Raw genomic sequence first — 133598 nt, 5'->3', positions numbered from 1 at the left:
AGTATTCTAGTAGATGTCCGCAAAAGTCTAGACATTTCCCCATCATATTTTCATACGAACAAATTGTAAGTAATGCAGTTTTTATAAATATATAATTATTTTGCTTTATAATGTGCTATATACTTTCTTTAAAATCATTTTTAAATGCAGAATTTTTCTTTTTCTTACAAAAACTAATGACGGATTTACAGGTGCCGGTCATAAACTTAGAATATCATGACAAAGTTGATTTATTTCAGTAATTCCATTCAAAAAGTGAAACTTGTATATTAGATTCATTCATTACACACAGACTGATGTATTTCAAATGTTTATTTCTTTTAATGTTGATGATTATAACTGACAACTAATGAAAGTCCCAAATTCAGTATCTCGGAAAATTTGAATATTGTGAAAAGGTTCAATATTGAAGCCACCTGGCGCCACACTCTAATCAGCTAATTAACTCAAAACACCTGCAAAAGCCTTTAAATGGTCTCTCAGTCTAGTTCTGTAGGCTACACAATCATGGGGAAGACTGCTGACTTGACAGTTGTCCAAAAGACGACCATTGACACCTTGCACAAGGAGGGCAAGACACAAAAGGTCATTGCTAAAGAGGCTGGCTGTTCACAGAGCTCTGTGTCCAAGCACATTAATAGAGAGGCGAAGGGAAGGACAAGATGTGGTAGAAAAAGTGTACAAGCAATAGGGATAACCGCACCCTGAGAGGATTGTGAAACAAAACTGTGGGGGAGATTCACAAAGAGTGGACTGCAGCTGGAGTCAGTGCTTCAAGAACCACCACACACAGACGTATACAAGACATGGGTTTCAGCTGTCGATTCCTTGTGTCAAGCCACTCTTGAACAAGAGACAGCGTCAGAAGCGTCTCGCCTGGGCTAAAGACAAAACTGCTGCTGAGTGGTCCAAAGTTATGTTCTCTGATGAAAGTAAATTTTGCATTTCCTTTGGAAATCAAGGTCCCAGAGTCTGGAGGAAGAGAGGAGAGGCACAGAATCCACATTGCTTGAGGTCCAGTGTAAAGTTTCCACAGTCAGTGATGGTTTGGGGTGCCATGTCATCTGCTGGTGTTGGTCCATTGTGTTTTCTGAGGTCCAAGGTCAACGCAGCCGTCTACCAGGAAGTTTTAGAGCACTTCATGCTTCCTGCTGCTGACAAACTTTATGGAGATGCAGATTTCATTTTCCAACAGGACCTGGCACCTGCACAAAGTGCCAAAGCTACCAGTACCTGGTTTAAGGACCATGGTATCCCTGTTCTTGATTGGCCAGCAAACTCGCCTGACCTTAACCCCATAGAAAATCTATGGGGTATTGTGAAGAGGAAGATGCAATACGCCAGACCCAACAATTCAGAAGAGCTGAAGGCCACTATCAGAGCAACATGGGCTCTCATAACACCTGAGCAGTGCCACAGACTGATCGACTCCATGCCACACCGCATTGCTGCAGTAATCCAGGCCAAAGGAGCCCCAACTAAATATTGAGTGCTGTACATGCTCATACTTTTCATGTTCATACCTTTCAGTTGGCCAACATTTCTAAAAATCCTTTTTTTTGCATTGGTCTTAATTGATATTCTAATTTTCCGAGATACTGAATTTGGGACTTTCATTAGTTGTCAGTTATAATCATCAAAATTAAAAGAAATAAACATTTGAAATACATCAGTCTGTGTGTAATGAATGAATCTAATATACAAGTTTCACTTTTTGAATGGAATTACTGAAATAAATCAACTTTGTCATGATATTCTAATTTTATGACCGGCACCTGTAGATTTTAAAGAACACGAGGCGGCGTTTTCATTTTCAGAGACTTATATGAAATTATTTTCTTAAAATACTATTATTTTAAATACATTTTTAAAAAATTTCTTTTCCTTCCCCATTGCATTTTGGGAAACAGAAGGGGCACGAAATCTTCAGTTGTCTCCGGGCGCTGAAAACCCTAGCCACGCCTCTGTCAGTCACCCCATTGCCATGAGAAGCACAACTCGGTAGCCATGTTGAGACAGGCATGCGGCCTGCTCTGAAGAAAGTCATAAAATGATGACTTAAGTGGTGACATTTTAAGTAACAAACAAGTCTGTGTGCCACCTGAAACGACACATCAGCATTTATCAGGATGTATGGTTGCCAATATTCACTTGTACTTTGCTTATTATTTATGAATATTATCAACAATACATTATTTAAAGTGTAACTTAACTCCTGCTTGTCTTTTCCTACACCTAATTGCCTGAGGTTATAAATGTAGAAGGGACAGTGGGGAGAAGATATATGGTATAGTGCCTTATAAACGGCGGTAAGTCTGTGAGATTTGAGGCATTCTGACAAAGGCTACGCATTAATAATACAAAAGGGGAAAGCAGAGTAATAACAGCCAAGACAAAACAATACTCTCTTAAAAATAAAGGTGCTAGAGTGGTTTTTTAGAGCAATGCCATGGGGAAACCATTTTTGGTTCCTAATAGAGCCATCCACATGAAGGTTCTAGAAAGAACCTTGTATTTATTTAGATTGGTAATAGGCTCTGTACGGTATGTAACCAAGATTAGATGGTAACAAATTTGTGAAATACAAAGAAGTCCTGATTTTAAAAGGACTCTCACTGCATACAATCACAAAGGATAAGTCCAGGTTTCCTTAAAGTTTTTAGTGTCCTGCTAGGTAGCCTACCATACATTCAAGATTTCCAGCTTCTTCTACCTTTTAGGAAGTGCTTCAAAGCACAAAGAGCCAACTGCCACGAACCCTTCCCATAGAAAAATGGTTGTTTGTCAAGCAATACATGGAAACATACAACCCAGTAAAGAACCATCAAGTGCCATTAAAGAAACAATATTTTTTAAGAGTGTATTCAGTGAGGTCCTGCCAGTTTGTGACTATTACAAGTCATTTCCAAGGATGTGAAGTGGTCATTGCTGTTACCTCGCAGTTCCTGGTCTCAGCCTCACTACTCTTCCGTCTTTCACATTTCCTTTTGGGTTTTCTCCATGTAAAAGACAGCGAGGACACTTGTGTGAATGAGTGACAGATGGCTTCCTCGCTACATTTCCAAACTCTCAGAAACCCTGCAATGTCATTAGTTTTTTTGATACCGTCACAGCACCATTTTGTTGAATGTTCTTCTTAAACAAAGTCATCATTTTCTGTATTATTTTCATGACTGGTGCTCTGTTGAGGGCTGCGAATTTGGAAAATGAATGAATTTTTGAAAATCTCATTAGCTTCTGCTGAACTCACAATATGGCTATGGTTCTCATCCCACTAGAAGTCTCAGTAAACTTCCATGGAGGCTGCAAGTTGACTGAAAATAAAGATAGCAGCAAAATACCGAATCCCTAAATCACTTAAAATCAAGCAGCAACAGCAGTTTTTTTTCCAACGGGACTGTTTCATCAATATCAAAGATATTGTATCGAGTTAACTATATTAGGGCCACCCCACCAGACCCCACCCCAACAGGATCGTTGCAACGCTGAGATGGAGCTACGAGAGTGACGCCATGAACTGACTATGCAGAGATAACAAATGAGGATCGCAAACAGTAGGGAAGGCTGGGGGATACAAAGATGGCACCGCCACCAACCAATGGGACAGACGACTGATACTTATTGAATCGTGCTTTGCTTATCTGGTTATAGACTTTCGCACCAAAGCCCCTCTATGTCTGATCACTATTCAGGGAGTAGATGTGGAGGTGGTGCACTCCTACATGTCCTTGGGGGTCCACATTGATAACAGGGTGGACTGATCTTAAAACACAGGGGATCTATAGAAGGAAGGTCAGAGCAGGCTCTTCTTCTTTAGGAGACTGTCGTCCTTTAATGAGGGAAGTGACATCCTTCATATCTTCTACAACTCTGTGATGACCAGTGGGATCTTCTACAGTGTAATTTGCTGGGCTGGTAACATCACTTCAAGAGAGGCCCACCGAATCAACAAGCTAATCAAAAGAGCAGGCTGAGTTAAGGGACACACTCTGGACCCCCTGGAAGTCGTAACAGTAGTGAGAAAATAAAACTGTGTGCCACTATGAACAATGCTGCACATCCTCGCTCTGACATACTAACAATGAGGACTTTCAGGCCATAAATTATTCAGCAAAAGTGTGTCAGGAAACATGACTGGGGCTCCGTTATACCGGTGGCAATATAAGGCCTCACTGGGACTGTGACCACCAAGTCAGAATTTTTCTTTTTTTTTTGTTTGTTTTTAATTTTCTGCCTTTTTAGTCTTTCTGGTGTGTATTCAGACTATAGTGTTGGAGTATATCTATATAATCCTACCAACTATACTAAAATTGCTTTCTATTTCTCAGTTTAAAGAGCTTCTGTCTCTGTGGTGAAATAAAGTTCTATCTACTTACAGTTAGGTCCATAAATATTTGGACAGAGACAACTTTTTTCTCATTTTGGTTCTGTACATTACCACAATGAATTTTAAATGAAACAACTAAGATGCAGTTGAAGTGCAGACTTTCAGCTTTAATTCAGTGTTAGTTCAGTAACGATTGCATAAAAATGTGAGGCAACTAAAGCATATTTTAACACAATCGCTTCATTTTAATGGACTCAAAAGTAATTGGACAATTGACTCAAAGGCTATTTCATGGGCAGGTGTGTTCAAGTCCGTCGTTATGTCATTATCAATTAAGCAGATACAAGGCCTGGAGTTGATTTGAGGTGTGGTGCTTGCATGTGGAAGATTTTGCTGTGAACAGACAACATGCGGTCAAAGGAGCTCTCCATGCAGGTGAAAGAAGCCATCCTTAAGCTGCGAAAACAGAAAAAACCATCCGAGAAATTGCTACAATATTACGAGTGGCAAAATCTACAGTTTGGTACATCCTGAGAAAGAAAGCAAGCACTGGTGAACTCAGCAATGTAAAAAGACCTGGACGTCCACAGAAGACAACAGTGGTGGATGATCGCAGAATCATTTCCATGGTGAAGAGAAACACCTACACAATAGCCCACCAAGTGAACAACACTCTCCGGGGGGTCAGCATATCGATATCCAAGTCTACCATAAAGAGAAGACTGCATGAAAGTAAATACAGAGGGTGCACTGCAAGGTGCAAGACACTCATAAGCCTCAAGAATAGAAAGGCTAGATTGGACTTTGCTAAAGAACATCTAAAAAAGCCAGCACAGTTCTGGAAAAACATTCTTTGGACAGATGAAACCAAGATCAACCTCTACCAGAATGATGGCAAGAAAAAAGTATGGAGAAGGCGTGGAACAGCTCATTATCCAAAGCATAGCACATCATCTGTAAAACACGGTGGAGGCAGTGTGATAGCTTGGGCGTGCATGGCTGCCAGTGACACTGGGACACTCGTGTTTATTGATGATGTGACACAGGACAGAAGCAGCTGAATGAATTCTGAGGTGTTCAGAGACATACTGTCTGCTCAAATCCAGCTAAATGAGTCAAATTGATTGGGCAGCGTTTTATGATACAGATGGACAATGACCCAAAACATACAGCCAAAGCAACCCAGGAGTTTATTAAAGCAAAGAAGTGGAAAATTCTTGAATGGCCAAGTCAGTCACCTGATCTTAACCCAACTGAGCAGGCATTTCACTTGTTGAAGACTAAACTTCGGACAGAAAGGCCCACAAACAAACAGCAACTGAAAGTAAAGCCGCTGCAGTAAAGGCCTGGCAGAGCATTAAAAAGGAGGAAACCCAGCATCTGGTGATGTCCACGAGTTCAAGACTTCAGGCTGGCATTGCCAGCAAAGGGTTTTCAACCAAGTATTAGAAATGAACATTTTATTTAATTTGTGCAATTACGTTCTAGCCCCTGAAATGAAGGAATTGTGTTAAAAAATACTTTAGTTGCCTCACATTTTTATGAAATCGTTTTGTTTAACCCACTGAATTAAAGCTGAAAGTCTGCACTTCAACTGCAACGGAGTTGTTTCATTTAAAATTCATTGTGGTGATGTACAGAACCAAAATTAGAAACAAGTTGTCTCTGTCCAAATATTTATGGACCTAACTGTAACTTTTCTTTTTTTCTAACTTTAACCCCAGCTGACTTATCACAAATCAAACTTCGCAATAGGCAGTGTGGTGTATTCACTCAAATGGTAGACTTAAAAATGTAAGACTGAAATCCCAAGGTTGGCTCTCTCTAATCCTAGAGGACTCACTAATCCTTATTTATCCTTAAAGGTTTTGATTTTCATTTTTAGTGCTAGTCAGGATCACACAAGAGATGATGGGGCTTGACATATCAGTCATGTAAAAGACATTTACACTAATAGACTACTCTTCTTCTACTTTCCAGTTCCTCATCATTATTTGTGTTAAGTCACGATGGTAAAGTTGTTTTAAGTAAAGTTTATACCAGCTGTGTTTGAGTCTGTACATTAAAACAGACTACTCATATGAATGGATGTGTTCCTGACCTGCCATCTTAACTGGGAGTCTACACTGATGGTGACAGTAAAATTAAAATCTCATCAAAGCGCCCCCATAAACAAGAAACATAGACATAAGATGACAAGCCCTATAGTTACAACATTTGATACAACTGAAATTTAATAATCACCCTTAAAATGTTGACCTGCAATTCATGTTTACTTGGTCCACACAAAAGTAAGCAAAGAACGCAATATCAACATCCGCTTAATGCACGACATCAAAGAGTTTGGCAGACGAGTAGCTGACCATAGGGGACTTTTTGACAAGCTAAAAGAGAGCTTGAAAAGTGTTATCAATCAGATCATAGACTATAAGAACCACAGAAGTTGGTATTCCCCATGTTTAAACACAAGTTTTAATGTAAGCTGTTGTGGAGATGCTTACATTTTGACTCTGAATTAAATTAGTCTTAGCAGCACTTTTGAAACCTAACCTTACCCTCATGTTGTTGTTTCACTTTATTTTGTTGCGTCTGTGTGCTGCTCCGGTTAGAGAATGACTGCTGTTATTACTTTTATCCATCCATTATCCAACCCACTATATCCTAACGACAGGGTCACGGGAGTCTGCTGGAGCCAATCCCAGCCAGCTCAGGGTGCAAGGCAGGAAATAAACCCCGGGCAGGGCGCCAGCCCACCGCAGGGCGCACACACACACACACACACACGGGACAAGTTAGAATCGCCAATCCACCTAACCTGCATGTCTTTGGACTGTGGGAGGAAACCCACGCAGACACGGGGAGAACAAGCAAACTCCACGCAGGGAGGGCCTGGGAAGCGAACCCGGGTCTCCTAACTGTGAAGCAGCAGCACTACCCACTGTACCGTGCCACCCTTATTATTTTTATCAGCATTTTTATCATTGTGCGAACTTTTGGTCTTAAATGAAAAATAATACACTGAGAATGCAAGTTCCAAACAAAGAATTCACATCAAATTTGTCATTATTGGAAATACCATAATAGCATAAATATTGCCTATAAATTGAAAATGGGAAAATACATTCCTGCAAAAGGAGCCTTCGGTGCTATTCAAAAGCTCCGCTCAAATATCAGTGAGTTTGCCTTTTGAATGGTTTGTTTAAATAAAAGCTTGACTATGATAATCAGCGGTGGAATTATTTAATATTTAATAGCCAAATGTGTGAACTAATGTAATAAGCGTTATTTAGGTTGTAACCTATAATTTTTTTGTTCCTCCAATGTTTTTACTCATGGTGCCAGTCACTCATAGGGTTTAGCGCTCAGTATCTCACCATAATATAACAAATTGTCTACTTACCAAATAAGTATCTGGATACTTTTCAAGAATGAGGCACAGTGTCCCTGATATTATATACTGTGCAAGAAAGCAAAACTTTACATTAGCTTTCAAAATATGCATAGTATAAAGAAAATACAATTAATTCAGTTAATCTAGTTTTATCCTAATGCTATGCTTAAACTGAACTGACATTTCATATTAATTATCAGTGTAAAGTTCACATATTCAGCAGTGAAGTTTAGTCAGAAACAAATGTGTGAAGATACCATAATGGGAAATTCATCAGATTATTGTTTGTTGTATAGAAGAAAATGAGGCAGTGAAGAATTTTATCTAAGCAATCATTGCCTCAGAGTTTTTTTAAAACTAACTCTTTTGATCTTATATTGGTCATTACCTTGTGCAGAAAAAAATACATGAATAAAAAAAAACAGGAGAACTTTCTGAGGACTAATGGCTCACGGCTGCCCAAGAGCAAACAGACACGTTTCAAGATATCCTTAGATGGAGCCTCTAACCCAGTGAAAAATGGTGGTGAGCATCTATATCTGTATTAACACATTATTGTCTTTGTGTCAAAGTTCAACATTTTCTTTATCAGACATGATGACGGTTGAAGCACATATGCAGCAGTAGGTCCCCCCTCAGTGTCTGGGATGAGTGTTTGAGTTACCAAAACAGCACCTTTTGGCATCCATAGCATAAAATAAAGAAGTTCCAGGACGATTCAAAGTGTACATGTAAGTTATATAATTATATCATTAGACTTTGAGGTCCTTGGGGGGAGGTCCCCCTTGGTGTCCTGGGCACGTGCTCTTTGAGTTGATGAGATACCAAAAGGATACCCTCGGTGTCCATAGTATGGAGGCTGGGGAGTTACATTAACGTCAGTTATTGTCTGGAGAACCACTTGTGTGACTGTGCACTAAGCGACCGCTTATGTCGCCTAATTGATTGACCGGTCTGAACTATTAAACTCATTATTTAAAAAAAATATATATATATATCTATTGTTTCTTTTGGAAATAAGAATTATGCAGATCTGTGATTTAATTTTGCCAAGATTGTCACCGAACACTGAATTTTGCTGTAAATCATTTCACTCATCACTACTGGCTCCAAAAAAATTATAAGAAGTTTGCTCCAAATCATAACGTGTTGGGTTCTTCTCGATTTCAGCATTTCACATCGAAAATGTGCTGACTGGTTTTTCTTAATGAAATAGTTGCTCTGAACAGATTTGAGAGGAAATTATTCAAAAGTTTGTCATAATCTAACAGTGAATCATGACTGCATTCTTCCCTTGGTGTATTTGCATACAACACCAAAAAAGGTGGAATGTGATGCAAACATCCATTTGCAATCGACAGAAAATGAAATCAAATACGCATTCACGTATAACTCGTTCGCACTTTAGGGATTTGTAGAGTGCCATCTGTTGGTTTGGTCTGGAAGTACAAAGTGTTTCTTGAATGAGAGTGGTGTGAACGTCTACTGCAGGTGGTAACCACGTTGGAGTATTTCCTTAAATGTAAACAGACTGGTAATGTTTTTAGTGGTTGGGGCTGGTTGGCCAATGGATGATGTGCCGATCCCTGTCCTAATTTCTAATCTGTCCTTGCTGAGTGTTACTTTTGGGTTGGTCACCTGTATTGACCCTCTGACTCTCACCTGCATAGACTTTAATGAGTATTGAAGCCACCACCAGCACCTGATCAGGGCACCATACATTGATGGATTGAAGGTCAGATGTCCACATGACAAACATCATCTAATTTCTTTTGCGTGAAGCCTGAAAACTATAAGGACTGATTGAGATCACTGATGTTTGGTAGAATGACCTTTGGGGGGCAGGGTGGTCCCATAGCCTCGGGACCCTTGCAGATTTTGTTTTTGTTTCTCCAGCCCCTGGAGTTATTTATTTATTTATTTATTTATTTTTTCTGTCCTCCTAGCCATCTGACCTTACTTAATTCTTTGTTACTTAGTATTACCTAATCTTATTTTTATATCTTTTCTCTTTCTTCATCATGTAAAGCACTTTGAGCGACATCATTTGTATGAAAACGTGCTATAGAAATGCATGTTGTTGCTGTTATTGATCATCTGGGTACATCTTTTTACAGAGCTTGGGAGGGGTGGGGGTGATTTATTTTTTTATCCATTTTAAATGCAATTTTAATTGTTACCATTCCTGTCTTTGTGTCATTTTAATCCACAATCTGTTTGCAAAAACAAATGATTTTTCTGAGGTCACATCTGGAAGGAGCCATTTTGAATTCATTCTGTTCATAGCAAACATTTCAAAACAGATAAAGAGAAGGAAGGGCAGAAAACAGTCTCATCCAATACAGTACAGTACCTGGACTCCAGACAAGAATGATACTCTGAGGAGGAGTGCAATTGAATGAGGACTGTTTGCTAGAATTCCACCACATCCAATGCTTGCCATCCCAGTGATAATTCCAACAGTCTGTAACATTAAGAGATTGAAACAAAGAGAAACTGGAAATGATAGAAGACATTAAAGGTGTCTGCAGAAATATAAATTAGTTATAATAATAATAATAATAATAATAATAATAATGCATTGTACTTTCTAAACACTCAAGGACACCGTACAGATAATAAAATCATAAAACCAACAAAAACATGCATGTACACATACACATATACATATCTCTATATTTATGGAACTGAAAATACATTCCGGAGTGACAGTTGAGAAGTCGATGCCTCGAGAGCGAGGGTGGATGCGGGAGGAGGGTTAGAGTGGGTAGGCGGGGCTCTGTCGTGCGTTCCCCATGACACGGGAGGAGGGTTAGAGTGGGTAGGCGGAGCTCTGTCGTGCGTTCCCCATGGTCAGGCGACTTGGTCAATTATACAGTATATATAGAATGAAAAGTCAACGTGGCTCAGAGGAGCATGTGGACTGTAGCAGAGATGAAAGCGACTGAGGCTGTGTTTGGTGAGGTGTTGCAGGCGGGCACATGCCTCGAGAGCGAGGGTGGACGCAGGAGGAGGGTTAGAGTTGGCGGACGGGGCTCTGTCGTGCGTATCCCATGGTTGTCAATTATATATATATAGATATAACATCAGTTAACCACTGACTTAAAAGAGGTGAGTTAGAATTCTTCCAGTTGAGCAAGATAAGTCTATGTGCCAATAGTGTAGCAAAGGCAATTCCAGTTTGTTTGTCCTTTTCCACTTTAAGCCCATCTGTGAGTCCACCAAACACAGTCGTTAGTGGATTAGGAGGGATTGTGACACCAAGGCTGTCTGGTCCAAAATGATGTTAATTTGGTGCAGGCCCAAAACATGTGGCCCAGTGAGGCTGGAACTCGACTGCAACATTTGCAGGTTGGATCTTTCCCTGGAAACATTTTGGACAATTTTAAAAGAGGGAGATGCGCTTGATATATAATTTTTAAGTTGAATAATTGTATGCTGTGTGCATATGAAGCTCGAATGAATTTTGTGCATTGCAGCCTTCCATATTTAATTTATTTAGAAATAATGATTGATAAATATTCCGTTTTTTTTTTTTGTTTTTTTTAAGAAATAAACCAGAAATATACTTAAATAATTACAAACACTTAACTTAATAATTTTTATTTTAAGGAAATTGTTTCTCTTGCTGTATTCCACAACTCATAATAGAATGACATAAACAGAGCAAAGGGGAGCTGATCAAACCAAAATGAGACACTTACCCCAAATACGCTTTTCCAGTTTATCACAGGCTTTTGAGGCTCGGGAAAAGTTGGATAAAGCCGTTTTAGAATTTTAGTCTCTGGATTATTCTGTTCACTTTCGATATCCATGTTGTAGTCAATCCAATTTGCCATTACTGTGACAGCTTGTCAAGAATAATCTGGGGAAAGTTGAAGAAAGAAAGAAAGAAAGAAAGAAAGAAAGAAAGAAAGAAAGAAAGAAAGAAAGAAAGAAAGAGAATGAAATTGTCATACTTATATTAAAGAGATAATATCATATGTCTAACATAGCTTTTGACCAATGAAGGAATCCCATATGAAATGCTAACTGCTCAAAGGTTCTTCTTTGATGGCTCATGAGACTTGAAAAGAGATTCCGTTTTTACGATTTACGTTTTATTTAAGAACTAGCAGAATACCCACGCTTCGCAGCGGAGAAGTAGTGTGTAAAAGAAGTTATGAAAAAGAAAAGGAAAAATTTTTAAAATAATGTAACATGATTGTTAATGTAATTGTTTTGTCATTGATATGAGTGTTGTTGTCATATCTATATATATCTATATACTAGCAAAATACCCGCGCTTCGCAGCGGAGAAGTAGTGTGTTAAAGAAGCAATGAAAAAGAAAAGGAAACATTTTGAAAATAACGTAACATGATTGTCAATGTAATTGTTTTGTCACTGTTGTGAGTGATGAGTGTTGTTGTCATATATATATATATATTTACACAAACATATATATATATACATATCTATACATATACACATATATACATATATATATATATATACATATATACACATACATATACACACACACATAAATACACACACATAAATACATACACACATACATACATACACACACATATATACACACAAATACATATATATATATACATACACACACACATATATAAACATATATATACATATACATACATATCTACATATATACACACACAGCTATTTCGTATCAGTGCAATACGCTGTTTGTTAAAACGGATGACACCCGCTCTTACGTGCAAGTCTGCATGGATATTATGAACTATCGTATTTGTTCAAGTTCTATTTAAATTTTAAATAGAAGGAATTTTTATTTAGTCGACAGAAATATCTTTGGTAGGAATGGTAAAACAGACAGGAATATTATTCCTGAATAAATCAACTCAAACCTTAAACAACTTATAATATTTTGCTCTCCATAAAAATATATCCTGTCTAAATTATACAAGTTAGAAATAAAGTAAACATTAAAAGAACAAACATTCAAATTTCTTTACTCTTATGTAATTTTATATTTTATAAAAATAAACTTAGATTTTAAATATCCCAAAAGATTTTGCTCTCCATAAAAATATATCCTGTCAAAATTATACAAATTCAAATATGAACATGCTGCATAACAAAACCTGGAAATATAAATAAAATGTGTTCCTTTCAGCAATAACAAATCAAATCATTCAGTTGTCTTTGCTCATATGTCATTTTAGAGCTGGACGCCTGGCATCTTTTTGGCCACAGGTTCGTTTCTGTTTGCTGTGAGGTTCTGTGTTGTGGAGATTCTCAGGATGGATTGCAGGTGCTCATCAGTGAGGCGACTCCTGTGTGCTGTTTTGTTAGTCTTTATCACTGAGAAGAGCTTCTCACACAGATATGTGCTACCAAACATGCACAAGGTTCGAGCCGCATGTAGACGGACTTTTTTTGTTCTTCAAAGTCACCAAAGCGCCGTGCAAACTCAGTGCGCTCAGTTTATCAGCAAAGTGCGTATTTGGGAACACCGTAGTGACGACTTGGTTTAACATTACTTGGCAACAGGGAAAGTGGGGCAAGTGGTTGTGTCTCCCATAAAAGCAGCTCAATTGAAATCACTTTGTGATTGTGCACGGTAAAACGTCCGCTGAAGTGTCAGATTCTTATTTAATTCTTCTGCTTTCTGTATCTTCTGCATTGCATTCAGGTCTTTCAGGTTACCCTGATGTTTTGTTTTATAGTGCCGTCTTAGATTAAATTCTGTAATTACAGCCACATTAGCTCCACAAATGAGACACACGGGTTCAGTAAACATATACTCAGCCTCCCATCGGTTTTAAAGGCTCTATTTTCAGAATCAACTTTTCTCTTCAGCATCGTGTGAGCTAGCCGCAATAACTTGCAGCATCTTAAGGTAGACTTGATTAACGCGGTAACTGTTAGGCAAGGCAGCTGAAGCGCTGCATTATGGGATCTGTAGTTTATTGTGTTACCAGCGCTTCATATACCGGGCTTTAATAACAATAATACAGTATATAAAATGATCTCGGGCGGATATAATTACGCCGGGCGGATGTGGCCCGCGCCCTTGAGTTTGACACATATGGACTAAATAGAACTTGAAAAGATATATTTTTCAAATGTGATCGCGCAATTCAGATAGAGTTGACGCAAGACTACAGCCTGCATGCCTCAATAAGTCATCCTCCCCTTGCCCTTACTTTTTTACCGTTCATCTAATGAATACACTGAGTATGGCTTTACCAAAACAATCACTGATGGCGAATAAAGTATCCATTATTCGAGTATGTAGATCGGGTTATATATATATATATATATATATATATATATATATATATATATATATATATATATATATATATATATATATATATATATATATATACCAGCGTATCAGGAGAAGTAGTGTGTTAAAAAGGTAGAAAAGAAAAGGGAACATTTTAAAAATAACGTAACATGACTGTCAATATACAGTATTTGTTTTGTGAGTGTTACTGAGTGTTGCTGTCATCAAGGATTTGATTATCATTATTTCTTTCAATCAGGTTCGTATTTGTAGGATGTGTTGTGTTCAAGTTACATTCCGTGTTTGTCAATCGTTGTAAAGATAACAGGTTTCATTCATCGATTCGTTTCTTACTGCATCAATAAACAGCTCGTCTTCTTCTTTATCTGAGACCTGACACACTGCATGCACGTTTTTTACACTGTCTTCCTTTAGCGGGACATTGACTTTTCCAACATGTGCTTTGTTTCGCAGTAGTTGGATTTATGAATATGCTTGTATGTATGAGACGCTTCATATTTTTTGCTGCCTTTTCAATTGTGTAATTCAGTTTTTGTTCAGCGTTCTTTGGAACTGTTGCTTTTATCTGTGCACTGCGTCAGTTCCGTGAGCCGCTCGGTGTACATGCATCGAAGGTTCCCAGCTGTGCTGGTGCCATCTCGTGCTATGTCCATAGCTTTATTTAATGTTACCTTAGTCCTGGCACTTAAAACTTTCTCTCGCAGTTTCGCTGAGTTTGTGTCAAACACCACCCTGACCATCTCATCTTCCTCTCCATAAGCACAGTCCTTAACCCGTGAATATTTAGTGGCAGTTTGCTATTGGATTGCCGCTGACGGACGGCCTTATATGGGCAGGCACTAAATTACAAACGCCAGCGGCAGCCTGTCTATTGAACTTAATTTAAAGTGTAGGTTTACACGTGCTTTGTTTCCGAAGTAGCAGAACTCATCAATATGGTTGTATATGTCACTCGCTCGCTTCTTATTGTTTCGCTGCATTCTCAATTATATAATGCATATTTTCTTCAGCGCTTTTTGAGGTCTTCCTGGTTTTCTATGTACTGCGTGATTACGTGGGAGGCGTGATGATGTCACACGAAACTCCGCCCCGGCGTTGAAGCTCATCTCCATTACAGTAAATGGGGAAAAACTGCTTCCAGTTATGACCATTACGCGTAGAATTTCGATATAAAACCTGCCCAACTTTTGTAAGGAAGCTGTAAGGAATGAACCTGCCAAATTTCAGCCTTTCACCCACACGGGAAGTTGGAGAATTAGTGATGAGTCAGTGAGTGAGTGAGTGAGTGAGGGCTTTGCCTTTTATTAGTATAGATCAACTTTATCACAAATGTTTCTCTTTAAATTCCTTAGGAGAAATAGCTTAAGACAGAAATGAGGCATGAGATACACCTGAGATAAAAGGAGTCGAAAGTGAGAATTACTACTGAAGAGTACCCGTATGTGTTTTGTGAGATCTCCTCCTAGTCTTGTTTCAACCTCTTTCTCGACTTCACGTTTTTATTTATTATTGGACTGATGCCTTTATCCAAGGCCACTAATCGTTGATATACGATTAGTTACATGTCTTTTTTTTTTGATAAATGATTCAAAGGCAGGTGCTTACGTGACTTTCTTGTGGTCACACACTGGTATCAGTAGTGGGATCTGAACCCACAGCCTCATGGCTTGTAGCCCAAAGTCTTAACCACTACACTTCACTGTCTGCTTTTTCTTCTAGTATGTGTGTGACTTAATTGGGCAACAACAATACAGATTAGTGCAACTAATAATATTATTCAGAAGCAAGGATTACACTTTTCTTATCCTAGTAAGTTGTTTTATTACCACACACAAACGTAGATACATTTCACCAGATATTACTGAGCACACAATGCAAATACTTTCAAACTGCAAACAAAAGACACTACTTGGAAAATCTGACTACCATTGTCTGACTCTCTGCTGAAACTCAAGAGGAGGCACTTGTGCGACTACTATGTTTTTTGTTTTTGTTTTTTCCTCAGGAAACAAATACGAGAAGCAAAAGACAAAAGAACACGTCTCCATTTTATTTCTTTCTGATCTCAATGTGGTCAAGGAGAAACAAAGAAAAAAAAATCTCTTTTTTGATTTTTCACTCCTGTGGGAAATGCCTCCAGTTTGAAATGACCCCGTCTGAAGAAATGTTTGCTCTTGTTGCTGACATCTCTAGTACAATTAAGTTAAAAAAGGAAACCCACCAAGCATTAAAAGTGGTACTAACAGGTTTTTTCTATTTCTAGACAAAGAAGTTTTGGCTACTTTTTTTAGTTCTTAAGAACAAGAACTGAGATAAACCTGACTCTATCGCAGTCCCCTAAATTAGTAGTGAAATCTTAGTGGTCATCATTTGCCCTCTACAGTGGAAGAGAATTTACAATGAAAAGAAATAGGAATCGGCAACTAGATCATAATAAATATGGAATAAAAATAAATATTGTTCATCTTTGCTTGACCGTAAAATACTGTGGATAACCGAAAAATTAAGTGAAAAAAAATGAAGGTATTCCCCTGAACTTTACACAACTTTAAGCTCTTACCTTAGCACATAACCAGAAGTGCCGTAGACTTTGCTCTACAAAATCCAACACCATTAGCAGCCAATTCAGGTAACGACGTGTATGATTGTCCTCCACGACTGAGTTAATGGCGAGTGCTGAACTCTATTACTAAAATTACATTGCTTAAAATAAAGTTTTTTTTTTTTTTAATACATACAAAAACAGCCCACTTACTTTTGCAAAGAGGTCGTTTAAGTAGAGAAGTTTCAAAAGTTGTCATTTCCTTCATATTGACCACAGCATGACAGGCAGGATGCAGAGAGTCAGATGCTATAAACAGCCTTCTGGTACCTTCTGCAGAACAGCACTGAGAGCCCCACGGAGCAAGGTATTTGGACTTTTAGCCCCTAATTTGCACTCTGCCTGTTTGAGCCTCCTGGAATAGCATGCTGGTTTTTTACCTCGGTTTACCATCAAAAAAGGGGTGGTTTAAAAAAAAAAAAAGCAATTTAAACTTGTTATATTTACTGTTTGGTGTAAAAGACGGCGCTGCAAATAAAGTGGGATAGCTGTCATTCTAATTCAGTGCTTCTCAAATAGTGGGGCGCGTGGCTCCGTCAAGGGGGGTGCGTTTGACCATGCTTTTTTATTTTTCTTTTAAATTTTTTTTGAATTTAGAATGCACTTTAAATCTTTTCTGTTACATTTAATAAAGCTATTCTTTGTTGTAAATTGGTCCATATTTCTTTCTTTTTTTATTCTCTTAAACGTTAAGAAGGATACAGTGTTATGCAGAGGTGTACTTATAACAATTTTATACACAAATGATACTATTTATAGTCACGCGGGAGGTGCGAGATGTTTTCTTCTTTCTAGGGGGGGCATGACAGAAAATAATTGAGAAGCACTGTTCTAATTGAAGTTTCTTTCAGCAATGATTTATTAATATTTCTTTCCACAATAAGAAAATATTCATACATTTATATAAAAATGCAACATATAAATATATATATAGTGGCGACCGCCCCTTATGTATATGTTCCGGGATGCACAGTACCTCCCCTGGACCACTTGGTAGCAGCCCCCCAGGGTGACTGTGGTGCTTCAGATACCCACAGGGCTCCATGGAAGATGGAGTTCTCCACAGCCCTGTGTGGCCACCAGGGGGCGCTGCAAGGGTTCCTGGGCCCGTCTGGTCCGTAGTTCAGCCACACCCGGAGGTGCAATCGGAGGCAGGTGGTCAAGCACCTGAAGCACTGCCAGGTGAGCTATAAAAGGAGCCACCATTCACCACTCCGGGAGCCCGAGTCGGGAGGAGGAGGACAACGCTTGCTATGTGGAGGAGTGGTGGTGAAGAGCAGGGTGTTTTTGTGATTTGCTTTTGTTGCTTGTGAGACTGTGTTGTGCCCGTGGGACATGAGGAAGACATCATGCCCCTCGGGTGAAGAAAATAAAAGTTTATTGGTTTTTATACGTGCCTCCGGTGTCAGTCTGTGTCGGGTCTGTGCCTAAATAGCGCCTTTGATACATAAATATACATCAGCTGGGGTAGGCTAGGGGTTTGTTTCCTGCCTTGCGCCCTATGTTGGCTGGGATTGGCTCCAGCAGACCCCCGTGACCCTGTAGTTAGAATATGGCGGGTTGGATAATGGATGGATGGATGGATATATATATATATATATATATATATATATATATATATATATATATATATATATATATATATATATATATATATATATATATATATATGTATACAGTATATACAGGTATATATATATACTGCTCAAAAGAATTAAAGGAACACTTTTTAATCAGAGTATAGCATAAAGTCAATGAAACTTATGGGATATTAATCTGGTCAGTTAAGTAGCAGAGGGGTTGTTAATCAGTTTCAGCTGCTGTGGTGTTAATGAAATTAACAACAGATGCACTAGAGGGGCAACAATGAGATGACCCCCAAAACAGGAATGGTTTAACAGGTGGAGGCCACTGACATTTTTCCCTCCTCATCTTTTCTGACTGTTTCTTCACTAGTTTTGCATTTGGCTACAGTCAGTGTCACTACTGGTAGCATGAGGTGATACCTGGACCCTACAGAGGTTGCACAGGTAATCCAACTTCTCCAGGATGGCACATCAATACGTGTCATGGCCAGAAGGTTTGCTGTGTCTCCCTGCACAGTCTCAAGGGCATGGAGGAGATTCTAGGAGACAAGCAGTTACTCTAGGAGAGCTGGAGAGGGCAATAGAAGGTCCATAACTCATCAGCAGGACTAGTATCTGCTCCTTTGGGCAAGGAGGAACAGGATGAGCACTGCCAGAGCCCTACAAATTGACCTCCAGCAGGCCACTGGTGTGAATGTCTCTGACCAAACAACCAGAAAGACTTCATGAGGGTGACCCAAGGGCCCCATGTCCTCTAATGGGCCCTGAGCTCACTGCCCAGCAGCATGCAGCTCAATTGGCATTCGCCATAGAATACCAGAATTGGCAGATGCACCACTGGTGCCCTGTGCTTTTTACAGATGAGAGCAGGTTCACCCTGAGCACGTGACAGAAGTGAAAGGGTCTGGAGAAGCCATGGAGAACATTATGCTGCCTGTAACATCATTCAGCATGAGCAGTTTGGTGGTGGGTTAATGATTGTCTGGGGAGGCATATCTATGGAGGGTCACACAGACCGCTACAGGCTTGACAAAGGCACCTTGGCTGCCATTAGGTATCAGGATGAAATCCTTGGACCCATTGTCAGACCCTATGCTGGTACAGTGGCCCCTGGTGCAAGACAATTCCTGGTCTCATGTGGTGAGAGTATGCAGGCAGTTCCTGGAGGATGAAGGAATTGATACCATTGACTGGCCACCACACTTTCCTGACCTAAATCCAATAGAACACCTCTGGGACATTATGTTTTGGTCCATCCAATGCCACCAGGTTGCACCTCAGACTGTCCAGGAGCTCAGTGATGCCCTGGTCCAGATCTGGGAGGAGATCCCCCACAACACCATCTGTCATCTCATTAGAAGCATGCACCGATGTTGGCAGGCATGTATACAAGAACACAGGGGCCATACAAAGTGCTGCGTACAATTTGGAGTTGCTGCAATTAAATCTTGGCAAAATGGACTAGCCTGCCACATAATTTTTTCACTCTGATTTTTGGGGCGTCTTTGAATTCAGGGCTCTGTAGGTTGATCATTTTCATTTCCATCAAACGATGTGGCATCCTTTCGTTCCTAACACATTAGCCAGTCTATATCAGTATAGATATCCAGGAGGATTTCTTTTTCCCATTGAGATCTGATGTGTTTTCAAAGTGTTCCTTTAATTTTTTGAGCAGTTTATATATATATATATATCAGTGTATTTTATATAATGTCTTTACTAACTATGTATTTATCTGTATATCTTTATAAAATTTCAATGTTTTTATCTCACACTAGGTAAGGAAGAGAGAAGTTTTGAGGTAAGGTTGCTATACTCACTAATCATGGCGATGGAGAGTGCTGACATGTTTAATCTTAATTGGCACATTAGCACTTTATACACATGACCACAAACCTGTTTTATGTAAGATGGTTTTCAGGACAGCCACCATTCTGTCCTTCTGGTTGCTACACTGCATTTGACATGTGGCAGCCATTGTAGAAAAGATGTCATCACCCTTAGTGAGGTGTGTGAACTTTAAAAAGGAAAGACGACGACTTAAAAAAAAAACTAAGAAGGGTTTGGTTCTTAAATAAAATAACAGGCAATAGTTTACAGAAAAACAGTCAAGTCAGTACAACAATCCAGGATTTACACAATTGAGCAGAAGGAGGCCAAGTTTCAGTTGTCTTTCTGGAGAGGCACCGTTATTCTGTGCTGCAGAATGGAGAAGGGCTTTGGAAGACAGAGGGTTGAAGAAGACAGAATCTATGAGGTTTAATGATGGTCAGGATTCAGAAGTTAGCCTACACAGAGAGCTACTGAAATAAGTGGAGACATTTAAATATCTGAGATCAGTGGTAGCCCAAAATGGAGATTTAGATGCCGAGATAACCCACAGAGTGCAGAGTGGATGGAACAACTGTAGTATTGTTTGATTGAAGAATTAAGGCGAAGGTTAAAGGTCATGTTTTTAAGGCAGTCATAAGACCAGAAATGATGTATGGTGCTGAGACATTGGCAGAAAAGGGAGTGCAGAAGAAAAGTTAGACGTGCCAGAAATGAGAATGCAGAGATGGATGTGTGGAGTTACAAAAAAGGACAGAATAAGAAATGAGACAATCAGAGGTACAACAAAAGTGGGAGAGAAATCTAATAAAGATCAGGAAAGGAAGTTGAAGTAGTATGGACACCTGATGAGGACAGACATGAATATGTAGGAAAAAGAATGATGGGAATGGAAGTCCAGAGGAAAAGAAAGTGAGGGAGGCTAAAGCGGAGGTGGATGTATAAAGTAAAAGAAGATCTGAAGGAAAAGGGCTTGACTGGTGCAGGACCAAGCTTTATTGAGAAGGCTGATCAGGCACATCATCCCCACATAGAAGTGGGAGAAGATGGAAGAGGAAGAAGAAGAATAAGCAGATAGCTCACGATGTATTAAGTTGTAGAGGTAACAGTAACACGCTCAGGTGCCTTTTTACTGGAGACAATAATAAATTTGGCTTCCAGATTACACAGATAAAATAACTTACAGTTGCAGGATTTGAGCGGAATCACAGAGAGATATAAAAGAAGAAAGATTTGAGGTAATGGAGGAGTACTTAATGGATTTTTCTCCTATTTTATCTTTCTGAAAACAGATTTTCACTTTTTCTTATTACGGGTTACTGAGTGAAGATTAATGGCCAAAAATGGCAAATTTATCCTTCTTAAATGTAATCTACTGCACAGTAATGTGTGCAGAAGATGAAGGACTCTGAATACTGAATCTATACAGTATATTTAAAACATTTTCACTTTGCTTATCATAATGAGGGGCAGAGTGTATATGTGCATATGTGTGTATATATACAATATATCCTTAATATGCAGGAGTGCCCTTGGAAGCAGACATAATAAATATGAGGACGCAGGAAACACAACTGGAACAAAACATTAGGTGATTTAAGAACTTCTGTTTTACTAGGAAAAAGAAATATCTGATGATAGGATCAAGTTGTCTCTTATTATGACTTTGGAAAAAAAAAAAAATTGGGAGTGATCTCCGCTAAACTTTCTTGTATAGTCAGATATGGGGATGGATATTTAAGGAGTTAACCACAAGACAACTATTTTATTATTATTATTATTATTATTAAAGAACCATCAACAACAAATCAAATCAAATTAATAATATATTGAACAATTCTTATAAAAGTAAAGTTGAATAAATTAGACTCTGCAGCTGCATGAATAAAAAAGTACCACTTCCAGTTAGAGGAAATAGCTCAAATGTTGAATACTTGTATTCACAATTTGGTTAACCTAACTGAAAGCGTACTCAAGTTATCGTGTTTACATACACACACACACACACACGGACATAATTCCAAAAATGGAATTTTTCGAACTCAGGGAGATCTAAAACATTGACATTCATCAAAATCTCGAAATCAAAGTTTTGGACGATTACAATACTTTCCCTACAAGAAAATAAATTGGACTCAGTAAGGTCTGAAACATCGAGATTCATTAAAATCTTGAGGTCTAATTTTTGGCCAATTACAATACTTTCCCTGTACTTCGTATACAAGAAAATAAAACTACACATTACTTTAAAAAAAAATACCAGGATTTCAATATTCATTTAGACAAAATTACATTTTTTTTGTTTTACCATTTGAGCATAAATGTTTATTTTTTTAATATTTCTAGCTCCCACTTTTGTGATTAAAGAGGTGTTTGATTAAAAGTATGTTTTGCTGTATCTAAATATACAGCTTTAATTATTTCGTTCCACGCTCAAATTATTTCTTCAGTTACCAAATGAGAACCTTACTGGAAATTGGTCTCTTTTAAATTGTAACATCCGTAGTCACAAGAAAAACTTTTGCACGACCCATTTCTGCAGCTGCATGTTATCGTGATTTAGCTCCAGGTTAAACTTCTTTTTCCTGTGGCGCTTTTATTATTTCATACAGCTACTGTGTTTTCTTCAATAGGCCTGCTCTGATTATCCAAAGGTCATGTGAAAAAGCAATTTCCCTTCAGGGATTAACAAGATAGATATATAAAAAACTGATTATTCAACATAAACAATTCATGCAATCATATTTACTTAATTGGAAAACATTAAGGCCAGGGCGTTGATAGATTATCTCACTACTGTCACTGCCCAATTCGATTCTTCATCTTTTCCTCCACTGGCTCAATCGTTGCATGTGGATAGAAAGTGTATTTGCATTTCCACTCCTGTTAAATACGATTTTTGTTCATTTTTGAAAATTTCAGAATAATCCATCACCAGCTCGTCTTACTCGGTTTTCTAATGTGGTCAAGTGCACTCCAGTCGTGATGCACATTAATACGGCTGTAAATGGATGTAATTATTGCCTCTTTCTGGACTGCTGCTGTCACTCGACTTTATTTGCTAACATTTATTTTGTCATTCTATGTTGATTTGGATCCTGTGGCTGTTAGTGGCTTTCTTAACCCACTGCAATGTGTAAAGAAAGTAGATAAATAGGGAAGGAATTTTTAATAATGAAGCAAAGCAGAATATACAAGTGTGATGAGCAGAGATGTACCCCTTGTGTCTCTTTTGTAAAAGAAAACTTGGCAGTAGTTGCATATTGCTGTATTCTGGTCCGCATTTAGCATATAAATTGTTATTTTTGGCCCTAACTAACTTTGAGTTTGATATATCTGGCATATATGATTAGAACTTGGACTTTGTCTGTTATATCTAATAATGGACTCCCAGGTTTCATTTTCTACTAGAATCCTGTTGACTGGGAGTTTTTGTTTTCCTCTTTCCATTGTCTACTGTCCATTTCTCATTTACAGTGGATTTTGTATTGTTATGTTTTGCTTTTGTTTATCAATTTGACCTTTGTGGTTAGTGTAGTCTGAGCCTTCATGTACACAAATGATTATTGTTCTACCAGTTTACTTCTAATGTATTATATGTGCTTATTTTTAAGCTGTTTCATCCTGCACTTTAACTGGGAGACGTGTGCAAAATGTAAAACAAAACAAATAAAATATAAATAAAGTGACTGAAACCTGTAATAAAGGCAAGAATCACAGCACAAAATTCAGGCAAGAAATCGAAAACCAGGAAAGACAAGAAAATCAATCACATGGAGAGAATTACTATAAGAGTTTTAAAGGATTTATCCACAGATCAGATAAAGCTTAATGCAACTGCTGACGCTTTCATCTCTTTTTAAACATTATGGACATTCAAATATTTAAATACTAGCAATTTAGATCATTTTGAATTTTTTCGACATGATTATGCATAAAGATGCAATATATTATTTTATTTTCTCAGGATCTGGAAAACAAACTGAAAGGAATGCTGTCAGCTAATAAGAAAGGTGATGAAATGAAAATCACAATCTTGTTTCCAGCTTTGGAAATCCAAAGTGAACACTTGCCTGTCACATTTAATGCGGAGTATAAAGATTATTTTGAACTGTTCCAAGAAAGAAAACCCTACATTTTAGGGGTAAGAGTTATTGTTCTGTCTTAGTAGTTTAATTTAATATATAAAAAGGTAAAGCCCAAATATTGGATAAGCCTAGAATTCCACAGGTAAAGCTTGTAATAACATATGAGTTTCTAACTTGACCTAGGTAATCTCTTTGAATAATGCAAACTTTACCCAGGTAATGCTAGGTTTATCCTAGTCTCTGGATAAATATATGGTATATATATGGTATATATATATATATATATATATATATATATATATATATATATACAGTGGTGTGAAAAACTATTTGCCCCTTCCTGATTTCTTATTTTTTGCATGTTTGTCACACAAAATGTTTCTGATCATCAAACACATTTAACCATTAGTCAAATATAACACAAGTAAACACAAAATGCAGTTTTTAAATGATGGTTTTATTATTTAGGGAGAAAAAATCCAAACCTACATGGCCCTGTGTGAAAAAGTAATTGCCCCCTTGTTCAAAAATCACCTAACTGTGGTGTATCACACCTGAGTTCAATTTCCGTAGCCACCCCCAGGCCTGATTACTGCCACACCTGTTTCAATCAAGAAACCACTTAAATAGGAGCTGCCTGACACAGAGAAGTAGACCAAAAGCACCTCAAAAGCTAGACATCATGCCAAGATCCAAAGAAATTCAGGAACAAATGAGAACAGAAGTCATTGAGATCTATCAGTCTGGTAAAGGTTATAAAGCCATTTCTAAAGCTTTGGGACTCCAGTGAACCACAGTGAGAGCCATTATCCACAAATGGCAAAAACATGGAACAGTGGTGAACCTTCCCAGGAGTGGCGGCCGACCAAAATTACCCCAAGAGCGCAGAGCGACTCATCCGAGAGGTCACAAAGACCCCAGGACAACGTTTAAGAACTGCAGGCCTCACTTGCCTCAATTAAGGTCAGTGTTCACGACTCAACCATAAGAAAGAGACTGGGCAAAAGCGGCCTGCATGGCAGATTTCAAGGCGCAAACCACTGTTAAGCAAAAGAACATTAGGGCTCGTCTCAATTTTGCTAAGAAACATCTCAATGATTGCCAAGACTTTTGGGAAAATACCTTGTGGACTGATGAGACAAAAGTTGAACTTTTGGAAGGCAAATGTCCGTTACATCTGGCGTAAAAGGAACACAGCATTTCAGAAAAGAACATCATACCAACAGTAAAATATGGTGGTGGTAGTGTGATGGTCTGGGGTTGTTTTGCTGCTTCAGGACCTGGAAGGCTTGCTGTGATAGATGGAACCATGAATTCTACTGTCTACCAAAAAATCCTGAAGGAGAATGTCCGGCCATCTGTTCGTCAACTCAAGCTGAAGCGATCTTGGGTGCAGCAACAGGACAATGACCCAAAACACACCAGCAAATCCACCTCTGAATGGCTGAAGAAAAACAAAATGAAGACTTTGGAGTGGCCTAGTCAAAGTCCTGACCTGAATCCAATTGAGATGCTAAGGCATGACCTTAAAAAGGCGGTTCATGCTAGAAAACCCTCAAATAAAGCTGAATTACAACAATTCTGCAAAGATGAGTGGGCCAAAATTCCTCCAGAGCGCTGTAAAAGACTCATTGCAAGTTATCGCAAACGCTTGATTGCAGTTATTGCTGCTAAGGGTGACCTAACCAGTTATTAGGTTCAGGGGGCAATTACTTTTTCACACATATTTTTATGAAGTCACTGTGCACAGGAGAGATTCTGAAGGACTGGAAAATGGCAAATATCATCCCATTATACAAAAAGGGTGACAGGGCAGATCCAAGCAACTATATACATCACAGGAAAATTAATGAAAGGAATTATTAAGGATAAGATTGAACAGCACCTGGCAAGGACAGGAGTTATTCTGAATAGTCAGCATGGGTTCAGAAGAGGACGGTCGTGTTTTCCTAACATACTGGAATTCTATGAGGAGGTAACAAAAGGATTCGATCAAAGTGGAGCAGATGAGATAATTTATCTTGACTTTCAGAAAGCATTTGATGAGGTTCCACATGAGAGGGTGGGTATCAAACTAAAATAAGTGGAAGTTCAAGGTGATGTTTTTAGATGTGTGCAGAATTGGCTCAGACACAGGAAGCAGAGGGTGATGGTGGGAGGAACCTCATCAGAACTGGCCGATGTTAAGAGTGGTGACCAGCAGGGGTCAGTGCAGGGTCCGGCTACCTTTTTTTAATATATATAAATAATTTAGATAGGAATATAAGTAACAAGCTGGTTAAGTTTGCAGATGATACCATGATGATATGATATTGATATTATATAATTACAGAAGGATTTGGAGAGCATACAGGCTTGGGCAGATTTGTGGCAGATGAAATTTAATGTCAGTAAATGTATTGTATTACACATAGGAAGTAAAAATGTGAGGTCTGAATACACAATGGGAGGTTTGAAAATCGAGAGTACACCTTATGAGAAGGATTTAGTGAACTCTACACTGTCAACTTCCAGACAGTGTTCAGAAGCCATTAAGAAGGCTAACAGAATGTCAGTTTATATAACATGATGTATGGAGTACAAGTCACAGGAGGCTCTGCTCATACTTTATAACGCACTGGTGAGGCCTCATCTGGAGTCCTGTGTGCAGTTTTGGTCTCCAGGCTACGTCTGACCTGATTGTAAAGAGTCCATGTGTCACATTTCTCTATGTTGATAGCTTTTAAATTCAGCCAGTAAAGTCCTTCAAATGAGCTGACACACTCTTCACTACCATTCACAACCAGAAGCTACCATTTGATTTAAGGCTTAATCTCTACTTTCTGCTTTTGTTTTGTCTTGAACTAATTTTCATTAACCAATGTTTTCCTATGTTTACAGGTTATTCATATATCATTTGGAGTGCTGAGTTTGTGTCTTGGACTTCTGATGTATTTTGTACCCTACTCTAGAAGTAATATAACTCTCTACCTGTCTGTGCCTAACATACTGGTAAGAATGTAACATTCAAAATGATATAATAAACCATAACCAAGCATAAATTCTATACCATTAGAAAAGCCATCAATTAATTGTTTTTCTGTAGACCTTTCATGACTGTAGAGTTGTGTGGAGCTTAAGCCTATCCTGGTAGCACCAATCGATTTGACCGATTGTACAATTTAATAATAATAACAATAACAACAACAACAATAATAATAATAATAATAATAATTATTCTCTTTGCTTTTTTCTTGCTACTCAAAGCACTTTGCATAGCAAGTGGGGAGCTACACCAACCTCCACCAATGTGCAGCAGCCACCTGGATGATGAGATGGCAGCCATCTTAGCACCAGTATGCGTATCACACATTAGCTTTTAGGTGTTGAAAGGGGGGAATAGACAGCTAGCCAATTAGAGTTAGGGGTTTGACTAGGGTGTCAGAATGACTAGGCCATGATTGACAATTTAGCAAAGACATCAGGATACACCCTACTCTTTATGAAGGAGGTCCGGGGATCTTTCATGACCACAGAGAGTTAGGGCCTCAGTTTTACATCTCATCCTAAGGACAGCACCATTTGTACAGCACAGTGTGTCCTCTTCATTGCACTATGGCTTTGGCATCCACATTCAGACCACAGGGTAAGAGCAGTTGGTTGTCCTCGCCAACACCTCTTCCAGCAGCAAGCCAAGCTTTTCCAGGATCATCTCTCACTCAAGGCCTGAACGTATTTAGTTTCAGGTGGATTTCCTGCTCTAAAGTGATGTGGCTGCTGCCAATTAACAAATCTCACTTAACAGAATTTGGGCACCTGTGAGATGTGGGAGGGAAAGACAACCAAAATGGAAACCGGGAGAACACATGGACAAGCTTTGTCACTGATGGAAATGTGTTGCCCTCCTGTCTGTTTTGTAAAGTGTCCTTTGATGAAAAGGACAATGTAAAATGAAACCACTGAAAAGCAGGGTATCGCTGCTGTGGGTTGCATCGTTTATGCCTAAATTAATTTTTGTGCAGCGATGTCTCCTGCTTGGGGGTCTAAACAATTTACAGGTCCTGCAGTTACCATACAGCGAGCATGTTCATGTGTGCTTTAATAACCCGGTTATTCACAGGAACTTTGATTCAGAAATACCATGTAAACCCTGTTAAAGAAACCAACCCGGTTTATGTGCCCGCGTAAACATTTAACCAGGTTATAGTTAAGGATTTTATCGTTTGTGCACGTCCATTGCGCTCTGTGACCTGTGTATGTCTTTGTATGTAGAAAATGGCAGAAACATCCACAAAGATAAGTTGCCCGGGACAAATGCTCAGGCGATTGCCTTATTCTTTCGAACTGATCAAAATAATCTTTCTCAATATTTCATAAGTCATAAAATGTATGTTGATGAACTGAATGAATGTATAATGTTAACTTCAGCAGCACAATCTTGGGTGACACAGGCGCCATGCTTGGTTATCTATTCATGATGGCAATTAACGTTTATTCTTTTCTTTAGCATTTGCTTATGACATTGTGACAATTTTTATCAAAAGAGAACTCCATAAGTGGACTCGCGCATATAAACCGCGGAGGGTCAGAAGTCTGGATTTTGCTTTAATAATAATAATAAAAATACATTTTATTTATATAGTGCCTTTCCCATGCTCAAGGCACTTCACAGAGTTTAAGAGAGAACGGCAGGGTATACAGTATATAGCATTGTACAAACCAAATAAAGAAATAAAGAAGATTAAGACAGTAAATTCAGAGAAAAGCCTAACAGACAACACAATTGATGGTCTCGCACACACACACACGTTACCTGAGCAACTTGACAGAGAGGTAAACTGAGAGAAGGGTAATAAAGTCAAGTAGAGCTAAAAGCCTTCCTGCTCAAATGATTTTTGAGTTGTTCTTTAAAAGAATTCATGGAGTCAGCTGACCTGATTAATTTCGGTAGGTCATTCCAGAGTCTGGGCACTCGCTATACAGCTGAAGGCCCTGCTGTCACCCATGGAGTGTAGATTAGTGTGGGGCACAACAAGATTACCAGAATCAGAGGACCTTGTGGCTTATCCTGATTTTGTGTGTGCACGTATAAACACACTGTTTTATTTGTGTCTTCACATGGTATTGGGTGAGAGGGTTAGAGAGTTGGCCGCTTCCTATCTTGAACCTGTTTTTGAACTGATAGACTTGAGCTATCAAAACACTAACGAGTAGAAGTAGGAGAGGGCACAATATGTGGGCAAACTCTATATGAACTAACAAAGTAACAACAAATGCTAATAATAACAATTTTGTGTGTATTTTTTCCCCAAAAAAGTGTTTATTAAATGGTGGACTGGCCATTCATTCTTCACTTACTCGAAAGACATGCATGGTAAGTAATTACAAAGTCCCTTCTACTTAATTCCTTCTCTTTATCCATTATGCATGAATTACAGATGGGAAGGCCAAAACGACAAAACTATCATATACTCAATAAAGCCACTTAAAAAACTTTTTTTTTTTAACGAACTAGTGACACACGCATTGTGTTATAATAAAATGTAAATTAAAACCAAAAGGATAAGGAGAAGGAGTTCTTCATCAGATAATGGGCTTGTACAATTTGTTTGATACTCAGAAGATGTCTCTGCTCTTCTTTTTCTTTCTGCCATGTCACTTGCTATTGCTAGCATTTTCCTGTAATAAACACACAACCACAGGTAACTTTTCTGAGGTGGACACTACATAAAATGTTTTGAATTTCTAGAACATATCAGGTCTTAAGGTTTTGATTAAGTCCAAGATCAAGGTCCATTCCCAATTAGTTAGCGAGTAATCATGTGATAATTGGACAGTCCTTAACATTTTATATATATTTTAAGTTCAACCAAGGTGTTAGGGCATTTAGAAAAGGACAGCGAAAAAGTGGTTGGAGAGAAAAGAATAGTTAGGGGTCAACAAACAAAAAAAAAAAAAAAAGTCAAATTCAAAATATTTAGTTCTTGGTTTAATATCTTAGTTTGTTTTCAGTACACAAAATTGTTAATGGTAATGGGTAGCAAAGGTGCATAGTGAGTAGTGGCCACAGGAACCTAACCTCAATTATCCACAGAATTAGTACTTCAGTATCTGCTGTTTCTGTTTCTGCAGATAACGAGAACCAACTCTATCTATCTATCTATCTATCTATCTATCTATCTATCTATCTATCTATCTATCTATCTATCTAGCACTGTGAATAGATGTAAACAAGGACATTTCCAGTTGATCCTCTTGAAGAAAAATATTTAATTGACTAACTCATTCTGGCATAAGCTGATAGAAATGGTCCTCTGATTCTGTTTTTGTAAATCAAACAATGGTAATGATCTCAGTTTAAGATTGATGTTTTTCTTATTTTAGGTCAAGTGGTTCCTTGCCATTAGCATCATTAATTGGTTTTGGACAGCTTTTGGATGTGGGAGCATGATAGCAATGAGCGTCATTTCTAACAATTCAGTAAGCTTATTTACATCCTCGGAGTTGTCAACAATGTTAAACAAGTGATGTTATTGTGCCTGTGTTGAGAGATTCACTCTGCAGAAGCCAAAAGTGGTCTTAAACTGGGGGTGCTTTAAAAAACCTTGGACTAAAAAACTAGGGAGATCTACTTTTGCTGTGTCTTTCCATAGAACAGTTGGCTCGAACACTGAAGAAATATTCTCTTGTGGTCTTGAAACATTTATCATGGTTGGATTTTAAAACTGCCGTTGGAATAAAATGCACCCATAACCTATTTGCAGTCATATTCCATGGTCTTAATTTGTAATGGGGAGTGAAATGAAATTCAGAGGGTGTTGATTATAACTCAAGAGCTGCCTGACCTCTTCCTTAACTAGGCACTCTGGCCTCCATTTCCTCATGCTGTCACAAAGACACGACAATTATTTCTTTTATGAACATAGTTTAGTAAATTTGATATCATTATACTTTACTTTAATTTGGTATTTGGTACATAATAATAATAATAATAATAATAATAATAATAATAATAATAATAATAATAATAATAATAATTTCACCTTTGGAGGTCAGAGCTCAGGGTCAACCATTGTACAGTGTCCCTGGAGCAATTTTCAGGTTAAGGGCTTTGCTTAAGGGCTCAACAGAGTAGGATCTGTTGTGGCAGTAACAATATTTAAACGGGCAACTTTCCAGATCGCAGTGCAGATCCTTAGCCTCAGAGCCACCACTACATGATTCTTGTTTTAAAAAAACGTCTTTAGAAATTTCCTTAGAATGTGTTAGTTCATCTATAAAGGATTTCCTAAATGTTTCTGGTGTTTGTATGCTTTTCATTACCTATAGATTGCCAAATCAGAGATACACAGTATATCCTGGCAGCATTGGGTATAAAGCAGGAGCCAAGCTTGTATGGGGAGCCAATCCCTTCACAGCGTCTATATATCTACACTAGCCAACCCGCAGCGTACCATACATAATCAGGCCGGTTTTTTAATAATTTTTAAGCACAGGGAGAAAATTTAACATTTGCAAAATCGGTAATGTAATAAATCAGCAAGAAAAGCAACATTGTAACAATGCACGGAACGAACCAACACACAATCGTCCGTGCGGCGTAGCGAGGTGGGAGGGGGGTGTGTACAAAGTGCAGGAGCATAAGAAGACGCATGTTTGTGGCGGATGCGAATTGCTGTATATAGCGTGTACAACACTTTGCTATACTGCACGCGGTCATGCATCGTAACCGAAAACTCGTTTTTTAAAGACTGCTCACTTCATTGTGTTTTAACCTCAGTTGTAAAGGAATGTTTTAATGATCCCATGGGATACCCCTCGCAAACAGTTTTACACACTGCATATGGCGATTCAATGCCACGAGAAACATGCCTCTATTAACAGTCAACGTGTGGGAGGGGGGTGTGTACAAAGGGTAGGGACGAAAACAGTGGGAGCGTATGAGTCGCACTTAGTGGCAATTCCACGGTTTGCAGCCCGAATGGGGTTCAACGGCTTACCCACGCCTAGACACACGCTCAATGTCGTGCATAACTATTTATTGAATGCTAAACACTTCTGGAAAGACACGGTTGTCTAAAACAGGTTAGTGTGTGAATACAACAGTAAGTGAATGAAAAGATGGAACTCTGGTGAGAGCAAAATACAACACAATAGTGAACCCGCAGCATAACAAACGCCGCATAATTATTTATTGATGGTTGAACACTTCTGGAAAGACACAGGGACACCCCTCGCAAACTGTTCTACACGCCGCATACAGCAATTCACATCTGCGACAAACAAACTGTTTTACACACTGCATACAGCGAATCACATCCGCCACACGATTTTTCCTAGATGGTCCTGTCGTGTCCAACCTCGCACTCGAAGCATACACACTGCCTGCTCATGTGCCCGGTCGCAAGCTGCCTCCAGCCACGTTCTCGAAGCATACACACCGCCTCGTCATGTGTCCGCTCTCAAGAGAAACTCACGGAGAGCCGCCCACCAGCTGCCTGTGTGTGTGCCTCTATCTGTCTCTGGCGCGGCTTTCTCTTGCGCTGCCTCTGTGTGAACCGGTCAGGCACAGAGAAGGTCATCTGCTGACAGAGCGTCTCGACTGTTGAAGGGCCTGCATTGGTGAAGCAGGTGAGACGGTAATGAAACAGAGGCACTGGGCATATTGGTTTTTAAAGACTGATTCCTTCATTGTGCTTTAACCTCAGTTTTAAAGGATTGTTTTAAGGATCCCATGGGATACCCCTCGCAAACCGTTTCACATGCTGCATATGGCGATTCACCTCCGAGAAACATGCCTCTATGAACAGTCAACGTAGCTCGGAGGTACATGACATTAACCTGACCTGCACTGCATGTGGCCTCTACGACAGACAAACATAAATGACGCCATTTTTTCTGTGTCGTCGCGTCCGAGTTGGTGGGTGTGGCCCTGCGAGTTGTCGTCGTATCCAATGGTCTTGGAGTTGGTGGGCGTGGCTCCTTCCTGTGTGCGCCATAGGTGTCTCACTTGTCGGCGGCTTAGTGAATCCACGCCCCTTCCGGCGTGCTTTTCATGGTTATCTTCCCTTAGTGAATTATATATATAGATGGGGTCAAATTAAGACTATTTGATGAAAATCATAGTATCTGGAGGAAAATCCACTCACAAACATGCAGAACATGTAAACTCCACACAGATGGAGATGACGCCAGGAACTGAACTAAGTCTTAAAGAGCTATGAGGAAGCAGCATTGATATTCTATGCAGTAAATCCTTGCTATCTACAGAGTCCATTTATGTGCATTTGCTTATCCTCTACTATAGAAGTTCATCCCATTTGGCAACACCTGTAATTTACTGGAGTGTATTTGTGGCCATGTGCAGTAGAAAAAACATTAGAGCAGTCTATTACACAGCACATGCGCTACAATGAATGGATCAATGTGTATCTAGAGGCATGGGTAAGACTTTGAACCCCATTCATATGATGAAGACCTGGAGTTATACATTTCCCCCCATGAATCAGAAGTTTCCAGAAAGAGTGAGTCCTAAGCTCGCACTTATTAAGTCCATGCCCTTTGTATACACCTGTTGTCGCTACTACTGATTTGATGGTTTAGTGAGGTTCTCAGATCAGTCCTGCTGCAGACACTTGCAGCCTCTCCAGGAGCACCTAGAAGATGATCAGACTTGACTACAGGGGAAGGTTTCCTTAGGCTAACCTGCAGAATGATCATTACAGAGTCTGGAGGGGCAAGAACAAATGGCCGCATACCTGCCCGACCTTGTCTTCACCTACAGGTCTTAACCCCATTTTTCCTACAGGATCAATGCTTCCATTTCTGCTGGGCACAGATTATGAGAATTAACTGTGTATTGTTTGTAGACTTAGTTTGTGACATAACATAACTGCTTTGTGGTAAAGTTCAACTTTGAAAGGCTCAATGATTAACTTTATTTGTTCTTCTTTGCTCTGTTCTCAGTTTGACAGGCCAATCTTGGTTTTATCTGCTGTTTTCCATGGCCTGGAGCTCATCAATTGCTCTGTATCTGCTTGTACTGCTGGCAGGGCAGTTTGCATCAATGACTTCAATGTCATGGTAGATAAGTTTTATATTTACATTCTTTTAGCACAGATTGCAAATTACATTTTTGCTTACCTTGTGTAACTGAGTTCTCTTCACTCTGGTTATTCTCTTGTCACAAGTTGTCCTGATTAGACTCAGATCTGCAACACATGACGTGTAGAAACAAACCATCTTAGCCATACGACTAAAGAGATCTTCTTAGTTCAAAAGATAAACTGGTTCTCTGACTGGGAGGGAGTCTCTCTTTTGCAATGGGCCCATTCCATTTTAGACCTGCTGCAACCATACAACATCTTGCAATGTATAAGTAACTGCCAAAATAACAGAAATCCCTATGAAAGTTGCCTTAATGAGGAGTACGGTCAGTACAAGCCACCAGCAGGTTTTAATGTGCCTTATTTTATAGGGTCTGGAACGGCAGCAGAGAGATGTTGCTCCGTTATTCCATAAGAAATGCCATCTGGTATTTTAACCAAAGACTTCTCCATTATCTGGCCCGTTACATTTGTGGATGTCAAGAACCAGCCCTGGACACGGCACCAGTGTATCTCTGCTACACATTCACCCTCACTCACTTGTTTGGGCCCAAAACAGAGTATCCAGTTAGCTAAACTTGCACATTTTTGGGGTGTGGGAGGTTGGGTTTCTAATTAGGTGTTTGGTAATAATTTATATCTTTCCATAATGTTTCATTAGTCTGTTATACTCAGATAGTGAAAGCAGATTCGCAGATTTGAAGGATGCATTTTTGAGAAACACTGTTGAAATTAAGCTTGAAACGTAATGGTTTCATAAAGGGGGGAAAAAACTAAGCTATGAATATCTGATCCCCCACAATTCCATCCATCCATCCATCCATTTACTTCTAAAATAAAACATTAGGAGAGGAAAACACTGAATTAACATATCTTTATGTTCAGGTAAGCCTTAAGTAAAAATAATTTAAGGCTCATTCTTGTCTTCCAGCCTTTGGTTTACTTGGAATATCCTTCATCGTCGGCACTGAGGAGACAGCGCACAGAGAGACTAATGTGAAACAGAAGACACCAACAAGAGAAGGCCATTTTGCAGAGCTTCTTGGCACCATATTGCTTCCCTCTTCCTGCTTGCAATTAACTTGAAAAGGAGCTGGAATATATTTTTGGAGCTCCATTTAATGCTGTATCAAGTTTGACAAACTTAGTGTATGTGTCATATTTATTCATTCTCTTCATTAAAGAAAAACTTCACCCAAAATTAATGTTTTCTTTCATATCTAACATACCCCATGTAGCTTGTTGTGGTGGCTAAAGAAACTTTTTACTTTCTCATATATGATTCGTATTTCTTGTATTGTAATTGTCCAAAAATTCGATGTCGGGATCTCGATGTTTTAGACCTCCCTGACTTTCTCATATACTGTACGAAGTATAGAGAAAGTATTGTAATCATCCAAAAATTCAATTACGAGATTTTGATGAATCTTGCCGTTTTAGACCTCCCTGACTTTCTCATATCCAAAAAATGTTATTTTTCCGGACTCAGGGAGGTCTAAAATGTCGAGATTCGTCAAAATCAGGACATCGAATTTTTGGATAATTACAATACTTTCCCTATACTTCATATATGAGAAATTTAAAATATATATATAAAAAAAGAGAATATTTTCGAAAAACAAGAGTTGACATTTCCACGTACACAGCTGCCTGCCATATTTAGAAGTATAAGAAACAACATGCGCAGGCGTTTGCTGCTGCGTCATGGCCTACCCAAGCCCAGCCAGCTCTCAGTTTCACTGTATCGGGCCTCGTGTTCACTTTTGCACTACCGTCTTTATGCATTTATAACAAGTCCTGAGCATCCCCAGTTTTTGCACATTTGTGGGGGGTCCTGAAACCAAATCCCCACGCATAAAACGGGCTTACCTGTAATTTTAATTGCATTACACAAAACAGGTAAACACAGAAGTGTGAATGATACTTTAAGGAGCTTTATTCCTTGTTTATTATCAGCAAAAACACCTTTAAACCACGACAAAAATGTATACCATGACTTTCACGTTTCACAATTATGAAATTGCAAGTGGTGCAGATTATAGTTAGAGTTTCACCAAACTGTATGTGAACTGAAACTTCCCTGTTTTTACTCATCACTAGTTATGAACCTATATCCTGCACTCTGACATCATGCTCCCTAATTTCACCCTTGGCACCCTCCTGAACCTTTGGACGAGCTGTTACTGTACATTCATAATTCAGCACATTTTTACAAAGTGTCCTTCTTAGCAGGAAAAATAAAATAAAATTGGAGCACAGTGGAGATTGGAAAGACAAAAGCAAGACAGCTGAAAAGCAGGATTACAGAACAATATCTCAGGCTCCAAGTGGTCGCTCCAAGATTGCAATCTGTAATACAAAATAAGAATAAAAATGCATTGATTTCACAGGCATGTAAGTCACAAGTTCCTTCATTTATTATAAAGAAGCCAGGTTAAAGTTAAAAATGTTTATATTTTTCTTTTATTGATCAAATCACAAAGAAACCAGCACTTCTTTTCGCTAAACAAGCTAATTTCCTTAAAATAAAATTTATCTAGGTGAAGACTGAATTATCCTGATACCTTAACTCTGGCCATTTCAAATTCTTTTGAATGTATAAAAATTACTAAGTGTCTAAAATTAGAATCCTGGCAATTCATTTCTGAAGCACAATATCTAGTCTGGAGAATCCTAATTCCTAATGACTGATATTGATGAGGAAGAATCGAATATTGGGGGCGGCAGTAACAGTTGTAGCGCTGCTGCCTGGCAGTTAGGAGACTCAGGTTCGCTTCCCGGGTCCTCCCTGCGTGGAGTTTGCATGTTCTCCCCGTGTCTGTGTGGGTTTCCTCCGGGTGCTCTGGTTTCCTTCCACAGTCCAAAGACATGCAGGTTAAGTGCATTGATGATTCTAAATTGGCCTTGGTGTGTGGGTGTGTTTGTGTGTGTCCTGTGGTGGGTTAGCACCCTGCCCAGGATTGGCTCCTGCCTTGTGCCCTGTGTTGGCTGAGATTGGCTCCAGCACACCCCTGTGACCCTGTGTTCGGATTCAGCGGGTTCGTAAATGGATGGATGGATGGATGGAACAGAATATTGCTAAAATCTCAAACTGCTCCAGTTAATTTTAATATCACCTCATTAAGTGATGTAATGGCATGGGACAAGTTTGGTAGCATACACTGGATCTCTTCGTACCACTGGAGTACTTTTTTTAATGCTCAAGGATATCGACTAATCATTACAGATAAGGTACCTCCTCTCATGGAGTTAGCTGAACTTCTTCAGCAAGTTACCATTCCATAACAATACAGCAGCGGTTCTCAAACTTTCGTATTTCGGCCCCATTTTCTACCTGGAATAATTCTGCGCCACCGGCATAATATAAGATAGATGAGAATAACCCATGATACAACTAACAAAGGTATGATACTCGTGCGGTGTCGCGGTATCCTATCATTTTTACTTCCATAAGATTTGCATGTGTTTGGCTAACTGCGATGAAATATTTGCAATTTTTTTTTTTTTTAAAGTGCTTTACTAACTGTTAAAATGCCTTGTGTGGTTTCTGGTAGTAATTGTAATCCCAAAAACAAAGAATAAATTATTTATTCTTATTTCATTTTTTTTATGTAAAGAAACGATTAAATATATTTTAATTTTTAAAAATCTCGTAAACGAGGACACTGATGGAAGTCAATACGAACGTATTTTTGTCTGACAAATATTATACCGCTGTTAGTTGCATCATGAGAATAACCCAATGATGTAATGTAAATGTAATGTAAATGATTTAACTCAATTTGGCAATATTGGCTACGCTGCCAATGTGGTGCAGTTGAGCCGCATTATCACCTGATCTACTGTTACCCGAATGTTCGCGACAGGTACCGATATGACTCGAACTTTCTGGATTGAAAATACGTGACTATAAAAGCAGTAGCAGCGGCGCTGCTAGTCATAGAAACAAACTTCAAATAGTAAAGGAGCTCAGAATTTCTCTCGAATATCAAACCAAACCTGGACAGGCTGTGTACTTTAAAGTAGACACATATTAGTCATTAGATCTATGCTTTAGAAATGTTTTAATCTATACTAATAAAAGGCAAAGCCTTCACTCACTCACTCACTTACTCACTCACTCACTCACTCACTCTGTAGGTAGAAGGCTGAAATTTGGCAGGCTCATTCCTTACAGCTTACTTACAAAAGTTAAGCAGGTTTCATTTCTAAATTCTACGCCTAATGGTCATAACTGGAAGGTATTTTTCTCCATTAACTGTAATGGAGTTGAGCTGGAAAGACGTCGGGGGGGAGTTTCGTGTGACATCATCACGCCTCCCACGTAATCACGTGAACTGACTGTCAACGCAGTACGTAGAAAACCAGGAAGACCTCCAAAAAGCGCTTAAGAAAACATGCATTATATAATTGAGAAGGCAGCGAAACAATAAGAAGCGAGCGAGTGACATATACTACCATATTCATGAGTGCTGCTACCTCGGAAAGAAAGCAAGGTGTAAACCTAAACTTTAAATTTAGTTCATAGACAGGCTACCGCTGGAGTTTCACATGCCCACAGGTAATGCGGGATACAAGTTTAATGAGAGGACGAGGATATAAACGAGTTTTGATCACTTTGTAACTAAGTTAAAATTGTAGGTGAAGGGGTGTGCTTATGCAAATTCGAGACTGTGTTTGTGGGGATTGACAGTTAAAGGCGGGTGGGGAGTCACGTCATCATCTCCCTCCCATTTACCTCATTTCGCTCTGAGCTGAGCTCACGGCTAACGCCGTCTTCCAAGCAACCGTCACACTGCCACCAAATACTCACAGAAAAATCCACAAGTTAATACACACGCTGTCTCTAGAGTTTCTACACACTGAATCCTCCAGGTTACATTGACAATCGTATTACGTTATTTTTAAAATCTTTCCTTTTCTTAGCACAAGCACAGCCGAGAAGCTTCGATGCATGTGCTCCATAACGCGTTAAAAATAATGCATTTAATCACACTTTGCATTACAAGCAAAGGGAGCTTTTGTCAATGCATGATTTCCTGGTACACCGATTACATTGATCAGCGCATCCCGATTCATTTTACCCTCGCACCACCTTAGTTTGAGAAGAAGTATGAAAAATATGAGGTTAACACAGAAAAACAGATCACCAATTCAAGCTTTATGAATAATCGATTCGCCATCAATAATTGTTTTGGTAAAGCCATCCTCCTTCCATTTTATAATTTTTCTGCCACTAGCCATGATTAAATGAACGGTAAATAAAGTAAGAGCAAAGCGAGGGTGACTTATTTAGGCAGGCATATATATGACAGCAACACTCATGACAATGTCAATCATGTTACGTTATTATTAAAATGTTTCCTTTTCTTTTCATTACTTCTTTAACACACTACTTCTCCGCTGCGGTAGCGGGTATTTTGCTATATATATAATATATGAATGACCTCCAAAGAGCGCTGAGACTTTTGATATCATGAGCGTGTGTACAAAACTGGGGTCTCCTGCCCAGCAAAAGTCGAGCAGCCAGCGCGTGCATAGCTGTGCCGGCCTTTGAGGCGCTGACTGCGCTTCTGCCTTAAGTCAAAGTGAGCACTTTTAATTTTTTTTTTTCATCCTCCCCCTCCGCTATAGCCCAGACAAGTGCAAACACGGGACCCCTTTTCTACACCACGGCAAAATAATATTAAGGCGATTCACACTTTCTTTTGCACGTATACGATTATGAGGTCCTCAGCTCGGATTATGAAGACACGCACAGGAGTGGAGGACTGACAGTGCCATCACAGCCGATTAATGGCGGGGCGTCTCACCAGTCTACACAAGACCCACGCGACTGTCCCAAAAGGCGATCATAACGTCAGCGAACACATCTCTCTATACTATATAAAAGAAAAAGGCAACTTTCCTTTCTTTACACCTTTTTCCTTTTATCCCAAACCAAAGCCTTTCTCTCTTAACACTGCAGAGGACACAAAACTAATTTTCTTTAAATGCCGGTAAGGCACATTACCAGAGGCACAAATTTGAGCGTTCAAATAGAAAATGTAATTTCTATACCACAGCCGTCGTGTAGCGCCTTTCAAAAGGGATCTACTACCGAGAGATGATCCATATACATTTTAGCTGCTGTTAGTTACTTACCTGTTGTGTTACACAGTCTTTAAAATGTAGTTTACCTGAAACCACTCCAGTAGTGCTCAATGTACCTGTACTTCTTAAAACGTTAATGTTTTACTGTTTAATAACTTATAGACTATATTTTATTATTTTTCCCTTGCACTCAGTGACCAAAGCTATACACACATATAGACACATACAAACATACACACAAGTATATGTATGTGTATATATATATATATATATATATATATATATATATATATATATATATATATATATATATATATATATATATATATATATATATATATATATATATATATATATATATATATATATATATATATATATATATATATATATATATATATACACACACATACATACATACATACACACATATATATAATTTGTGTGTGTGTATGTATGTATGTGTATATATGATGTAGATAGGTATGTATATATATGTGTGTATATGTAGATATCTATTCTCCGCTGCGAAGCGCGGGTATTCTGCTAGTTTTATTATAATGCATTTGTTATGATTAGGCCTATATGCTTGCAAATTTAAATTTGAAATAAAAATGTAAAAAATGAATTTTAATGTCTTGTTCATTTATTCAACGCCCCCCTTGTACAGCTTCAGCACCCCCCTAGGGGGGTGCGTCCCACAGTTTGAGAACCGCTGCAATACAGTACAATACAATTGATTTTTATATAGCTGAAAATCACACAAGAAGTGCAGCAATGGGCTTTAACATGCCCTGCCTTTTGACAGACCCCCCCAGCCTTGACAAGGAAACACTCCCAAATAAAAATAAAACCTAATAGGAAAGAAATGGAAGAAACCTTGGGAAATGCAGTTCAAGAAAAGACTCCTTCCCAGGTAGATTGGGGGTGCAGTGGGTGTCAAAAAGAAGGGGTTCAAAACAATACAATAAACAGAACAGAAGTAATCCTCGATACACTATAAAAATGCAATAAAAATATTACAAGTACAGAGCAGAATTTAACAGTAGATAATATCAAATAATAGGATTTGAATTTGTTAAGAGTTCTGGAGACCTCAGCCATCAAGCTACCTCCCCCTATTGGCCATTCCACAGCTGGCACAGCTCTAGGCCAGCCAATACGATGAAAGGATTCCTCTACCTGACGATTCCTGCAATTCTCCATCAGAGATGACTTTACCTTAGGCAAATGGAGTTTGATACAGCCCTGTTGGGTTCCATGGGTACCGCCAGGGGGTGCTGCAGCTGTTGCTGAGCCCTTGGATGTAGGTCAATGAGCACCTGGAACACTTCCTGGTGCCTTATAAAAGGAGCCAGCAGCCAGTACTCCGGGAGCCAGAGTCGGGAGGGAGAAGACGAAGCTTGCCAGGAGGAGTGGAGGAAACACAGAAAGAGAAAGAGAGAGAAAGAAGAACAAGAGTTTTGTGTAGTGCTGTGAACTGTGCTGTACTTTGTGGGAAACGGGGGAAGGCGCTGATGCTAACGTTATCAATTTCTTCTTTCCCCACAGTGACAAGAATCTGTCCGGTGAAGGCATATGACCTCACCCCTTCCTGTTAAGCCACCGTAAAACTCCAGGCGTCCTGGAAGGAGGTCATTTACTAGCTTGAGTGACCTACCAGACGGAGCTCCGCTAGCAGCAACTGCATCCCTCTGTTGAATTCCCACACTGGAAAAAATATTGCTCAATTTCAAGGACTTAGACACCATCTCTGCAATATATAAAATTATTTTACAGTCCCTCCCTTTCAAAGATCCAAGAGGACACTGGGAAAAAGATCTCTCAATCAATATATCAGATAATGAGTGGAAGGTAGCAATGCAGAAAATTCACTCGAGCTCCATATGCGCAAAGCATACAATTATTCAACTCAAAATTATATTTTGAGCACATCTGTCTCGACTAAAACTGTCCAGAATGTTTCCAGGGTGAGATCCAACCTGTGAACACCTCACTGGGTCACATGTTTTGGGCCTGAACCAAATTAACATCATTCTGGACAAATATTTTTAAGTGCCTTTCAGACAGCCTTGGTGTCCCAATCCCTCCTAACCCATTAACAGCTGTGTTTGGTGTTCTTCCAGATGGGCTTTAAGTGGAGAAAGACAAACAAACTGTGATGGCCTTCACTACACTTCTGGCACACAGACTTATTTTGCTAAACTGGAAGAATCCTAACTCTCCTCTTTTAAGTCAGTGGGTAACCAATGTTTTATACTATTTGAAATTGGAAAAAATAAAATTCTCAGTTAGAGGATCTATACAGAGCTTTTTGAAAACCTGGCAGTATCTAATCGATTATATTTTAAAATAAGCTCTTAAAGCACAGAGGAAGCAGATTCTCTACTCATTTCTTTCTCTTCTCCATTCATCTCTATTGCCCTATTAAACTCATTAATTTAGGTATGTTTACAAGCTTTAAGTTTTACTCCGTTGGCCATGCTCTCTTTCTCACAGGTGGGGAACGATTTGTTTTCAATCCTATTTTTTGTAAAAATTGATCTATTTGTATGGAATGATTAGGGCGGCACAGTGTAAGGAGAGCTGACCCTGTAGTTAGGATATAGTAGGATGGATGGATGGAATGATTACAATAAAATTAATAAATTAAAAAAAAAAAAATTCCACACTTGGAACGTATGCCAAAGAGCGTTGTTTTCTTTGTTTGTTTTTGTTTGTTCACGGAAAATAAAAGGGATTACCTGCTTGGCACCTCAAAATTTCTTTAGCTCTATGGAAACCTGTTATTTCTTCACCAGGCCACAATATACAGTGCAGAAATTGAACTCAGCCTGGGACAACCAAAAAAATAATTAACCAATGTATGTTTTTTTTTTGCTTCGATTTTTAAATTTTTTTTTTTTTTCAGTTTAATCTGTATAGCCATGTCAGGTATTCTCTTACCTGGATCTCTTTTTTAATGTCATGGTAAATGCGCATAAGGTGCTCGGCCTCCTCAAACTTCATCTGAGCCTTTTCCAGACAAGACATGAAGCACTTTTTGCTTCATAGTATTATAGACAAAGATTCTGAAATCTGAGCCCAAACAGCCCACACTTTCACTTAGCCAACCAATGAACAGTCAAGAGAAATAAAAAAGTTTGCTTTTGCCTTATCCAGTTAGGGTTACAGTATGTGAATTCACTCAAGCCTTCCCTGACGTGGGCTCTCTCTTTGTTCCTCATTGTGATTCCAGATGGAATTTTGTCTGTTCGGTGAAACAGCACTCTGATTCTCTCTAGGTTGTGTTGCAAGAAAGTGTGGGAAGTCAAATCACAGGTACTTGTCTATATGATTAGTGCACTTTGCTTCAGTATAGTTTCTTTTTGCAGTCATCTGCGTACCACCTCTATTGCATCTGCAAATATTTCTCTTGACTGCAACAGATCCTGCTCAGTCCGGAGACCAAATAAAGTTGGGAGCTGAGCTGTTGTTTCAGCTTCTCTAAATGGTGCTTCCGGGCTTCTTTCACATGATGTTTGGAATTCAGCTGCCAACTTTTCTTGTTCAATAGCTTTTACAACTTCTGCACAGCAGACTTACCAGTGACAGGTTTAATGTCATCTTTTTCACCCTTTTCCTTCTTCACCAGTTCATTACTCATGCCACTCCATTTTCTTATCTAGCTTCTTCTTCAGCAAATTATCATCAAGATTCATTTGTAGAACCAATACGTTGCCATGTTTGTGTAATAGGATGGTTGATATTCATCCATCCATTATCCAACCCATTATATCCTAACTACAGGGTCACGGGGGCCTGCTGAAACCAATCCCAGCCAACACAGGGCGCAAAGCAGGAAGAAACCCCGGGCAGGGCGCCAGCCCAATGCAGGGCACACACACACCAACAACACACACTAGGGACAATTTAGGATCACCAATGCACTTAACCTGCATTTTTTTGGACTGTGGAAGGAAACCAGAGCACCCGGAGGAAACCCACGCAGATAGGGGGAGAACATGCAAACTCCACACAAGAAAGTACCCGGAAAGCGAACCCGGGTTTCCTTACTGTGAGGCAGCAGCGCAATCACTGTGCCACCGTGCTACCCCATGGTTGATATTTACAGTAATAAATACACATACCTAAAGGACTATTAGGACCACCATACTAATACGGTGTTTGACCCCCTTTCGCCTTCAGAACTGCCTTAATTCTACGTGGCATTGATTCAACAAGGTGCTGAAAGCATTCTTTAGAAATGTTGGCCCATATTGATAGGATAGCATCTTGCAGTTGATGGAGATTTGTGGGATGCACATTCAGGGCACGAAGCTCCCGTTCCACCACATCCCAAAGATGCTCTATTGGGTTGAGATCTGGAGACTGTGGGGGCCATTTTAGTACAGTGAACTCATTGTCATGTTCAAGAAACCAATTTGAAATGATTCGAGCTTTGTGACATGGTGCATTATCCTGCTGGAAGTAGCCATCAGAGGATGGGTACATGGTGGTCATGAAGGGATGGACATGGTCAGAAACAATGCTCAGGTAGCCCGTGGCATTTAAACGATAGCCAATTGGCACTAATGGGCCTAAAGTGTGCCAAGAAATCATCTCCCACACCATTACACCACCACTACCAGCCTGCACAGTGGTAACAAGGCATGATGGATCCATGTTCTCATTCTGTTTACGCCAAATTCTGACTCTACCATTTGAATGTTTCAACAGAAATCGAGACTCATCAGACCAGGCAACATTTTTCAGCTGTCCAATTTTGGTGAGCTCGTGCAAATTGTAGCCTCTTTTTCCATTTGTAGTGGAGATGAGTGGTACCCGGTGGGGTCTTCTGCTGTTGTAGCCCATCCGCCTCAAGGTTGTGCGTGTTGTGGCTTCACAAATGCTTTGCTGCATACCTCGGTTGTAACGAGTGGTTATTTCAGTCAAAGTTGCTCTTCTATCAGCTTGAATCAGTCGGCCCATTCTCCTCTGACCTCTAGCATCAACAAGGCGTTTACCACAGGACTGCCGATACTGGATGTTTTTCCTTTTCACACCATTCTTTGTAAACCCTAGAAATGGCTGTGCGTGAAAATCCCAGTAACTGAGCAGATTGTGAAATACTCAGACCGGCCCGTCTGGCACCAACAACCATGCCACGCTCAAAATTGCTTAAATCACCTTTCTTTCCCATTCTGACATTCAGTTTGGAGTTCAGGAGATTGTCTTGACCAGGACCACACCCCTAAATGCATTGAAGCAACTGCCATGTGATTGGTTGATTAGATAATTGCATTAATGAGAAATTGAACAGGTGTTCCTAATAATCCTTTAGGTGAGTGTAGATTCAGAGGCCTGAACTTAACTCTCTGTAATGTGATCTAAGCTACTACCCCTACAGAAGAGATATTCTACTGTCACGTTCAGGGGTCCTCAATCACAGTCCTGGAGGGCCGCAGTGGCCACAGGTTGTTGCTCAAACCTAATTGCTTAATAAGAAGCACTTATTGCTCAAGTAACACTTCTGCTTCACTTTAGTTGTCTCGCCCGTTAAGACTTTGAACCCTTATTGCTTATTTTAGTCTTAAACAGCTGTATTCTTGGTTTTATCGCTCCTAATTAGCAATAACATGACAAAGGAAAGCAGCATTTCTCCATTTAGTGTGTTACTGTTTCACACCTGTGTGTATTCATCATGCACTATTGAGATTAATTAAATACTTGGAAGGAAACTGAGGATAAAAAAGTGAATGACTGAGAATTATTCACCCATTTTAGCCTACAAATCATTTGGATGATATCCTTAGAAAGTGGAAGAAAATCTAGAATATGAGAATGACCTGACTTAGCAGAGTTAAAGCACTAACAAGCCATGAAATTAAAATTTTAGGCAACAATTGCTTTCTATTTAAGCAACCGGGTTAGAACAAAAACCTGTAGCCACTGCGGCCCTCCAGGACTGTGACTGAGGAGCCCTGGTCATGTTGGTTTTATCCCTGACAGTAGATAAATTGACAAATGTGTGTAAAAATCTTAAGTGTTTGAGTACAGAATAGGGGTTACTGTTCATGTTCTCATTTTCATCTGAGACCTGATCTGATTTGATTTGTATTTAATCTTCTTAGTTACTGGTTAGCTAAACCAGCTTGAATAGTCATCACTTATTTTCAAATGCCTTATGTACTTAAGTGGTTGCACAATTAGGAACTGAATTGCAAAACAGAAAAACAAAGACTGACGGGGGTAGAATTTCTTTCATCTAATCCAAACACTTCAGCAAAAGTAAATAATAGATAGAGATGTAAACAGAAATCTGTTATTTTCTTACCAGTGTGAGGTGCTGTGTAAGTAACGGGCCTTGACTCGCCGCCATATAAATGGAACCAAGCAACACACTTCCAAGAGAGTAAGACTTAGCAACAACAACATGAAATTGTTAATATTATCCTGTGAAAAAGACACGAGAAGAAATGAGAAATAAAAATGACACTTTCAATGTGCAGAATGAACATATTTCCGTCTATTCATTTATTTTCTGACTCTGCTTAAACTAATTCAGTGTCATAGAAGAGAGGTGAAGCTTATTCTAGCTTCAATGGGTGCAAGGCTTGAACCATCCCTAATGGGCTTTTTCATCCATCCTCGCGATCACTCACACTAGTCAAGCCCCTAGTAAGCATAAAGCGTACTGATTCTAGAGTCACATATTGTGTGAAAGCCAGGGCGCGTACAGCTGCCCTATCCCTGACACAGACAGGCAGGACACAATTTTTTGCCACACAGCACACGGTTTATTTACATAGTCCAGCACACAATGATAACAGAGCACAACACAGTCCCTTTGGCCGCCATTCCTTCCATCTCCACTCCTCCTCAAAAGCTTCATCCTCTTCCTCCCGAATCAGGCTATTGAGTGGTGGTGACTGGCTCCTTTCATAGGGTACTCTGAAACAGTCCAGGTGCCCGACGATTTTTTTCTGGTGTAGGCAGAGGCGGCCTTAGGGGTTTACGGGGCCAGGGTTGACCAACCCCACGCGGGGCCATTTACGTCAATCGCTGTCACCAGTAAGTGTGGACTGTATTAATTTGCAACAAATTTAATAAAAAAATGTTAACATACAGCAGATTTTCTCATTAGAGTATTCAGCAAAATTTTTGCAAGATTACATGCAGACTTTATCAAAATATAACTTGACAAATCTGATCAAACGGGACACCCGGACCTCAAAAGCAGGCCTTCTTTGCCTGGAGCAGTTGCCTCACTTGCCACCACGGGCCCCAGCAGGGTTGAGTTTCCATGTTTGTAATTGCTGTAAGCCATTAAGCCCTCTGTCGGTCCGAATGAGAAACAGTCATGCAAATACTCTCTCGCCTGGTACTTCCATATTCCGGGTAAGGGTTCTGTCCATCCGTCACAATTACAGAAGAAGCAGCAAATTATAAAGAATTATCCAAAGTATTGGAAATGAAGCAAAGTAGTGGAGAGATTATTTTGGAAAACACATTGCTTAGTCCGAAATGTATTGTTGTGTTGTGATTACTGCTGAATATATGTCAAGAAACGTTACTGGGGCTTCTTCATACCTGGGACTGTCTATCTATCTATCTGAAGAGCTTTGCTTAAAAGCCAGATTCCCCCTGGGTACAAGTAAAGTTTATTTCAAAACTCTCATTTTCTCCACTTTCAATTTGTTTTGTTACATTTGATTTGATGTACCCCTGGGGCACTCTGTCCTACTCTTTTTTCCAACTCTATGAATGCACAGGACATCTTCCCCTTCTCTTCAATTGCTCTCTATGATGTCATTGTTCCTTTTCATTTTCTGAGTCCAAGCTGGAGTTTGTCAGTCCGTGTAATTATCTTCAGATTTTTGCTTGACTGTTGTTTCTGATATCTTTATGCTGTGTTCCATTTATTTTATCCCTCATTATGTCTGCCTTTTGCTTGAGAGTAGGTACTATCAAGCTTTCTGGACACTCTTTTAGTATATTTTCTTCGCTCCAGATGTTTTTGTAGGATTTGATGTGGCCCCTCTATTCCCTCCTCTAATGACTGATATTTCTAAGGGTTTGTTGGTCTTTCCTTTTTCACGCTCATTAATGCTAGCTGGATCTCCTCTATTGTAGTTTAAGCTGCTATCTATCTATCTATCTATCTAATCCTGCCTACGATACTAAAATTCGCTCCAACAATGATGGACGGATTAAAAGGCAGAAGTCTACGTGACCATCATCATCATCAAGCCCTTCCGTGAGAATCCTAAATCCAAAGAGGACTGTTTCATTGATGCTAGGTAGAATGTCCAGAGGGGACTGGGCGGTCTCATGGTCTGGAATCCCTACAGATTTTATTTTTTCTCCAGCCGTCTGGAGTTTTTTTGTTTTTTCTGTCCCCCCTGGCATTTGAACCTTACTCTTATTCGATGTTAATTAATGTTGATTTATTTTGTTTTATAATTGTCTTTCATTTTTCTATTCTTTAATATGTAAAGCACTTTGAGCTACTGTTTGTATGAAAATGTGCTATATAAATAAATGTTTTTGTAAAATTAATATCTATCTATCTATCTAATCCTGCCTACTACACTAAAATTAATATCTATCTATCTATCTAATCCTGCCTACTACACTAAAATTAATATCTATCTATCTGAAGGACTTCTGTACAAAGCCAGATTTCCACTTGGGGACAAAAAAGTTTGTCTGTTCATTTATTCCACCTGCCTACTGACTGACTGTTGTATAGGGTGTTTATTGGCACCAGCAGGTCTGTTGATTTAATATAAATGCTTTTTCTATGCTGATGTTCAATTCCAATCACTTGTACAGTATTTGGTTCAACAGAGCTTGCCCTAAATGAATACATACATTGAGGCACAATGCCAGATGTAACGAAAACAGTGCATGCCAAGCAGTGTAGAACGTCTGTAGTACCTGATTGTTATGGTGGTACCAGACATACCGACTCAGTAAAACCCTCAAGTAAAGGATTAGATTTTTCTTTTCAATTATTTTTTGTTCACAGTTAATTTTTGAGTTTGGCTTTATAGTGCCCTGTAGAGACCACAGCTGATTAACTCTAGGTAGTACCTGATTGATATAAAAGTACTGGACATACTGTATTTACTGTACTTGCCTACCCATTAAAACTATCATTTAAGGGGATTCCACACACTGGGCCACTTTAGGGTGTTCAATTTCCCTAAACTACATTACTTTAGGATGTGAGAGAAAAAGTGAAGTACTCAGAGAAAAACTTGTGCAGATATTTGGGATTGGGGGATTTCTGCCAACATCTCGCAAATAGGCTGAGATCCGAACCTTAACAGATTCTATCAAACTTCTTAAATAATATAATAATAACACCCTTTACCCTGCACATTGTTTTAACATACTTTTTAAATTAAAATACTATTACATTTGATTTAATAAATAAGATATTTCACATGGCACAGTAACTTAATAAATGAAACAGATATTGTAAGCTTACCTCATGCGGTTTATTGTCAATATCAGCGTGCCTTGTGACAGCACTCCTTTCATTATCCACTGTACTCTCAGTGCTGTTAGAATAGGCTTCGGTTCCCCTGACCTGGAGAAGACAGTGGTTGAATGAATAAATGGAAAGGAACAGGTTCAAGTTTATTGTCACAGGTACAAAGTACAATAAAGTGCTTATTGCACATGACCCTTTAGACCAGGGGTGTCAAACTCCGGTCCTGGATGGCTGCAGTGGCTGCAGGTTTTCATTCTAACAATCTTCTTAATTAGTGACCAGTTTTTGCTACTAATTAAATTATTTTGCCTTAGTTTTAATTAACTTGACTCAAGCCCCTAATTGTTTCTTTTTCCTTAATTAGCAGCCAAACAATAATGAGACCCAAAAGAAGCTTCCACATGTGTGCCCATCACACAATATCTGGAAATAAAGAAAGGTGAAGGTCTCAGTAAGGCTGATCTCTCGGGTCACCAAAACATCTTGATGATGTTCTTAGTAAAAACAGAAAATCAACAGTTTTGGAAATGTTTGCTGTGGCAGAATGAGAGCAACAACAAGCCATGGAATTAAACAACAGGTTTAATTAACAGCAAGAATCGGCTTCTCATTAAGAGATTGGTTGGAGTGAAATTGGTTGAGTTTGAAATCCCAATTTAGCTGGTCATCTTTTGAAATGAAGTGGAGTTTAAGGTCAGACTCAGCTTGTCATTTGTTGACTCACTTCAAATCTCATTTCTGTTTGGCTGTCATTTAACGAAAAAAATAATAAATTCAGAGGACTAAATCCTTAAAAACAAGGCTATTAAAATGAAGGAAAAAGAAGTTAATTAGCAGTGTAAACTGGTCACTGATTAAGAAAAGGGTTAGAATGAAAACCTGCAGCCACTGCGGCCGTCCATACCCAGAGTTCGACACCTTTGCTTTAGACTAATGAAAGCAGTACAAATTTAACAGACAATCAATACAACATTATACATTAAATAAAAATTAATGTGAAAACGACTTCTGCCATTAGCAACCAAAATACCCAAAGTTACATTTCCAGCGCATCTTGAAACAACAATAAAAGTAAATCCTGCCATTATTCAAACCATTAGAATATGTGGTAGCAAATATCATAAAATGAGGCACTTACCAAAGGGTCAAATTCCAACATCCTAGATAATTGCAATGAATAAACAATTATTCCAATGAAAGCAAACATCAGACTTCCACTGTTCATTATCAAGTTCAGCTGTAGCAATACAAAAAAAAATAAATAAATAACAGCAAAGGATTAATATGACATTATTTTTAAATAACACACACACACTAATTCTCACTCACACATGTTGAAAATCACTTTCTGTCCAATGTTTTTGGGTTTTGTCTTCTTGTTCTCCATGTTAAACTGTAGCATACATTTAAGGTTATAGTAAACCATTTTATTCAACTGAGGAAAAAATCTTTAGGTCTAGTGCATTTAATTAGATGACATACATTTTTGACATAAACATAGCAAAACACCCATTGATTAAATCAGACACAATGGTAGGTTTGTCTTTTTCGATCATATTGCACATTTAGGAATCATCACCAGTTCACCAGATATGCTGGCACATATGCCCCTCATTCTTTGTGCGTTTTTCCCTTTCTAGCCCTCGTGTGCCTGCCAGATGACATTACACCAGAGAATGAACACCAGACATTTTGTCATTTTATATATATACTAGCCGTGTAAGCCCATGCTGTAAAAAGCCCGGGGTCCTAGAAACTATTGAAATTGTCAAAAAAAAAAAAAAAAACTGAAATGTAGAGATGTCAGGTAATTAAAAGGAACTACGTCTCTCTTCTAGAATGACTGGTTTTGCCAACGTGCTCGCATTGTGCATTAGCGGCGGGAGGAAAAGTAAAAGGGATACCGTTTTGCCAGTGTTAGCAGCTAAGCGACTTTGTCTCTCCTCTGAGGTTTTGTTTTGCAGATGCGCTCGCCTTGCTTCTGTTATTAGCAGCTAAGCGAGTTTCTGCTTCCTCGGAGGTGGAGCGCTTACCCCGACTCCACCTCTCACTTCCGGGCCGGACAGACACACACTTCCATGTATATACGTTTATATATTCTAGCTGTGTAAGCCCGTTCTGTAAAAAGCCCGGGCTCCTAGAAACCACTGAAGTCGTCAGAAACAAAACTGAAATGCACAATTGGTGGTTTTGCTTTGCAGATGTGCTCACCTCCCTTGCATATCAGTCTTTCAGCTTCAAGCTGTAGCCTTATACTTCTTTCTTCCTATTTCCGACGCCTTGCCGGCTCTTTGAGTTTCATGCTGTAGCCTCGGACTTCTGGGCCGAATAGACAGACAGACACACTTCCACACATAGACGTTTATATATAAAGCAGAGGTCTAAACTTTCTTTCTTTGTTTCTTCAGAAAGACAGAGACACTGCCACCATAAGACCACCTGGATGACTCGAAGAGCTACAACACTTCCGGGTTCCTTTCTTCCTTCTGCTCCCACATCGATGACGTCAAACTACCACAATCCATCACGATTTACCCAGCATCCCACATTCTAATTTCCTCCCCTATATACTGTCTGTCTTCCCAACCTTCAATGTCTTTTGTGTTTTATGGGAAAAAGATTGACCCAATTGTCTTTGCAGTATATGGGGCTACCACCCGAAACCTTTATGAGTGTGTCTGTCTTGTTTTTCAGTACATTCCACAATATGTACACAGTATTATATATATATATATATATATATATATATATATATAAAATACTAGCAAAATACCCGCGCTTTGCAGCGGCAAAGTACTGCCTTAAAATTTTTATTAAGAAGAAAATTAAACCTGTTTAAACTGAGGGAAAATTTACCAATAATTATTTGTTAAGGATCTCTTTGTATACCACATTGTGAGTTCGCCCTCCGTTGTAATATGACCAAGCTGTGTGCTGAGCTTACTCTTAAGCATGCAACGTACAGTTGGCCATGTGAACAGTAATCTTGTTTCAAATCTCACAGCTTGGATTGCTGCTGTCATAATCGGTTTGAGTTTCATGGTTTGTTTCAATTACGACAGTATTTGTAGGACTTGTGTTGAAGTGACATTCGGCATCTGTCAAGTGCTGTAAGTATACAACCGGTTTCATCGATAACTTCATATCCAGCTTTTGAGAGTTTAAACCTTTATGAACATCAAAGTGTCCACTACTGAAATCGTCACCTGTCAATCTAAGATGTTTAAGAGGCGTTGGTGTTGTCGAAAGGTGTAAAATATTTGGCCATTTCGGTACACTAGAAAGCGACAACTGAACAATTCAGCGGCAGCCATCAACTCACATGCAGAACCATAGGTGAAGGGCTTAAGCATTTCACTCTTCTAGTGCTCCTGTGTAGTATAATTATCCCCTGTACCGTCATCAGTCCACACCTTGAACCTGTCCCAGTCATTCAATACATAAGACACAATGTTCCTCCAGATATCAAGAGTGAGCCTGATATGGCCGTGCAATATGTAACACAGAGAATGGCAAAGATAGGTGCCATCTCCGGGCATGGAAACCACTCGGTAAGTGACAGTTCTTTGATCGATGGTGATCACCTCGATAGACATGCTAATGGGGTACGGTTGGAATGATAAAGGAAATCGGTACCTGAACAATGTAAAGTAAGTCTAAAATACCTACACAATAACTATAATCGTAATAAATGAACAATAAAACAGCGGAGACGCTGTGGATTAAATAAAAAGGCTGTAGTTATCAGCAGGGAGACGTGATTCCCGTAGCGAAGCAAGGAAGGGAATGTAGAGACCAGAGCGACGGATGGCCTTATATATGCAGGCAGCCAACAACGTGGGAAACGTTGGGATGGGGGACCCAATGCCACCTCACACGGTGACCGAGCTGCAGGCTATGGACGTATATATGTACGTAAGTAGGATTCAGTTAACGTTGGGAACCCGCATACCAAATTTCTTGAAGATGGGCCCATAAGTAACAAAGACCGTTGAAAAGTTCAATATGGCGGCAGACAGTGGCATCATACCACTGAAATAAGTACCAAATTTCAGCCTTCTACCTATACGGGAAGTTGGAGAATTAGTGACATTGGAAAGTTCAATATGGCGGCTGACAGTGGCGTCATACCACCGAAATAAGTACGTACATTGGTTTCGGTTAGCGTAGGGAAGCCGCCTACCAAATTTCGTGAAGATGGGGCCATGAATAAGAAAGTTCAACATGGCGGGCGTTGTCGACCGTTATGACCATTATGGGTAGAATTTCAAAATGAAACCTGCTTAACTTTTGTAAGTAACCTGTAAGGAATGAGCCTGCCAAATTTCAGCCTTCTACCTACATGGGAAGTTGGAGAATTAGTGACGTTGGAAAGTTCAATATGGCAGCCGATAGTGACATCATACCATCAAAATAAGTACGTACATCGGTTTTGGTTAGTGCAGGGAAGCCACCTACCAAATTTCGTGAAGATGGGGTCAGCCTTCTACCTACACAGGAAGTTGGAAAATTAGTGACGTTAGAAAATTTAATATGGCGGCCGACAGTGGCGTCATACCATCGAAATAAGTACGCATACATCGGTTTCGGTTAATGCAGGAAGCCGCCTACCAAATTTCGTGAAGATGGGGCCATAAATAAGAAAGTTCAACATGACGGACGTTGTCGACCGTTATGTCTGTTACGTGTAGAATTTCGAAATGAAGCCTGCTTAACTTTTGTAAGTAAGCTGTAAGGAATAAGCCTGCCAAATTTCAGCCTTCTACCTACATGAGAAGTTGGAGAATTAGTGATGAGTCAGTGAGTGAGGGCTTTGCCTTTTATTAGTATATACTAGCAGAATACCCGCGCTTCGCAGCAAAGAAGTAGTGTGTTAAAGAAGTTGTGAAAAAGAAAAATTTTAAAAATAACGTAACATGATTGTTAATGTAATTGTTTTGTCTTTGATATGAGTGTTGCTGGCATATATATATATATATATTATATATATATATATATATATATATATATATATATATATATATTTTATCGTAGTGTATATATATATATATATAATATATATATATACACACATACACACACACATATACTACGGGGTGCCAAACAGGCAAATAAATTGATTTTGTGAATTTATAAAGTCGGCGTCAGAATATATAAAGTCCGTCCATCCATTCTCCAACCCGCTGAATCCAAACACAGGGTCACGGGGGTCTGCTAGGGCCAATCCCAGCCAACATAGGGCACAAGGCAAGAACCAATCCTGGGCAGGGTGCCAACCCACCGCAGGACACACACAAACACACACTAGGGCCAATTTAGAATCGCCAATCCACCTAACCTGCATGTCTTTGGACTGTGGGAGGAAACCAGAGCGTCCGGTGGAAACCCACGCAGACACGGGGAGAACATGAAAACTCCACGCAGGGAGGACCCAGGAAGAGAACCCAGGTCTCCTAACTGCGAGGCAGCAGCGCTACCACTGCGCCACCGTGCCGCCCATGTATAAAGTCAAAACTTGAATATATAAAGTCAAAGCGCTGAATATATAAAGTCAAAAGCTGAATATATAAACTCCCTCCTGAATATATAAAGTGAAAGTCAAAATCTATTGATTGAAACAACTCTGAACTGAACTAAGTGAACAAAAACGTATTCAGAAAAATAAATTAAAAAAACACTGTCCGGTTAATGTTTTGAAAATGATGCATGTGCCCTGCCAAGGATTGGTTCCTGCCTTGCGCCCAGTGTTGGCTGGGATTGTCTCCAGCAGACCCCCATGCCCCTGTGGTCGGATTCAACGGGTTGGGAAATGGATGGATATTCCAGTGCTGACATTGTATATTCCGACGCCGACTTTATATATTCAAAATTTGACTTTATAGATTCCAGTGCTGACTTTATATATTCCAACACTAACTTTATATATTTAAGTTTTGACGTTATATATTCCAGGCCTTACTTTATATATTCCAAAATATTTCAACGCCGTCTTTATATACTCAGGTTTTGACTTTATATATTTGGGAATTACTTTATATATTGAAGTTTTAACTTTATATATTCCGACAGTGACTTTATATATTCGCAAATGACTTTATATATACAAGTTTTGACTTTATATAGTTAAATGTAGTCATCATTGCATAATTTTTCTTTACCATAGAAATTTAAAGACTAAATTCAACTACCATTCCTAACAAAGATATTTCTGGCGACTAAATAGAATCTACTTATATCCAAATTCGAGCTATTGAGCTGTCGCCTGCTTGCCAGAATAAGTCACCCTCACTTCACTCTTACTTTTTTACCGTTCATTTAATCATGGCCAGTGGCGGAAAAATTATAAAATGGAAGGAGGATTACACTGAGTATGGCTTTACCAAAACAATTATTGATGGCGAATCGATTATTCATAAAGCTTCAATTGGTGATCTGTTTTTCTGTGTTAACCTCATATTTTTTCATACTTCTTCTCAAACCAAGGGGTGCGAGGGTAAAATGAATCGTGAAGCGCTGATCAATGTAATCGGTGTACCAGGAAATCATGCATTAACAGAAGTTCCCCTTTGCTTGTGATTAAATGCATGATTTTTAACGCATTATGAAGCACATGCATCAAAGCTTCTCAGCTGTGCTTGTTCTAAAACAAGGAAACATTTTAAAAATAACGTAACACGATTGTCAATGTAACTTTTTGTAAGTAGTGCCTGGAGAATTCAGTGTGGAGAAACTCTAGAGACAGCATGTGTATTAACTTGTGGATTTTTCTGTGAGTATTTGGTGGCAGCGTCACAAAGTCGCATCCGTAACACTGCGTGCGGTAGCTGCGGATCGCAGCTCAGAGCGAAATGTGGTGAATGGGAGGGGAGATGATGACGTGACTCCCCCACGCACCTTAACTTTCAATCCCCTACAAACACAGTCTCGGAATTTGCATAAGCACACCCCTTCACCTGCAATTTTAACTTAGTTACAAAGTGATCAAAACTCTCGTTTATATCCTGTGTCCTCTCATTAAACTTGTATCCCGCATTACCCGTGGGCATGAAAAACGCCAGCGGCAGCCTATCTATGAACTTAATTTAAAATTTAGGTTTACACCTTGCTTTCTTTCCGAAGTAGCAGCACTCATGAATATGGTAGTATATGTCACTCGCTTGCTTCTTATTGTTTCGCTGCCTTCTCAATTATATAATGCATGTTTTCTTAAGCGCTTTTTGGAGGTCTTCCTGGTTTTCTACGTACTGCGTTGACAGTCAGTTCACGTGATTACGAGGGAGGCGTGATGATGTCACACGAAACTCCGCCCCCACGGCTTTCGAGCTCAACTCAATTACAGTATATGTAGAAAAATAGCTTCCAGTTATGACCATTACGCGTAGAATTTCGAAATGAAACCTGCCCAGCTTTTGTAAGTAAGCTGTAAGGAATGAGCCTGCCAAATTTCAGCCTTCCACCTACACGGGAACTTGGAGAATTAGTGATGAGTCAGTCAGACAGTCAGTCAGTCAGTCAGGGCTTGGCCTTTTATTAGTATAGATAGATAAAGAGACAAAGATTCATGCTTACCAATTGTTTGAATTATTAATATTTGATTGCTTCATATTTGTTTACCTACCAATGAAATGCTTGAAAACCACTGCAGGAGGAGAGTCAACGTTCCAGAGATCATAAACTAATAAATGAAAATAAAATTCTCAATCAGTAATTTAACAGGGCACTTTTTTGGAGTCATTCAATTTCATTTTATTACTACACAATTCAGAACAAATAACTGGTAAACAACAAAAAAAGCTTGAATAATGGAGGTGCTCATGACTAACTGTGAAATCCAGGGTGACACCAAAGGATACAGGAGAGCGTGAAAGTGGTGTGTTATTAAGGAAAAGTAAAGCAAACAGGGAGGAGTGAACACAAAAGAGCTACAAAGAAGACATAGCAGCACTAGAGGAAGCCCCCAAGGAATAGCGACAAGGCTGATCTCAAGACTGCAGATGATGAGTTTTGAGGAAAGATTAAAGAAATTAAACCTTTTCACTTTAAGGAAATGGAGATTAGAAGGTTACAAGATTGAATCATTTTAAATTATGAAAGGAATTTATACAGTGGATCAAAGCTCTCACTTTAAAATGAGTTCAACGAGAACATGAAGGCACAGTTGGAAACTTCTTAAGAGTAAATTTTGCACAAACATTACAGAATTTTTCTTCATAAAAAGAGCTATACACACATGGACTAAGTTACCAAGTATTGAGGCAAACATTCAGAATTCAACACAATGCTGTTTTGGGGGAATTAAGTGGATTGGATTAATGAGCTTTTGTGGACTGAAAAGCCTGTTATTATCAAAATATACCTAATGTTAAAATGTACATGAGCCGTATCATTTGGAAAAACACAGGAACCAGTCCTAGATGGGACAGCATTCTATTATAAAGCACACTCATACAGTTACTCATACAGGGAAAATTTCAAGTCACTTATCCACCTACTGTGTTCACCTATGGGACATGAACAAATAAAAAGAGTACCTGTAGGTCAAGAGGAGAACATGCAGATACCATATAGTAAGTAACCGGGCCAAAATATGTATTTAGGTTGGGTAGCTCTTGTCAGGGATGCCAGGGGCCATGACCCGGCGGGACGCCAGGAGGGACGGAAGAGGGTCAGAGCCCTGCCTGGATCACGTGGGGTTCGCCTTCCGGGTTGCTTTGGGGACCACGGGTCAAGGGCATGGAAGCCTTTCCCTGTAGGAGCCCGTGGTCACCGCCAGGAGGCGCCCCAATGCCTTGGGGACTTGTTTCCCAGCACTCCTGCCACACCAGGAAGTGCTGGGGGGAAGATTTATAACGCCGCCCGGAGAGCAGCCGGGAGGACAGCCGGCACTTCCGCCACGCTGGGGCGTGCAACTAAGGACTGCCGGGAACACCAGGTGCTCATCCGGGCTATAAAGGGGCGTCTCCCTTCATTCAGGGCTGGAGTCGGGTGGAAGGAGGACGAAGCAGTGGAGAGTGGAGGCGGCCCCGAAGAAAGGCATTGTGGCCAGGATTATTGACTGATTGGGGTACTGTGCACGGTGTGGATTGGGTCTTTGTGACCATTGTTCTGGTCTTTGTGACCATAATTTGTAAATAGTGTAAATAAGCGTGTGGTGGTTTGTGCAAAACAAGATGTCTGCCTGTCTGTGCCCGGGTGCCGTTGACATCTGGCGTAGCCGGCAGGATACTCCGCCTGTTGCAAGGCGGGACCTGCAACAACTAAATTTGTTGTGGGCGGCGGGCGCAGCAGGGGACACCACCACGTTCAGCGGGTGCTGCGTGTACACAGCCCCGCGGAGAGAAGAAACACCACGGACCGCCAGGGGTCCGTTTGATGGCCATACTTCCCTGACACGGGCGGGCGGTATGCCTAGCTGGAGAGCAGCGGTCTCCAGGGATCGTGCCATTGCTGCAGGCCGAGACGGCATGGCGTCGGAAGAAGCCTCGCCGAGGAGGTGTCCTCGGTTGGACGGGTCCGGGAAGGCGAGTCCCTGCCTAGTGGCAGCCGGCCCGGAGGCCGGGCGTGTTTTTTCTTTCTCAGGCAGGGACTTCCCGGATTCACGTCGGTGGCGGGCGCATGCCGGTCTGCAGGGCGCTGGCAGCACGGCGGCAGCGCGAAGGCTGCGGAGAAGGAGACGCTGCGTCTCGAAGAGTGCTGGCAACAACAGAGCTGCCGGCAGGCATATCGACGCCGAGAAAAGGGAGGCAAGATGGCCGCGGACCGGATGTCCCTACCCCTGACAGGCACGCGGTTGGACGGGGTGTCTTGGGTGCCCGCCAATGACCAAGAGAGCGGGACCAAGGAACGTTAAATCACGGGCGGGGAGACCCGATTGGGCCAGAGGAGAGGGCCCACAGGAAGTGGCCGGCGTCGGAGGCTGGCGTACAGGTAGGCTCAGCGTCGGTTGACTTTCTGTCCTTGCCGGCTGCTCTGGACGGAGCTGGGGGCGTGCCTTCAGCCTGCAGAGCAGAGTGTGTTACAGTTGCTACGTGCCCTCCGGGCTGCAGTGCGGGATCTGGAGAAGAAGGCGCTCGCGACCTTACGGAAGTTTCGACTGACAGCGGGACGGCGGCGCTGGAATCTCCAGCCGGAGAGGTACGGCGGATTTGGTGAGTACAGCCGACTCCGTACAGCAACTGGGAGGGTCTGCGAAAATGGCTGTGATAACGATGAGCAGTTTGAGTAAGCAGCCCTCCGACAAATAGTCGGCGCTAATGGCTGTATGCGCTGGCGAGGGGAGTCGAGAGGACGAGAATGGACACGGGCTGCTTAGTGCCCGGGTCCTAGCGCCCTCCGCCCGAGTTGGCTGCGGCCTCGCGCTGTACTGTAGGGACGCAGACGGGAAAGGGGCTTGTGTTTGTTAATACAAAGTCGCGTACCGTCAAGGCGTCCAAGAGTGAAGGGAGGATTAAGCGGCTGGGTGCTGCTTCCTCCAATATGGTGAGGAGCGTTGCTGGGTGCAGCGTATGGCTGGCTGCCCTCTGGGGAGCAGAGGGAATCCCTGAGGCAGGCAGAGAGAGCAGGCGGTGCCGGCGACTCCATCATCGAGAGGGACACGGAAGCCGCGGAGAGGGTGCCGATCAGGCAAGTGCCGGGTGATTGGAGGAACGCTGCCCGTGCATGGCACGAGCTGGGTGCTTTGGCAGCGGTTCTGCCCTGTGTTCTCTTGTGTAGGGACGGACCCCGGGCGGCTGAAGGAACCCCTTCGTGGCGGAACAGCCCTCTGATGTCGGGCCGTCAGCGGAATGACTTCTCTGCCGGCGCGCAGCTGCGCTCACAGCTGGAGGAGCCTACGGGGGCGAGTGGCTCGGAACAAAGGGGCTGGAGGTCTCGGAGGGGGTGCCGATCGAGGAGGCCCCGGGGTGCCGGTAAAAGGGGGGAGCACAACCTGTGCAAGGCACAGGGATGCACCATGGGTTGGTGCTCAGATTGTGTCTCCGCCCTGTCCCTGCTAGGAGTGCGGGGCGGACCCGGCTATCCTCAGGTAGGACCCGTTTCGGGACTCTGCTGCCCTCGGGACGGGTCGCTCTTTCCCACGAGTGGTCTTCGCTGGCTGTGGGGCACTGTCAGGGATGCCAGGGGCCATGACCCGGCCGGGACGCCAGGAGGGACCGGAAGAGGGTCAGAGCCCTGCCTGGATCACGTGGGGTTCGCCTTCCGGGTTGCTTTGGGGACCACGGGTCAAGGGCATGGAAGCCTTTCCCTGTAGGAGCCCGTGGTCACCGCCAGGAGGCGCCCCAATGCCTTGGGACTTGTTTCCCCAGCACTCCTGCCACACCAGGAAGTGCTGGGGAAGATTTATAACGCCGCCGGAGAGCAGCCGGGAGGACAGCGGCACTTCCGCCACGCTGGGGCGTGGCCAGCAAGGACTGCCGGGAACACCAGGTGCTCGTCCGGGTCAGCTATAAAAGGGGCCGTCTCCCTTCATTCAGGGCTGGAGTCGGGTGGAAGGAGGACGAAGCAGTGGAGAGTGGAGGCGGCCCGAAGAAAGGCATTGTGGCCAGGATTATTGACTGATTGGGGTACTGTGCACGGTGTGGATTGGGTCTTTGTGACCATAATTTGTAAATAGTGTAAATAAACGTGTGGTGGTTTGTGCAAAACAAGATATCTGCCTGTCTGTGCCGGGTGCCGTTGACACTCTAAACCAGCAGCACTAGCCACTGCACCTCCATGCCAATCATTATAGAAATAAAAGTCTGATATAAATACCTGGATTCCTGATAAGAAAGCCACTCTGAGAGTAATAGAATATGACCGAGGATTCATTGTCAAAATTCCTCCACATCCATTGATTGCCATCCCAGATAAAATCTCAATGGTCTGTACAATGAAGAAAATCAGTAAGAAGTGTTAAATACAAGATTCTATTATTATTTAAGAAGTAACGTTCCTTTTAGTAACATTACTAATTTCAGTTTGTATACTTGTTTACCCAGTTCAGGGTCATGGGGAACCAGTGAATATCTGGTAGGCTCAGGTATGAGTTAGGAAATGGCTTCAGATGGAATACCTGAGCATCATGAGTCAAATTTCTGCATTTCTATAATTTAAAGTAGAGACTAATTCATATCAACATAAATCAATCCACTTTCTCACCTCTGCCTCTCAAGGCATCTTTGAGCACCGGGCAGGACCCAACCCTGGAGGGAATTATCAAAGCTCGAGCGTACATCACATACATAAAGTATTTTCAAATGGCCCTCAACTAATAAATTACAAATAAATGAACTTGCAGAGGGCTCTGTAGTCCAAGTTAATCCTTGCAGAGATTGCCTTGGATCACTTTGACACTAAAGAGTCTTTTTCTGCTGATCAGTGTTAAAAAAGGCAAATTAAATCCACTATAACTCATTTTTATATAACAATAAAATGTAAAAACTTTAAAGGGTTTAAGTACTTTAAAGGCACTGTAAAATTCACCGTTTAACTGGTTTACCAAGTTTTGCCATTTCAAAATATTAGATAGATAGATAGATAGATACAGTGGGATGCAAAAGTTTGGGCAACCTTGTTAATAGTCATTATTTTCCTGTATAAATCGTTGGTTGTTACAATACAAAATGTCAGTTAAATATATCATATAGGAGACACACACAGTGATATTTGAGAAGTGAAATGAAGTTTATTGGATTTACAGAAAGTGTGCAATAATTGTTCAAACAAAATCAGGCAGGTGCATAAATTTGGGCACCGTTGTCATTTTATTAAATTCCAAAACTTTTAGAGCTAATTATTTGAACTCCAATTGGCTTGGTAAGCTCAGTGACCCCTGACCTTCATACACAGGTGAATCCGAGTATTTAAGGGGGTCAATTGTAAGTTTCCCTCCTCCTTTAATTTTCTCTGAAGAGTAGCAACATGGGGTCACAAAACAACTCTCGAATGACCTGAAGACAAAGATTGTTCACCATCATGGTTTAGGGGAAGGATACAGAAAGCTGTCCCAGAGATTGAAGCTGTCTGTTTCCACAGTTAGGAACATATTGAGGAAATGGAAGACCACAGGCTCAGTTCAAGTTAAGGCTCGAAGTGGCAGACCAAGAAAGATTTCAGATAGACAGAAGCGACGAATGGTGAGAATAGTCAGAGTCAACCCACAGACCAGCACCAAAGACCTACAACATCATCTCGCAGCAGATGGAGTCACTGTGCATCGTTCAACCATTCGGTAGCACTTTACACAAGGAGATGCTGTATGCTAGAGTGATGCAGAGGAAGCACAAACAGAGCCGCTTGAGGTCTGCTCAAGCACATTTGGACAAGCCAGCTTCATTTTGGAATAAGGTGCTGTGGACTGATGAAACTAAAATTGAGTTATTTGGGCATAACAAGGGCGTTATGCATGGAGGAAAAAGAACACAGCATTCCAAGAAAACACCTGCTACCTACAGTAAAATATGGTGGTGGTTCCATCATGCTGTGGGGCTGTGTGGCCAGTGCAGGGACTGGGAATCTTGTCAAAGTTGAGGGACGCATGGATTCCACTCAGTATCAGCAGATTCTGGAGACCAATGTCCAGGAATCAGTGACAAAGCTGAAGCTGCGCCGGGGCTGGATCTTTCAACAAGACAACGACCTGAAACACTGCTCAAAATCCACTAAGGCATTCATGCAGAGGAACAAGTACAACGTTCTGGAATGGCCATCTCAGTCCCCAGACCTGAATATAATTGAAAATCTGTGGTGTGAGTTAAAGAGAGCTGTCCATGCTCGGAAGCCATCAAACCTGAATGAACTAGAGATGTTTTGTAAAGAGGAATGGTCCAAAATACCTTCAACCACAATCCAGACTCTCATTGGAACCTACAGGAAGCGTTTAGAGGCTGTAATTTCTGCAAAAGGCGGATCTACTAAATATTGATTTCATTTCTTTTTGTGGTGCCCAAATTTATGCACCTGCCTGATTTTGTTTGAACAAATTGCACACTTTCTGTAAATCCAATAAACTTCATTTCACTTCTCAAATATCACTGTGTGCGTCTCCTATATGATGTATTTAACTGACATTTTTATCGTAACAACCAACGATTTATACCGGAAAATAATGACTATTAACAAGGTTGCCCAAACTTTTGCATCCCACTGTAGATAGATCGATAGATAGATAAGGCAGTATATAATAGATAGATAGACTTACATTTTAGCATAGCTGTAGCAGTTTAAACTACAGTAGAGGACATCCAGCTAGCATTATTGAGAGTGAAAAAGGAAAGACCAACAATCCTTAGGAATATGACATGAATGTGAAGAAAGGAGGGAATAGAGGGGCCACATGAAATCCTACAAAAACTTCTGGAGCGAAGAAAACATACTACGAGAGTGTCCAAAAAGCTTGATAGTACCTACTCTCAAGCAAAAGGCAGACCTAATGAGGGATAAAATAAATGAAACACAGCATAAAGATATCAGAAACATCAATGGGGCAAAAATCTGAAGATAACTAACAAACTCCAGTTTGGATTCAGAAAATAGAAAGGAAACACTGACATCATAGAGAACAATTAAAGGGAAAGGGAGGATGTCCTGTGCGTTCATAGAGTTGGAAAAAAGAGTAGGACAGAGTGCCCCGAGTGGTGGTCTGCTGATGTTAAAGGAAAAAGAAGATCCTGGGAAAGATTATACGAATAGTACATCAGATGAAATGTAGCAAAACAAATGGAAAGTGGAGAAACAGAGTTTTGAAATAAATGTAGCAACAACAGTAGTTTTGTTGGGAGGTATGCAGAACAAAGGATGGCATTAAAGAGTCATACATAGAAGAAATACAAAGCTAAAACAAGGAGACCTCTTCAAATAAATGGTCTCGGTGTTTGAGTCAGCAAGTTGTAATTGCAACAGCAGTAAAGCAGAGAGTTAGAGTAGGATGGATAAAATGCAAGTGGGAGGAGATATAAATAGTCAAAGATTTCCAAGATAATTTCTGAGCAAAAAAAAAGAATGTTGTTAGGACTTCTTGAGTTATAAGGCAAGTAGTTGGAGAAAAAACAATGGTTAGAAAGTAGCACACTTAATTATTGTTATGGGGAGAGTCAATGTTAGAAATAACTAGAAAAGAATGTAAACAAAAAAAAAAAAAACAAAAAAAAAAAAAAAACAAACGGCCAAAACCAAATTAGAAGATGAAAATAATCCTAACAATATCAAGTCAGTTTCACTCTGAAAGAAAAGTAAGCTTTATACTGTACAACTGAGTCGTGTATCTCCTGCTCTGTTGCTATGTCTGTACGTTGAACTTTGGTCTTTTTCTATACCAATGTAATCCCACATATAATACATTATTTCACACTTTTAAAAATTATTTACTGCCTTTTTTTGTGTAGGTTTGGTTTTTGCTTTTCAGCTGATGCTGCTATGATAGGCTCCATTTTCCCCATAATGCTAAAATGGATAATTATGAGGGAGAATGGATAAATAGATGGATTGCATGAATTAAAAAACCCCATGGTGTTCAGAAAATCGGAGATTGGATGAAATGAATGTACTCGGTAGAGGAAGAAAACGTGACTTTCTCTTACCCCCAATAAAATAACAAAATTTTGTAAAGGCTTTTGAATGGGGAGAACAACTGGGGTGAGCTGTACCCGAATTTTACTCTCTGGATTGTCTTGTGTAATCTGTTGGTCCATAGTATATTCTTCAAAAACTCTTGAAGAGGTCATCATTGTAAAAGCTTCTCATTGCTACAGTAAAGAACAGAAAAGAAAAAATATAAAAAAATTCACTCTATTTCCCAGGTTGCCCAGATATTATTTTACAAATATCACTGGAAATTGCATGTTACACTCATCTGAGCAAGCGACATGCAGTAGCCTGTGAGAGAATTAATCTAACTGGAGCCGTATGGCTATGAAACAAAGACTTACAAGGAACCACAGCCATTTGAAAAGGAAGGGCTAATTTAAATGGATGAGAAGGCTGTGGTATAAATACAAGTATTTCTTAATCACATCATTCACCTTTAACCAATCAGCTTCATAGTTAGTTGTTGACATATTTAATGAAGAATTTAAAGAAATACTCCACCAAAATATTGTGTTCTAATAAGTTACTTACTCAATGAAGTTTGTAGTGATAGTGATTTTATGGACAAAGGAAACCAAACACAGGACCACAGTAAACAACAGAAAAACATCCATGAAAACAAATCTCACGATACTTGGGTCATATAATCCAGACATCAAGTCATCCATTCATACACTCACAACAGGAAAAAATGTGCAGTTTTTGCAAACATATTGTTAAAAAAATACTTATGGCAAATCAGAGCACATTCACACACATTCACATGAGATCAAGCTTTTGAACTGAAGACAGAACTCTGGACCAATGAATGAAGGAGAGAGGCGGGGCTTTAATTCAAAAGCTTGATGCCTTGAAAACAGTGTTGGGGAATGTTACAGTTAAAAATAACTTAGTTACGTTACTCATTACTAACATCAAAAGGTAACTAAATATATGTTATATATGTAGTTACTCATTATAAAACTAGCTACGGTACCTGTCGAAGAAGGTTTAATACTTGCTTGCTTTGAAGGCGACTCTCTCAGCATGCACCTTTACTCGTCCTTGCACTCCCTCCTCCGTAACTTCACTAAAGTTCAATTGACCCATCACACCAAAGCCAAACTGTCCAATCAGATTGCTCTGAGGGACTGGGTGCATTCTGGAAAGTATTCACAGCGCATCACTTTTTCCACATTTTGTTATGTCACAGCCTTATTCCAAAATGGATTAAAATTCATTTTTTTCCTCAGAATTCTACACACAACACCCCATAATGACAACGTGAAAAAAGTTTACTTGAGGTTTTTGCAAATTTATTAAAAATAAATTAATTGAGAAAGCACATGTACATAAGTATTCACAGCCTTTGCCATGAAGCTCCAAATTGAGCTCAGGTGCATCCTGTTTCCCCTGATCATCCTTGAGATGTTTCTGCAGCTTAATTGGAGTCCACCTGTGGTAAATTCAGTTGATGTGACATGATTTGGAAAGGCACACACCTGTCTATAGAAGGTCCCACAGTTGACAGTTCACGTCAGAGCACAAACCAAGCATGAAGTCAAAGGAATTGTCTGTAGACCTCCGAGACAGGATTGTCTCGAGGCACAAATCTGGGGAAGGTTACAGAAAAATGTCTACTGCTTTGAAGGTCCCAATGAGCACAGTGGCCCCCATCATCCATAAGTGGAAGAAGTTTGGAACCACTGGGACTCTTCCTAGAGCTGGCCAGCCATCTAAACTGAGCGATCAGGGGAGAAGGGCCTTAGTCAGGGAGGTGACCAAGAACCTGATGGTCACTCTGTCAGAGCTCCAGAGGTCCTCTGTGGAGAGAGGAGAACCTTCCAGAAGGACAGCAATCTGCAGCAATCCACCAATCAGGCCTGCATGGTAGAGTGGCCAGACAGAAGCCACTCCTTAGTAAAAGGCACATGGCAGCCCACCTGAAGGACTCTCAGACCGTGAGAAACAAAATTCTCTGGTCTGATGAGACAAAGATTGAACTCTTTGGTGTGAATGCCAGGTGTCACGTTTGGAGGAAACCAGGCACCGCTCATCACCAGGCCAATACCATCCCTACAGTGAAGCATGGTGGTGGCAGCATCATGCTGTGGGGATGTTTTTCAGCAGCAGGAACTGGGAGACTAGTCAGGATAAAGGGAAAGATGACTGCAGCAATGTACAGAGACATCCTGGATGAAAACCTGCTCCAGAGCGCTCTTGACCTGAGACTGGGGCGACGGTTCATCTTTCAGCAGGACAACAACCCTAAGCACACGGCCAAGATATCAAAGGAGTGGCTTCAGGACAACTCTGTGAATGTCTTTGAGTGGCCCAGCCAGAGCCCAGACTTGAATCTGATTGAACATCTCTGGAGAGATCTTAAAATGGCTGTGCACCGACGCTTCCCATCCAACCTGATGGATCTTGAGAGGTGCTGCAAAGAGGAATGGGCAAAACTGGCCAAGGATAGGTGTGCCAAGCTTGTGGCATCATATTCAAGAAGACTTGAGGCTGTAATTGCTGCCAAAGGTGCATCGACAAAGTATTGAGCAAAGGCTGTGAATACTTCTGTACATTTGATTTCTCAGTTTTTTTATTTTTAATAAATTTGCAAAAACCTCAAGTAAACTTTTTTCATGTTGTCATTTATGGGGTGTTGTGTAGAATTCTGAGGAAAAAAATGAATTTAATCCATTTTGGAATAAGGCTGTAACATAACAAAATGTGGAAAAAGTGATGCGCTGTGAATACTTTCTGGATGCATTTTCTATTATAGACATAATGCATTACAAACAGTGCGTCACTTTTTTGTTACTTTTTCTTCCTTTGTACAGAAAACTGCATATTTCGCTGGCCAGCATTCTTTTATGAAATCCTAAGCTCATAAGTGAATATTCCTGTTGCTGTCCAGAAGCACAACTAAATCTGTTAATATTCTTCCATTTTAAAAATGTTTAATCCTTCATGCGCTTTGAACTAAAAGACATCATCCCCTTTTTATATTCCTAACCCTGAGCCACCAAAGATATGTGGTATGGACACTTGCTATCCCTTGGGGAGACCTGCAGGGGCCAATTTTTTAGATATGTTGAAATGTGTCCCTTGTGTAAGACATGCATCCAGACTGTAAAAGATTTTAAAACAAGAGATGCTCCATTTTTAATGCAAACTTAACTTGAATACAAAATCATCCAGCAAAACATTGTAACAGCTCCTATTCCAAGACCCCACAGAAGTTGTGCAGGACCTCTTAAAGGTGCATCGCACCTCACATCAAATGGCCATTATATGAGTCAAACCATTACATGCTGAACTTAATCGTAATCCGCATGTTATAACTGATTTACGGGGCTTTCTGAGAGGGACTGAACCTAATATGGTGCTAACCATTCCACAAACAGAACAATTACCCTTTTATTACATGCTTTTGTCTTTCCTCTCTGTTTGTGCAAACGAGTTTCATTTGCTGTTAATCTTTTTAAATCTTTGTAGGACACAATTTAGAGGAAAAACTACCATTCACAAGAGGCTCAAACCTCGTAAATGAAATTAAATTTAAGAATGTATTATATGTGAAACGGGGAAATGATTAACTGGGGGATGTTACAGTGCCTTGAATACTGTATATAAACCTGTTTGTCTCGTGCACTGCGATTCTGACGAGTCAATGCCTTTGCACGTTCAGTTCTGTACTTGACAAGTTCACCTGTTCACATGTGAAGTTCGGTACTTTAACATCTGCCTTTGGATTGGTTTTAACCTCAGCAACATCACTCATCACCCTCAGTGAAGCCAGACGTTACCTAGTGCTTTCATAATTAAATATTGGAAAGGCAATAAATAGGTAGAAAGCATAACCCTTTGAGCGTTCTGTTTACTTAAAACGGCGGATCTCAACCTGTGGGGTGTAAAAAAAGGGGGGGAGCGAAGATGTGAAAAAAAGAAAACAAGAATCGAAAATATGAAAAATGCATCTATTGAAACCAAAATAAATTAACTTAAACTACATTCTGATACTAGTTAGATAAATGTCGATAAAAGTTAAGTAGGTATAATAAATCTTCTAGCGGTGTATCAGCAGCAAAAAATGTAGGAATACATTTTTTAGGGCTTCAAAAAAACTTTAGGGGGTTGCAGTTAAAACTGTTATGAAAACTCGGGTCGCAAATACTTTAAGGTTGAGAAACGCTGCCTTAAAACATAGTAGTACCCCAACAGAATTAGAGCTTGTGATGGGTCTTTTACGTTCAAACTTAAACTGTTAAATTATTCACATGAAATGTCCATTCAGTGCAGTGTGGCATATTGACGTGATGGGAAAATGACTCGTTAATATGAAGGATTCACAGGTTATACACTAAATATGTAATATGAAGAGAAATGTGTCTCCATTAAGCCACCCCAGACCTCTCCAAAGTGAAGTTTTTTATTAGCAGTGGTGATTAAACACTTGACTGATGCTTTGTAAGTTTTATGAAAACCCAAAGAAGTCTTGCTACATAACAGTAAATGAGTAATAGATGTAATTTTGGAGTACCTAAAGTGTTACTTAAAATTGTGTGTAATTAAGATGTCCCCAATCAAAATGAAAATTAAAACACTCCTTCCGCTGTAAAAATGTAATTCTTTTAAATACAGTGAACTGTAAACTTACCATAAAGTTATTTTAATGATCTAATACTTATATACCAAAATGAACATTTTCAGCCACCCTCGGCCTTTACCGATGCATCAGATTTATACAGCATGAAAACTACAGTGCACAATGCCCAATGAAATTCAAATCACAAATCATCTCCATCAACTACTCAAATAGCATCTGTTAAGAATGGATTAAGTTTAACTCATACCTTATAGAGCAATAATTGAACTTGCGTATATAAATTTTCGATATTCATTGATATTAACAAAAAATAAATAAATAAACACTCATCAACATGGACTAAAAATAAATAATTGTATGAGCTGAGCATTTACCTTGAAAGTGAATAACGATTAAGTTGTCGCAGTTCGAGGGCCGTCTTCAAAAGATATGCTCGCTTACTGGCAAACAGGATGTGGTCTTTCATCTGCTGTGAAGACGATATCATTTTGTTGCTCCTTTTCAAAATCAGCATTTGCAACCACACAAATTCAGCATCTTATTTGTTTTCTGCAAGCTAAAGGAAAAAAAATGAGGCAGTTTATAAAATGAATGTGTGTGCAAACCTTTCTACACAACTACACCCACCCTTCTGTAATACAGAGCTTGTCTCCAGTCTGTCCTCCCTTTCATTGACCATGAAAAGCATCTCTAGTAAGGCAGACATCTCATGGTGGAAAAGTGGCAGGGTAACCGGCCAGAAGACAAAATGTAAGTCAGCAACGTGCCAAGTCAAAACCAATAAGTCAAGCTTACCCTCCTACAACACCAGAATGTAAGCCAAGGTCCTAGTTAGAAACACAAATTGCTAGTTTGTTTGCCAGTAAATCGACATTAAACTTTGCCAAAGACTTCCAGAGAGTATCCACAAACTTGCACAAAGAGTTACTTGCTCTTTGTAACAGCTAATGAATGCTCATTATGACAACATCAAGTCACCCGATTTCTGGGACACATTCCTTGCATCATAGCAATGGCTCACCATAATGACGGCACCCATAGAAAAACACACTGACATTGCAAAATATTTATTAATAATGCAAAAAAAAAAAAATTACAATAAGTACACAAATATGCAAAGGGATTCTTTGTAATTCAAAAAATATGAGAACTCAGAAAAAAAAAGCATCATAAGATAGCTACATAACTCCCTACTATAGGGGAGTAATCCTTAAATGGGCGTGCTCCGCCCTACCTCGCTGAGCTGCTGCATATGCACTCTCCTTCCCGCTCACTCAGATCAGCTGGTCAGCTGCTTCTGGATGTTCCTAGGACTCAGCGAAAGCTCAGGGGGGATAGGGCTTTTTCCGTTGTGGCTCCAAGGCTCTGGAATTCACTGCCGATCCACATTAGACAGGCCTCCTCACTGCCCATTTTTAAGTCTGCTCTTAAGACCTATCTTTTTGGTTTGGCGTTTGATCCTGTGTGAGCAGTTGATTTTACTCTGTGTTAACTCTGTTTAGTTGTTTTTACTATGTTTTAATTTGTTTTATTTGATTGTATTTTATCTACTTATTTATTAGTTTGTTTTGTTTAAATTTATTTTAGCCTATGTTCAGCACTTTGGTCAGCGGCTGTTGTAAGTAAAGTGCTTTATAAATAAAGTTGACTTGACTTGACTGACTATAGAACACAGTGTCGGATCCGGAATTTGGTATTTTAAGAAAGAAAATTAAACAATGATTTAAAATTGCAAGTCACAAAAACAGGCCCCAAGAAGTTTTTTGGATCATGCCGTGATGACAGTCCGCTGAAGCACTCCCCATATTTCAGTTTTGCACTGAAAATTAATGGGGAAGCCTCAGAGTCTTCTTTTCAGTTTTTATTTTTACTGCATGTAGAGAACACAACATCTGAATTTCTTGAAATACTCCAGAATATTAAAATAAAATGTTAACACTTTTTTATTTTTGGAATTAGTACCATTCCTTACTACTATACATTCTCTTAAATATATTATTGACCAAATTTAAACTAAATTGGATGTTGATGTTGGCATACAAGGATTCGACATCCACTGTGAACATGAAGAAGAAGGGATTCTGAGTTTTTTGATGATTTCTAGTAAGTGATAGGTTTCCTTTACGCAAGTATTGTCTAATAAACCAGTCAATATATTCGCAAATCCTATAAAATTTCCAAAGAGCGGTCAGATACTATTGGTCTACCAGGTGGAATTTCAAATGGAATGGTCTATTAGTCTGGTGTTTATGAATTTCAGGGATAAAATGTGCATATCAGTGGGATTATAGGGCCACAAAAATACTTTTTTTGTTTATAATCGATGTATCTATCCTTGTAAAGCTTGGTTACAATGTCTGATATTTTATTAGTTACTGTTTGTAAAGAATGAGAGAGTGGTGAATAATGTAATCTGTTGTTAAAATGATCATTTACTTAATGTAAATATTGTGAATGGTCTAAGACACAGGTGTCAAACTCCAGGCCTGGAGGGCCGCAGTGGGTGCAGGATTTCTTTCTAACCCTTTTCCTAATCAGTGTCCAATTTTCACTGCTAATTAACTTCTTTTCCCTCTATTTTAATAGCCCTGTTTTTAAGGATTAAGTCTTAAGTATTAAATGACAGACAAATAGAAATGAGACATGAAACGAGCCAGCAGATGACCAGCTAAATTGGGGCTTCAAACTCCAACCGGTTCCTTAATGAGAAACTGATTCTTGCTGTTAATTAAACATGTTATTCAATTCTATGCCTTGTTGCTGCTCTCTTTTTGCCACAGCAGACATTTTACAAAACTGTTGATATTCTGTTAACCTGAGGGATCAACCTTACTGAGACCTTCATCTTTATTTTCAGATTTTGCTTGATGGGTACAGGTGAGCTGGTCATGTCCTGCTTGTTTTATGTCTCATTACTGTCCGGCTGCTAATTAAGGAAAAAACAACTACGGGGCCTGAGTCAAGCTAATTAAAGCTGAGGCTAAAGAAATTAATTAGCATCAAAAACTGGTCACTAATTAAGAAGAAGGTTTGAATGAAAACCTGCTGCCACTGCGGCCCTCCAGGACTGGAGTCCGACAACCCTGGTCTAAGATAACAGTCATAGAGCCTTTAGAGTTAGGCTTAGGGTCAGGAAGAGCATCTCATGATAAAATATTCTTCTTACCAAAACCTCTTAAGATTTGCTAGAGCATCCAGCTAGTTTGGTTAAACCCGTAAAAAGCCAACCTTTAAAACATAAGAGAAACTAAACTTCATTTTCTGAGGTAGAACATGTCCCATCTCCCTCTATGCCTATCATGACCAAGCAGCCTCCAGCAAACTTTAACCTCCTTACTTTGCGTTTATCTTAAGACTGATGCTAATCTTTTGAAAAATGTCCATGCAGTAATTTTAAAGTGTGATTATGAGCTTTTTATCTAACTGATTATCCATTTAGATTTTCTTACAGACCTCAAGTGCTTGTATTTTATGCAGAAAGTGGAAATTAGTCATTTAGCCCTCATTTTATACAAAATTCTAAAAAACTTGGTATAGTATTTCAAACAAAATGATAGTACATATAAAAAACAGGCATGTGGTATGGCTAACATACTTGTAGGGCCAATAAAAAGCATTTGCTCCTCTCTGATTTTCTGTACTACAGCAAATTTTGCACAGTGAACATTCTCAGGTCTTAAGTCTACCATTTTCTTTCCCATCTTGGCTTAGTCTAACACGGGATCACGTAGGGCCCATGGATCCACCCTTACATGAAATCCCAGTCAAAAACAGGGTTACTGACACACACTTACTCATTTTATACCTGAACAATTGAGAGTCTTAACCAAATTTGGCATGAGGGAGAATGCTACAGATTAAGCTCACTTAAACTCAAAGAAATGTCACAGAAACAGTAACCAGGCCTGAAAGAACCACTGTGCCATCTTGCCAGTCTACTCAGATTTAATGTTAGTTAAAAAGGAAGTCTGAATAAACAAAAACATTTGAATTCACTAAATGTGAAGAGTCCACAGCTTTTCATTCCTCCAAGTTTAGGGAGCTCTCTTCCACAATCTTCACAGGAGCCGCCAAACTCGCAGGGGAGCAATCCAGGATCCTTACTGGAGCACTCAGTGGAGGCTCACTTAACTTAACTGCCAATTCCCAAATCTCACCTGCTGACTTTTGAAGGGAGCAGGCCCTTCAAATGGGATACTGGATATGAAATATTAGTGAATGACCCCCAGCAAGGAAAGCTGAGAGTGTGTGTTGCAGCTAACTGTCTTGTCTTCTTTATCCTCCACAGTGCAGAGAAACCAACCAGTGGGGTCAACTGACTCCGCTTCTTTCAGACCCTAGTCCATAAAAACAAGGCTGTCCCAGAGAGCCATCACTGCAGTTCAAGTGACTAAATGAGAGCAGCTTCAGAGCCTGCTCATAAAATTCTTGCTATATTATTTGAATTAGCCCAAGTGCTATGGGGTAGCTTTTTAGTTACTCCTTTTTGAATGCCATCACCGTTGTTTTTGTTTTCCTTATCAGTAAGCAGGGAACTCTTCTTTTCTCCACCCTATTGAACCATTTCTTCTCTTCTTTTGTCTGCATCTTTTTGCGTTAAAACTGATTAGGTCAGTGTATGTGTTACAATTACTTAGTACATTTTCTTTAATTTTTCACTTAAGCTGGCACTTAAGTCTTCAATCTGCCTCAGGAATGATTTAAGATATGAAGAGGTAGGGGAAGTGACGGTGAAGGTGGTAGGGATGAGAATGGCGGCCATGCACATGCGCCTGCTGCCGAAAGTTGATTCTACAATCAGTCATCACCCCGAAAGTGGACAGTAGAGGTCACGTAGTATATGTGCACCAAATTTCAGGTCAATAAGTCAAACTGTTTGCAAGCTGCAGGTGATTTAAAATCCTGGACAAACAAACGGACAGCCACGGTAGCTTATTATATCCATCCATCCATTATCCAACCCGCTATATCCTAACACAGGGTCATGGGGGCCTGCAGGAGCCAATCCCAGCCAGCACAGGGCGCAATGCAGAAAAAAATCCCTGGGCAGGGCATACACATAAACACATCAAGTACACACTAGGGACAATTTAGGATCGCCAATGCACCTAACCTGCATGTCCTTGGAAACCTGAGCACCCGGAGGAAACCTATGCATACATGGGGAGAACATGCAAATTCCACGCAGGGAGGACCCGGTAAGCAAACCAAGGTATCCTTACTGCGAGGCAGCAGTACTACCACTGCGCCACTGTGCCACCCAGCGTATTATATACAAAGATATATATATATTGTGGCATCCGGCCGGGGTTGGAGCCCAGCCGGGACGCCCAGGAGGACCGGAGGAGGGCTTGTACCTCCTCCAGACTGCGAGGGGGCGACCGCCCTAGTTATGTTGGAGGACACGGGTAAAGGGCTTGGAAGCCCAGCCCTGTAGGGACCCGTGACCACCGCCAGGCGGCGCCCCGGTGCCTGAACAACCCTGGACCCCAGCACTTCCGCCACACCAGGAAGTGCTGGGGGGGAAGAACACAGGGGACACCCGGAGGGCTTCCGGGTGCGCAGCCGGCACTTCCGCCACACTTGGGCGGTTCGCGGAGGACTGCGGAAGCAGCTGGAGCCCATCCGGGTTCCTATTTAAGGGTGCGCCTCCCTTCAGTCAGTAGCGGAAGTCGGGTGGAAGAGAGACAGAGCTGGAGGGAGGACTGGAGGCGGCCAGAAAGGCAATTTGACTGTGTGCCCTGGACATTGGGGGAACGGTGCTGGAGGCACTGGGAAGTGCACTGACTAATTGAACTTGTAAATATTCTGTCAATAAACGTGTGTTGGGTGAATAATGATGTCCGGGCCAGCACAATACATATACATACACATATATATATATATATTGTGGAAGGCTGCCGGCTTCCCAGGCCGGTCCGCACCCCCAGGCCGACAGGAGGAGCTCTCCCGACACCAGGATCGTGCCCCGAGGTCCAGCAGGGCCTTATGGACTTTGTAGTGTTTATACACAGCCCTGCTGGATACCTTGGGGACCACCAGGAGTCGCTGTGGGAGGACTTGTGGGATCTGTTGTGCCCTATGACCCGGGAGTACGTCACAGTCACATGACGGGAAGGAATGGCGTGCTCCCGGGGTGAAGTAAAAGACTGATTGCCCTGACCCGGAAGGAATAGGGAACTGTGGACTGCTGGGACAGGAACACCTCCGGGTCAGGGGCTATAAAAGGACGGTGCCTCAGTCCAGACACTGAGCTGTGCTGGGTGGGAGAGGAGCAAAGTGTCTGGGCGAGGAGGAGAGGTCATTGTGTTTGGTTTAAAGAGTTTATGAGTAGTGTGGAAGGTGCTTGGTGCACTGTGAGAAAAAATAATAAAGAGTCTTGGACTGTAACCTGGTCTCCGAAGTTGTACCTGAGGGTTCGAGGGTGCACTACTGCCCCCTACTGCCACACTGGCGTAGTCGGCAGGATTCTCTGGCCGTCTGTTGGCAGAGGACCTGCATAAAAAACAAATTTTGTGTGGGCAGACAACCCTCGGTCGATTCCCCGTGTTCACGGAGGTGCACAACACCACCCGCTACCAAGAAAGCGGCAACAGTGCGTGCTATCCCGCTCTATAGGGCCATGGGAAAGAAAACTGCGAAAAAGAAGGTCAGTCCCAGCCGCCTGCAGGGCATGACGGACGCCGAGATGTCCTGGACCCTCCTGACCGGGAGCGAGGAAGACAAAGCGCTAATCCGGGCCGAACGAGCCCGGGTAGCGAAGAACTCGGGACACGGATGGCTGTCGAGCGCTTCGGACCCCCTAGATAGTCCGGGGGTGTCGCCATCCGCTACGAAGGCAGCTGGAGGTAAAACGCCCGGCTACCGACAGCTCCAGTCAACGACAGACTGGTCACCCGCGGTGGATGTCGGGACGGTGGAGGGAACCCGGAGTCCTCCGACGAGGCCGGTCGTTCCCTAACGGGTCCGAGCCTCCTGGAAAGGGAGGGGAAGGCGGGCGAAGCGCCGCCGAAACAAGAATCCACCGACAAAGAGGGACGGGTTGTGGCTGACGAGTCTGCCGCGTAAAGGAAAAGGCAGATCGCAGCCGGCTTGTAGTAGCCAGCCGCCCCTCTGAGGACTCCAACTCCCAGGAGCCTCTGCGCGACCCAGCGAAACACGTGCCGGGAGGGGACGTGCTCATTGGTTCCCGGCCGGAGGGTAAGCAAAATGCGGAAGCGCTAACAACTCCGGCCGTAAACATTAACTGTTTGGATTTACAGGGGCTCGAGGAATACCTCGCGCCCCTAAACAGTTTCTTACAGGAATATGCTGAACTAAAGGAACGTGTACTGGAATTGGGAGCGATGGCGGCAGCTCCGTTGAAAGCACTGAGGGAGTTCGTGCAGCGGCTGCGCCGGGAAGCTCCGGAGAGGATCGATGCGGGAGTACAGGTGAGTCCCTCCCGTGTCGTAGAGAGTAAGGGGACACAGTGCGATCGGGCACCGCTGAGATTGAGTAGCGCGTGTCAAAGCACTGTGTGCCCGACAAGAGACTGGGGCATGATGACCGAATGGTCGGGGACTGGAGCAAACAGCCCGGGGCATGCGCGTGGCGTGGCTTTCCGGAGCAGTACAGCTCTCGAGGACCCGACCGGTCATAAATGCGGGTAACGCCGGTGATGGGAGTGCCGGGGGAAGCGCCGCTCATGCCGTGCAGCTGACTGGTGCTGTTCTTCGAGCGAGACGGTGCTAATGACGCCGGCTCCTAGTAAGCGGAAGGAAACGGGTGTGCAGACAGTAAAGAGGCTCTCCTCTTTCCATGGAGAGCCTCAGGCTGAGCGCAAGCCCCAGATCAAGCGGGAGATCCCCAAAAGGAAAGGTGGGTCCCCCGACATAATGGAGAATAGGCTTAAGGGCCGCCAGGCGGCCGTGATGACTTCCCTGGCAGGTGAAGGGGCGGAGACGGCGCTGACGGAGTTCCCGAGATGTTTTTGGTCCCGCAGAGGGAAGCAACCAGGAGGGCTTCCCGGTGCTATAATTGCCGGCAACCGGGCCACGTGAGGCGCCATTGTCCCCTGGGAGACAGGAGGTACACCGTCCCCCCAAGGTTCGCTCGAGGACAGGGGCAACGCTCTCAAGGCCCGGATGGCGCGCCCTCCTGGAGGAGGACGTCCCTCGGGCCGGACGCTCCGCCCAGAAGTCGCCGCTAAGGGGAACTGTGGAAGGCTGCCGGCTTCCCAGGCCGTCCGCACCCCAGGCCGACAGGAGGAGCTCTCCGACACCAGGATCGTGCCCGAGGTCCAGCAGGGCCTTATGGACTTTGTAGTGTTTATACACAGCCCTGCTGGATACCTTGGGGACCACCAGGAGTCGCTGTGGGAGGACTTGTGGGATCTGTTGTGCCCTATGACCCGGGAGTACGTCACAGTCACGTGACGGGAAGGAATGGCGTGCTCCCGGGGTGAAGTAAAAGACTGATTGCCCTGACCCGGAAGGAATAGGGAACTGTGGACTGCTGGGACAGGAACACCTTCGGGTCAGGGGCTATAAAAGGACGGTGCCTCAGTCCAGACACTGAGCTGTGCTAGGTGGGAGAGGAGCAAAGTGTCTGGGAGGAGAGGTCATTGTGTTTGGTTTAAAGAGTTTATGAGTAGTGTGGAAGGTGCTTGGTGCACTGTGGGAAAAAATAATAAAGAGTCTTGGACTGTAACCTGGTCTCGGAGTTGTACCTGAGGGTTCGAGGGTGCACTACTGCACTATATATATATATATATATATATATATATATATATATATATATATATATATATATATATATATATATATATATATATATATATATATATATATATATATATATATATATATATATAGAGAGAGAGAGAGATTGCTAAAAGGAAGGAAGAAGGAAATGGTGATCAAAGTTTACTGCAGTTGAGCAAGTGGCCCATTTATTCAAGACAGCTTAAAAAAAAAGACAAGACAGCAACTCGTAACCCCTTATATATAACTGTCCACCTTCCAGTATACTGGCTAAGGAAAGTGCTCACTTTACATGTCCAGTGTTTCGGCCGCCGAGCACTCCATTACCTTATGTTAGCCCCAGTGTTTAATTCCATGAAATCCACCAATTTTATTCAGTCAAACTGCTCCAGTGTTTGCAGCCCACCACACTTTGGTGCATTTCTACACACCAGGGGCCTCATGTATAAACAGTGCATATGCACAAAAATGTTGCATACACCCGATTCCATGCTCACGTCAAGATGTATAAAAACTAAACTTGGCGTAACGCTATGCACATTTTCACAGCAGCCTCAGACCATGTGTATGCACGTTTCTGATTGGCTTTGTAAATGGCCGGCACCCAGCATCAAAGCCGTGCTACTGTTTCTGTGTGGTAGATTCACATCCATGACACGGGCTTTATCAAATACACTGAAATGAATTGCATATTGTTTACAAATTTAAGGCATTTAATTGTAATCAATCAGTAACGATATAATGGTGCACGGACTGGCCAAACTATTCCAGCTATCATGGCTGTTGTAGCATTGTTAGAAGACATCACAAATAGAGCAATTACAAGAGAGTGCTCATTTAGAGATCATACTGATTTCTTGTCCCATGATGGTGACTGACTTATAAGTTTTCCAAGAGCTGTCTTCATGGTGCTGTGTACTGAACTGGGACCTGCTTTACAAAGACACCCTCTGAGGAATTGTGCTCTACCTGTTCACTTTGCAAGTTCTGTCCACCCTTGAGATTTTAGCCACAGGAGCTTTTCATCGTGAACTGGCTGACTGATCGAGTATTTCTCAGTCATCTCTGAGTTGCTCCATGCATTTGAATTATAACACGCCTGCCTGCAACATGACAATAGCCCTGTCTCTTAGATTTTGGTAACCTTTGAGGCATTATGGAACACAAAGAAAACTGAAGTGTGCCTTTTGTGTTGCAGTTCCCTGATTAAGTTGACCAGTTCAGGTCGTATTCCCCTTGGACTTCATTGGTGAAAGTGAACCTGATGAGACTTCCAGTTCCTTGTGCCTCACTGCTCACACCATAGTGTTGGTCAGAGGCCTAAAACAAATCGACCACTTTCAGTGAAAGCACTCAAACTATAGGAGGAGTTTTCTTACTCCACAGCTAATGCTCTCTTTCTTTCTATGCTGTAGTTCCACGTTCCACCCCTTGCCTTGCCCACTTGCAGATATAAAAAATTAGAACACATCTCTGAAGTGAGCAGCTGGGTGGTTTCCTGGAGGCGGTAAGAAGACTTGACTGGTGTATAGCATACTAATTATTTTGTTTTTAAAGGTAGAAGGTTTTCGTAAATTAAAACTGTAACAAATGAGCAGCACTTCGTTCTTTAATATTAAGTAGCTTAAAAATAGAATTTCACCATCTAGAACACGAGTAATATCTGCTGATTGTGTCAATGAAGACAATTAATTTTCAGCGATTTCTCTTTTTTTGCATTGTGCGTATTATAGTTATACAGTGATATGGTATATTTACATGGAAATAACTTTTATTTATTTTTTTTATTTCCACAGCACTTTCGATATTCAAACAATGAAGCAAGCCAAGAATAAAGCTGAACACATAATTACAGTCCTGCTGTCAAATTCTGAGCTTACAAAGGAAGACTTGCCTATGACTTTTACTATTTATCATAAAGATCGCTATCATCTGTTTCAGGAAGGAAGGCCACGCATTTTGGGGGTAAGTCTCCCCCCTTCCTACATTAGCTGTATCCACTACAATGTGGTCTGCTGATCCTGCCGGTTTGGGCTGCAGTGTCCTCATCCCGTGTACCTCTTACAGGCACTGCTGGTAGACATGTAATTAGGGGATCACGTAAGAGTTCAAGAGACCCCATCTCTCTATTATAATAAAAAAATCTTGGGAAGATAGACGAGACGTGACTTTCTTAGAGAGACACTTACACGTCTCCACGAGATGAGACCTTGTGCCAAGAGATTTAAATACGCCTGGGGCCGAAAATAAAAGACACAGAGTAGATGACAAAGCAGAACGTCGTAAAGAATTCAGAAACATTGGAGCAATAAACATGCAGAGCAGGTTAGAGATAATGGAAGTACGAAAATTCGAAAGTCTCAAAAAAAGGATAGTAAAGATTGCTTTGGCGCAAACAAACAGAAATTTTTTTTATTTTATTTTATTGATTTTATTGTAATCATTCCATACAAATAGATCCATTTTTACAGATTTTTACATCTTCTTTCCATGTCCTTGATATCCTGGTGCAATTTTTCACCCTGACCTTAATTCACAACACCAACATTTTCAGGGGAAAAATCCAAATGCAGACCCAACAAGTGAACTACTAAGCTGCAACCCGAGTCTCAAACTTAAGTAAAACAATTTTCACAATTTCTTTACAATTTGGACCTTTTACTGTTACCTAACACGACTTCTTTGAATAATACTTATGCCTCTCATTCCAAGTCGTTCATCACACCATCAAATTCTACATCAGAAATCAGTTTTCTAATATTAGGTCTGACAAAAATACTCTTTGAATTCGGGTTCAGAAGAACCAAAATACTTTCAGCTCAAATACATAAAACAGACTCCTATTTTCAAGTAGGACTTTATTAAACTGCTTCATTAAACCAAGCCTAATGTGAAGCCGTGGTAGCAGCACTTTATCTGGATTGACCAACTGCGGTCTCTGTTTGGAACCAAGCCGTGGCCTTTTTTTTATTCCTAGCTGGCCATACCTTCTGACTGCTCACCCAAAAAGATACTCAGAATATTCAGATCCTCACATATGAGCCAACGGTACTCATTGGGGTTAATCTTCTTGAGAAGATTTTCAAAGCTGTAAACATTTTTTAATGCATGAAAACTTATTCTTCTTCTATCGGCTGCTCCAATTAGGGGTTGCCACTGCAGATCATCTTATTCCATATCTTCCTGTCCTCTCCATCTTGTTCTGTCACACCCATCACCTGCATGTCCTCTCTCACCACATCCATAGTCCTTCTCTTAGGCCTTCCTCTTTATCTCTTTCCTGGCAGCTCTATACTTAGCATCCTTCTCCCAATATCCCCATCATCTCTCATCTGCACATGTCCAAACCAACGCAATTTCGCCTCTCTAACTTTGTCTCCCAACCGTCCAACTTGAACTGACCCTCTAATGTTCTCATTTCTGATTCTGTCCATCCTCGTCACACCCAATGCAAAGCTTAGCGACTTTAACTCTGCCACCTGCTTTCTGGTCAGTGCCACAGTCTCCAACCCATATAACATAGCTGGTCTCACTACCATCCTGTAGACCTTCCCTTTCACTCTTGCTGATATCCGTCTGTCACAAAACACTCCTGACACTGTTCTCCACCCATTTCACCCTACTTGCACTCTCTTTTTCTCCTCTCTTCCACAATTCTTGTTACTCTGTACTGTTGATCCTAAGTATTTAAACTCATCCACCTTCATCAGCTTTACTCCCTGCATCCTCATCACTCCACTGACCTCCCTCTCATTCATGTATTCTGTCTTGGTGGTCCTACTGACCTTCATTCCTCTGCATTCTAGAGCATATCTCCATCTCTCCAGGGTCTCCTCAACCTGCTCCATACTCTCACTACAGATGACAATGTCATCAGCAAACATCATAGTCCACGGGGACTCCTGTCTACACTTGTCTGTCAACCTGTCCATCACCATTGCAAATAAGAAAGGGTTCAGAGCTGATCCCTGATGTTATCCCACGTCGATAAATGAAAACATTAAAAAAACTTATCATTGAAATAAAATATTGATATATCATCAGTTATAGAGCAAAAATGAGGTTTGGCAGGTCTAGAGGGCCAAAAATAGGGAGGAACCCCCAAAAACTCAACATCTTGCTTAAGAAGACATTAAGACGCATCAAATGGTATATCATATCAGGGGTTTTTCGCATACTGGTGAGTCAGAAGACACAGGTTAAAAAATTGAAAGTGATTTCAAAGCATTCAGAAGCCATTCTTACGAACACAATGTATGGTCTACTTTTGTAACTCTAAATCTCATTCCAGTGGAGGTGAGTACAACATGCTTTGCCATTGATGGTGTGTCCCTTTTGATAGAAATCAACAAGTGCAAGTTGAAAATCATTAAGACTGCTGTGTGCTTTGCTTAGATTTTTCTTATAAATTTTTTTTTTTTTGTTTTGTGGGCGGCACGTTGGCGCAGTGGTAGCGCTGCTGCCTCGCAGTTAGGAAACCCGGTTCGCACGGGTCCTCCCTGCGTGGGTTTGCATGTTCTCCCTGTGTCTGCGTGGGCGGGCTGCTGCACAATCCAAAGACATGCAGGTTAGGTGGATTGGTGATTCTAAATTGGCCCTAGTGTGTGCTTGGTGTGTGGGTGTGTTTGTGTGTGTCCTGCGGTGGGTTGGCACCAGGATTGGTTCCTGCCTTGTGCCCTGTGTTGGCTGGGATTGGCTCCAGCAGACCCCTCCCGGATTCAGCGGGTGTAGAAAATGGATGGATGGATGTTTTTTGTAGGTGGCGCATGCAGTTAGGAGACCTCCCGGGTCCTCCCTGCGTGGAGTTTGCATGTTCTTTCTGCGTGGGTTTCCTCCGGGTACTCCGGTTTCCTCCCACAGTCCAAAGACATGCAGGTTAGGTGCATTGGCGATCCTAAATTGTCCCTTGTCCCTAGTGTGTGTGTGCGTGCCCTGCGGTGGGCTGGTGCCCTGCCTGGGGTTTGTTTCCTGCCTGGTGCCCTGTGTTGGCTGGGATTGACTCCAGCAGACCCCCGTGACCCTGTAGTTAGGATATAGCAGGTTGGATAATGGATGGATGTTTTTTGTATTTCATAGACATATTCAGTACAAGTATAAGTGGAAATGGAAGTAATGCATGTAAAATTATGTTGATATATTCATTTATTTTCCACCCTTACCCGATGCCAGGTCGCTGGGTTAACAGTCTTAGCAGTGAGGCCCATATGTCCCTTTCCCAAACCGCACTTGTCAGTTCATATTTTGGGATCCCAAGGCATTCCCAGGACATCTGGGAGAAATAATTCTTCTATGGGGTGTTCTTCCAACTAATCGTGCCCATAAAAACTCCACTGGGAGCCATCTGTATTAGGTGCCCTAAACACCTCTATCGGCTCCTCTTAATGTAGAGAGTCAGCAACTCTACTTCGAGCCTCTCCCGGATGTCTGTAATTCTCACCCTATGGAGAGGCCAGCCACCCTGCGAAGAAAGCTCATTTCGATCACTTTTACTCACGATCTTGTCCTTTTGGTCATTACCCAAAGGGTAGGGGCGTAGATCGACTGGTAAATCGAGAGCTTCACCTTCTGACTCAGCTCCTTCTTCACCACTTCGGATCGGTAACGTGATTGCATAACTGCTCTCACTGCCCCAAACCATCTTTCAACCTCAACATCCCTTTTCCCCTCACTTGTGAATAAGACCCGAGGCACTTAAACTCCTGCACTTGAGGTCGTAAGTCACGTCCCACTCAGAGAAGACAGTCCACGTTTTTCGTACTTAAGACTATGGCATCAGATTTGAAGGTGCTGATCCTCATCCCTGTCACTTCACACTTGATCGCCAACCGTTCCAATGAGTGCTAAAATTCACAGCACAATGAAGCCAACAGGACCACGTCATCTGCAAGAAACAGTGACGCAAGTCTAAGGCCACTGAAATGAACCCCCTCTCTTGCTGCACCTTCATATCCTTCTTCATGAAACTCAAAAAAAAAATAGGAGACAATAAAATAATGTTGGAAACTGAAAACGGGTCTTTAATATTCTAAAATACTAAAAGGGGTACATTTATCTTGCAAAATCTCTAAAAATGTGTTTTGTGAATATTAACTACTAGCCATCCCCCGCAGCTCTGCCCACGTAGTAATGAAACAGGAGAAACTTTAAAAATTAATAAATAAAGAGATATCGCTAGCTAAGCGAAGGCAAGATACACTCCAAAACGCAGAGGTAGACCAACTTCCTACTCCTGACGTTACGCTTCCCCCTCTCCTTGGCCCGTAGCCTCTGTCTCGGATTACCGTGAATATATCGCTCCTGGAAGTGAACTATGATTCTTAGCACGATGAGAAAGTTGCAAAACCAATCGGAATGTTCAAGCAAATTCTAGAAAAAAACGTGATCTAAATCCGTTAAGTAGTTCTCTTTTTCAGTAGCTAAGAGGATGTAAGATATTCTTCGAAGCTGACGTGTGAGTGAGGAGGAACCTCGACCCACTGAGCCTTTCTCAGATTTGTGCAAATAAATCTGTACCAAAGCAAACTGTGATACTTAACGTGATAAGAGAGGTCACAAAATCAACCGGAATGATCAGGAAAATTATAGAAAGAAAAACAGATCTAATTCCGTTAAGTAGTTCTCTCGTGAAAAGAGGACAGACAGACAGATGTTGGATTTTATATATATTTATAGAGATGGCTGGCAGCAATCAATCTTGGACATATCTGGTTAAATCTAACCCATCTGCTTCATTGGTTAACTGAGTGACTAAGGGAGAAATTACTTTTTCACATGGGTAATGTACAGTAGGTGTTGGTGAACTTGTTTCCTTCAGTAAATCAAATGATCAATTAAAATTGTTTATTGCATTTACTCAATTGTGTTTTGCATTATACCAAATTTGTTTAGAGATCAGAAAGGACTAAATGTTACAAATAAGGAAAAACGTAGAAAACCAGGAAGGGGGCCGATAGTTTTTCACGGATCTATATGTTGTATGTTACATTTGTGGACAATTATGTATATTCTGTATAAGAAGTTCCGTCAGACCTGGAAGTGCTTCCTGGATTGGGCTATGGTGACTCCAGAAGTGTTCCCGGTCCAGCATAAAAGAACCCAGGTGGGTCAAAGTCAGGGCTGGAAAAGGACAAAGCTTGACCGGTGAGAGGTGGAGGACGAAAAGAAAGAGATCTGTAGGGCAGACAGACACTGGATTTAATATATATAGAAATAAAAAAGAGAAGCCTGTGTTGCTACTGGAAGAGGTGTTGAGAAAGACCAGTGGGGGGCGCTTAACCTGTGGTCTAAGTGTGGATCCCAATGCCTCAGTGCAGTGACGGGAAGACTGTGTTGTAAAAATGGCACCAACCTTCGAAAAAAAGGTAAAATTGAGGTCTTGACTCTCTCTGGTCATAAAGATCCCTGGACAGCATTGTGCAAGATGCAAGATACCTTTTTTGTCACTGTATTAAACAATGAAATATCATCTGGAGCAAGCCTACAGTTCCCTTAGATAAAAGTACATTAGAGCAGACAATAAACTAAGCAAACATTAAGTGATGAGAACCACAGTTACTATTAACAGTTCCAAATATACATAGAGTAAAAGTAATGGTAAACATTTAAGCATAAATAGATAAATAATAAATGAAGTCTCAAATAAATGAAGTCACTTGGAAGATTACAGTCAATGTAATGGTCATGAGTTCCACATGAGTCATGTGTAAGTTTGTGATTATGTGTGGTTGTTGCAGACCTTCAGTTCAATCAGTGGTGGTTTCTGTTATGGGAAGGGGCGGTGATCGCTGTGCAGTTAATAGGCTGACTGTTCTGGGGTAAAAGCTGTTCTTTAGCCTGGTACTGTGGGCATGCAGTGCTCTGAAGCGCCCATCCGAGGGCAGAGGAGTAAAAATGCTATGGTCCGGGTGGGTTGGATCTTTACAGATGTTTTTTTGCTTTTCTGCTGCAGCGGGTAATGTGTATTCCGATGTCCTGCCTAAATTGCCCACCACAGCCTGGCCATTCTGTATCCCTAATCTACCCCGTCTCTAACTGGCTACCTATCTCAGTCACCCATTATAGGAAATATGTGGTGAGCACACTGGCACAAAGATGGCTGTCATTGCATCATCAAGGTGGATGCTATACATTAGTGATTGTTGAAGTGACTCCCTACTCACTATCTAAAGCTCATTGAGTAGCGAGAAAAGTTCTATATTAAGAATCATTATTATTAAACTATGTTAATTGAGGAGAAAATATAGATATTGCACAGTTTTGACAAAAAAGAAAACATCTCTATATAAAATCCAACGGTCTGTCTATCTGTCTGTCTGCATGTCTGTCCACTTTTCACGGAAGAACTTCTTAACGGATTGACATCAGGTTTTTTTTCTATTAGTTGCTCGAACATTTCGGTTGATTTTGTGACTTATCTCCGTGTGCTATGGTTCATAGTTCACTTGCTTGAATTTGAGAGACATGCAGCGGGGCAAGGGGAGAGGGCGATGTCTTCCTCACTCATGCGCCAGCCTTGGGGCATATCTTACCTCCGCTTACCAAGCGAATGAGAGATCTACTTATCGGATTTAGATCAGGTTGTTTTCTATAATTTGCTTGAACATTTCAGTTGATTTTGTGACTTCTCTCATCATGCTAAGAATCATACTTTGCTTGTAGGACTGATATATTCAAGCTAATCTGAAACAGAGGCTGTGGGCTGAGGGGAGGCGGAAGAGTGATATCAGGAGTAGGAAGCTGGGCAGGGCGCTCCTCACTGTCCTGTTTCACTACTACGTGGGCAGAGCCATGGGGGATGGCTAGTATTCTATAATCCACTTAATATGTACAAAAGTATTTTTCTTCATTTCAGGTTATTCACATTGCTTTTGGAATTCTGAGTTTAATGTTCCTACTTTGTTGTGAGTTTCAACATAAACGGATGTACGTCATCTTCATTCCTCCTAATGTTCTGGTAAGAAAGTACCATTAAAATTTTATAGAGTCATTATCAAAGACTGGTGGCCAGTTACATAAACTGCCTATAAGAAGTAATTTCTTCTAAAGGAGCCAAAACGAGCTTCTGAGACAGAGAGTGGATTTACTTTTACCCCAGTGGACCATTGCATTGATTTATATTTTTTCTAAATAAAAGATTAATAAGTCAAATTTTTTTTGTGTTTTTATTCAGGTATATCACCTTTATTTGTAAGCACAGTTTGTATGAAGAGCTGTTTAAATATGTTAAAAAAAGACAACGGTTTTCTTGGGGTGTACTTACTTTTTCACACGACTGTTCTAAATGGTCTCTCAGTCTGTTATGCCCCCTCTTCAGTCAAACTTGAACTGTAATTGGGAATTGTTGTGTTGTATAGACTTAAGCAGGAGCTGATTTAAGGTGTGCTGTATGGTGGGAGTGCAACTGCTGTATAAAGCCAAAGGATCTGCACGTCGAGCCATCAGTATTGCTGTGCCACCTACTAGCCACACGGTACATGACACGTAGACATTATTAAAGGAGAAGTCTCGAGTGTTGAAAATGACTGAAGACACAGAAGGTATTCAAATTGTGACACGTTAGTCGGTGTCTTGCACCCCAAAACACGAGGCTCAGTCTCAGTAAGCAAAACCAACTTCATTCAACTTTAAACAGGAACAGCAGGGTTATTTTTTGAAGCGGGATCTGACACTGACACTGAAGCGGGTCAGGGTAGAGTCAGTGGCCAAGTTATACCGTTCCCTGCATTTATAATGTTGCTTGCATCACCCATTGGCGACAGGTGTGTATAGTGTGATCTTGATAGGCTCATACTTGTTTCCGCAGCACTCTGTGGTTCACTCGGTAATGGATAAGCAGTCCTCCACAGATGTTACAGTTGCACTTCGACGTGTTGTCCCTTTTTTTCAGTCCTAAAAGAGTTCAGAAACCTCATAAAATGCATCTCTTGTTCATCTAGAAGTTCATCTTCTCAAGGGCTCAGTTACAGTTTTTCACATGCTTTAATCTGTTACATTGTTATATTTACTAGTCATGGTTCTGGCTAGTGGTAAATGTTAATTGGCTTATACAATGAATAATTGCACATATGACAATAAAAGCATTTTATGCATATTTACTGTATGTTTTTCTTTTTTTTCCCAGAGCATTTTAAGTGGAATACTAGGAGTTTGTGCCTCTTTTTTCCGAAAGACCTGCATTGTAAGTACATTTCAAAACTGTCTTCTGTTGGGTGAGCGGAATGGTACTTTAGGATAAGGGCCCATTTAAGTCAGTAACAACATATAAAATAAAATGAATAAATAAACCCCAACCTCTGTCTTTATGATACTTGTCAAGATCACTGGGTGACGACTAAGAGGCAGCAGCCTAAGACATTCATTTTCGATGGCTAGAAGTCTTTCATGGGTTTTCACTGACAGTGTTATCCTTCAATCCATTTTAATATTTTTACCGTACCAAATAGTGTGGTAGAGATTTCCACTTGATTAGCAGCAAACATATTCAGGGGAAGCTGGCTGGCAGTGTCATTGCATGTTTTGTTAATTTTGGTGTCTGTATTCCATACAATTAGCACTGTACATTCAACATCATCAACATCAGTTTAGCGATTTCTTAAGTTCTGAGACAGATTATTTCAACCAGGAGAAGTACTAGGGTGTTGTACCGTGTTAGTCATTAAAGATGTAGTGACAAGTGAAGCAAAATGACAGCTTTTATTGGCTAACTAGACAAATTACAATATGCAAGAGTAGTATACTGTCAGGCACCTTCTGTCAAAATTTAATCAAATTTGATTGATGAGATTAAACCCCGCCCCTTTTTATTGAAGACCGGAAGTCCCACCCCCCAACCACTGGTTGTTTTTGTTGACCTTTGATGACCTTTCCGGAAGTCCCCTCCCCCACCCACCTCCTGTTTTGTTGACCTTTGATGACCTTTATCCAGGCCCCTGTTGATTGATGACAGGAAGTCCCCTCCCCCAACCACCTGTTTGGTGACCTTTAGCCCTGCCATCTGTTTTCCCCAGGAAACTGTCAAGGGCAATTTGATGGATGCCCCCACCCTCCTTGAACCCCCACCACCCCGCCCCGGCTTGACCGACCTGCCATGCCCCATCTCACTAGGGCAAGTCCAGACATGTCCAAGGGCTGCCTAGGCCCCGCCAACCCTTGAACCCATCACCACCCCCCAACCACTTCCCAGCCCCCCTCTTGCTAAGACAAGTTCAGGCATGTTCCTATCCATACCCAGACAGCAGCACATGATGTCTGGCCCCCCTTCTTCCGAGGACATACACACACATGCTCCGGTCGGACCGATCTAACTTGTCGCCGTTCCTGCCAATATTGCTTTAGGTAAGAATCCTTGTATCTATGTAACAATTATTTTAAAAATATTTATCTATCTAATCCTTGCTATATCATTTGTAAACCCCCTTGTATTTTATCTAAGCCAAAACAGCCTTTTCCTTCCCATCTCTGTGAAAATCCTTTCACAGAACAACAACCGACATTCAACTCACAGACAGGCTCTGAGTTTAAAAGCCTTCAACATCGCACACAGAAAGACAAGCAGTCCAGCTTTTAGCAGCCCCCGCAGGCTTGTGCTTGTAGTTCAAAGCACACTGAAATACAAGCTGTCCGGCTCTCTCTGTCTACACAGAGACTCTCAGATCAGACAGCCCCCCTGCGCGTGCCCGCGAACTGGCCAGTGCCGAAGCTCTACGCGTACGTGCAGGCAAGGGCACGCAGTTCGAAGCACACAGAAAGGATCTCTCTCTCTTTCTCTCTGTTCACACTGAGCCCGGAGCGCAGCTAGAGCCGTCAGTGCAGGCCATATGCGCGGAGCGCTGACACGGGTTGAGTCAGACCCTACTGACGCCGTGAAGCGCGCGATTGTCTTAACACAGATGCCAAAACCCATTATCCCTCCTCCCCTGACAGCTCCGCGCTGATTCAGTCCAGGCGCGCGCATGCTTTTCAACAACTGAGCGTAAGCCCCCCCTTCTACTATCCCCATGCGCTTAGCACGCAGCTACTTTTTCCCCCAAGATGGATGGATGTTTAAAGGCTTTCATGATAACGTGTAAAACACGAGATAACTAGGTCGATATAAGACCCTCATACACACACACAGTTAAATATGATGCATCAGCTCCCTTTTAAATCACGTTGGAGACGTCTAAATGCTAAATGCTATATTAATTAATATATTTATAATTTGTATTAAAATCGATCTAAAACCATCCCTTGATCTACCCATTTTAATCCACCCATCATGAAGAAAGGCGTTTAGTTTTTCTAAAAGTTTGATTGCCTTAATCAGAATGTATACCTTGGGCTAGAGAAAGGAACTTTAAAATACTCTTTGTCAAAACCGATCTTTCCAAAGCACAACGCACCCCCCAACACCACCACAACGCACCCACCAACACCACCTCCGGCCGCCTGGAGCTAAGGTAGTGTGTGTTGGGGAATCGGTGTCGATTCACACTTCAGCTGTTAGGACGGCTCAGGCCGTTTATAACCCTTAACCTCATGGCTAAGCAAACCTTGGGAAAGGTGAAAAAGGTCTTACGGAGATGCGTGCATCTGTTTAAACAAATCTACGGGTTACAATGGAATCTATTAAACAAATTCTGGACTTTTCATCACCCATCCAAAGGTGTTGTTTTTAAACACCGGACAACGGATGTCCGGGCAAAATGATGGGCACATCTGTTATTACAGATCACAGGGGCACATTCCAAAAAACACCGCTTTTTTGGGTATATAAGTGTTCAGACCGGTCCATTACTCAGCAGGCCGTTAATACTGAAAGAGGACACCGAATCTCGTCGGAAACATCAAGGATCACGGTATGGCATATTTTTCATTATTATATGCGCCAAACAAGTATGTTTTTAGAAAACGGATGGATGAACCCTTATATTTTATCCTTACTATGAATTATTTCCAAGTTTATTCTCAAGTGCGTACGTGCGCGCACTCGTGTGTAGGTGCATGAGTGCATATAATATAAGATGTGGCATTTATATCTATCTGCGTGTACGACGATTACTGTACAAATTCATAGGACTGAAGCAAACAATATTAGCTTTTCATACCGAAACGGGCTTTACAATCAAGTAGTTTTTGTCTCGGCGTCTGAAAATTCAAACAGAGCCTCTTCTCTGAGAATATTCAGGCATGGTTTAAAAGCGCAGGCCGGTTGTGTATCAGCTCTGGCGTAGTAAGAGGTCGGTATTCTGAACTACGTACAGAAGGGTCCCATTTGTGAAATTCGTACTCTTTCGAATTGGGCTTACTGTAGCAGGGGAATCTCTGCACGGGGGTCCGCATGTTTTTAAAAGTCTGGGATATCGAAACATTTTAACTGTATAAACTCTCATTTGTTACAACCGGTTGGAGACAGCCTCCAATGATGAACGGGATCCAGGAGCATATATCGAAGCAAATGCTTAATAGACATAAGGCAACGGTGTTTTCATTCATTTCGCTAAATGAAAAGTAATTATTTTAATACGGAATAGTAGCAACCCAAAGGCCGGGTGATTTTAGACGTGTGAGTAATATAATTAAGTTATTTTTAAAAGTAATCCCACACTGCACAAGAGAGACAGATTCCACGTGTGTTTTAGGATTTGCTGTGGTCAGTGATGATTTTTAATTTTTTCCTTAACTCATTTCTATAACATAGGAGCCTTTTGACAAAGGAAAACTCTGTAAATACACTTGTGCATTTAAACGGAGATTTTTAAGAAAGCAAATTTCTACCTTAGACAGATTACTCACCTTATCCCAGTGTTGAACTTGCATGTAAAAGCACTCACTGTTACACTAGCACAAAATTGATATTTTCTGTCTAATTAAAAAAACTAAAATTATTTCTATTAACACAGGTGATAACTGGAAAACAGGTCACTATTTAATTAAAAAGTTAAAAACAGAAAAGCCCAATTATGATTTGTTTTGTCATGGTAGGGTCCTAGGGTGACACTTTTCCCCTTTATTACTCTTTCTTATGTAGACCTTAACACATATTCTTGATTGTTAACTGTTCAAAAACACGTCGTTGAAAAAGTTTTTTATAGCCCAACAAATCCAGGCCGCTTGGGGGCAAAGACTCTTTCTGATTGGGCCTCCTTTGTGTCAAGAGCATTTTGATGGATGTCTCTTATTCGGTTCTGTGAAATGTACTTCTGCATAAAAAAAAAAAAAACTAAGGTCTCAGGAGTATGATCATTGTGAATAGTTAATACAGAAAAGAGAATACAGAGCACACGCTGCACTTGTCCTATCTCTTCTGAAAAACCCTAGTTGAATTTTGAACATCATGTCCTATGTTTGGTTAACACTGTGGACACAGGCGCCAGATCTCCGTCATATGGATCATTACAGAGTAAAGATTATAGAATCTTTTACACTCTCCATTACGAGATCCATAGCACCCGCAGGAAGTTTGACAATTAAGTGAAGACCCTTTAGTTTGTCAGAATCATGGGGTTAGTGCACAGGTCCATATTCTAAAATATCTTCGGTTATATCTATTTAGTTAGCACGTCGGCGCTGTTCATTTTCAATATAGGTGGTATATTTCCCTGTCAAAAGGTTAAAATAAAACAGAGATCCGAGATACTCCTATACACTTAATAACAGATATTGCGGATTCAATAGGTTTGTCTTGCATTCTAATTCTTAAAGCGATATCAAACTATTGTTAATTTCAAAGCAAAATGCAACCAATCATTTTGTTTATAACTAAATTAAATAATCCTTATGAATAGATTCCGGTGCTTGATAATACTTAACACTAATTGATATCATTAAATGATACTTCTGTGTTTTATTCGGGTTTACTATTTAATATTTTTAATTTGCCTTTTTAAGTTTTATTAAAAAATGAACTCTTTAAGACATATTCAGACTATTCCAGACTAAGCATGTCAAAAAAGCTTATTTATTTCAAAAGGTTTCTTTTCGTGCTGGTTTTGTCACCTATCAATGTTTTTTATACATCACAGCAGTTTTTCAAATTGTAATAACTCCTTTATAACTCCATTTTTTCATCTAATTTACTTCATAATTAACTTTATTTAATTTGGCATAAATGTCCTTACCATCAAGACTACCAGTCTAGTTCATATTCTAAACTCCAATATTTAACGTTCTTCCTGAATCAGGAGGAACACAAACCTGACTTTTAGTTCCAGATAAGATTCTAACAATAACCGGCTCATGTTAATCAGCCTCATACTAGCAGGTGTTAAATAAAGTTTTCCCCAACTCTTTGCAACCCCATGGAACTGGTAAACAGATGACAGTTTAGCTGAAAATATACCTCCGAACACGTAGGTTCTGTTGTAGTGTGCTGTGAGCTTGGGGTGATCCCTTGTTGATCCGGTCTTAATGTGTTTTTTAATCTCCTCTGTGACTTAGTAAAAACTAAAGTTTACAAATCCTATCTTATATTTGTGATATGGGCGAGTCAATGTTACATTTTGGAATAATAATGTCTAGCTTAACTCGGCCCTTGACTATGATCCCTGCACAAACCCTGGTCCTTTGAGTCGTATTCAATAAGATTGCAGACACTTGTTGACTCTTGGAATCACAGTTTAAACTTACATCCCCTTCACCCTGAATGCTACTAAAACACAAACAGAGGGGAAAAGCAGTTTTCAATGATAGCTGTCCTATGTAACCTGGACTAACTAAAAGAAATAAACCACAAAATTTTAGTAAAATTTTAATCCTTGTGCTAACATATATAATATTATGTAACTATTCACTAAAAAAATTCCATCCTGATTGGCCTAATGCAGTATTTCCCAAACTCGGTCCTGGGGACCCCCTGTGGCTGCAGGTTTTTGTTCCAACCAGCTTCTGTTTTTAATTGAACTCCTCGGCTAATTAAGGGAACAGATATTTCCCAAGTTCTGTGTTTAGGGAACAATATAGAAATTAGAAAAGTAAGTTTGCTAAAAAGAAAAAAATTTAAATGTACCAAACAGTTATAAAGGAATAACAGTATTTTCATCTTGATTTTCATTCTACTTTTCAAGGTGTTCTAATTGTTTAATTAATCCATTATCTACTAATCAGTGGGTCTGACTCTAAAGTACTTGCAGCCTTTGATTATTCAGTGTGTCTGTTCTGCTCGTTTTAAATTGTCATTATTAAGATACAACAATGGGGAAAAACTGCACACAGAAAGGGCAAAATATAATGAAATCAACAAAACAGAGTTAAGCATTTAAATCTATAGCAAAAGCAGAAATATTTATAAATGTCTTATAAATGTAAAAATCATGCTGCTATGCTTTTCTGAATGTCGAATAAAAGAAAAAAAAATACCATCTAATTAAATGAGCTCAGTGCTATCAGGTGTTGTCACTGATTAGGAATCAGTTGGAACAAAAACCTGCAGCCACAGGGGGTCCCAAGGACCGAGTTTGGGAAACACTGGCCTAACGTGTCCAGCATAAGCCTAATCATCGGCCCTGTAGTGTACAGGCTTCTATAACCTACTATAACCGTTCTTATTTTCAGGGGTTCATAACTGATGTAAAATGGAAGGCTATTACCAAGCATTAACAGAATTTCTAAAACTTTGTATTATACAAAGCATCCTGAGTACCAAAGTGGTTATAGCCTGTTGATGAAAATGCGGTTTTAAATTAAAACCTGAACAAGATAACTGTTTTCTATTCAAAATATAAAATGTTTAGTAAATAAAGAGAGACTAAATACAATTTATAATAAAAATGGAACACCGATGGACAGCTGAATAACCAAGGAAATCTAATTTAGCTTGAAGTGCCACAGTGTTTTACAAATAATCCCCTACAACCGTAGTTCTCAAACTGTGGGCATGGCCCCCTAGGGGGCGCAAAGTAACAAAAAGGGGGCACGAAGATGTGAAAAAAACAAAGAATCGAAAATATGAAAAATACATCTATTGAAACCCAAAACAACTTAAACTACATTCTCATACTAGAAAAATAAATATTGAGTTAGATAAAAGTCGATAAAAGTTAAGTAGTTATAAAATATGCATCTATGGCATATCATTAATTAAAGGACATATTGGTATTAGTGGGCTACTTTTAAAAAAAAATGTTAGGGGGTGCGATTAAAACTGTTATGAAAACTCTGTTCCCAAAAAAGATATGATAGAAGATATCAGATGTCTCCAGTTCCTTTAGGGACTTTATACTGGCTATTATCATTTAAAATGAGATCAGTCATGAAAACTGTTGGAAAAATGGGCAGAACTCTTTTGGAAACTAGGATTTTTCTTAAGTTTTAAAATTTGACCTTTACAAAGATCCTTTATTTTCCAAAGATGCTTTATTTTCATGTTAAAGCAACTGGTCATTTTACGTGGCTACTGAACATGTATTTTGTTACTTGGAAAAAACTGAAACATCTAGCAATACCAGGTTGTGTGGCTTTCAGTGCTTTTGTTTTATGGCTCTGTGTATTTGACCTATCATACTTTTCTCTTGCCTGTTATGGAGCTCTGTCTAATTACCTGAAGTTACAGGAATTGGGAAGTGATGAACTATTTTGGTAAGAATATGTGTTAAGGTCTACATAAGTAAGAGTATAAAGGGGAAAAGTGTCACCCTAGGACCCTACCATGACAAAACAAATCATAATTGTCAAACATCCTGCGGGTGCTATGGATCTCGTAATGGAGAGTGCAAAAGATTCTATAATCTTTACTCTGTAATGACCCATATGACGGAGATCTGGCGCCTGTGTCCACAGTGTTAACCAAACATAGGACATGATGTTCAAAATTCAACTAGGGTTTTTCAGAAGAGATAGGACAAGTGCAGCGTGTGCTCTGTATTCTCTTTTCTGTATTAACTATTCACAATGATCATACTCCTGAGAGCTTAGTTTTTTTTTTTATGCAGAAGTACATTTCACAGAACCGAATAAGAGACATCCATCAAAATGCTCTTGACACAAAGGAGGCCCAATCAGGCCGGTGGGGTGGGAGTCTCTCTTTTCAAAGAGTCTTTGCCCCCAAGCGGCCTGGATTTGTTGGGCTATAAAAAACTTTTTCAACGACGTGTTTTTGAACAGTTAACAATCAAGAATATGTGTTAAGGTCTACATAAGAAAGAGTATAAAGGGGAAAAGTGTCACCCTACCATGACAAAACAAATCATAATTGGGCTTTTCTGTTTTTAACTTTTTAATTAAATAGTGACCTGTTTTCCAGTTATCACCTGTGTTAATAGAAATAATTTTAGTTTTTTTAATTAGACAGAAAATATCAATTTTGTGCTAGTGTAACAGTGAGTGCTTTTACATGCAAGTTCAACACTGGGATAAGGTGAGTAATCTGTCTAAGGTAGAAATTTGCTTTCTTAAAAATCTCCGTTTAAATGCACAAGTGTATTTACAGAGTTTTCCTTTGTCAAAAGGCTCCTATGTTATAGAAATGAGTTAAGGAAAAAATTAAAAATCATCACTGACCACAGCAAATCCTAAAACACACGTGGAATCTGTCTCTCTTGTGCAGTGTGGGATTACTTTTAAAAATAACTTAATTATATTACTCACACGTCTAAAATCACCCGGCCTTTGGGTTGCTACTATTCCGTATTAAAATAATTACTTTTCATTTAGCGAAATGAATGAAAACACCGTTGCCTTATGTCTATTAAGCATTTGCTTCGATATATGCTCCTGGATCCCGTTCATCATTGGAGGCTGTCTCCAACCGGTTGTAACAAATGAGAGTTTATAAAGTTAAAATGTTTGATATCCCAGACTTTTAAAACATGCGGACCCCGTGCAGAGATTCCCCTGCTACAGTAAGCCCAATTCGAAAGAGTACAATTTCACAAATGGGACCCTTCTGTGCGTAGTTCAGAATACCGACCTCTTACTACGCCAGAGCTGATACACAACCGGCCTGCGCTTTTAAACCATGCCTGAATATTCTCAGAGAAGAGGCTCTGTTTGAATTTTCAGACGCCGAGACAAAAACTACTTGATTGTAAAGCCCGTTTCGGTATGAAAAAGCTAATATTGTTTGCTTCAGTCCTATGAATTTGTACAGTAATCGTCGTACACGCAGATAGATATAAATGCCACATCTTATATTATATGCACTCATGCACCTACACACGAGTGCGCGCGCACGCACTTGAGAATAAACTTGGAAATAATTCATAGTAAGGATAAAATATAAGGGTTCATCCATCCGTTTTCTAAAAACATACTTGTTTGGCGCATATAATAATGAAAAATATGCCATACCGTGATCCTTGATGTTTCCGACGAGATTCGGTGTCCTCTTTCAGTATTAACGGCCTGCTGAGTAATGGACCGGTCTGAACACTTATATACCCAAAAAAGCGGTGTTTTTTGGAATGTGCCCCTGTGATCTGTAATAACAGATGTGCCCATCATTTTGCCCGGACATCCGTTGTCCGGTGTTTACAACCAACACCTTTGGATGGGCGATGAAAAGTCCAGAATTTGTTTAATAGATTCCATTGTAACCCGTAGATTTGTTTAAACAGATGCACGCATCTCCGTAAGACCTTTTTCACCTTTCCCAAGGTTTGCTTAGCCATGAGGTTAAGGGTTATAAACGGCCTGAGCCGTCCTAACAGCTGAAGTGTGAATCGACACCGATTCCCCAACACACACTACCTTAGCTCCAGGCGGCCGGAGGTGGTGTTGGTGGGTGCGTTGTGGTGGTGTTGGGGGGTGCGTTGTGCTTTGGAAAGATCGGTTTTGACAAAGAGTATTTTAAAGTTCCTTTCTCTAGCCCAAGGTATACATTCTGATTAAGGCAATCAAACTTTTAGAAAAACTAAACGCCTTTCTTCATGATGGGTGGATTAAAATGGGTAGATCAAGGGATGGTTTTAGATCGATTTTAATACAAATTATAAATATATTAATTAATATAGCATTTAGCATTTAGACGTCTCCAACGTGATTTAAAAGGGAGCTGATGCATCATATTTAACTGTGTGTGTGTATGAGGGTCTTATATCGACCTAGTTATCTCGTGTTTTACGCTATCATGAAAGCCTTTAAACATCCATCCATCTTGGGGAAAAAGTAGCTGCGTGCTAAGCATGGGGATAGTAGAAGGGGGCTTACGCTCAGTTGTTGAAAAGCATGCGCGCCTGGACTGAATCAGCGGAGCTGTCAGAGGAGGAGGGATAGTGGGTTTTGGCATCTGTGTTTAGACAATCGCGCTTCCCGGCGTCAGTAGGGTCTGACTCAACCCGTGTCAGCGCTCCGCGCATATGGCCTGCACTGACGGCTCTAGCTGCGCTCCGGGCTCAGTGTGAACAGAGAGAAAGAGAGAGAGATCCTTTCTGTGTGCTTGAACTGCGTGCCCTTGCCTGCACGTCGCGTAGAGCTTCGGCACTGGCCAGTTCGGCGCAGCGCAGGGGGCTGTCTGATCTGAGAGTCTCTGTGTAGACAGAGAGAGCGGACAGCTTGTATTTCAGTGTGCTTTGAACTACAAGCACAAGCCTGCGGGGGCTGCTAAAAGCTGGACTGCTTGTCTTTCTGTGTGCGATGTTGAAGGCTTTTAAACTCAGAGCCTGTCTGTGAGTTGAATGTCGGTTGTTGTTCTGTGAAAGGATTTTCACAGAGATGGGAAGGAAAAGGCTGTTTTGGCTTAGATAAAATACAAGGGGGTTTACAAATGATATAGCAAGGATTAGATAGATAAAATTTTTAAAATAATTGTTACATAGATACAAGGATTCTTACCTAAAGCAATATTGGCAGGAACGGCGACAAGTTAGATCGGTCCGACCGGAGCATGTGTGTGTATGTCCTCGGAAGAAGGGGGGCCAGACATCATGTGCTGCTGTCTGGGTATGGATAGGAACATGCCTGAACTTGTCTTAGGAAGAGGGGGGCTGGGAAGTGGTTGGGGGGTGGTGATGGGTTCAAGGGGGGCGGGGCCTAGGCAGCCCTTGGACATGTCTGGACTTGCCCTAGTGAGATGGGGCATGGCAGGTCGGTCAAGCCGGGCGGGGTGGTGGGGGTTCAAGGAGGGTGGGGGCATCCATCAAATTGCCCTTGACAGTTTCCTGGGGAAAACAGATGGCAGGGCTAAAGGTCACCAAACAACAGGTGGTTGGGGGAGGGGACTTCCTGTCATCAATCAACAGGGGCCCGGATAAAGGTCATCAAAGGTCAACAAAACAGGAGGTGGTTGGGGGAGGGGACTTCCGGAAAGGTCATCAAAGGTCAACAAAAACAACCGGTGGTTGGGGGGTGGGACTTCCGGTCTTCAATAAAAAAGGGGCGGGGTTTAATCTCATCAATCAAATTCGATTACATTTTGACAGAAGCCGCCTGACAGTATACTATTTGCAAGCTTTCGAGGCAACTCTTTCAGGCAAGATGTAAAGCAGGGGCCTGACTTGCCTTAAAAGTTTGCGTATTGTAATCTTTCTAGTTATCCATTAAAAGGTGTCATTTTGCTTGACTTTTCACTACAACCAGGAGAAGGGATGATGTGATCGCCCAAGCATTTCCTTCAGGGAAATTTATCTTTGTGGACACTTTCACTGTTTTGTGACCATGGCTGCAAGATGCGTGTCCGAAACAAAGACTGGAGGTCGTGGACATGTGCAGGCTAACACGATGCAGTGCACATACGCAGACTGTGGAATCCTTAGGTGTAACATGGCCGAAAAAAAGTTTAAGTTGCAGATAATTCTACATGTGTTAACCTGGTTTCCCAAAGATCAAAATCCCTGTTTTTCAAAACGGAATAAGGGCATACAAAGCATTTTTGAAATGGGGTTTCTGTGAATTAAAGCTCATGTAAACACTCTCAGTTTGTATGAGTAGGCCGAGTGATGGACAGGCACCTTGTCGAGAACTGTTTTCTGCTCTTTAACCTTACAGTATCCATTTATGTTATTTGGAAGGTTTAAACCCTGATTTTTATGTATGGAACAAACAAGCTCCAGAATAATCAAAGACCAGAGTCATATGACTCCCTAATGGAAAATATGCTTTTGAAAATGTAATATGCATTTTGACCAAACAATCCCTAAAGAGCCATGGCTCATGAAGAGGCTGCATTGTGTGCTTCAGATTCTAGAAAAGAACAATATTTTTAGCTTTTTTTTTTCTTTATTCAAAGGTCAAGTGGTTCTTAGCTGTCAGTGTGATTACTTCAGTTTTTATCCTCTTAATATTTGCATCCTCAGTATTGCTTACAGTAAGTATATTATTTAAATAAATACCCCAGCTGTTATTCAAATGATTTTAGGCAAGAGCTTGAACTCCACACATGCACAGATAGATGCTCTCCTTTGTACAATGAGTTTAAATGCATGAATAAGGACTTATATTAATACTCTTTGGGCGGCACGGTGGCGCAGTGGTAGCACTGCTGCCTCGCAGTTAGGAGACCCGGGTTCACTTCGGGTCCTCCCTGTGTGGAGTTTGCATGTTCTCCCCGTGTCTGCATGGGTTTCCTCCCACAATCCAAAGACATGCAGGTTAGGTGGATTGGCGATTCTAAATTGGCCCCTAGTGTGTGCTTGGTGTGTGGGTGTGTTTGTGTGTGTCCTGCGGTGGGTTGGCACCCTGCCCAGGATTGGTTCCTGCCTTGTGCCCTGTGTTGGCTGGGATTGGCTCCAGCAGACCCCCGTGACCCTGTATTCGGATTCAGCAGGTTAGAAAATGGATGGATTAATACTCTTTTAGTGAATCTTTGGCTAAACCTTTGTGTCACAATGAGAGTCTCATCTCATTCATAGAATGATTATATTATATAGCAGCTTAAAGAATAAAATGCCCTCCATGCCTTATGTCTCATGATATTTGTAGCTTTAATCAAAATATTGCATATCCTTTCAATTTTCCTCTCATTTGGCTCACTTTGGTGAGAGCTGTATTGGGAACATATCGAGCTGGATAGACCAGACCACCCAGTCACGAAACTCAGCGTCCATGTAATCTAGAAAATTCCCAGTCACCACTGAGGAATTTGCTTAGGGCAGCATCCCTCTTTGCTGCTTATCCTTCTTGCTGGTTTTCAGACTTGGAATTGTGGCTTTTGGATTACAGAATTCTCCTGGATAGAATAGCTGCACTCTAAAGTCTAAATCCAGCAGTTCAGAGGGGTGAATTGAAGATGAGAGAGGTGCTGCCTAAGCAAATTTCAGCAGTATCAGACCGTGAAGCTTGAAATGTTATGGAAGGTTCTTTGCAACCAGTAATGAGATCTGGGTAACCAGTGTTACCTTCTTCAACGAGGTTGATCCACAACAGATTATCACAATTTTTTTTTTAAATGTTACCACTACATCTCAGATTTTGACTAAAGTTGCTGTATTAAATTACACTCTACTGTATCCCTATTATATTAAAAAAGTTTTCCATCACGTCTGCGTTATTCAGCCTTGACCACTCCCCTCCATACTGCTCGCCCAATCATTACTCCTACTGTGTACATTCTCTCTCCATTCCACCCCGTGACACTCTCAGTGATAACTCGCCCTTCAACACAGTCAGTAAAATGGCAAGACAGAAAAGCAAGTTATATATACAAGAACGCTGAATTGTAGATCGTGATAGAAAAAGAGCAGCAAGAGATCATAATGAAAGTCTAAAAAAAGAAAATGAACAAAAAGAGCTGCATATAAAAAAAATGAAGAACAAAGAGAATCATTCAAAAAACGAAAAATAGAAAAATATCCCGAACAATACGTGAGCAGAAATGCAAAAAAGCAACATTTATAGAATGCAAGTTAGGGGGTAAAGTAATTCATAACATTGTTTTTGATGAGGCGTTAATCGAATTTATTTTTTTTATTTACTTTTTATTACTGTAGCTGCTGGTAAGTAATCAAGCAGAATCAAGCATGAGCCAAACGAGTACCAAAAGAAATCTCTCCAAAAAGGTTCGTTTTAAAAAGGTTTAGTGAAAATTCAAGGCAAACAGTCCACACGAGAATAGAGAAAAGTTGTTACACGCGTAGAATAAAAGGAAAAAATGTTTGTTCTTGTTAAAATTTAATTGTTTCTATACTTAAGGATGAGTTATTTCTCTATGCTTTACTTCACATTCAGTGCGTTCTAAACGTACAGCTCTGCACATACAACTGAGCACGTTAAGGCCCGGTTTGCTCTCCATGTCTTACCTACAGCAAGGCAGGAAACTAACTGAGACTAAACTTCAGTCAGAGGGACAAAAAATAGTTAGAATATACCAGTGTATTTCAGCTTGTGGGGGTTATAAGAACCTCCCATATACTATGCATTAATTTATAAGGCATTTAATATAACTAAACTATACTTCTATCAACTTAACATGACCTAAATAACTGGCAAATGGTTCTTATAATTATGTTTTATTACATTGTACCTTTTTACTTCTACTTTTCCTTTAATATTTTTACTACGTTTTATTACTCATTGGTATTTAAAACAGTTGTAGTAGAATATTCAAGTAACTTATTTTCTATCTATAATAACTAAGGACTAAACCACCTTCCTCCTGCACCCCAAATACTCTTCTATATACCATCTCTTTAATTACAATCACTTTCTCTAACAGAGGAGCACCACAACACATTTCAAGCAGCTCAGCTGCGAGAGAGTGGGTGCCCAGAGCCCACCTCCGGGGGTTGATGACCAAAGAGAACATGGGGTGGGTTGACGAGTGAAGAGAACAGGGGGCAGAGTCCCCTACTTATTTAAAAAAAGAAAAAAAAAATCTCATACAGTAGACACTCAAATATTTAAGCAATGTGGACTAAAGTCACTTCTAGGGCCCCTCTGAGATTAGGGGACCTGAAGCTTAAGCGTGATTAGTTTCATAGTAGATCTTCCTCTGCCAAACCTACCAAAAGACACAAATCTCCCCTCCCAAAGGTCTTGTGAAAAGATAATTTCCCCTTAGGGATTTACAAAAGAAATCAAATGAAACCCTCTGGTGTATCCTTGGTCTTCTCTCTTCTCTCCTAATGTGGATCATGCCTGCCACGGACACTTAGGGGCCTTCACTATTTGCCCAGACCACCTCAGGTTGATCCTTTTAAACCAGAGAAGGAAGCAGCAGTTCAGATTCAAAGATTCATTATGTATTGTTGAATTCCTCACCCATTTGCTGAGACGGAGCCCACCTACCCTATGTAGGAACATCATTTTAGAGTTTAATTGGTTTTTTTTCAGTCTTTCTTCCAAACAATTTGTGACCATAGGTGATGACTGGGATGTAGTTTGAGTGGTGCCAATCTCTGAATTTACAGGACCCCGAGAGAGTTTGATCAAGTTGGTCCTTTTTTACCTGCAGATATCACACTACTATTTTTATGTGTGAGGACTATTACCTCAGCTTTGCAGCAGTTAAGTTCTCTTGACCATAACTCCCTCATCTGGAATTTATCCAGTATTGAATGGAAATCACATTAAGGGGATAGTGCCATCCATTAACACCAGTGAAGCAGCCCTCAGATTTCCAAACTCCAAGGCTCCACTGTGTTATGGTATCTTGTTTATGTAGATCATTTTACCAAAATTAAAAGTTTATTTTCTAATGCTAAAATAAGGATCGTAGGAAGAGGGTCTGCTAAGGAGCAAGAAGTGGGGAAATCATTAGGAGACCAACAGGAGTGTTTCTTTCTTCCTGACTTTCATACAGTTTGTTTTGGTGAACAACTTATGATGTTAATTAGAGTATGAGACATCGAGCCCAGTAATTCAATGTGTAATTCCATCTTCTAATCTGCTTAGCCAGTCAGCAACAATTGAAATGTCTTGTTTATCCAAAAAGAGTGGGGCATTGCAGCCTTAAATTGGATTAACAGGTTAGAAATGACTGGATGCATGAATATTGTTATCCAGTTATTATCAGTGCATTGTAATTATTACAAATGTATAATGTGATACTGTATACTCATTACTTCTGCAAAATTATTTTTTTTTCCAAGGCTCCATTAAATGTTGATAACCCCACATATGAAGTCAAGGTCAGTAAAAACTAAATCAAAATCTTTTCTTCATGATATGATATTGATTTTTGTATGATTTTTAATGATCCTTACATTAACAGGTGATAAATGGAAAAGATCTTAAGTTACTAAAGCAGTGTTGCCAATAGTTCAACATTAATGGTGTACTTAGTAACTTACACCTAGGAAGAAAAAATGTGAGGTCTGAATACATAGTGGGAGGTCAGAAAATTTAAAATATACCATTTGAAAGCCATTTAGGAATCATAGTGGATTATTCACTATAAACTTCCTAATGGTGTTCAGAATCCATTAAGAAGGCTAACAGAATGTGAAGTTATATAACGCATAGCAGCACTACAAAAGGTCCAGAGAAGAGCAACTAGATAGATAGATAGATAGATAGATACTTTATTAATCCCAAGGGGAAAATCACATAATCCAGCAGCAGTATACTTATACAAAGAAACAATATTAAATTAAATAGTAATAAAAATGAAAAAATTAAAATAAAATTAATGTTAGCATTTACTCCCCCGGGTGGAATTGAAGAGTCGCATAGTGTGGGGGAGGAACGATCTCCTCAGTCTGTCAGTGGAGCAGGACGGTGACAAAAGTCTGTCACTGAGGCTACTCCTCTGTCTGGAGATGACACTGTTCAGTGGATGCAGTGGATTCTTCATGATTGACAGGAGTTTGCTTAGTGCCCGTCGCTCTGCCACAGATGTTAAACTGTCCAACTTTACTCCTACAATAGAGCCTGCCTTCTTAACAAGTTTGTCCAGGCGTGAGGCGTCTTTCATCTTTATGCTGCCACCCCAGCACACCACCGCGTAGAAGAGGGCACTTGCCACAACCGTCTGGTAGAACATCTGCAGCATCTTACTGCAGATGTTGAAGGATGCCAACCTTCTCAGAAAGTATAGTCTGCTCTGACCTTTCTTACATAGAGCATCAGTATTGGCAGTCCAGTCCAATTTGTCATCCAGCTGCACTCCCAGATATTTATAGGTCTGCACCCTCTGCACACAGTCACCTCTGATGATCACAGGGTCCATGAGGGGCCTGGGCCTCCTAAAATCCACCACCAGCTCCTTGGTTTTGCTGGTGTTAAGATGTAAGTGGTTTGAGTCGCACCATTTAACAAAGTCTTTGATTAGCTTCCTGTACTCCTCCTCCTGCCCACTCCTGATGCAGCCCACAATAGCAGTGTCATCAGCGAACTTTTGCACGTGGCAGGACTCGAGTCATATTGGAAGTCTGATGTATATAGATTGAACAGGACCGGAGAAAGTACAGTCCCCTGGCCCTGTATTGTTGAACACAATGTCAGACCTGCAGTTCCCAAGATGCACATACTGAGGTCTGTCTGTAAGATAGTCCAAGATCCATGCCACCAGGTGTGAGTCTACTCCCATCTCAGTCAGCTTGTCTCTAAGGAGCAGAGGTTGGATGGTGTTGAAGGCGCTAGAGAAGTCCAAAACATAATTCTTACAGCACCACTGCCTCTGTCCAGGTGGGAGAGGGATCGGTGTAGCATATAGATGATGGCATCCTCCGCTCCCACCTTCTCCTGGTATGCGAACTGCAGAGGGTCGAGGGCGTGGCAGACCTGTGGCCTCAGGTGGTGAAGCAGCAGCCGCTCCATGGTCTTCATCAGATGTGACATCAGAGCAACAGGCCGGAAGTCATTCAGCTCACTAGGACGTGATACCTTTGGGACAGGAGTGATACAAGATGTTTTCCAAAGCCTTGGGACTCTCCCTATTCCAGGCTCAGGTTGAAGATGCGCTGTAGAGGACTCCCCAGTTCCAACGCACAGGCCTTCAGCAGTCGTGGCGATACACCATCTGGACCCGCTGCTTTGCTGGCACGAAGTCTTTTCAGCTCTCTGCTCACATGGGCTGCTGTAATTGTGGGTGGGGATGTCTCACCTATGCTGGTATCAGCAGAAGGATGGTTGGAGGATGCAGTACACCGAGGTGAGAGTGGGTTAGGGTGATCAAACCTATTAAAGAAGTTGTTCATTTGGTTTGCTCTCTCCACGTCTCTCTCAATGGTGGCACCCCGCTTCGAGCTGCAGCCAGTGATAATCTTCATCCCATCCCACACTTCCTTCATAATGTTGTTCTGCAGCTTCTGCTCCAGCTTTCTCCTGTACTGCTCTTTGCCGCCCTGAGCTGGACTCGAGTTCCTTCTGCACACGCTTGAGCTCATGCTGATCACCACCTTTAAAAGCCCTTTTCTTCTGGTTCAAAAGGCCCTTGATGTCACTTGTAACCCATGGCTTGTTGTTAGCATAGCAGCGTACTGTTCTTACTGGAACTACAATGTCCATACAGAAGTTGATGTAATCAGTTGTGCATTCAACAGCCTCTTCAATGTTCTCACTATGTGACCCAGCAATATATCCCAGTCTGTAGTTCCAAAGCAGTCTCTCAGAGCCTGCTCTGCCTCAGGGGACCACTTCCTGAATGAGCGCGTAGTTGTAGGTAGCGCCTTCTTCTTGGTTTATAGTGAGGCTGAAGCAGAACCAGGTTATGATCTGCTTTCCCAAGCGCAGGCAGCGGGGTGGCGCTGTATGCGTCTTTAACGATTGCATACATTAGGTCGATAGTCCTGTTTCCCCGAGTGTTACAATCCACATACTGGGAGAAGGCAGGTAATGTTTTGTCCAGCGTTACATGGTTAAAGTCTCCAGCGATTAGCACAAGTGCCTCAGGGTGCTGCGTTTGTAACTTAGCAACTGCGGAATGGATGATGTCACTCGCTATCTCCGCGTTCGCTTGAGGGGGGATGTAAACAATAACAGCAATCACGTGTCCAAACTCTCTGGGCAAGTAATAGGGATGCAGACTTACGGTCAACAGTTCGATGTTGATTGATACCAAAGCTACAGGAGATGAATTATGAAGAAAGATTAAAAGAGCTGAGCCTTTACAGTTTAAGAAAAGGGAGAATAAGAGGAGATACGACTGAAGTGTTTAAAATTACGTCAGAAATTAGTCGACTGCATCAATACTATTATTTTAAAATGAGTTCATCAAGAACAAGGAGTCACAGCTGGAAACTTGTTAAGGGTGACTTTTGCACAAACATTAGGAAGCATTAGGAATGTTAGGAACCATAGACACAAGCTACCAAGTAGGACCACCAATGGGACTTTAGGGTCCTTCAAAGCTGCACTTGATGTATTTTGGAAGAATTAAGTAGATTGGACTGGCAAGCTTTGTTGGGCTGAATGGCATTTACATAGATAGATAGATAGATAGATAGATACTTTATTAATCCCCAAGGGGAAATTCACATAAGCCAACAGCAGCATACTGATACAAAAAACAATATTAAATTAAAGAGTGATAAAAATGCAGGTAAAAACAGACAATAACTTTGAATAATGTTAACGTTTACCCCCCCGGGTGGAACTGAAGAGTCGCATAGTGTGGGGTCTCCTCAGTCTGTCAGTGGAGCAGGACCGTGACAGCAGTCTGTCGCTGAAGCTGCTCCTCTGTCTGGAGATGATCCTGTTCAGTGGATGCAGTGGATTCTCCATGATTGACAGGAGTCTGCTCAGTGCCCGTCGCTCTGCCACAGATGTCAAACTGTTCAGCTCCGTGCCTACAATAGAGCCTGCCTTTCTCACCAGTTTGTCCAGGTGTGAGGTGTCCTTCTTCTTTATGCTGCCTCCCCAGCACACCACCGCATAGAAGAGGGCGCTCGCCACAACTGTCTGATAGAACATCTGCAGCATCTTATTGCAGATGTTGAAGGATGCCAGCCTTCTAAGTAAGTATAGTCAGCTCTGAACTTTCTTACATAGAGCATCAGTATTGGCAGTCCAGTCCAATTTATCATGCAGCTGCACTCCCAGGTATTTATAGGTCTGTACCCTCTGCACACAGTCTCCTCTGATGATCACAGGGTCCATGAGGAACCTGGGCCTCCTAAAATCCACCACCAGTTCCTTGGTCTTGCTGTTGTTCAGGTGTAAGTGATTCGAGTCACACCATTTAACAAAGTCCTTGATTAGGTTTCCTATACTCCTCCTCCTGCGCACTCCTGATGCAGCCCATGATAGCAGTGTTGTCAGCGAACATTTGCACATGGCAGGACTACGAGTTGTATTGGAAGTCTGATGTATGTTGGCTGAACAGGACCGGAGAAAATACAGTCCCCTGCGGTGCTCCTGTGTTGCTGACCACAATGTCAGACCTGCAGTTCCCGAGACGCACATACTGAGGTCTGTCTGTAAGATAGTCCACGATCCATGGCACCAGGTATGACTCTACTCCCATCTTTGTCAGCTTGTCCCTAAGGAGCAGAGGTTGGATGGTGCTGAAGGTGCTAGAGAAGTCCAAAAACATAATTCTTACAGCACCATTGCCTCTGTACAAGTGGAGATGGATCAGTTCTAGCATATAGATGATGGCATCCTCCGCTCCCACCTTCTCCTGGTATGCGAACTGCAGAGGGTCGAGGGTGCGACAGACCTGTGGCCTCAGGGGGTGAAGCAGCAGCCTCTCCATGGTCTTCATCACATGTGACGTCAGAGCGACAGGCCGGAAGTCATTCAGCTCACTAGGACGTGATACCTTTGGGACTGGGGTGATGCAAGATGTTTTCCACAGCCTCGGGACTCTCCCCTGTTCCAGGCTCAGGTTGAAGATGCACTGTAGAGGACTCCCCAGCTCCAGCACAGGCCTTCAGCAGTCGTGGCGACACTCCATCTGGAACCACTGCTTTGCTGGCACAAAGTCTCCTCAGCTCTCTGCTTACCTGTGCTGCTGTAATTGTGGGTGGAGATGTCTCTTCTATGCTGGTATTAAAATTTATAACATTTTCAATCTGATACATGCTTTCTTTCGGACTAGGCATTAAGGGGTGGCCTTTCAAATTTTATCACAAATACCAAAGTAAACAAATAACTGTTGTTGGACTACTAACATATACAAAATATTAGAATCCCATTAAAAAAAAGGCCTTATTGGTCCCTTGTAAATCATACTGAATGCAATATCCTTCTATTGACCTACTTAATGGTGGGTACTTCACAACCATGATCTGATCTTTTGCTTTATGACAGGGAAAAACCTGGGGGTTGGTGGCAGAATTGGCACTCCAGCCACCATTAAAAAACCTCCCACTGCTCCATTCCATCTGAACTTGTGTGGTGCTGAGGAGTCACCCGTTGTATGGCTGCACTCGGGTCCTAACCTGGGATCCTGAGTTGGTTTGTCATGTGGTAGGTGCGTCAAAGCACTGTATCAGCGTGTGCTCCTACCCTCCTCCTCTTCCTCCTATATCCATTCATGTGGGCTCCTTAACTTTTGAAGTTAGACTACAATCTCTAGAACAACTTCTCTCCCTTAGGCTAAACGTCTAATTACAAGAGGGTGGCACACAAAACATGAACCAAAACAAAATGGTTTTGATGTGAGAAACATTTTTGAATTAGATCATTTAAAAAACACAGTGTACCATCAAGGACTTTACTGGGACTAATACTGTTTTTAATGTGCATTGGGGTACCTAGTGGTGGTACAAATTTTATGGGATATCCGTTCTTTTGAAACTGCAGTCTTACTGAAGTTTTCCAACCCGTCACCCTGATATTTCTATTTCCATAGTAAGAAAATAAGATAAGGCTCAGGCATTGCTGCTTTTCATTAAAAAAAAAGTATCCTATTAAAACAAAAATGATCTCCGTCTACACTAGCATGCTCACATTGTTTATAGAAGCATCTACACTAAAATATCTGAAAATTCATACTACATACACACTCAACTACAGTGCACTCTGGGGAGTCTGCTGGGTCTTTCAGGCAGCTACTTAGACTACCTGACTATCAGACAGTCAACACGGTCCTGTGCTTTCCCTTCAGGTTTCAGAAGGCCTCTAGCATCTCGAGAGAACATGACGTGTTCCTGCCCAGATCACACTTTTCAGTCACAGTAACTCTGGTACCCTTGTCTTCTCTATTTCAAGGCACCCAACATATCTGTAGAGCACGGCGCCTCCTGGTGGTGTTCTTTCTCCTGAACTGGCATGATATGTAATGCTCTGTTACCGAGGGCACCGCTCAGCCCCAGTCCTTCACTGTTTCTCTCCAGCATCTTCCCCATCGCCTACCTGCATAACCATTACAACCTGATTTACTGTCTGATCATTGACTGGAACACAACTTTTATCTAAGATGGAGGTTAGTGAATACACCCCAGAATAATCCTTGATTTATTATACTTTCACTTCTCTCTTCTTTTGTCAGATGCAGATAGAGGTTGTCGGTGTACTTGCTATTTTGAACTTTCTGGAATTCATCAATTGCATCGTATCGTGTTGTTTTGCAAGCAAGGGAGTCTGCAGGGACGACTTCAATTTCCAGGTAGGTAGTCTTAGAAAATGTTCTTTTTATTGAGATGTCAGTGACTGTTACCAGTGGTTATGAAATACGGCAGAAGCCTTTTAAATCAAATTAAAATTTCAAAAGGAGTGATTAAGCAGAAATATCTAAAATAAATGCCTCCTTATGCTATAATGGACCGCAGAACTTAATTATATAATGGACCGCAGAACTTTAATTATAAATAACTTTGTAAGGGACTTGAATAGAGTTAGAGAGCGGAGTTTAGTGATGATAGTGTACACAGCATAGGGGCTAAAAGAAGAACTTTACTTGCTAATGTCAAAGTCATTGCCTCAGAACTGTTTTGAGGAAAATGCAGTTAAATGACAGCTCACTAATGAATAATCGACATCTGCTTTAGTCAAACAGAACCACTCTTGACTTTAACATGAACTGAATACTCCCAACAAAAAACATCAAAAAACAGTTGACCCAAGTGAAGTGGTTTCATTTGGTACGTAATTTAACATACAGAGCAGCTTAATATAAATTATTTAAAAAATATAGATATATACAAGTGTATAATGAGATGAAATGGAGACCTTATTGGGAACCAAATATATAAGCAGTATAACACTGAGAAGGACAGAAATCGGGTCATAATATTCTCAGGTGAGAAGTGCATTGGCAATAGTGCATTCGATATGAAAGCACCAACAGATAACTACTTAAATATAAATGATGGACAATAGGAAGTAACAGGAGATGGGGAATAAGAGTCTCCTCAAGCCATTAGGTGGCAGCATGTTGACCTTTTAATTTCTATCTGGTGTGATGTATGGTGTTTGGATGTACATAATACCGTGTAATGTGTTATAAACAACTGCTTCTTATCATGATGGAGTAAGCATACCAAAGGATTTCCTGGATGCGTCCATATTGATTTTCAGAACGTTTAACTGGAACATGGCCAACTCGTTAGTGATGTCATTTCACCTCCGACATCCAAGGTAAATGGAGCACAGCGTGAGATCCTTGATTTGACTTGCTTTGCATCTCATTATCGCAGCTGTTTAAGGAAAGAAGGAAAAAGTAGCGGTTCTGTAAATTAAAAAAAGGATAGATAGATAGATAGATAGATAGATAGATAGATAGATAGATAGATAGATAGATGCACCACACCAGAGCTTGAGCAGACACAGAAGGCACACTTATAAAAAGACAAGTGCTTTTTATTTTTTCTTCACTCATGTGGAACGTCTTCCCCATCCCCACAAGCCCACAGCACACTCCAAAGCACAAATCACCTCTAAACAATAATATATTCTCCTTCTTTCTTCTCCACTCCTCTCCAGCAAGCTTAGTCCCTCTACTCCTAACTCTGGCTTCTGGAGTGGTGGCTGCTGGCTCCTTTTTTAGCCCATCCGGAAGTGCTCCAGGTATTTGATGACCTATTTCTGGCTGCACTTCCGGTGTGGCAGAAGGACTGCCCACACGGGCTCAGGAGCAACTGCAGCACCCCCTAGCGGCACCCCCGGATCCCAACATGGTTGTAGGGAACTTCATCTCCCATGGAGCCCTGCGGGAATCTGAAGCACCACTGCCACCCAGGGGGGCTGCCATCTAGTGTCCCGGGTAAGGTACTGTTTTGACCAGGCTTGCTCCCCCAGTCCATACAGTGAAGAGGCATCCTGGCCGGACAAGAACCCCAGCCATCTGTAACAATAGATAGATAGATAGATAGATAGAAAGCTGCTGTTTCCCCCCTTCCTGTCAGTTGTAATCAATATGTTGGAGCAGGAGTTACAAAGTAGTGTTGCGCAGCGGATTATTATTAAACTTTTGACTAATGAAGGAGTCATTCCATCTCAGATTTATTCCAGTCTAGAGTGTATGATTAGTACAAGTCATTCAGAGAGGGACTATCATGTCTTATATATATATATATATATATATATATATATATATATATATATATATATATATACACATTGTTTATATTGTATTTTTTTTAAATGTATATTGTGGTCAGGTGTGGGAATGAAAGCTCAGGATACCCTAGGACATTTTGTGGCACCAAACTGGGTTATCCATTTAATTGTCGAGAGACAGAAAAATAAACAAAAAACAAAGTAACAGTCACTGGTGTGCATCCCTTCAAAGGGCAATTCAAAGTAAGTAGGAGGTGTTGTTGTTGTGTCCAGTAGTGACACCTCCTTCTCGGGCACCTGGGTTTTTAATGGCGGGTGGAGCAGAAGCAGCGGGGTTAAACGCTGTCTCTGGGCGGTTTCTCTCTGATGTGAGGAAAGGAGAAGACAGCGTTAGCAGGAGAGCCCCCTCTCATCTCAGGAGGTTATCACATATCTTGACTGAGCCTGAGAGGAAGTCCTCTGATGTTCATTTGTGACAAGATGTATGTTGTATTTCTGTATAAAATATATATAATATATGCACTATATATATATATATATATATATATATATATATATATATATATGCAGCATGTTTTTGTGTATTTACTGTACTCATGTATATTCGTTTTCTTATCCTCCTCCCTTTATCTTCTTGCTAAATACAGTTAACGACAAAGATGTTCAAATTTACCGAATAATCTGTGATCTTTAACTCCTAATAATAAGTCCTACAACTTTGTCTTTCAGCCTGTGGTCTATCTGGAATATCAGTCACAGTCAGCAAGTAGACAAAATCAAGAGCACATAGAAACATCTCTCTAAAGTGGGTCCAGTAAATAAGAAGACGCCTTTGTGTCCATTATAAATTGGAAATTCCTGCTGAAGAGCGGCTTACAAAACAATATGAAGTCATCCTTTACAGTGCACTGGCTTCTCCACGGAATGAGCCTGACAGCCAATCTTGGTCTGTGCTGGTGCTTATTTTTCTGATTTTTCTCTACATGTTTCTGTGATATTCAAACCCTTAACATTTGAATGTAAACTTACGTTTAGATTAAGATGATTGGGACTGGTGGAATTAGTCATCTTCCACCCGGGCTATCAGATAGCATTACAAAGATAGACACACAACAAAGTCCACAACATAAGCAGACCAAGCATGCAAGATTAGAATTCTGCTGAATTTGATTTTAGCAGTGAAGACAAAGCAACCCTAGGCAATTATGGATTCATGGTTGATTTATTTATTTTCTTTTGCAAATACTTTGGTCATTGCATTTTCCCTAAAATTAAATTCAAAAGTATATAATGATGATTTGGTCATAATTTTTTTTTTATGTTTGGAGGTGTGGGTGGGCATTTATCTGGCACCTGTTGAGTACTTGCCATTCAACTTCACAGTTCTCTCTCTCTAGGTTAGAATCTGTCTATTATATAGCACCTTATCTATCTAATGAGGAGCTCTCCAAAGGCTCCTTCCAGTGGATTTGTGCAGGCACAAGCTGCAGCGTGAGCCAAATCATCGATATTTTAAATCTAACAAATAAAAATGAAATATTATGATCAAGATGAAGTGCCAATGATTTCAGTAAATAATGTGACAGAATATATACAGTCCTATGAAAACGTTTGGGAACCCCTCTTAATTCTTTGGATTTTTGTTTATCATTGGCTGAGCTTTCAAATTAACAACTTCCTTTTAATATCTGACATGCCTTATGGACACAGTAGGATTTCAGCAGTGACATTTAGTTTATTGGATTAACAGAAAATATGTAATATGCATCATAACAAAATTAGACAGGTGCATAAATTTGGGCACCCCAACAGAGATATGACATCAATACTCAGTTGAGCCTCCTTTTGCAAATCTAACAGCCTCTAGACGGTTCCTATAGCCTTTGATGAATGTCTTGATTCTGGATGGAGGTATTGTTGACCATTCTTCCATATAAAATCTCTCCAGTTCAGTTCAATTTGATGGCTGCCAAACATGGACAGCCTGCTTCAAATCATCCCATAGATTTTCGATGATTTTCAAGTCAGAGGACTGTGATGGCCATTCCAGAACATTGTACTTCTCCCTCAGCATGAATGCCTTTGTAGATTTCAAACTGGTTTTTCAGTCATTGTCTTGTTGGAATATCCAACCCCAGCGTAACTTCAACTTTGTGACTGATGCTGGAACATATCCTTAAGAGTATTTGTTGATATTGGGTTGAATTCATCTGACCCTCGACGTTAACAAGGACCCCAGTTCCTGAACTAGCCACACAGCCCCCCAACATGATGGAACCTCCACCAAATTTAACAGTAGGTACCAGGTGTTTTTTTTGGAATGCACTGTTCTTCTTCCACCATACAAAGTGTCTTTTGTTATGACCACTTAACTCAATTTTTGTCTCATCAGTACAAAGCACTTTTTTCTAAAATGAATCTGGCTTGTCTAAATGAGCTTTTGCATACAACAAGCGACTCTGTTTGTGGCATGAGTGCAGAAAGGGCTTCTTTCTCATCACCCTGCCATACAGATGTTCTTTGTGCAAATTGCGGTGAATTGTAGAACGATGTACAGATACACCATCTGTAGCAAGATGTTCATGAAGGTCTCTGGAGGTGATCTGTGGGTTGTCCATAACCATTCTCAGAATCCTGCCTGTGCATATGCCGCTCCTGTATTTTTTCTTGGCCTGCCAGACCTGCTGGGTTTAACAGCAACTGTGCCTGTGGCCTTCCATTTCCTGATTCCATTCCTTACATTTGAAACTGACAGTTGAAACCTCTGAGATGGCTTTTTGCAGCCTTCCCCAAAACCATGAGACTGAACAATCTTTGTTTTCAGATCTTTTGAGAGTTGCTTTGAGGATCCCATGCTGTCTGTCACTCTTCAGAGGAGAGTCAAAGGAAAGCACAACTTGCAATTGACCACCTTAAATACCTTTTCTCATGATTGGACGCACCTGTCTATGAAGTTCAAGGCTTAACGAGCTAATCCAACCAATTTGGTGTTGCAAGTAATCAGCATTGAGAAGACTTGCATTCAAATCAGCAAAATGACAAGGGGACCCAAATTTGTGCACAGCCAGTTTTTCACATTTGATTTAATTTCATACCACTAAATAATGCTTCACTAAAAATCTTTGCTCGGAAAACACCCCAGTACTCAGATGTTCCTAAGAAATGAAAGACACACCACTGCAATCTTTTTTTGTTGAAAGTAGAGTAAATTATTATGCAGGCTGAGAGGGGTTCCCAAACATTTTCATATCACTGTAAATGATTTTTCACTTAATAGTCAGCTTTATTCATCCACAAGAAACAATCACTGAAGAGCTTGTTGATAGCCTGGATCCTGGGACAATCCTGGTTTGAAAAGAGGAATCTGTAAGGAGGGACAACAGCACCCCTTCTGTTTTAGAAGAGAGACTCTTTTTAAGATACATTCTCATGTTTTCTCTCTCTTATTTAAAATGACACAGTCTAAGGAGTCCATTTTAATATACAACTCTCAAGATCTTATTGTTGGCAACAAAAAAGGAAGAATGAAATTATGAAATGAAGTAAGAGCAATTAGGTTCCAAAAGTCCTACCGGTCAGAACTCTTCCTATAAGTAAGTATTGCAGAAAATGAAATGCATTTTCTGGATCAGAACACACAGCATTCTTGCTTTTACCATCAAGTCAAAGAGAAGTCAAGCAAAATTACATCTTTGATTGGTTAGCTAAGAGGATTACAATATGCATGATTTTAAGGCAGCTCAGGCCCAGCAGACAAGATGTAATCAAGTCAGAAATTAAAGCTGCTATAATCCAAATCAATTTGTTCACTTATTAATTAATTTCTTTTGAACCTTCTTAATATCCCACCCACCCACTTTCTAATCTACATATGCTGTTCAGGGTCATAGGAAGGATGGGCAAAGTCTATGCTGACATCACCAGGAGAAAGATAGGAATCAACGCACCATAAGTCACCTTCACTCACACAACTACATAAAGTAAGTCTGAAGGGTCAATGTAACCACATTCAGCCATACTGGGCTTCCCTTGGAGTCGTCAATCAACTTAACACACATGCTATGGGATCAGCTGAGGAAAACCCCAGGAAGAATTGCAACTCTACAGAGTCAGAGTGCAGGTTGGGACTGGACCCCTGGACCCTGGAGCCGAGTACCGACTTGAACGTATGGTCAAGATAAATATCATTTACTCACTAAACTTTGATATTGAAACACATGTATCTAGGTTGCCCACTAGAGATGATTTAGTTGTATAGCGTTACATTTGTGTTTAGTTTTATTTATTTTTACACAATTATGCTGGATGGTTGAGTTTGTTTGTTTTATTCGATGCTTTGGATGGTGCCGGACTTTAATAATTTATTTAACACATTCCATAGGTTATTTATCTAAAAAAAAAATATGAATTTCCTCTTGGGATTAATAAAGTATCTATCTATCTAAAGCGGATTTGGCATTGTGTGGATGGCAGTTAATCCATATTAATGAACAAAAAAGACTGAAGAACATTCAAGTGCAGACTCCTCTTTTCAGTTTTGTCCAGCATACATGTACTTTAGTCAGGTTCACCGCATTTGCAGGCGAGTGATCTGTGACAGCCTATTGTCCTGGTGTCCCTCCTTTTCATTATTTACCTCCTTCCCCTTGGCAATATCTTTCGTAAATATAACATTAGTTTCCACTGTTATGCTGATGACCCCCAGCTCCATCTCACTAGCAAACCTACTGCTTCATTTCCATCCTCCTCCCTTACTGATTGCATAGCAGAAATCAAATCCTGGTTTACTTCAAACTTTCTTACATTAAATAGTGACAAAACTGAGGCTCTCCTCATTGGTACAAAATCAACATTATCCAAAACTGATCATTTGAGATTGGGTGAAATGAATGTATTCGGCAGAGGAAGAAAATGTGACTTTCTCTTACCCCCAATAAAATAACACAATTTTGTAAAGGCTTTTGAAAGGGGAGAACAACCGGGATGAGCTGCACCCGAATTTTACTCTCTGGATTGTCTTGTGTAATCTGTTGGTCCATAGTACATTCTTCAAAAACTCTTGAAGAGGTCATCACGGTAAAAGCTTCTCACTGCTACAGTAAAGAACAGAAAATAAAAAATATTAATAAATTCACTCTATTTCCCAGGTGGCCCAGGTATTATTTTACAAATATCAATGGAAATTGCATGTTACACTCATCTGAGCAAGCGACATGCAGTAGCCTGTGAGAGAATTAATCTAACTGGAGCCGTATGGCAATGAAACAAAGACTTACAGGGAACCACAGCCATTTAAAAAGGAAGGGCTGATTTAAATGGATGAGAAGGCCGTGCTATAAATACAAGTATTTCTTAATCTCATCATTCACGTTTAACCAATCAGCTTCATAGTTATTTGTTAACATATTAAATGAAGAATTTAAAGAAATACTCCACCAAAATATTGTGTTCTAATAAGTTACTTACTCAATGAAGTTTGTAGTGATAGCCACAAAATAGAGGCATGAGACAAGGTTTTTACGACAAAAGAAACCAAACACGGGACCACAGCAAACAACAGAAAAACATCCATGAAAACAAATCTCACGATACTTGTGTCACATAATCCAGACATCAAGTCATCCACTCATACGCTCACAACAGGAAAAAGTGTGCAGTTTTTACAAACATATTGTTAAAAAAATACCTATGGCAAATCAGAGCACATTCACACACGTTCACATGAGATCAAGCTTTTCAACTGAAGACAGGACTCTGGACCAATGAATGAAGGAGAGAGGCGGGGCTTTAATTCAAAAGCTTGATGCCTTGTGAACAGTGTTTGGGAATGGTACAGTTAAAAATAACTTAGTTACGTTACTCATTACTAACATAAAAAGGTAACTAAATATATGTTACATATGTAGTTACTCATTATAAAGCTAGCTACGGTACCTGTTGAAGACAGGTAATAGAATAATTTAAACATATTTGTCCTACATGTACTTGCAGCACCTTTCCTCGGTATTAGCGTGTGTCTGAATGCCTCTTCACTGGCGGTCCCTCTCTCAAGTTGTGTGTCCAAAGCCTGTTTCTCATACTCCAGTTTTATACTTGCTTGCTTTGAAGTTGACTCTCTCAGTATGTACCTTTACTCCTCCTTGCACTCCGTCTTCCGTAACTTCGCTAAAGTTCAACTGACCCATCACACCAAAGCCAAACTGTCCAATCAGATTGCTCTGAGGGACTGGACATACAGACCTTAGCGTTATATTATATTATAGACATAATGCATTACAAACAGTGAGTCACTTTTGTGTTACTTTTTCTTCCTTTGTATAGAAAACTGCACATTTCGCTGGGCAGCATTCTGTTATGAAATCCTAAGCCCCTCAGTGAATATTCCTGGTACTGTCCAGAAACACAACTAAATCTGTTAATATTCTTCCATTTTATAAATATGTTTAGTCCTTCATGTGCCTTGAACTAAAAAACATCATCCCCTTTTTATATTCCTAACCCTGAGCCTCCAAAGATATTTGGTATGGACACTTGCTATTCCTGGGGAGACCTGCAGCGGCCAGTTGTTACCATTCAGACACCCCCCTCCCACCTGAAAAAACATCCATCTATTATCCAACCCGCTATATCCTAACTACAGGGTCACGGGAGTCTGCTGGAGCCAATCCCAGGCAACACAGGGTGCATGGCAAGAAACAAACCCTGGGCAGGGCGCCCACACACCAGGGACATGGAACAGGGAATTTAGAATTGCTAATGCACCTAACCTGCATGTCTTTGGACTGTGGGAGGAAACCCACGCAGACATGGGGAGAACATACAAACTCCACGCAGGGAGGACACAGGACCCACTGCACCACCATGCCGCCACCTGAAAAAAATATTTTTTAGATATGTTGAAATATGTCCCTTGTGCAAGACATGCATCCAGGCTGTAAAAGATTTTAAAACAAGAGCCACTCCATTTTTAATGCAAACGTAACTTGAATACAAAATCATCCAGCAAAACATCGTAACAGCTCCTATTCAAAGACCCCACAGAAGTTCTGCAGGACCTCTTAAAGGTGCATCACACCTCACATCAAATGGCCATCATATGAGTCAAACCATTAGATGCTCAGCTTAATCGTAATCCACATGTTATAACTGATTTACGGGGCTTTCTGAGAGGGACTGAACTTAATATGGTGCTAACCATTCCACAAACAGAACAATTACCCTTTTATTACATGGTTTTGTCCTTCCTCTCTGTTTGTGCAAACAAGTTACACTTGCTGTTAATCTTTTAAAATCTTTGTAGGACACAATTTAGAGGAACAACTACCATTCACAAGAGGCTCAAACCTCGTAAATGAAACAGGGAAATGATAAACTGGGGGATGTTACAGTGCCTTGAATGTTTAAACCTGTTTGTCTCGTGCACTGCGATTTTGACGAGTCAATGCCCTTGCACGTTCAGTTTTGAACTTGACCAGTTCACCTGTTCACATGTAAAGTTTGGTACTTTAACATCTGCCTTTGGATTGGTTTTAACCTCAGCAACATCACTCATCCCCCTCAGTGAAATCAGACATTAACTAGTGCTTTGAGAATTAAATGTTGGAAAGGCAATAAATAGGTAGAAAGCATAACCTTTGAGCGTTCTGTTTCCTTAAAATGGCGGATCTCAACCTGTGGGGTGTAAAAAAAAGGGGGACGCAAAGATGTGAAAAAAGAAAGCAAGAATCGAAAATATGAAAAATACATCTATTGAAACCAAAACAAATTAACTTAAACTACATTCTGATACTAGAAAAATAAATATACAGTAAAAAATATAGGAATAAATTTTATTAGGGTTTCAAAAAAACGTTAGGGGGGCATAATTAAAACTGTTATGAAAACTCGGGTCACAAATACTTAAAGGTTGAGAAACGCTGCCTTAAAACATAGTGAAATTCAAATCACAAATCATCTCCATCCGCCACTCAGATATCATCGGTTAAGAATGGATTAAGTTTTACTAATACCTTATAGAGCAATAATTGAAATTACGTATGTACATTTTCAATATTCTATGATATTAACAAAAATGTAACTTTATGAAACACACATTCAAATAAACTAAAAATAAATTATTGTGTGAGCTGAGAATTTACCTTGCAAGTGAATAACGATTAAGTTGTCGCAGTTCCAGGGCCGTCTTCACTAGACGTGCTCACTTATTGGCAAACAGGATGTGGTCTTTTATCTGCTGTGAAGACGATATCATTTTGTTGCTCCTTTTCAAAATCAGCATTTGCAACCACACAAATTCCGCATCCTATTGATTTTCTGCAAGCTAAAGGAAAAAAATGAGGCAGTTTATAAAATGAATATGTATGCAAACCTTTCTATACAACTACACCCACCCTTCTGTAATATAGAGCTTGTCTCCAGTCTGTCCTCCCTTTCATTGACCATGAAAATCTTCTCTAGTTAGGTAAACATCTCATGGTGGAAAAGTGGCAGGGTAACCGGCCAGAAGACAAAATGTAAGTCAGCAACGTGCCAAGTCAAAACCAATACATCAAGCTTACCCTTCTACAACACCAGAATGTAAGCCAAGGTCCTAGTTAGAAACACGATTGCTAGTTTGTTTGCCAGTAAATCGACATTAAACTTTGCACAAGACTTCCAGAGAGTATCCACAAACTTGCACAAAGAGTTACTTGCTCTTTGTGACAGCTAATGAATGCTCATTATGACAACATCAAGTCACCCGATTTCTGGGACACGTTCCTTGCATCATGACACTGGCTCACCATAATGACGGCGCCCATAGAAAAACACACTTTGACATTACAAAATATTTATTAAAGTATGATGAAAAATAAAATTTACAAGTCTAAAATAAAATTACAATAAGTACAAAAACATGCAAAGGGATTCTTTGTAATTCAAGACCACTGAAAAAATATGTGAACTCAGAAAAAAAAGCATCATTAGATACTGTAGCTGCACAACTCCCTACTATAGAACACAGTGTCAGATCCGGAATTTGGTATTTTAATAAAGAAAATTAATAGTCTTCAACAATGATTTAAAATTGCAAGTAACAAAAACAGGTCCCAAGACGTTTTTTGGATCATGCCGTGATGACTCTTCACAGTCCGGTGAAGCACTCTCCATATTTCAGTTTTGCACTCAAAATTAATGGGGAAGCCTCAGAGTCTTCTTTTCAGTCCTTTTTTTTACTGCATGTGGAGAACACAGCATCCAGACGTTAACAATTTATTCATTCATGCTACTCTACCCAGCAGTGAGAATAATTTAACTGATCCTCTTGTATGCGGTAAAAGGTGACTAAAGGACGTTAGGTTAGGGGAATTTGAGTCATTAGGCTGAGCACTGGCATGCTAGTCCCTTATTTAAGAGATTACGCTGAATCTGCTGAAAAGAAACAATCAAAAGAAAGTATAATCTCTCTCTATATAAAATCTAACGCCTATCCATTTGTCTGTTTGTATGTCTGTTTGCTTTTCTCGAGATAACTACTTAACGGATTTAGATCAGGTTTTTTTCTATAATTTGCTTGAATATTCTAATTGATTTCGCGACTTCTCTCATCACGTTAAGAATCATAATTTACTTTCAGGAGCGATATATTCACAGTTATCTGAGACAGAGGCTGCTGGGCGAGGGTAGGGGGAAGCATGACGTCAGGAGTGGGGATCTGGGCAGGGCCCTCCTCACCGTCCTGTTTCACTACTGCAGGGGATGGCGAGTGAAAAATAAGGATTTAATATTATAAAACAACAGTCCATAAATAAGTTACTTAAATAATTTAATTAAATAAATTAAAACAGACCCTGCTGATATTATTTATCATTCAATCCCTTAAGTGCACATGTATCTAGTGCCTCAATTCAATGCCTTTTCCATTTTAGTGTGTTTTTTTGTCCAGTGTTCTTGTGACTGTAAGCCAAACATAATTGGTTTGTAATTATTTTGTGCAAAATGCTGTTAAAGGGTTAAATTGTTTATCTTGTTTTTCGATATTTCTTAGATATTGACTGAACCTGAATTTTAAAGAATTTTTTGTTGCACCATGGGTGATCCGGCTCTCAGAATCCTCATTGTTGAGGGCCCGATTTGCTGCACCAGGCTAAGGGGATGCCCACGTAACACCTGGCTCCGGTAGCAAGAGGGTCATTTCCATAGGTTGGTCACCCCTGGGTCTGTCTGGAGGGTTTCCAACCAGGATCTTGAGCTGTTTCGTCATGTGGTGGGTACAGCAATGTGCTGTACCAGTGCATGCTCCCCAAACAGACCTGACCTGACCTGATGTAAATGTGACCACAGTTTGCACTTCAAATGCCATAAATAACATTGGAAGTTAATTGCCGAAAATTTTGAAATATGGTTAATTCGATTTGTGAAGCTTTGTTATACATTATTTTCTTGGATGTTGTTTTATCTTGGTAGAGTAATATATATTGCTCTACTTTCCCCTATTGTATTAATATGTAGCCTTAGAATGCCTAATCTCACAGACTTACCACTGTATATAACTTATCCCCACCTTCCCTTCTATATCTATAACCTCAGGCAATTAGATGTAGTAAAAAGACAAGCAGGAGTTAAGTTACACATAAAATAATGTATTACTGATAATATTCATAAATAATAACAAAATGCAAAGTACATTTGAATATTGGCAACCATACAACCTGATAAAATGGTGATGTGTAATTCAGGTGGCACACAGACTTGCAGTTACTTAAAATGTCTCTAGTTAAGGCATCGTTGGTGCTCAGCTTTCAGCCACATGTCTGTTCAATATGGCTGCTGAGCTGTGCTCTTCATTGTGTTGTCTTCATCATCACAGGTTAGCAAGAGAGATGCTTCTTCATCATATGTGAGTCAGTCAGAGAGAGAGAGAGAATGTGGTTGAGCAAGTACATTTATAGATGTTCTCTCCAATTCCTAGAACCAATAGGACATCATGGTACTTGAAGGCCTCTGAGACAAGCCAATTCCAAACAGCCATACCTCAGACCAATGGGTGAAATAGAACATCTTATCTCCTGCCCTAAAGACCATATATTACACTAACTTGGCTTTGTGTGGGAGATCAAACTGGTTTAAGACACATCCACCCAAATCCTGTCATAAAATTACAAAGAGACAGTCGTAAAAAGAGTTGGGGGTGCAAACATGAATACCTCTCACCACTTGGTTTGCCTAAATTATAAATAAAGACATACAAAACATTTATCAAGTTATATGCAAAATCTACATCACAACACTCCACCCTGATGAATGTTTTGTACAATGTCTTTATAAACAATGTCTTTAAATTGTTTCAAGAGTCTGATGCATAACTTGTGCATTGATTGCAGTATTTGCTCTCCCAGTGTTAAAAGTTGTCCGTGACCATTTGTCCATTGCATATCTTCTTTATTTCAAAGACAATCTGAAGAACTTGGAAGCGCTCCTGATGACTTGTATCTGCTCCAGCTTGCTCAACTCTTTCTTTCTGCAGTCTTCATATGTCATCAGATCTGGTGGTTCAAAATGAGACAAGTCCACACCTTCCACTAAACTAGCCCACTACAATTTAGTCTATTGTGTGAATTTTTAATCTGTACTTGTTCTCTGTCTAACTGCTAATTAGACCCCTGTCCCAAACTATCTGTTTAAGCATATGCAGCTGTACAATTAACATCAAAATTTGAAAGGTAACATGCCACAGGTGCCAGTACAACCACTTCTGCCCAAGTGACAGCACATGTGCCACTGCATAAACTGTTCACAAACCAACATTTGTGGTCCCTCTGCACACATTTGGGGTTGACTTAGTTGCCTCTTGTGCTTTCCTACCCATGGTGCAACTCTTGACTGCCATCAGCCTTTACCAGTATAGGCTGGCATCACCACCATGAGACATCAAAGCTATGCAACTCTCATCATTCCCCCCGTAGGCCACCCCTAGAGTTGTTTGCTCACCATATGCATACTCATTGTGCTAAACACCTCAGTTCAGAATTGGCCCACTGGTCCTGTGCCTGCACCATAGCCGACAATCTCAGCAGGGCTTCCATATTTTCCCAATTAGACTATACCTAAACATCGGAGCCCATATGTCTTGCAAATGTATCAGCTGCACCTGCTTTCCTGAAAAGTTCACCAATTTTCTTAGTATACATTTTCTTATATTAATTATCCCTCTTAATTAATTAATACCCAGAATGTATACTTTATGAGCCCAAAATAATCCCCTTATTTTGGCATTCCTAACTGGTTTGTTCAGTTTCCACCCCTTGGAATATAAATTTGCTGCAGTAATGAACAAACCTTTCCTTTTAAACTATAGCTATTGTGACTAGTCCTATTATTGCATGACTTGTGGACTTGTTACTCACTTAAACCCCAGTAAGTGTCTTTTCTTGCTGTCTCTTCAGTTCTTCTTCATGTCTTTGTCTTTGGTCTTTGCATGTTGTCTTTTCTTCATTCTGCTATGTAGGCAGGTCTGCAAAATGGAAGGTGACAAAGCAGTTTCTGTCCATCTCATTTTCTTGGCTGTTGACCTGGTGCCAAAACTCAAACTTTGCTTCCAGGCATTCATTGGAACAGCTTGGCACTAGTGCCACGCCACTCCAATGTGCCAATGGTAACCCGATCTCCTGCATGGATTTTACTCTGCTAATTGCCTTCACTATTTATTACCTGCACCAAACCAAAGTCCATAAAAACCTTACAATAGAAGTAGCACTATTGCAAAAGGCCAGAAAATTGAAACAGAAATAACTATTTTCCTTTCCTGTCTTCCTGCACTACCCTTCTATTTTTTTCATTGCCTGTGTGTCCTTTTTTTATTGTATGGTAACTACTACCTGAAAGTGTGGACTGAAGCCTCTCCAAAACCCAAGTTCTAAATCCAGCATTTCTGCTAAAACTGACCTGTGTTCTTTACTAAAGACCAGCTCACTTTTCTCCATTTTATTGCATGGAGAGTCATAGGCTGTCTTTTTGAACAACTGGTCAGTCAGGTTTCGAATTACTGAACCTAAGTGTGTGTGCTTTTTAATTACTGCTGGCCCTAGCACAGCTGTTAGGACCTCACACCCCTGTGCATTCCTGGCTTCCTGCCTGAGCTTGTAAAACTTCCTGCTGCACCATCCCCCATCCTTTGTTCTTTGGCTTGTCCTGTTTCATTCAAACCAACTCCTAAACTGGTGCACTTTCTTTCCAACTCAGCCATTCTTGCACTAGCACATTCAGACCTTTCACACACAAGCACTTGAATTCCTTTCATTTCCATTGTTCTTTGTTTTAATTCCACACTTTCTTTACTCAGTATCAATATGCCAATATCCAGTTCATGCCCTCTAGTCAACAATTGCCATTCACACTCACCAGCTCCTCTGCCTTCTATCTGATCTCTTTGTCCTAAATCAAATTTCAGTGCAGCACTGGTTACCTTTCCTAACAGTGGTGAAATATCTATCAGTGTAGCATGCTCTTTAAATACTGGACAGACCTCAGAATTACTTGGAGATTGTGGTGCAGTGGAGAATAAAGGAAGAAAACACCCTTGCTGTTTTCCCTTCCTTTCATCTCTCTCCTTTTCCTCACACTCACATTCCCACTCTTTATCTGAGCACACATCTGTCTCATGTAAGTCACCCACCCATGTTTTAGGGTTCCAGTCTGATCTGGTTACTATTGCCCTAACTTTCACCATGGGTGGTTTTTCTCTTTTTTCCACTTCTTTCACTGCTTTCTACTTTAGCAGTGGATGTTCTACATGCTAACACTTCACAATTATCACACCAACTGTTACATCTTTCAAAACTCTCACTCAACATTCCACAACTTTCACTTTCATTCACTTTGCTATTTTCTTCCTTATCATGATCTTCCTTATTACCAATAATACAAGCTAGTAAACCTCTTATAACAGCAGCTGTCTTCTTTAAACCTGATCTCTGTTTTCTTGCTTTTAATCCTTCCAGCCCCCTTCCATTTTGTGGCACACTCAGCTCAGCTTCTGCTTTCTCTACCTGAACTACAGGTTTCCTAGCTTTAGCCTGCTTCCCTCTGCCACTCCACTGGAAGATGGCTGACTTTAAAATGAACTTAGGCATTTCTAAGTCTACAATTTCTCTAATACAATTTGCCAAATTCGTTATGGGTTGGCCTACTTTTGCCCCTGTAAGCAAACATACACATACATACACAAAGATTCTAAACGAATAAGTACCGTATGAATGACGAATGCATGTCCCATCACTCCCTAGCACTTTAACCACTTAAATGCCGTATGAATGACGCATGCATCTTTCACCACTCCCTAGCACTTTAATTAGGGACTCACTACCACCAGTACTAACAAACATGCGGGTGTCCTTGTGACACACATGAAGTCTCTACACTTTGTTGGTTATATTCCATTCAGCAACCAAACAATGTTTTACTTCCACCGCATTTGTACACTGGGTGCCCTAAAATTCACATACATAAACAAACACATACATCAAAACAGTATTTGCAAACAGGGTGCAAAACTTGGTTACCCCAAAATCCTGCCGACTACGCCAATTGTTTTATCTTGGTAGAGTAATATATATTGCTCTACTTTCCCCTATTGTATTAATATGTAGCCTTAGAATGCCTAATCTCACAGACTTACCACTGTATATAACTTATCCCCACCTTCCCTTCTATATCTATAACCTCAGGCAATTAGATGTAGTAAAAAGACAAGCAGGAGTTAAGTTACACATAAAATAATGTATTATTGATAATATTCATAAATAATAACAAAATGCAAAGTACATTTGAATATTGGCAACCATACAACCTGATAAAATGGTGATGTGTAATTCAGGTGGCACACAGACTTGCAGTTACTTAAAATGTCTCTAGTTAAGGCATCGTTGGTGCTCAGCTTTCAGCCACATGTCTGTTCAATATGGCTGCTGAGCTGTGCTCTTCATTGTGTTGTCTTCATCATCACAGGTTAGCAAGAGAGATGCTTCTTCATATGTGGGTCAGTTAGAGAGATGCTTCTTCATCATATGTGAGTCAGTCAGAGAGAGAGAGAGAATGTGGTTGAGCAAGCACATTTATAGATGTTCTCTCCAATTCCTAGAACCAATAGGATATCATGGTACTTGAAGGCCTCTGAGACAAGCCAATTCCAAACAGCCATACCTCAGACCAATGGGTGAAATAGAACATCTTATCTCCTGCCCTACCAAGACCATATATTACACTAACTTGGCTTTGTGTGGGAGATCAAACTGGTTTAAGACACATCCCCCCAAATCCTGTCATAAAATTACAAAGAGACAGTCGTAAAAAGAGTTGGGGGTTGTGCAAACATGAATACCTCTCACCACTTGGTTTGCCTAAATTATAAATAAAGACATACAAAACATTTATCAAGTTATATGCAAAATCTTACATCACAACAGATGTGAATGGAATACTTAAGGAATATTTCTTTTTATTTTTGATAGTGTAGGATGCATGAACCAAAATATCTTTGAGATTCTTATTCTTACGGTATGCAGTGATTAAAGAAAAGGGTTTTAACGGTGGAAAGATATTTTGTAACTGTGAAAAATGATTATGTAGAATATTAACAAATTGTCAAGCCTTGAAGAAATAAGTAAAAACAATGTAAAATATCTGAGATGAAGACTGTGGAATAATTACATCGGTGATATCTGAAGTTTTGTGTTGAGTTAATAAAATTAATTACATCTGGATAAAATAGTAGAATTGGTTGAGGTATAATATAATTTTTTTTTTATAAGATTAATTAGAGTAAAGAGTGGAAAGAATTTAATCAAAGAAATGTATTATTATTTTTAACCTTAGGGCTTATCTCCCAGAATTGGTTAAGATAAGAGGAAGTTGGGTAAGACTATGGATTTAGGCACTAGATAGGCAAATGTTAGGGCAAAAAACAGGTTTATAATGGACGGTCAATTCCAAATCCCATAGTAGAAGAAATTTTGAATAATGTAAATTATAAGAAGTTGAATAAGAATACAGGGTGGTCCAGATCTACTTATGCAACTTTTAATGCAATGCAGGAAAACAATACAAGACAAAAGAATTGTTTGAAATATCTTGTAATAAATGTCTCCCCGCCATTTTGAAATGCAGCGCAGGTGCTGCCATCTATCGGCAACAAAAATATTTTTTGTTAATTCTCTATGTAATGAACTTAATAAGTTATAGTGTAATGAAAATTGTATAATTAGATATTGACTACCCTATAGAATTGTAAGGTAGAAGATTAGAAAGTAACTAGGAAAGCGATTTTAATTTTTAGAGCATAAAATTGTAGACAGGAAAAGTAAGGTGGCAAAGAAATTACAGTTAAAGATTTCTCCAAGATATTGTCATTTAGACAGTTAAAGTCTAACATAAGGCTTGTTTCTGAAGAAGAGGTATTTGAAAAAGAATAAAGAGAAAGAAAAGAAGAACTGTCAAGAGTGGCGAGAAATTAGTGACTGAGATTTTCCATAGATTAGAAATTTTCAACAGGAAGTTGTGGAATTCTAACTTTCATACTGTTTGAAGGTCTGGATTTGCTAAGGTACTATAAATAATCACTTTTCTCTGTGTTTTCTATTTGTATGGCCGTCTGGAAATTCAAGGAATAGCCTCTTGTCCTAAGGGCCTGAAACAAAAGATGGGTAGACTCTTCCGTATCTGTAAGATTGAAATGAATTCTGTAAAACTAAATTAGTTGTGATTTAATCAACCTCCTGAAGGTATGTTTTGGATGAAAAATAAATTTATATAGGTTATGAGCATCTGTAGACTCAAATAAATTTTTGAATGTAGAATCCTTTTAACTGGTGAAATAGCATGGAAAGAGATTTCTGTATCCAGAAAGACAAGAGACTGATAGTTTATTGCGTCCAAATAAATATCCAAGGTAAATGAATGGAAGGTGGGTGTATTTTTGAAAAGTCCCTTCCTCCAGTTCTGCCATATAAATATTTGCATATGCCAGGACAAATTTGTTTATTCTTATCTGTGCCATGTGTCAGTAAGAAAAGCTTTCCATTAAATTCAAAATCATTATGGGTTAAACTAATTCCTAATAAGTCCAAAATCCCTTTGTCAGGCCTTTCTTTTAAATATATTATTGACCAAATTTAAACCAAATTGGATGTTGAAGTTGGCATACAAGGATTCGACATCAAATGTGAACATGAAGGAAGAAGAAGGGATTCTGAATTTTTTGATGATTTCTAGAAAGTGATAGGTTTCCTTTACTTAATCTATTGTCTAATAAACACAGTCAATATATTTGGAAATCCAATAAGATTTCCGAAGAGCGGTCAGATACTATTAGTCTACCAAGTGGAATTTCAAATGGAATGGTCAATGAATCTGGTGGGTTATGAATTTCAGGAATAAAATGTACATATCAGTGGGATTATAGGTTCACATAAATACTTTTTTTGTTTATAATCGATATATCTATCCTTGTAAAGCTTGGTTACAATGTCTGATATTTTATTAGTTACTGTTTGTAAAGAAGGAGAGAGTGACGAATAATGTAATCTGTTGTTAAGATGATCATTTACTTAATATAAAAATTGTGAACGGTCTAAGATAACAGTCATAGAGCCTTTAGAGTTAGGCTTCGGGACAGGAAGAGCATCTCATGATAAAATATTCTGCTGTCCAAAACTTCTTAAGATTTGCCAGAACAACCAGCTAGTTTGGTTAAACTCATAAAAACCCAACCTTTAAAACATAAGAGAAACTAAACTCCATTTTCTGAGGTACAAACAATTTTCAAATCTAATTAACGACTGTCCCATCTCCCTCTATGCCTATCATGACCAAGCAGCCCCCAGCAAACTTTAACCTCCTTACTTTGCGTTTATCTTAAGACTGATGCTAATCTTTTGAAAAATGTCCATGCAGTAATTTTAAAGTGTGATTATGAGCTTTTTATCTAACTGATTATCTATTTAGATTTTCTTATAGACCTCAAGTGCCTGTATTTTATGCAGAAAGTGAAAATTAGTCATTTAGTTCTCATTTTTACAAAATTCTAAAAAACTTGGCATAGTATTTCAAACACAATTATAGTACATACAAAAAACAGGCATGTGGTATGGCTAAAATACTTGTAGAGCCAATAAAAAGCATTTGCTCCTCTCTGATTTTCTGTACTACAGCAAATTTTGCACAGTGACCGTTCTCAGTCTACCATTTTCTTTCCCATCTTGACTTAGTCTAACACGGGATTACGTAGGGCCCATGGATCCACCCTTACATGGAATCCCAGTCAATCACAGGGTTACTGACACACACTTACTCATTTTATATCTGAACAATTGAGAGTCGTAACCCAGTTTGGCATGAGGGAGAACGCTACGGTAGTCTAGAGAAAGCTCACTTAAACTCAAGGAAATGTCACAGAAACAGTAACCAGGCCTGAAAGAACCACTGTGTCGTCTTGCTATTAGTCTACTCATATTTAATGTTAGATATAAAGGAAGTCTGAATAAACAAAAACATTTATGAAGAGGCCACAGCTTTCCATTCATCCATGTTTAGGGAGCTCTCTTCCACAATCTTCACAGGAGCCCTCAACCTCACAGGGAAGCAATCCAGGATCCTTATTGGTGCACTCAATGGAGGATCACTTAACTTCAGCAAAGTCCCAATTCTCACCTGCTGACTTCTGAAGGGAGCAGGCCCTTCAAATGGGATACTGGTTATAAAATACTAGTGAATGACCCCCAGCAAAGGAAAGCTGAGAGTGTGTGCTGCAACTAACTGCCTTGTCTACTTTATCATCCACAGTGCAGAGAAACCAACCAGTGGGGTCAACTGACTTCACCCCCTCCAGTCCCTAGGGCATAAAAACAAGACTGTCCCAGAGAGGCATCACTTCGGTTCAAGCGACTAAATGAAAGTAGCTTCAGAGCCTGCTCATAAAATTCTTGCTATTTCAGCGTTTCTCAACATTTACGTATTTGCAACCCGAGTTTTCAGAACAGATTTAATTGGGCTCCCCTAACGTTTTTTTTGAAACCCTAATAAAATGTATTCCTATATTTTTTGCTGCCGATACACTGCTACAAGCTTTATTATGCCTACCTAACTTTTATCGACATTTATCTAACTCTATATTTATTTCTCGAGTATCAGAATGTAGTTTAAGGTAATTTGTTTTGGTTTCAAAAGATGTATTTTTCATATTTTCGATTCTTGTTTTCTTTTTTTCACATCTTCGCACCCCTTTTTTGTTACTTTGCGCCTCCCTAGAGGGGATGCACCCCACAGGTTGAGAACCGCCGAGCTATATTATTTGAATTAGCCCAAGTGCTATGGGGTAGCTTTTTAGTTTCTCCTTTTTGAATGCCATCACCGTTGTTTTTGTTTTCCTTATCAGTAAACAGGAAGCTCTTCTTTTCTCCACCCTATTGAACCATTTCTTCTCCTCTTTTGTCGGCATCTTTTTGCGTTAAAACTGATTAGGTCAGTGTTTGTGTTACAATTACATAGTAAGTTTCCCTTAATTTTTCACTTAAACTGACATTTAAGTCTTCAATCTGCCTCAGGATTGATTTAAGATATGAAGAGGTAGGGGAAGTGACGGTGAAGGTGGTAGGGATGAGAATGGTGGCTATGGTTTATGCGCCTGCTACTGAGAGTTGAATCTACAATCAATCATCACCCCGAAAGTGGACAGTAGAGGTCACATAGTATATGTGCAACAAATTTCAGGTCAATAAGTCAAACGGTTTGCAAGCTGCAGGTGATTTAAAATCCTGGACAAACAAGCGGACAGCCACGGTAGCGTATTATATCCATCCATCCATTATCCAACCCGCTATATCCTAACACAGGGTCATGGGGGTAGGAACATATCCCTTGGCAGGGCACACACACACACAATTTAGGATCACCAATGCACCTAACCTGCATGTCTTTGGACTGTGGGTGGAAACCCACGCAGACATGTGGAGAACATGCAAACTCCACAAAGGAAGGACCCGGGAAGTGAACCTGGGTCTCCTAATGGCGAGGCAGCAGCGCTGGGGAGAACATGCAAACGCCGGAAGGATCTGTGAAGTAAATCTGATTATCCTAACTGCGAAGCAGCAGCTCTACCACTGCGCCACTGTGACGTCCAGCATATTATATACAATATATCTTTGCTATGAAAGAGAGAAAAAGATAAATTGCTAAAAGGAAGGAAGAAGGAAATGGTGATCAAAGTTTACTGCAATTGAGCCAGTGGCCCATTTATTCAAGACAGCTTAAAAAAAATAAAGACAAGACAGCAACTCCTAACCCCTTATATATAACTGTCCACCTTCTAGTATTCTGGCTAAGGAAAGTGCTCACTTTACATGTCCAGTGTTTTGGCCGCCGAGCACTCCTTTACCTTATGTTAGCCCCAGTGTTTAATTCCATGAAATCCACCAATTATTATTCAGTCAAACTGCTCCTGTGTTTGCAGCCCACCACACTTTGGTGCATTTCTACAGACCAGGGGCCTCATGTATAAATGGTGCATATGCAAAAAAAACGTTACATACGCCTAATTCCATGCTCACATCAAGATGTATAAAAACTAAACTTGGCGTAACGCTACGCACATTTTCACAGCAGCCTCAGACCATGTGAATGCACGTTTCTGATTGGCTTTGTAAATGGCCGGCACCCAGCATCAAAGC

At 40.5% G+C, this 133598-nt stretch overlaps 2 protein-coding genes across 5 annotated transcripts; one reads left to right on the top strand and one right to left on the bottom strand.

Moving 5' to 3' along the window:
* Positions 1–36132: 36132 nt before the first annotated feature.
* On the bottom strand, positions 36133–70438 carry LOC120536192. Of its 4 annotated transcripts, XM_039764526.1 has the most exons (8): positions 70297–70438; positions 65331–65495; positions 61525–61635; positions 57392–57448; positions 50912–51010; positions 49768–49869; positions 46606–46724; positions 36133–36545 (listed from the first exon to the last, which is right to left on the bottom strand). In XM_039764526.1, coding segments are annotated over exons 2-8 (636 nt in total). In that variant the 5' UTR covers positions 65478–65495; positions 70297–70438; the 3' UTR covers positions 36133–36544. The 4 variants fall into 4 exon arrangements, with proteins under 4 accessions (XP_039620460.1, XP_039620461.1, XP_039620463.1 ...); XM_039764527.1 differs by lacking the exon at positions 46606–46724; XM_039764529.1 differs by lacking the exon at positions 65331–65495.
* Positions 70439–80126: 9688 nt separating this feature from the next.
* LOC120536779 lies at positions 80127–114193 on the top strand. Its single transcript, XM_039765264.1, has 8 exons — positions 80127–80173; positions 80463–80631; positions 87518–87619; positions 88787–88843; positions 100805–100882; positions 104604–104642; positions 110891–111007; positions 113629–114193. The coding sequence occupies exons 2-8, from the start codon at positions 80482–80484 to the stop codon at positions 113701–113703; spliced, it is 618 nt and encodes a 205-aa protein (XP_039621198.1). The 5' UTR covers positions 80127–80173; positions 80463–80481; the 3' UTR covers positions 113704–114193.
* The last annotated feature ends 19405 nt before the right edge of the window (positions 114194–133598 follow it).

This window comes from Polypterus senegalus, chromosome 10 (genome assembly GCF_016835505.1).
Source record: "Polypterus senegalus isolate Bchr_013 chromosome 10, ASM1683550v1, whole genome shotgun sequence".
In the NCBI taxonomy this organism is placed as follows: Eukaryota; Metazoa; Chordata; class Cladistia; order Polypteriformes; family Polypteridae; genus Polypterus; species Polypterus senegalus.
This window is presented reverse-complemented; position numbering and strand designations above follow the sequence as displayed.

Coding starts and splice junctions, on each gene's coding strand:
- LOC120536779 (XM_039765264.1), top strand. CDS start 80,482: ATGAAGCAAGCCAAGAATAAAGCTGAACACATAATTACAGTCCTGCTG. Junction 87,620..88,786: donor TCATTCCTCCTAATGTTCTG/GTAAGAAAGTAC, acceptor TTTTTTTCCCAG/AGCATTTTAAGTGGAATACT. Junction 88,844..100,804: donor TTTTCCGAAAGACCTGCATT/GTAAGTACATTT, acceptor CTTTATTCAAAG/GTCAAGTGGTTCTTAGCTGT.
- LOC120536192 (XM_039764526.1), bottom strand. CDS start 65,477: ATGATGACCTCTTCAAGAGTTTTTGAAGAATATACTATGGACCAACAG. Junction 51,011..57,391: donor GGTTTTCAAGCATTTCATTG/GTAGGTAAACAA, acceptor GTATTGCTACAG/CTGAACTTGATAATGAACAG. Junction 49,870..50,911: donor TGTTGGAATTTGACCCTTTG/GTAAGTGCCTCA, acceptor TGTCTTCTCCAG/GTCAGGGGAACCGAAGCCTA.